The sequence below is a fragment of the Pistacia vera genome, unplaced genomic scaffold, assembly GCF_008641045.1.
Source record: "Pistacia vera cultivar Batoury unplaced genomic scaffold, PisVer_v2 Contig425, whole genome shotgun sequence".
In the NCBI taxonomy this organism is placed as follows: Eukaryota; Viridiplantae; Streptophyta; class Magnoliopsida; order Sapindales; family Anacardiaceae; genus Pistacia; species Pistacia vera.
This window is the reverse complement of record NW_022196252.1, coordinates 742,428-856,914: the sequence shown is the minus strand read 5'-3', so window position 1 is coordinate 856,914 and position 114,487 is coordinate 742,428. Positions and strand designations below refer to the sequence as shown.

The 114,487-nt window shown below is 33.9% G+C and overlaps 4 protein-coding genes, 1 long non-coding RNA gene and 1 other non-coding gene across 7 annotated transcripts; 4 read left to right on the top strand and 2 right to left on the bottom strand.

The window, feature by feature from the left end:
* The first annotated feature begins 25,618 nt into the window (after window positions 1-25,618).
* LOC116143038 (WD repeat-containing protein 48) lies at window positions 25,619-34,075 on the top strand. Of its 2 annotated transcripts, XM_031428451.1 has the most exons (20): window positions 25,619-25,790; window positions 26,209-26,288; window positions 26,604-26,710; window positions 27,444-27,602; window positions 27,745-27,810; window positions 27,909-27,998; window positions 28,177-28,482; window positions 28,574-28,671; window positions 28,965-29,000; window positions 29,089-29,209; window positions 29,318-29,554; window positions 29,958-30,053; window positions 30,154-30,219; window positions 30,335-30,373; window positions 30,488-30,622; window positions 31,015-31,376; window positions 31,992-32,085; window positions 32,861-33,046; window positions 33,453-33,573; window positions 33,768-34,075. In XM_031428451.1, exons 2-19 carry the CDS (start codon window positions 26,279-26,281, stop codon window positions 33,549-33,551), a joined length of 2,307 nt encoding a protein of 768 aa, XP_031284311.1. In that variant the 5' UTR covers window positions 25,619-25,790; window positions 26,209-26,278; the 3' UTR covers window positions 33,552-33,573; window positions 33,768-34,075. The 2 variants fall into 2 exon arrangements, with proteins under 2 accessions (XP_031284311.1, XP_031284312.1); XM_031428452.1 differs by lacking the exon at window positions 26,209-26,288.
* Window positions 34,076-40,838: 6,763 nt separating this feature from the next.
* LOC116143037 (acyltransferase-like protein At1g54570, chloroplastic) lies at window positions 40,839-50,146 on the top strand. Its single transcript, XM_031428450.1, has 14 exons — window positions 40,839-41,626; window positions 41,859-41,910; window positions 42,573-42,628; window positions 43,226-43,384; window positions 43,476-43,580; window positions 43,703-43,809; window positions 44,657-44,778; window positions 45,404-45,512; window positions 46,469-46,602; window positions 47,638-48,007; window positions 48,385-48,498; window positions 49,278-49,363; window positions 49,624-49,967; window positions 50,008-50,146. Exons 1-13 carry the CDS (start codon window positions 41,188-41,190, stop codon window positions 49,916-49,918), a joined length of 2,148 nt encoding a protein of 715 aa, XP_031284310.1. The 5' UTR covers window positions 40,839-41,187; the 3' UTR covers window positions 49,919-49,967; window positions 50,008-50,146.
* A 341-nt stretch (window positions 50,147-50,487) lies between these two features.
* On the bottom strand, window positions 50,488-51,936 carry LOC116143030. The gene is made up of 3 exons (XR_004130078.1): window positions 51,446-51,936; window positions 51,012-51,062; window positions 50,488-50,659 (listed from the first exon to the last, which is right to left on the bottom strand). It is a non-coding gene; the product is annotated as an uncharacterized LOC116143030 (long non-coding RNA).
* Window positions 51,937-54,054: 2,118 nt separating this feature from the next.
* On the top strand, window positions 54,055-90,666 carry LOC116143079. Its single transcript, XM_031428496.1, has 3 exons — window positions 54,055-54,522; window positions 90,382-90,460; window positions 90,502-90,666. The coding sequence occupies exons 1-3, from the start codon at window positions 54,095-54,097 to the stop codon at window positions 90,664-90,666; spliced, it is 672 nt and encodes a 223-aa protein (XP_031284356.1). The 5' UTR covers window positions 54,055-54,094.
* Window positions 69,304-69,412, bottom strand: LOC116143090. Its single transcript, XR_004130084.1, has one exon. It is a non-coding gene; the product is annotated as a small nucleolar RNA R71 (small nucleolar RNA).
* Window positions 90,667-108,442: 17,776 nt separating the features above from the next.
* On the top strand, window positions 108,443-111,804 carry LOC116143035 (putative vesicle-associated membrane protein 726). The gene is made up of 5 exons (XM_031428448.1): window positions 108,443-108,759; window positions 110,477-110,618; window positions 110,704-110,824; window positions 111,017-111,079; window positions 111,350-111,804. The coding sequence occupies exons 1-5, from the start codon at window positions 108,570-108,572 to the stop codon at window positions 111,491-111,493; spliced, it is 660 nt and encodes a 219-aa protein (XP_031284308.1). The 5' UTR covers window positions 108,443-108,569; the 3' UTR covers window positions 111,494-111,804.
* The last annotated feature ends 2,683 nt before the right edge of the window (window positions 111,805-114,487 follow it).

Here is a 114,487-nt window from a genome sequence, read left to right as displayed (position 1 = left end):
AATATCACATAAAACAATAACACAATTAATAAGTTCATACAGTAGCGTTATAAATTCTAATTGTAATGACAAGTGCCCGCTGACGCATACAAAATTGTTGGCAAACACTTAGGAAATATACTGTCATCTACAAATTGCTAAAGTTGTTATAAATCCAGTTAGCCTTTTCCTCGATCGGGCGAGAGTTTCACGAATATCTCCCGCTACCTTGGATTTTGATATAAGTACTTGATAACCGGCAGGTAAAATTCTGTGGGTACTTGCATGGCCGTCATGATGTCAATACAATTGCTCATGGAAAACAGATCAAATGGACCATTGGTATTCTCTTCGTCCCTCTCATTTACACAACGATTGGTAGCCCTCAATCCCATAGTCCGCTTCTCCACAAGCTCGTCCGTCAATCTACCAATGACATCTGCAAGTGATTGTCTCGGGCCGCTTCTATTCCTCCTATTTCTCGCTCTTCCATGGCCAGATGTGTTTGACCGTTTTGCCCCTGTCGTCCGATCTGAATCAGGTTCAAAGTCGCTATCATCCATACGAACCACGCCCTGATTGGAATAAATGGAGGTCTTCACCGGTTGAGATGTAGATGTGTACGCATTTCTCCCAATGGCAATTTGCTTCTCAAATATGATTTCATAAGCTCTTTGTGAGGAAGTCCCTTGTGGTAGAATTGTTGCGTCAGTGGGTTTTGCTGGTAAGTTAAAAAAAATATAGATTAATATATGGGAGTCCAAAAAAAAAAAAAAAAGCATACAATTACGAAGTCGTTGATTAATATTAGTTAAAAAAGATGAAAATTTACCTTGACATATTCTTGCCAAACCTCTACAGGACACGTTAGACTTTACGACTCATGATCCCACCCGAACCCCGTGTGTTGTAGCAATTTCCGCCATGTTTGATATACTCTTCACAGGCGAAGGAACTTAGAGGTTAGTTGTGTGACGTTGAGTCTCCTGCCAGCCACTGATGATATGTCGTTCAACATTTCCTGGTAATCTGCTATTTTTATTGAAGTTCGGTGCGAAGTTTTCGCCCGCTCAGATAACAAGACCAGAAATTTGTGGGTCATCTCAACGGACCAGGCTACAAAATCACTCATCTAAGGACAGTACGGTGAGACCGACAACCAACATTGGGACACCATACGAATCACCAATCATATTACAAAATATAATACTCACATGTGGTGGTAATCAAGTAAACACAGATAAACTTATACCTCATTCGATCTGACACCGCTTGAAGACGTCAATACAGGGGAAGATATAGACAATGTCGACCAATAGGGTGTATGATGAACTCCAAGTCTGGAAAAATGTCGACACTTTCGCCTCTGCTGTAAGTGCTAATCAATCCTGTGACGTCAAGACAAATTATACTGACATCTGTGCATATGAGCGTAATTTGTTGTTACGATTAAAGAATGATGTCAAATCTACAGAACAAATATATTAGTTAGTGAAATCCGAAAAAAAATATTTCTAATAATCTAATAATTTTTTACTCCCAAAATTTGTCCATTACATACAACATGTTACATACAAAACATATGAAGCTGCACAATTTTTTGATGCATGTGTTAAAAGGAATAATAAAAGGAAAAAAAAGTACTAACAATGGCAAAATTAAAATAGAAATAAGGACAATTGCGTTGGGTGTCTTAAAAAGGAACACGTCACGGAGGCTAACTAGATTCGCAAAAGCCAACGGGTCTCTTTTCCTTCGCTACGACAGATTTATAAATAAAAAAAAAAAAAAAAAAAAAAAAAAAAAAAAAAACAACGGATTAAACTCATTCGCAAACTCTAGCACTAAACAAATTCATGCTCACATCATACAGACAACACATTTATGATGAGAATGCAAAATGTCATATTTACCCCCCCTTAATGTCTAGTCTTTTATACTTATTTGTTGCCTAAATGTACTCATTATTATTCTATTTTGATTTAGGATGCAAATGAAGGCGTTGAATGCAAAACGGAACTAATTAGGTGAATTCGGACAATTTTGACATCGCTTCGTAATTTGGGCATAACTCTTTCATCCGAGCTCCGATTGAGATGATTCAAAATTCTGTAGAACCCTAAGAAATATATCTACAACTTTCATCTTTTGAGTTTGGAGAGATACTTGCTGAATCAAGGTTGTAATGGGGCTTGAATTTGGCACACCTGCACTACTGACGTTCTTGAACATTCTGCCCTATCATGCAAGTCAATGAGGCAGTTTATTATTGGAAGATTTGAAGACCTGTTGCACACAAGTTACAGCTGGACACACCACTTTCCTATTTTATTTTAGGACTTTATTTTATTTTCAATTAATTAGAATCAGATTAGGATAAATGTTATTTTAGGATATTAGAATATTTTGAGGAGATTTAGTAGAATTCAAATACTTTTGAATTGGATATTCTTAAGAAAGGGAGAGAGATCAGACCAGAGGATTACACACGCTCTCCTTCTCCTGTTCTTGAACTTTTCCTTTGTATTTTCGTGATGGCCATGAGTGGCTGATTTTTATAACTTGGTCGAAGGAAATGGAGACCTCGGAATCAATAAAATTGTGAGATCTATCTATTTTTAGTGTTCAATATATGCTTTGAGTATTGGATGTTCTTCTATGCTTATTTTCATGACTGTTTCATTTAATTACTAGGAGGCCTACTAGTTTACTATTTGTTGCAGTCTACTGCTAAGTTTGATATCAAATCCGTAATTGTTTGATCCCTCTAACTTGTGAAGTAATTAAGGTTTAAGAGTTTGCTGCGTCAGGAATTATTAAATCTTAAGAAGAACATTCAACTAAATTAAATACAACCGTTTGTGTTTGTGTTGTTTAGCTTCACCGATTTCTCTAGCCCTTAAGGCTGCCACTAGATTAAACCTTTAGCACTTGTCTAGGGTTGTCTAGTAGTAAGATTAATTAGATCGCTTGTTTCCTAATTAATTACAACTAAGGAGAGATAGGAAATAGTTCCAATTGTGAATACTTAAGGTATGAATTGATTTATTTTTGCATCAATGATCAGTTGTAAGATTCCGATGGTGGATGTTGACTTAGACCAAGTTTCGTTATTTTGATTGATTTCGATTATTTAACTTGAATTGTTTTTCCTGAAAGTGTTTCCGTTTTACTCAAATCCCCCCCATCCTGATTCACATAACATAAAACTCGGCTAGACACTCTTCGTGGGAACGATCCCTACTCACACTACTACATGTATTTTTAGTGTTTTAATTCTTGGTGACTACGACAACACACCAATTTATAAACCTACAAAAAAAAAAATCAAAACAGTCTTTTCCCTTCTCTGAATAAATCCAAGGTACAAAAGATTCATAAACCTGCAAAAAAAAACAAAAAAAAACAAAACAAAAATAAATTAAACTCATTCGCAAACTCTAGCACCAAGCCAATTCACGCACACATAATACAAACAACATATTTACAAACCTGCAAAAAAAAAAAAAAAATCCGAAATAGTCCTTTCCAGTTCACGGTGTTCCCTTCACTGTGATCTGATATTTCCAGTGATGGTTTGACGGGTTTGTGGCTTAGCGGTGAACGATCGGAGGGTTTGTGGCTTCACGATGACAAATATGTGTCTATGGCTGGTTGCGGTGGGGCTGTGACAATCGGAGGGTTTGTGCTTGACGGTGACAGATCTGAGTCGTCTGTCGGTGGTTGCGGTGGGGTTGTGACGATCGGATGGCTTGTGGCTTGATGGTGATAGATCTGGGTCGTCCGTCTGTGGTTGCAATGGGGTTATGACATCGGACGATTTGTGGCTTAATGGTGACAGATCTGAGTCGTCCGTCGGTGGTTGCAGAGGGGTTGTGACGATTAGACGGTTTGTGGCTTAAAGGAGACAGATCTGTGACATCGGTGGGCATTCGTGGTGGGTTTGCAATGATAGTGGAAGATGGTGATGGGTGGTGGCCGTGCGGTTCTGTTGTGATGATATTGGTAGATTAATATGGTGGTGCTGTGGGGTGATTTTCTGATTCAGCTGGCTGGTCCTTTGGCTAATGTCTTTGTTTTGTATTTGCATGTGGAAGATTATGTTGGAGAAGAAAGATGGTTACTGAAATGGTGAAGCACTGAAGCTGGTAATGCAAAGCGGCAAAGTGGCGGTGGTGAAGCACTGAAGCGGGTAATGCAAACTGAGAAAGTGCAATGGTGAAGCACTGAAGCTGGTAATACAAACGGAAATGGTGAAGCATTGAAGCGGTGAAGAAAAGTGAGACTGTGAAATGAAAGCACAACTGCAAACTGTCTTCAACAATCAAAAAACTGTCAGGATAGCTGTCAGGATTTTATTTTCAGGATTTCATTGTGTAAATATTGAGCCAAACGCTATTTGTAAAATCCGGTTGAGAATATGGGTAAAAATATTATACCAAACGCACCCTTAGATTTTTACCGAAAAAATTCGTAAAAATCTAAATTACCTCTAGTCTATTAATTTTCATATTCTTGTAATTAACATAATAATTATAAATTTTTAACATATATTGCCACTGGCCAGATAATAGCCATTTATATTTAATATAATTCTATTGTGTTATAATGTCATTTAAAAAAACAAAAACAAAAACAAGATTAAGTATATTTTATTATTTTAAACTTGTAAAAAAAAAATTGTAAACGATTATCAACTGATAAGGATTTAGGTGTCACTTTGACATTTTAGTGGATCTATCTTTTCGTAAGATAAACATTAGGGATCAAAATAAACTAAACCCATAGTTTCATTGAATAAATGTTGCATTTATTAAATAAAATATAATAATAGTAAGATTCCCATAAAATGGTTGCTCCAGATCTAAAGTTGGTCTGTAAAGTTAAGTTTTTTGAGACTGAGGGAGCGTGAGGAGCGGAGGGGCAAAAGTGGATTTAAAAGCTATGTTCTGTGCTTTTCATGGAATAAGATAAGATTTTTTTTATTGTCTGCCTATTTTTGATTTTCTTTTTTAGGAATAACTTTGACTGGAAGTAAATTCGAACTTGGATCATCTTCTCTCTACCGAGCTTTATATTTTCACTCCTTCAATTCAATCTGCTTTTACTTACACAATATTGGCAAACATTTTAAAAGAAGTTAGGAAAAATTCTCGGGGTTCATTTTGATTTATGATTCGAAAATAGTTTTAAAAAATAAATGTACAAATAAATACGATTTAAATTTTTTAGTGATATTTTATATTTAGAATATGTTTGATATAACGTTCAAAAGATTCATTTCAAAACTATAAAAAAAAAAAAAAAAAATGTGGTTTTTCACAAAAACACATTTCTAACATTTTTTTAATCTCTCTTTTTTTTTTTTAAATATAAAAATTGTACTTTACATTAGAGTTAAAGACCTTGACCACTTAGGTTTGGTTTAATATATATATATATATATATTTTTTTTTTTTTTGGTAACCAGGAGTATCATGTTCAGCTTGGATATATCTCGACTAATCTTCCGAGACCTTGTGGCCACCTCTATTGATAATTAAAGAAAATCGAACTCAAAAATTCTTTAATAATACATTCAAGAGTTCATATCGTCCCATCCGACTACTTAATGGTGGTTTTTAATACAAAATCCTTCCTAAGAGTTTTAAAATAACATAACCTACCCACTATTAATAAACCGTTAAAACTTATATTATCATAAGTTATAAATATTTATCAATTCTTTTTTCTTGTTTATTTTAATACGTAATACTTAACTGTAAAAAAAATTTATTAATTCATAAACGTACAAATAATTTTGTGATCTTATAGGGGTCATTATCATTAACTATTTAAATTAAAAAAAATAAAATTGATAGTGGCATAGTGCTACATTATATTTTAATGAGACCAAATGTATTATTAAATTTTCGTTAGATCCTAAACTATTTTTATATATTTAAAACTGTCACAATAAAATGAAATAAAAATTAATTTTAATTATTGAATTTATGTTTACAATATAAAAAGATTCCAAGGACAGACGCATTTAACATGCTATTAATACTATAAAACAAATAAAATAAAATAAAAAACTAAATTGAAAGGCATGGATATGGAATCTTAGAAAATCATCCGATAATTATGGGAAAAATCAAATAAAAATAAAATAATTCTCTATTTATATATTCTCAGATCCCTCCATGCGGAAGAAAACAAAAATAATACAAAATAAAAATAATAACAAATAGTCTTAAAAATATGGGAGGCACGTTGTTTGATGAGAAGCTGATGTGGCGAAAATACATTGGATGAGAGAGTAGTTTATAGTAGTCTTGCTGCAATAGTGACTTATTAGTGGCCGAGATGTTTTTTTTAACGGTTTTACAAGGAATCTGATGACTTGCAGTAAACGGTAAAAACTGTAAGATGGCGGGTAGAGAGCTTTTTGGGCCGTTGGATTTTAAAATATAAATCAAGTTGATATTCATGGCTTATGGGTTTGCTGGAAAGTGGATAACAACTGTGTGGATTGTGGAACCTTCTTATGCTTAAAGAAATTTACATCCTTTTTTGTTTGGGGTTTTTAATTGTACTTTCTTCGCTCTTCTTTTTAAATTTCTTTTTGTTACAGCACATGAATGTGTGGTAAGTGCAAAGTTTCGGTTATTCTCTACATCCATCCAAGAATATCGGTTGGTCATTATCGACTATTAATTTAATTATATTAAACATCGGAAGGTTTTTTAAGAAAAATCTTGATAATCATTGAAAATCCTTCTTTAAAAAAAAAAAAAAATTGCATTCATAACCAGAATTATGCTTGAAGGGTATAAAATCGACTATTAATTTAATCATAGTATATACCGAAAAGTTCTTTCAAAAAAATCTTGATAATCATTGGAAATCTTTCTTTAAAAAAAGAAAAAAAAAAAAAAAGTTTGCATTCATAACCAGAATTATGCCTTATGCCTTGGAGGCAAAAACACATATCTTCACACAATTTATGCCTACACGACATGATTAGGCAAGTTATGACATTTGTTTCATTTCAATGATATTGATTAGGGGTAAAAACCAAGCCGAGCCGAGCGGCTCGAGTTCAACTCGAATTTGATTTGACATTAGTCGAGTGGAGTTTGAATTTGAGTAACTCGAATAATTTCACGAGTCGAGTTTGATCATTATACAAAAAACTCAAACAAGTCGACTAAAACTCAATCAACCAAATTGAGTTCAAATACTTAGATACTTAACTCGACTCTACTTGACTTGATTTTACCCCTAATATTGATGCTCATAGCTATTGGTATTAAGGTGTCTCGCTTTGGTAGTATATTATATTAGAGCATAATGAGTCTATATAAGCCTTATTTATGTGAAGTTTATGCTACAATTGACAGGAATAAGTTTTGAACTATTGTGAATCATGTCCCCCAGTCTAGTCATGTAGTCTTTAGAGGGTAGAAATTTCTATCTCATTATACTAATGAGGTGCAAATTTTGGCCCATTGATGAAAACCCTTCCACTTGAAAAAGAACATGCCGCAGACTTTGAGTAGGTTATGAGGAGACTAAAACAAGGGGAAAATGTGTTAAAACGACAAAATAAGATCGTTAAGCTTAGGGCAAAATCGTCATTTTGAAGGCTTTAAAGAAGTATTATGCAAACAATTGAGACATGCATCATTATTGAAAACAATGAATTTTGAACTCCTCATTGAAACAAAACCAAGGACTTATCACTCGTCCAAATCTTGTCACATGGTCATTATGAAATGAATGTACTATGCCTAAAAAATCAGGGCTGATGTAAGCCTATATTAGCTAGCTCCAATCAGAGTTCATAAAAGTTTTGCGCCGTTCAAGAGTTGTCACGTCACCCCAAGATAGAGAGAATACGGCTGTCACCAACTTGAGAGATTCAGGTTTTGTTTATAAGTGAATGGGAGTCGATCACTTGTCCAAGTCTCAGGTAACTTGAGGATATATCTTAAGTTATCAGCCAATGGAAGGCAATGAAGAACGCATGGCACCTACCCAATTGCAGATTTGAAATTATTACCTTAAATTCCTCTACTATAAATAGAGGACTCTTTCTCTCATTTTCAGGATTTTAATACAAAGAATTCACTCTTTGATTGTAGTCTATATCTTCAGAGCAAAGATAACAGGCGAGAACGAGACTGACTTAATATTCTATCTGAATAATCAGTCGTTGTACCTCTGCTCACTGTTCGCTATTTGTGATCTCTTGTAATCTCTCATATATAAAAGAACAGTGGATATAAGACTTGCGTTAAGCATCCGAATCACTATAAAAATCATCTTTTATTTATTATTCAATTTTTGTATTAGATTATTATATTTATTCACGTGTAATTTCTAAGAGTTACTTAGCACTTTGTCCATGCAAGTTGTTAGTGTCAAAATCAAACATCAACAGAATGTAACATCCCGCCCTATTGTCAAGATACTGTGAATTTGTAGTAGCTTGATTGGTACTTTTGTTTCTTTTCCAATGATGAAGTAATGGGTTTGAATCAAAAGGAGTGTGCTTTGAGCCTTACTATTTGATAGGTGAGTAAGAGATAAATCTACAATATTTTGATAATGAAAAGAGAAAAACATCGATTTTAAAGGTTTATATAGTTGAATAAACTCTCGAGATCAAGTGAGTCATAGCTTAAGCTTTGATTTGCTCATACATGAAGCCAACAACATATTACTTGCCCAAATTCAAGCATGTGGCTCAATTTCCCGATGCTGGGAAATCCAGTTCATATCAAACTAGTCATCCAATCGATGAAACACCTTTAATTGGATCCTTTATTACAAAATGCTCGTCAATCAATAATGCAATAAATCAAGGCATTATATGAGACTAGGGTTATGTTGCTACAATACGCCTTGAGAATGGCCTCCAAAAGAGAAAATCAAATTACAAATATGAAGCTCTAAACAATAAAATCAACTCCTTAGATTATGAGATTTGATGCACTCATAGAAACGAAAGCCAAAGACATATTACTCTCTCAAATCTAACCCAAATTTCTAGTACTAAATTCATTTCTTAATAGAATAGCTTTATTCACAAAAAAAAAAAAAAAAAAAAAAAGAACATCAAAATATCATTTTCAATCAATTTCAAATAGGATAATATCACCAACATTTATATCATATCTTGTATATGAGTAATACTATATAACTCTTCATATATATGATGTGTTGTCGTATCACTTTATATATATCGATACTCATCTTGTATAAATGCAACTAAATTACAAATATAATGCTCTGTTTGGTTCACAATTTTGTGTTTTTGGGAAAAGTTTTTTGAAAAAAGTTAAAAAAAAGTTGAATTAGGCGGTATTACGATGTAGGATTTACAAATTATAAAATACCCCCTATATTTGTTTTTTTACAAAACACCCCTTATAATAAAACATTAAAAGTTAACAAAACACCCCCAATCCACCCTCAAATACGACAGCCGGCCACCACCGTCGGAGGGTGGCCAGAGTCGCCGTAAACAAAACATTAAAAATTTTAAGGGTATTTAATTGAATTAACAAATTTAGGGGGTTTAAAAAATATTGAATAAATTGAATAATATGTGAGTTTTTGAGTATTTTACTGTTTAACTTTTTTGGGAATACTAAAAGTAGTATTCCCAAATCCAACCAAACGAAGCCAATATTAGGAGATCGAAAAGTATTTTGATTTTTTTTTTTCAATAGAACTGTGAATTCAAATATATGGAGGTAGAAAAGACCTCCACCAATTCATAAAAAAACAAACTAAAAATACTATTAATGAGAATGAGGCTACGTCCATATTTGAAATTGTCTGCACAATGGACACTATAATATATATCATTTTCAACTATTTTTGTTTCTTATCAACCCATTGACTTTCTTTTTAATTGTAATACGCTCATGTCACTATGAAGAGAAATGGACAATATAGTTAACTATAATTGGGGTTATTTATTTCCATTATCTTTGCTTAATACATGAAATTTCCTCATCTTTCATCACTCCTTTTTCATCCCCTATTATAAATCCACCCATATCTTCAAACCAACCCTTCAAATTTAATCACGCATTAACCATCATTGGGTGGTTAACTAAAACTTTTGGGTGTATTACTCAAAAGAGCTTAAGTTGGATTCATCTTAGCCCCTAATAGGAATGATCATTTAAGCTCTTACTCGATCGATAGTTCTAAGGTCCTCGGGGATTGCTGCTAATAGGTATGGCTATTAGAACTTTTACTTGGTTGATAGTTCTAGGGTCCCGAAATATTAGTTAAGATGCACACAAGCTGGCCTGAACACCCCAAGTCAAAAGAGCTTAAGTTGGATTCATCTTAGCCCCTAATAGGAATGATCACTTAAGCTCTTACTCGACCGATAGTTCTAAGGTCCTCGGGGATTGTTGTTAATAGGTATGACTATTAGAACTCTTACTTGGTTGATAGTTCTAGGGTCCCGAAATATTAGTTAAAATGCACACAAGCTGGCCTTAACACCCCAAGTCATTAAAAAAAAAAAAAAGTTAATTACACATTAAAGCTTTATATTTTTCTAATTAATGGTTAAGGTTTTAATAATTAATATTAATTATTGGGGGTGTCTTTGATGTTTTTCTAAAAGCTTGGGTGTGATCAAATTAAAAAATCTCTGCAAATGATAAGCCAAATAAACCCACGTATAAAATAATTTATAAATATATATATATTTTTTATCTAATCCAATATATCTTGATGATTTATAATATTAATTCACAATGACTCTATTGTAAATTTGTTAAATCCATTTTTTATTATGGATGAATTATCTTATGCAATTATTGTATATGTAGACAAGGCATAATCTTTTTTATTTTTTTGGCAATGGAAATTCAATTATTTGACCTTTATATATGTATTTTAGACCACGTTTTATCATTTAATCTATCTTAGACTTTATGGTATTCCTTTTTATTGTCATTCATACAATTTGGTATTATGATTCACACTCAACCTTAGGGCAATTAACATTTGAAAAATCATTCCTTTAACATGCTACAAAATAGATCTTACCGACTTATGAACTAGATTAACCCTATTAGCAAGTAATACACTCAAGAGTCTTTATCGCTCCACTCTAGCATTCAGGCAATCAGGGGTGGTTAGTCTTTTTTTTTTTCCCCTTTCTTCATCGACATTTCTCATTGATTGATTTGATTTTCATTAAATCATCCTTGTAAACTAATACGGTCTAAAATTAACATTAGGGTAAAGATGGATTAATTATTCAATAAAGATTGGTTCACAATCTAATCTTATAAATTTTCTTTCATAATCTCCGACGTGACAACTTGCAATTGGATAGATAGGACTTATAGCGAGCAAGCGGAACACATTGTAAACTGACTAATCACGAATTGTCACGTTAGGGTTATAAAAAAAAATTTATAAGATTGAGTTATAAATGTAACATTGTCCTTTATTATTTTGTAACGGATTTTGGTTAGTATAATTAAACAAAATTAATTAATAAATAGTGTCTTTTTAACTTGCTTTTGACCGTACACCATGTGGTACCATGCCATAATGTCTCTACTTCCAAGAATTGACAACTAATGGTGGGGATTGTTTATTAAATATTTAATTTTTTATCACTTAAAAAAAAACCTATTTAGTTCAACAAAAATTAAAAAAAAAAAATTTGCTCAATTTCATGAATAATAGAAAGAAAGAAATAATTCACATCGAAAAATTCGTTTATAAATCATATGAGTTCTTGACATACGTATAGTGGGTTCGTTTGGTTCCATATTTCTACTCATATTTTCAATTCTATTCCCCAAATATCGTTTGACACATTATTTGACAAATATTAGTCTATTTTTTAATTACTTTTAAGCCCCTTGAGTTTATTAATTTCAAATACCCTCTGAAAAAGTTTAAAAATTAACAAAAACACCATATCCACCTATACTTACCAAATTCTGGCAACCACCGCCGGTGGTAGCCGGAATCTATCACTACGACCTATACCACCATCGGAAATGATCGGTAATTCACCGATCTGGCCATCAGCGATGGCCAAAGAAATGGCCGCCGTTGACAACCAGATTTAGCCTTTTGCGGCCGTTGACAGCTAGATATGGCCGTAGATCTGGCATTTTCTAGCTAGATCCGTGGTGGTGGTGGCCGGAATCTGGCACTACGGGTGGTGGGGGTGTTTTTGTCATTTTACAAAAAATTCATATATTAGGATGTTTAGTTAAACTAGCAAACCTAAGGTGCTTTTTGTAAATTTTTAAATTTTGCCTTGTAATACTCCCTATTCGACTACCCAATATTATTCTCAAAATCCTACCCAAAATAATAAAGTTATAGAAATATATTAAATAAAATTCAATTTGTAAAACTTTAATAGTGAGTGTAATTAGTTAAAAAAAAAAGGGTCTTCAATTTAAACCCAAAAATGGGTTAATTAATATAATTTATCTTATCATTAGATCAACATCCATAATATAGCAACCCAAAAAGAAAAAAGAGAAAATTAAAAGAAAATAAATTCTAATAGTTACTTAAGAAAAAAGAAACTATATATATAACCATTATCGCCAGCCAACACTTGATAAAAAATTTAAATAAATTTTTGTATTGAAAAATGGTAAAATTTTATTTCTGAGTGATTATTATTATTTATGGGACCTTAAAAAAATATGATCGTCCGCACTAGGGGGTGAAAATCGAGTCGAGCCGCTCGAGCTCAGCTCAACAATAGTCAAGTTGAGTTCGAGTTAGAGTAGCTCAAATATTTAAGTCGAATTCGATTACAGTACAGCTCGACTTGAAAAGTTTGGTTAAGCTTGATTAAACTCGATTAAGTTCGAAAAGTTCGTTTAAACTCGATTAAAATTCGATTGTACAAGCTTGAATTCGAATTTCAAATACCGAGTTCGAGTTCAACTCGATTCCTTAGGCTCAGTTAGACTCAAATTCAAACTCGAATTCTGTACCATGACAATCGAGTCGAGTTTAATTAGCTAGATACTCGACTCAACTCGATTGTTTTACCCTCGGTTCACACCTGATAAATCTAAATAAAAAATAGAAAAAGAAAATGCTTTTAATTTAAATGCTATGACGTATAGATGCAAGGTTCATTAATGAGAACAAGGTTGTTGACAAGCACAACTAATAGTCTTTCTTGGTAAATGAATAATTTTCTTTTATGTGATATGATAAATTTTAGCCCCAATCAATACTTTAAAATTTAATTTAAGATTTAGTAATATTAATATAAATTCATAATAACATTTTATTCTTATTATACGAGTAAGCCAATGCTAATTACTTATATATATGGTTAATTAAATTTGCTTAATTAGGTATTATCTTTAATTTAATTTGTAAAATATTTTAAAATCATTATCCGAGTTGTTACACACACTGAATGTGGGTAAGTGCAAATTTCGGTATTCTCTACATCCATCCAGAATATCGTTGTGGCTTATCACTATTAATTTATTATATTAACATCGGAAGGCTTTTTTAGAAAAATCTTGATAATCACTTAAATCCTTCTTTAAAAAAAAAAAAATTGCATTCATAACCAAATTATGCTTGAAGGCTATAAAATCGACTATTAATTTAATCATATATATCCGAAAAGTTCTTTCAAAAAAATCTTGATAATCATTGGAAATCTTTCTTAAAAAAAAAAAAAAAAAAAAAAGTTTGCATTCATAACCGAATTATGCCTTATGCCTTGAGGCAAAACACATATCTTCACACAATTTATGCCTAACAACATGATTAGGCAAGTTATGACATTTGTTTCATTTCAATGATATTGATTAGGGGTAAAACCAGCCAAGCCAAGCGGCTCGAATTCGCATTGGCATTAGTCGAGTGGAGTTGAATTTGAGTAACTCGATATTCAAGTCGAGTTTGACATATACAAAAAACTCGACTAAAACTCAATCAACCAATTGAGTTCATACTAGATACTTAACTCGACTCGCTTGATTTGATTTTACCCCTATTATTGATGCTCATAGCTATTGGTATTAAGGTTTCTCGCTTTGGTAGTATATTATTTAGAGCATATCTATATAAGCCTTATATGTGAGTTTTATCACAATTGACAGGAATATTTTGAACTATTGGAATCTGTCCCCCATTCTAGTCATGTAGTCTTTAGGGTAATTTCTATCTCATTATACTAATGAGGGCAATTTTGGCCCATTGTGAAAACCCTTCCACTTGAAAAAGAACATGCCCAGACTTTGAGTAGGTTATGAGAGACTAAAACAAGGGGAAAATGTGTTAAAACGACAAAAAGATCTTTAAGTTAGGGCAAAATCGTCATTTTGAAGGCTTTAAAGATATTATGCAAACAATTGAGACATGCATCATTATTGAAAACAATGAATTTTGACTCCTCATTGAAACAAAACCAAGGACTTATCACTGTCCAAATCTGTCACATGTCAAATGAATGTGTATGCCTAAAAAATCAGGGCTGATGTAAGCCTATATTAGCTAGCTCCAATCAGAGTTCAAAAGTTTTGCGCCGTCAAGAGTTGTCACGTCACCCAAGATAGAGAATACGGCTTCACAACTTGAGAATTCAGTTTTGTTTATAAGTGATGGGAGTCGATCACTTGTCAGCTCAGGTAACTTGAGGTATATCTTAAGTTACAGCAATGAAGCAAGGATAAGAACGCATGGCACCTACCCAATTGCAATTTGAAATTATTACCTTAAATTCCTCTACTATAAATAAGAACTCTTTCTCTCATTTTCAGGATTTTAATACAAAAATTCACTCTTTGATTGTAGTCTATATCTTCAGAGCAAGATAACAGGCGAGAACGAGACTGACTTAATATCTATCTGAATAATCAGTCGTTTACCTCTGCCCTGTTCGCATTTGCGATCTCTTGTAATCTCTATATAAAAGACAGTGGATATAGACTTGCTTTAAGCATCCAATCACTATAAAATCATCTTTTATTTATTATTCAATTTTTGTATTAGATTATTATATTTATTCACGTGTAATTTCTAAGAGTACTTAGCACTTTGTCATGCAAGTTGTTAGTGTCAAAATCAAACATCAACAGAATGTAACATCCCGCCCTATTGTCAAATACTGTGAATTTGTAGTAGCTTGATTGTACTTTTGTTTCTTTTCCAATGATGAAGTAATGGGTTTGAATCAAAGGAGTGTGCTTTGACCTTACTATTTGATAGGTGATTAGAATAAATCTACATATTTTGATAATGAAAAGAGAAAAACATCGATTTTAAAGGTTTATATAGTTGAATAAACTCTCGAGATCAAGTGCAGTATAGCTTACTTGATTTGCTCATACATGAAGCCACAACATATTACTTGCCCAAATTCAAGCATGTGGCTCATTTCCCGATGCTGAAATCCAGTTCATATCAAACTAGTCATCCAATCGATGAACACCTTTAATTGGATCCTTTATTACAAAATGCTCGTCAATCAATAATGCAATAAATCAGGCATTATATGAGACTAGGTTATGTTGCTACAATACGCCTTGAGAATGGCCTCCAAAAAGAAAACAAATTACAAATATGAACTCTAAACAATAAAATCAACTCCTTAGATTATGAGATTTGATGCACTCATAGAAACGAAAGCCAAAGACATATTACTCTCTCAATCTAACCCAAATTTCTAGTACTAAATTCATTTCTTAATAGATAGCTTTATTCACAAAAAAAAAAAAAAAAAAAAAGAACATCAAAAATATCATTTTCAATCAATTTCAAATAGGATAATATCACAACATTTATATCATATCTTGTATATGAGTAATACTATATAACTCTTCATATATATGATGTGTTGTCGTATCACTTTATATATATGATACTCATCTTGTATAAATGCAACTAAATTACAAATATAATGCTCTGTTTGGTTCACAATTTTGTGTTTTTGGGAAAAGTTTTTTGAAAAAAGTTAAAAAAAAGTTGAATTAGGCGGTATTACGATGTAGGATTTACAAATTATAAAATACCCCCTATATTTGTTTTTTTACAAAACACCCCTTATAATAAAACATTAAAAGTTAACAAAAACACCCCCAATCCACCCTCAAATACGACAGCCGGCCACCACCCGTCGGAGGGTGGCCAGAGTCGCCGTAACAAAACATTAAAAATTTTAAGGGTATTTAATTGAATTAACAAATTTAGGGGGTTTAAAAAATATTGAATAAATTTGAATAATATGTGAGTTTTTTGAGTATTTTACTGTTTAACTTTTTGGGAATACTAAAAGTAGTATTCCCAAATCCAACCAAACGAAGCCAATATAGGAGATCGAAAAGTATTTTGATTTTTTTTTTTAATAAACTGTGAATTCAAATATATGGAGGTAGAAAAGACCTCCACCATTCATAAAAAAACAAACTAAAATGCTATTATGAGAATGAGGCTACGTCCATATTTGAAATTGTCTACACAATGGACACTAAATTTATCATTTTCAATTATTTTGTTTCTTATACACCCCTTGACTTCTTTTTAATTGTGATTGCTCAGTCACTGTGAAGAGAATGGACAATGTGTTAACTATAATTGGAGTTATTTATTTCCATATCTTTGCTTAATACGTGAAGTTTCCTCATCTTTCATCACTCAATTTTCATCCCCTATTATAATCCACCCATATCTTCAAACCAACCTTCAAATTTAATCACACATTAAGCACTATTGGGTGGCCGAATGGTCAACTAAGACTTTTAGGTGTATTACTCAAAGGTTTAAGTTTGATTCATCTTACCCCTAATAGGGATACCACTTAAGCTCTTACTTGACCGATAGTTTCAAGGTCCTCGAAGATTGCTACTAATAGGAGTGGCTACTAGAACTCTTACTTGGCTGATAGTTCTAAAGTCCCGGGCATTAGTTAAGATGTGCGTAATTGACCTGAACACCCCCGTCATAAAAAAAAAAAAAAAAAACTTAATCACACATTAAGCTTTATAATTTTCTAATTAATGATTAAGATTTTAATAATTAATATTAATTATTGGGGTTTCTTTGATGTTTTTCTAAAACTTGTGGTGTGATCAAATTAAAAAATCTCTGCAATGATAAGCGAATGAACCCACGTATAAAATAATTAATAATATATATATATAATATATATATATATATATATATTTATTTTTATCTAATCCAATATATCTTGATGATTTATAATATTAATTCAAAATGACTCTATTGAAATTTGTTAAATCCATTTTTTATTATGGATGAATTTATCTTATGCAATTATGTATATGTAGACAGGCATAATCTTTTTTATTTTTTTGGCAATGGAAATTCAATTATTTGACCTTTATATATGTATTTTAGACCACGTTTTTTTTTTTTTAAATATAAAAATTGTACTTTACATTAGAGTTAAAGACCTTGACCACTTAGGTTTGGTTTAATATATATATATATATATATTTTTTTTTTTTTTGGTAACCAGGAGTATCATGTTCAGCTTGGATATATCTCGACTAATCTTCCGAGACCTTGTGGCCACCTCTATTGATAATTAAAGAAAATCGAACTCAAAAATTCTTTAATAATACATTCAAGAGTTCATATCGTCCCATCCGACTACTTAATGGTGGTTTTTAATACAAAATCCTTCCTAAGAGTTTTAAAATAACATAACCTACCCACTATTAATAAACCGTTAAAACTTATATTATCATAAGTTATAAATATTTATCAATTCTTTTTTCTTGTTTATTTTAATACGTAATACTTAACTGTAAAAAAAATTTATTAATTCATAAACGTACAAATAATTTTGTGATCTTATAGGGGTCATTATCATTTACTATTTAAATTAAAAAAAAAAAAATTGATAGTGGCATGGTGCTATATTATATTTTAATGAGACCAAATGTATTATTAAATTTTCGTTAGATCCTAAACTATTTTTATATATTTAAAACTGTCACAATAAAATGAAATAAAAATTAATTTTAATTATTGAATTTATGTTTACAATATAAAAAGATTCCAAGGACAGACGCATTTAACATGTTATTAATACTATAAAACAAATAAAAAAATAAAAAAAACTAAATTGAAAGGCATAGATATGGAATCTTTGGAAATCATCCGATAATTATGGGAAAAATCAAATAAAAATAAAAATAAAATAATTTTCTATTTATATATTCTCAGATCCCTCTATGCGGAAGAAAACAAAAATAATACAAAATAAAAATAATAACAAATAGTCTTAAAAATATGGGAGGCACGTTGTTTGATGAGATGCTGATGTGGCGAAAATACATTGGATGAGAGGGTGGTTTATAGAAGTCTTGCTGCAATAGTGACTTATTAGTGGCCGAGATGTTTTTTTTAACGGTTTTACAAGGAATCTGATGACTTGCCGTCAACGGTAAAAACCGTAAGATGGCGGGTAGAGAGCATTTTGGGCCGTTAGATTTTAAAATACAAATCAGGTTGATATTCATAGCTTATGGGTTAAGCTGGAAAGTGGATAACAACTGTGTGGATTGTGGAACCTTCTTATGCTTAAAGCAATTTACATCCTTTTTTTTGGGTTTTTTAATTGTACTTTCCTCGCTCTTCTTTTTAAATTTCTTTGAGTAAACGATATATTCCCACCCAAGGTTTGACGAATCCTGAGTTGGTACCCCAAATTTTATTTATTTTAATTCTCACCCTTAAAGTAACGGAAAATGGTTAGATATAACGGCTCAGTGGTAAATTGGTCATTTCACAGAGGAGACGCACATTAGCAGATCGCCACCCCTAACAAAGCTCCGGCGCACATTAGCCAACATCACCATCGACATTTTTCGCCCTTTTTCGACAATTTTTTCACCCAAAATCACCCTTGTCACCACCATTCGAACCTTCATCCTCCCCTCTACAAAACCTTGCCCTTCACAACCCCTCATCACTTGCCAATCACCAGCCATGACAGCCGCCACATGCGATTAGTTTTCGTCGATCTCCATCAGCGATGGCCACTAAACGGTTGTTGGGAACATAGAGGTTTTGTAGATTTGGAGACACTAGTTGCAATGGTGATATCCAATTGGATTTTCGTGGCAAGAATCGACCAGAATCCAGCGAAGAACGATGAAAACCTAAGCCTAGCGGAGTTGGCAATTGGAGGGCCCAATGGGTAGAGAACCAGAGGGGTTTTGGACGACGGACGATGGGGAAGGTGATGGAGATGACCAGGGGGTTCGCCGCCATCAGAAACAGCCTAGATACGGTGAAAACCGAGACTATGTGCAGTCACTGAGGGTGTAATTGAAGTAATTTTAAAATAAGATGGTTGAATTATAATTTTAGTAATTTAGGGGTTAAAACATAATTTATTAATTTAGGGTTAAGGGCATTATGGTAATTGCACTCTCACTACCCTAAAAATTATTAATAGTGTTATTTTAAGGGTAGGAATCTAGAATAAATGAAACTTGGGGTACCAAGTGGGATTTCATCAAACCTTGGGTGGGAATAGTGGTTTACTCAATTTCTTTTTGTTACAACACATGAATGTGCGGTAAGTGCAAAGTTTCGGTAATTGTCTACATCCATCCAGGAATATCGGTTGGTCGTTATCTACTATTAATTTAATTATATTAAACATCGAAAGGCTTTTTTAGAAAAATCTTGATAATCACTTAAAATCCTTCTTTAAAAAAAAAAAAAAAAAAAATTGCATTCATAACCAGAATTATGCCTTAGAGGCATAAAATCGACTATTAATTTAATCATATTNGTTATCTACTATTAATTTAATTATATTAAACATCGAAAGGCTTTTTTAGAAAAATCTTGATAATCACTTAAAATCCTTCTTTAAAAAAAAAAAAAAATTGCATTCATAACCAGAATTATGCTTGAAGGGTATAAAATCGACTATTAATTTAATCATAGTATATACCGAAAAGTTCTTTCAAAAAAATCTTGATAATCATTGGAAATCTTTCTTTAAAAAAAGAAAAAAAAAAAAAAAAGTTTGCATTCATAACCAGAATTATGCCTTATGCCTTGGAGGCAAAAACACATATCTTCACACAATTTATGCCTACACGACATGATTAGGCAAGTTATGACATTTGTTTCATTTCAATGATATTGATTAGGGGTAAAAACCAAGCCGAGCCGAGCGGCTCGAGTTCAACTCGAATTTGATTTGACATTAGTCGAGTGGAGTTTGAATTTGAGTAACTCGAATAATTTCACGAGTCGAGTTTGATCATTATACAAAAAACTCAAACAAGTCGACTAAAACTCAATCAACCAAATTGAGTTCAAATACTTAGATACTTAACTCGACTCTACTTGACTTGATTTTACCCCTAATATTGATGCTCATAGCTATTGGTATTAATGTGTCTCGCTTTGGTAGTATATTATATTAGAGCATAATGAGTCTATATAAGCCTTATTTATGTGAAGTTTATGCTACAATTGACAGGAATAAGTTTTGAACTATTGTGAATCATGTCCCCCAGTCTAGTCATGTAGTCTTTAGAGGGTAGAAATTTCTATCTCATTATACTAATGAGGTGCAAATTTTGGCCCATTGATGAAAACCCTTCCACTTGAAAAAGAACATGCCACAGACTTTGAGTAGGTTATGGGGAGACTAAAACAAGGGGAAAATGTGTTAAAACGACAAAAAAAGATCTTTAAGTTTAGGGAAAAATCGTCATTTTGAAGGCTTTAACGAAAGTATTATGCAAACAATTGAGACATGCATCATTATTGAAAACAATGAATTTTGATCTCCTCATTGAAACAAAACCAAGGACTTATCACTTGTCCAAATCCGGTCACATAGAAATGAATGTGTTATGCCTAAAAACTCAGGGCTGATGTAAGCCTACATTAGCTAGCTCCAATCAGAGTTCAGGAAAGTTTTACGCCGTCCAAGGGTTGCCACGTCACCCTAAGATAAAGAGAATACGACTATCACTAACTTGACAGATTCAGGTTTTGTCCATAAGTGAATGAGAGTCGATCACTTGTCTAAGCCTCAGGTAACTTGAGGATATATCATAAGTTATCAGCAAATGAAAGGCAATGAAAGACGCACGACACCTACCCACTTGCAGATTTGAAATCATTACCTTGAATTCCTCTACTATAAATAGAGGACTCCTTCTCTCATTTTCGAGATTCTGATACAAAAAATTCACTCTTTGATTGTAATCTATATCTTCAGAGCAAAGATAACCTGCGAGAATGAGACTGACTTGATATTCTATCTGAATAATCAGTCGTTGTACCTCTGCTCGTTGTTTTGCTATTCGCGATCTCTTGTAATCAAATAACAGTGGATGTAAGACTTGCGTTAAACATCCGAACCACTTTAAAATTGTCTTTTATTTATTATTCAATTTTTGCATTAGATTATCATATTTATTCACGTGTAATTTCTAAAAGCTACTTAGCACTTTGCACGTACAAGTTGTTAGTGTCGAAATCAAACATCAACCGAATGTAACATCCCACCCTATTGTCAAGATACTATGAATTTGTAGTAGCTTGATTGGTACTTTTGTTTCTTTTCCAATGATGAAGTAATGAGTTTGAATCAAACGGGCATGCTTTGAGCCTTACTATTTGATACATGAGTAAGGGATAAATCTACAATATTTTGATAATGAAAAGAGAAAAACATCAATTTTAAAGGTTTATCTAGTTGAATAAACTCTCTGAGACTCATAGAAACGAAAGCCAAAGACATATTACTCTCTCAAATCTAACCTGAATTTCTAGCACTAAATTCATTTCTTAATGGAATCGCTTTATTTAAAAAAAACAAAAAAAGAACATCAAAAGTATCATTTTCAATCTATTTCAAATAGGATAATATCACCAACAATTTATATCATATCTTGTATATTAGTAATACTAAATAACTCTTCGTATATATGATGTGTTGTCATATCACTTTATATATATAGCATACTTATCTTGTATAAATGCAACTAAATTACAAAATATAATATTACCAGATCGAAAAAGTATTTTGATTTTTTTTTTTTAAATATATATTGTGAATTCAAATATATGGAGGTAGAAAAGACCTCCACCAATTCATAAAAAAACAAACTAAAAATACTATTAATGAGAATGAGGCTACGTCCATATTTGAAATTGTCTGCACAATGGACACTATAATATATATCATTTTCAACTATTTTTGTTTCTTATCAACCCATTGACTTTCTTTTTAATTGTGATATGCTCATGTCACTGTGAAGAGAAATGGACAATATGGTTAACTATAATTGGAGTTATTTATTTCCATTATCTTTGCTTAATACGTGAAGTTTCCTCATCTTTCATCACTCAATTTTCATCCCCTATTATAAATCCACCCATATCTTCAAACCAACCCTTCAAATTTAATCACGCATTAACCATCATTGGGTGGTTAACTAAAACTTTTGGGTGTATTACTCAAAAGAGCTTAAGTTGGATTCATCTTAGCCCCTAATAGGAATGATCATTTAAGCTCTTACTCGATCGATAGTTCTAAGGTCCTCGGGGATTGCTGCTAATAGGTATGGCTATTAGAACTTTTACTTGGTTGATAGTTCTAGGGTCCCGAAATATTAGTTAAGATGCACACAAGCTGGCCTGAACACCCCAAGTCAAAAGAGCTTAAGTTGGATTCATCTTAGCCCCTAATAGGAATGATCACTTAAGCTCTTACTCGACCGATAGTTCTAAGGTCCTCGGGGATTGTTGTTAATAGGTATGACTATTAGAACTCTTACTTGGTTGATAGTTCTAGGGTCCCGAAATATTAGTTAAAATGCACACAAGCTGGCCTTAACACCCCAAGTCATTAAAAAAAAAAAAAAGTTAATTACACATTAAAGCTTTATATTTTTCTAATTAATGGTTAAGGTTTTAATAATTAATATTAATTATTGGGGGTGTCATTTGATGTTTTTCTAAAAGCTTGGGTTGATCAAATTAAAAAATCTCTGCAAATGATAGCCAAATAAACCCACGTATAAAATAATTTATAAATATATATATTTTTTATCTATCCAATATACTTGATGATTTATAATATTAATTCACATGACTCTATTGTAAATTTGTTAAATCCATTTTTATTAAGGACGAATTATCTTATGCAATTATTGTATATGTAGCAAGGCATAATCTTTTTTATTTTTTTGGCAATGGAAATTCAATCATTTGACCTCTATATATATATATATAATATATATATATATATAATATTTTTAGACCACGTTTTATCATTTAATCTATCTTAGACTTTATGGTATTCGTTTTATTGTCATTCATACAATTTTGTATTATGATTCACACTTAACCTTAGGGCTTAACATTTGAAAAATCTTTCCTTTAACATGCTACAAAATAAATCTTACCGACTTTGAACTAGATTAACCCTATTAGCAGTAATATACCCAAAAGTCCCCTCGCCTCACTCGAGCATTCAATGGTGGTTAGTTTTTTCTTTTTTTCCCCTTTCTTCATCGACATTTCTCACTGATTGATTTGATTTTTATTAAATAATCCTTGTAAATTAATACGGTCTAAAATTAATATTAGGGTAAAGACGATTGATTATTTAAATAAGATTAGTTCACAATCTAATCTTATAAATTTTTCTCACGTCTTGATGTGATAGCTCGCAATTGAGTAAGTGAGACCCATAGCGAGCAAACAGGACACATTTACGAGCTGATAATTACGAACTGTCACGTTAGGGTTATGAAATAAAATTTTTAAAATTAAGTTTAAATATAGCATTGCTCTTTATTATTTTGTAACGGATTTTGGTTAGTATAATTACACAAATTAATTAAGAATAGTGTCTTTTTAACTTGCTTTTGACCATGCACCATTGTGTACCATGCCATAATGTCTCTACTTCCAAGAATTGACAACTAATGGCGGGGATTGTTTATTAAATATTTACCTTTTTATCACTTAAAAAAAACAAAAAAAAAAAACTATTTAGTTCAACAAAAATTTTAAAAAAATTGTGTACAATTTCATGAACAATAGAAAGAAAGAAATAATTCACATCGAAAAATTCGCTTATAAATCATATGAGTTCTTGACATACATATATTAATATCTAAAGTTATAGAAATATATTATATAAAATTCAATTTGTAAAACTTTAATAGTGAGAGTAATTAGTAAAAAAAAAAAAAAAAGGGTCTTCAATTTAAACCCAAAAACGGTTTAATTAATATAATTTATCTTATCATTAGATCAACACCCATAATATAGCAACCCAAAAAGAAAAAAGAGAAAATTAAAAGAAAATAAATTCTAATAGTTACTTAAGAAAAAAGAAACTATATATATAACCATTATCGCCAACCAACACCTGATAAAAAATTTAAATAAATTTTTATTGAAAAATGGTAAAATTTTATTTCTTAGTGATTATTATTATTTATGGGAACTTGAGAAAATATGAACGTCCACACTAGGGGTAAAAATCGAGCCGAGCCGCTCACAAGCAGCTTGAGCTCAGCTCAACAATAGTCGAGTTGAGCTCGAGTTCGATTACAATATAACTCGACTCGAAAAGTTCGGTTAAGCTCGAAAAGTTCGCTTAAACTTGATTAAAATTCGATTGTACGAGCTTGAATTCGAATTTCAAGTATCGAGTTTGAGTTCAACTTGATTTCTTAGGCTCGGTCAGACTCAAATTCGAACTCGAATTTCGATACGACAACAATCGAATCAAATTCAACAAGCTAGATACTCGATTCGACTCGACTCGATTGTTTTACCTTCCGTTTGCACCTTATAAATCTAAATAAAAAATAGAAAAAGAAAATGCTTTTAATTTAAATGCTATGACGTATAGATGCAAGGTTCATTAATGAGAACAAGGTTGTTGACAAGCACAACTAATAGTCTTTCTTGGTAAATAAATAATTTTCTTTTATGTGATATAATAAATTTTAGCCCCAATCAATGCTTTGAAATTTAATTTAAGATTTAATAATATTAATATAAATTCATAATAACATTTTATTCTTATTATATGAGTAAGCCAATGCTAATTACTTATCTATATGGTTAATTCATTTTGCTTAATTAGGTATTATCTTTAATTTAATTTGTAAAATATTTTAAAATCATTATCCGAGCACCGTTTTGGGTAATATTTGTTTCCAAAATAATATCTATTTTAATTTTAACTAAAACATTATAAAAATAAGTAAAAGGAAAAGCTTTTTGACATTTTCTAATAATAAGCTCATTGTAAGATCCGTGCGTGCGACTTCACTCTATATTTGTGCCTTTAAGATATTTACAATCCTTATATATATAAGCACAAAATAAATTAAATTTTTGGACAAAATTTTATTATGTTATTTGCCAATTACAATTAATTAGATAAAGCCTTCAACTACAGACAAAATAAATAAAAAACCTATCCAGAAAAAGTCAAAAAACCTCAACGACATCGTTTCGTCTGTAATGACAGTTAGATAAGGCTTTCTTTAGTTTTTTATTTATTTTCAATTTTCATAAATTTTAATATTTAATATATATAATTTTTCATAATAAGAGGCTTTTGACTTTCACTTTCCTGTTCAGTTCTTCAATCTGTTTTTGTTTTTATTATTTTTATTTTTTATTTTTAAAGTCCCCAATCTCTTCTCTTTTCTCTCTAAACAAACAGACGCGTATCAGTACGTATCCATTTCTAGGGTTTATCTTCAATTTTGTCCTCCAATTGATATATCAGAACACTGGTAAGTTAATTATTATTTAATTTATTTGTACTGTTGTTTGTTGTTGTTATAGTTTTGTGAATGTTTGGCGATCATTGAATTTACTGCTCTCACCCTTGCTTTGAGTTTTGAGTTGATTTCATTACGTCGCATTAGGTTCATTAATTTCTTTCATTTTCTCACTTAATTTTAGGGTTTCGATTGCATTTTCATGATGCTAGTAATTTCAAGACTATCGTGATTGTCGTTTGGTTTGTTGTTATTGTCAAAATCGATAAAGTGCGATTGTAGATTGCTACCTATTGACGTCTCTCACTATATCTTCTGTTTCTTCTTCTTCTTTTTATTTTTTTTTATTTTTTATGGATGGATAATCTATTGGGTGCATTTTGGACAACATGGCTTCATCTATTTTCTTTTGTTTTGTTTTGTTGCTTAGGGTTTTCATTTGGATTTAGTATGAAATCAGTTTGAAAGGACCAAAAGATAAAGAATCTGGTTCCTTAATTATGCACGGAGGTATTTGTTGCTGATTCCAGACTTTTTATCTACTGAAACAAAATGAAAGATTAAATTGCCAGCTGTGTTATTAAGGCATTTTGATTGAGTTTGAAGAATTCACGGACTGATTGATGTTTTATCATCTTTTTGGTGGAAGTAAATATAGGATTTGACATATGATGTTATAACGTATATTTTTATTACTACCATGGTTATGATGGGTCTGTTGTTCAAGTGATAAAGCAAAAATATTGATTCTTTGTTTTTTCAGCTGAAAGGAATTAGTTTGTGACTACTGGTTGTTGACTTATTGTTTATTGATATTTGTTTAAGGAGTTGCAATGCACCGGGTGGGTAGTGCGGGTAACAACTCCAATTCTACTCGGCCCCGTAAAGAGAAGAGGTTGACATATGTGTTAAATGATGCTGATGACACGAAGGTGAAGTGATTTATTATTTATCTTTCATTTTTACTTTCACCACTATTTTTTATTTTATTTTCCAAATTGTTTTAGTTACCATTTTTAATGAGATACATTCTCATTTTGTGGGACTTGCCCCTTTTTTTTTCTATTTAGTTAAGATAGTGATGCTATATTCATTTCTGCGAAGGAGTAATTTGGGACACATAAACTTGGGTGGTGGTGTGTTATTCTATGGGTGCTCTTTATGCATGAGCTTAATGCATCTTTTCTGAATCAGACCACGAACATTTAATTGCATCTGATTTGTTGCTGATATTCTAATGTTGTTTTTGCACATCATTATGTTGAGTACTTAATAAATCCGTGTTTCTTAATTAATGATGTATTCACTATAAAACTCTAATATCACTCTGTCAGTGGCTGGTGAGAGGGTAACTTTGTTGCGCCATTTTTTTGATACAGCTGTAACTTTTTTTTTTTTGGCTTTTTATTCTCATACTGGAAAGACAACTGGAATTCAAATGCATTATTGTGGCAAATAAAAATCTTATAAAGTCATACAAGTGTGAGACCCATCCATTTTCTGAAATCAGTCATATTCATTTATTATGCTTATTGTTTAGTATATGTATCACCTTCTTTTCAACCTTAAGCTCTTTATTTACTAGAAAGCAGTTGCAATTGACTTCATCGATGTAGTGGAGTTATAGATTCTCATGCTGCTATATCTGGAATTTTCATCTTGCAGCATTGTGCTGGCATAAACTGTTTGGCTGTATCCAAGTCATCGGCATCTGATGGCTGCAATTACCTATTCACTGGGAGCCGAGATGGCACACTAAAGAGATGGACACTAGCTGAAGATGCTGCTAGCTGCTCTGCTACTTTGGAGTCGCATGTTGACTGGGTACTTATTTATTTATTTGTTATTTGGTAGTTTTAATTCTTTATATGTATGATAGGTCAGGGTTTTGGTTGAATGTTATTAATTTGAATGCATAAGCTGCTAGTTATCTTTTAATATGCGAAGAATGTCTATTGCTGTGCAGGTTAATGATGCTGTAATTACCGGTGATAATACACTTGTTTCCTGCTCTTCAGATACCACTCTCAAGGTTTGTTAATCTTCATAAAATTTGATGGTCTTGTAATCTGCTTCTTTTGGATGCTTTTTGTTGATTGGTTTGTTGTTTTTTGGGTTGAGATATTTCAGACTTGGAATTGCTTGTCTGGTGGAACTTGTACCAGGACTCTGCGTCAACACTCCGACTATGTTACTTGTCTTGCAGCAGCAGAAAAAAATGTAATTTTTATGTCAATTTTTTCGTGGGTCTTATTATCTTCTTTGAAGAAAGGTTCCTCAGTGAAATCTTGTTGTTTAAGCTTTATTTCAATTTTGTTGCAAAAATTGCTCATTGTGATATCATATCTATATTTTCAAAGTCATTTTTCTGATCCTCTTTTAGTATCATGCATTTTAGAGCAATCTTGTTGCTTCTGGTGGTCTTGGTGGGGAGGTTTTCGTATGGGATATTGAAGCCGCAGTTACTCCACTTTCAAAACCAAGCGATGTGATGGAGGAAGATTGTTCAAATGGTGTCAATGGTTCTGGGAATTCTTTACCAATAACAGGTTTACGAACTATTAGCTCTAGCAACAGCATCTCTGCGCACACAATTCAGTCACATGGATATGTACCTACTGCTGTCAAAGGCCATAAGGAGTCTGTCTATGCATTGGCTATGAATGATAGTGGAACCCTTCTTGTCTCTGGTGGAACTGAGAAGGTATGGTTAACTATAATTGTCATTTTAGCATTCTGACGTTGTCTTGTTTGTATGTGAGACGAATTTTATTTAGTTATCGTGCTTCTTCTAGGTTGTTCGTGTTTGGGACCCAAGAACTGGTTTGAAGACTATGAAGCTAAGAGGGCATACAGATAACATTAGAGCTCTGCTTTTAGATTCTACTGGCAGGTTGGTTGAATAGAGTCTGCTGCTACATGATATCTGCTATAATTGGATACTAGTGGTCTAAATTTTATTGTAATACGATCATATTTGTCACAAATAGTTCATCTACTATTTTCAAAGAGCTGATAATGTACTTCAGATGCATGTTGTAACATGAGAGACGGGTTTCTGATGGGCAATGCCTCTTAATGTTAGATTTTCTTGTAATGCTATTGAAATAAGATTTTGGGTTATTGTTTGATGGGCTTTATATGATAATTGACCTTTATTTATTTATTTACTTTTCATTCTTGCAGGTTTTGCTTATCAGGATCCTCTGACTCTATGATCAGGTTGATTGTCATTTTATTGCTTTAATGTTATCCCAATCATGCAATTGCTTAAGACCTTGCTTTAATTGTTGCGGATTTATCTCCATAGGTTATGGGATCTTGGTCAACAGCGATGTGTGCATTCATACGCTGTACATACAGATTCTGTTTGGGCACTTGCAAGCACCCCCACATTTAATCATGTTTATAGTGGTGGGAGAGACCTCTCTGTAAGTGCCTTTATTTGTGAAACTTGGAGACATTATAAAAGCAAATCTTCCCTCATTTTCTCAATTTCTATTATATAGCTTGGTACTCAATTGTGCATATTTCCTCAGTTATACTTGACAGACTTGGCGACAAGAGAGTCTCTCCTGCTTTGCACTGGGGAACACCCCATTCTGCAACTGGCATTGCATGATGACAATATATGGGCTGCAACGACTGATTCTTCAGTTCATAGGTGGCCAGCTGAAGGACGTAATCCTCAAAAGGTCTTTCAAAGAGGTGGTTCATTCTTAGCTGGAAATTTGTCCTTTTCAAGGGCAAGGGTTTCCTTGGAAGGATCTACCCCTGTAAGTAATTCTATACTTCTCTGTTCATTGTGCAATGGTGGCTGTTGCATGCTGTTATTTCTTCTGTTCCCACTAGAAATCCCAGTTTTGAAGTTGTATGTCCCTTGGATTTTCCATCACTAAGGCTTCATTTTTGGGTTGATTGCTGAGGATTTTTGGACTCGGGGATAGTTTTGGTGTTTCAAAGGTTGTTGTGTTATTGGTTCATAAATATCTATTTCCTCATCTCCAATTCGCCATAAGTGCTCGCTGAATTGCTTGTCCTCACAATATTTTGTTTTTGCTTGGATGCGAATTTCTTATGATTATTATGTAATGCTCAAATAAATTATCTCTCTCTAAGAGTTATATAAATATGTATACACTTTGATAATTGGGTACTGATGGTTTGGCCTTTTCATAGGTTCCTGTTTATAAAGAACCGACCTTTACAATTCCTGGAACCCCAGGAATAGTGCAGCATGAAATTTTAAATAATCGAAGGCATGTCTTGACTAAGGTGAATATTATATTTTCAATTATATACACTAGTTAATGTTAAAATTCTAGCTTTTGCATTTGGGTTTTTCTTGAACTGATATGTTGTGCCTCTTTGATAGGATACTGCTGGTTTGGTAAAGCTATGGGAGATCACCCGAGGTGTTGTGGTTGAGGACTATGGAAAGGTAACCAGAAGCTTTTCTTCTTATTTTTCCATTATTTTTTTTCGTTTCACTAGAACTATCTGGTTGTTGGTGTATGGTATTGTTGCTATAATGATATGTGATTACAATCTTTTAGGTATCGTTTGAGGAGAAAAAGGAACAATTATTTGAGATGGTATGTTTACTGTTTTGTTTTTATGATGCATTGTAGTTTCATGGGAAATTATCCCATAATTTTTTTAAGTTTATGTTGTTTTGAATCTTATTGTTGATTTCCCTTTCACTCCAGGTAAGCATTCCTGCATGGTTCACTGTGGATACTAGACTTGGAAGTTTGTCTGTTCATTTGGACACGCCACAATGCTTCTCTGCGGAGATGTATTCAGCAGACCTTCAAATTGCTGGAAAACCTGAGGATGATAAGGTAAACATTTATCTTGTTGACCATGGCTGCACACAGACAACAATAAACATACTTGTTTCTTATCTAATTCATTCTGATAATGAGGGGGTAAACTGTAGCTCCTAAAGATTTGTCAACGAATGAAGGTCAACACCGCATATCTGAAGTCATGTGTAATTAATATGTAGAGGTGTGTACAGCTACTGAATAAACTTAAAAAAAGTTCTAGTGTCGACTTCCAATAGTTCTTGAACTTGCTAGAATCTCCCCCTTATTATTGGAATGAATTAGATTTGATAATTTTAATCTTATAGATTTATCTATTTCTGGAAAGAATATTTAAAAGTTCTAAAAATATGTAATCTATTTAGAGTTTGAAGGAGTCTTGTTTCATTGACTTGTGCGATCCACAGGTTAATCTGGCTCGGGAAACGCTCAAAGGTTTATTGGCTCATTGGCTGGCCAAAAGAAGGCAGAAAGTGGGTTCACAAGCTTCTGCTAATGGGGATGTTTTGTCTGGGAAGGATATTACTACTAGAGGCCTTACCCATTCAAGAATTGAGGTGGATGGTAATGTTGAAAATGACTCCATGGTTTATCCTCCATTTGAATTTTCAACTGTTTCCCCGCCATCAATAATTACTGAGGGTTCTCAAGGAGGTCCATGGAGAAAGAAAATTACCGACTTAGATGGAACTGAAGATGAAAAGGACTTTCCTTATTGGTGTCTTGATTGTGTATTGAATAATCGCTTACCTCCTAGAGAAAATACCAAGTAATTTTTTTTTTTTTTCAACTTATTTTTTGTTATTCACTAATTCATAATCGTCTGGAAAATTGTGACAAAGTTTGCTCATGTGAAACTGTTTGTATAATAAGTGTGATAGTTGGGATTTCATTTGATGAAATTATATGCAGCATGGGAAGAACTCTGTAATTTATGAGACAAGTTTCATTTCCTAGCATTGTGGGCTCTGTCTTCAAGGAATATTTAGTTGGTTCTCTTGTTCTTATTAAGCGTCATATGGGAGAGGGGGGTCAAACAAAGGCCTGTTTTTTTTTTTGGGGGGGGGGCGGTGTTTGTGTTGTAAAGGCTAGAGTCATACATAGTTGTATAGCTTGCTTTCTTCAAGGGCTACTTTGTATTTGCTATTATGGATTTCTTGTCTGCTTTTGTGATTCTTACAACGACATATAAATATATGACTACATGAATCCTTGTTGTGCCATGAAAGATTCGACTCCGGCAGCTCTTCTTCTTCTGCTGCTGCTATAAGGAATCGGACTTTTAGGATACCTTAGTAAACTTGCTATCATTTATGATTTATCAGCAGTTTATAGTTAAGCAGGGTCTTCCGCCTCTAGTAAAAGTTTATGTTTGATTATACAGGTGTAGCTTTTATCTGCATCCATGTGAAGGTTCAGCTGTCCAGATCCTGACACAGGGGAAATTAAGTGCACCTCGAATATTGAGAATACACAAGGTAAATTAGTTTCAACATGGTCATTCACAATTTAGAAACTTTTGTGTGGCTTTCTTGTAGGATAAGTAAGTGTATTTGCTCTGAATTTTATTTGTTTCTGTTTAATGCTACTGTTTCATAAGTATGTGATATCCTTGCATTGTTATCTGAGAAAAAAATGCCATTTACTGTTGTTTCATTAAATATTTAAAAGAATTGCATTAATTTTGTTCTTAAACTTAATACTGCGGCTGTTGTGAATGTGCTGGTGTATTTTGGCTATAACTATGTTATTTCTTTTTCCCCTAATATTATCTGCCTACAAATGATATTTTATGGAGGAACTTAAATAAGAATGATGCAGAATGATATTCTCCAGGAAGCAGAGAGGCTGCTTGGCTACGTTTAATAATCCCAAGCATGTATAAAAAGGTTCTACTGCATTTTTTAGTTGTTAATATGCTAGTACTAGGTTTGGAGCTTAGAGCCTATACAATATCTGGATTGGAGACTTTATATTTGTCAACTTAAGTGACCTTTTTTTGTTTTTTGTTTTTTTTAAATTCCTTAGTACTTTTTATAGTGTCTAGTCTGAAATGAAATGGTCATGAACCTTTGAAGATGCCATAATATTCTGATAGTATTATGGCCTGAATAGGAGCTCCATACATGTGCTGAGACATTCTCTAGGTTGACAATGCCTTGCTGTGTTATATTATTTGTCTATTACCTTGTACCACCATGTTATTTTTGCTTGGACCATGATCATCTTGGCTTTACTGCTATGTTTATGTAGGTTGTTAATTATGTCGTGGAGAAGATGGTTTTTGACAAACCATCAGATGGTGTAAATTCTGATGGAACATTTCCTGGTCTTGCTGGAGGCCCATTACAGCATTCGGCAGTGGGAGATTCATTCCGATCTGGTTTGAAGTCATGGCAAAAACTTAAACCTTCGATAGAGATCTTGTGCAATAATCAGGCTAGTGAATTATTTTTTTGATGTTGAGTAATTTTAACCTATCAATGTGTTCTTTAGTCCTGGAGTTTTGGTGCTGAGGTTTTAGTAAAGATAGCAATACAGTAAGTAAAATGAGAAAGAAACTTACAAAGTAGAAACATTTGAGAGTCCTCCTGGTCCTGTATCTCTGTAGGCTTAGAAAGTATCATTATTTTAGTTGAAACTGCTGAGATTCTTAATCTCATACTTATGCTATCTAGTGCCATTTCATTTATATGACTAGTTGTTTCTTTTTCGGAGAAGATTAAACAATTTTAGACATTTTTTTTCTTGATGGTTTTAATTTATAAACGACTGTGTATTATGCCTTTATGATTGTTGGCACTAAAGTTCGTTGGGTTTTATAATATGTTTCCGTGTTTTCCAGGTATTATCCCCAGAGATGAGTTTAGCTACTGTGCGGGCATATGTATGGAAGAAACCTGAGGACTTGGTTCTTAATTACAGAGTTGTCCAGGGAAAGTGACTACATTCGATTTGAGAAGAAGGTGAGTGTATTTCACTTCCTGTTGGGTCTTGAATCCAGCTAATCAATTCAGAAGATAATTTTGCCAGTGTTTTCTACAAAGGCTTATATTCAGTTGCTTTCGATGATTGCTAAATATGACTGTGCTGAGTCCATGCTAATTCCATAGTACATTGCAGTATTTAATGTTTGCACAATTGGTATTGGTCATCGCAGGCTGGACTTTGCTTATGATGGAGGGCTTATGCTCGTGTAAAATACTGGGTTATATAAATGATTCTTCTGGGTTGCCTTTGATGATCTGAAGTAATCTAGTGGGTGGGTCCTTGTAAATTTGGTAAACCAATTGATTGATAAATCTCGGGGCATCATCGGAACCTGCCAAGAAGATCCCATTAATCATTTTCCTAGTTAGGCGGGTGATATCATGAAAAAATTTTGATCTTTGTCTGGTTGACATGCAAGCTTTTGCTGGACGTTACAAAGTTGTTATACAGTGAATTTGCATGTGGGAATAGATTGGGAGGAAAAAAAAAAAAAAAGAATTATCGGGAAGTAGTTTGAATACTTTCCTGAGGATCACCAAATTAGAGGAGATGATGTTGAAAGCTTGTAGATTTGTATTGTGGGATACTATACCTGCTCGTAGGAACCCTGTTAATGATGAAGGTGGTTTTTTTTTTTTTTTTTTTTTTTTAAATTTGTTTTTCGGCAATAAGACGCAAATCATTTGTGTTGAATTAGTCCATTTACATATTTATAAATATATATTTTTTCCCTGGTGTCCAGAGTTGACTCTACTCTTACAAGGACAGTTGGCATATTGATTGCAATAAGATCCAATGAAATAGTTGGAAAATTTGATGCTCTTGGTTGATGATGAAACTTGAAAGGAAGTAGTGACAGTAGTTGATACGGAAGTGTATAATTTGTGTTGTCTTTGTCTCATAATTTGTCTCTATGGCTTGGCGCTATCGGGCCGTGGTTTTTGACAAATTGAACATACACGTGTGACCTATTGTCGGCCACTGGCAGTGAAACATAGAAAAGGATAATAACAATAACAATCTCGTCCCTCAGTTGAATATTTTTGGTCCTGGGGTTTGCTAGTGGCACGGACTAAAATGTCACAGACACTGATAGGGACAGAAACATTACTAAACAATCCTGCAAGATTAAAGGGTGCTTAGGCTGAACTTCAGGGACGGAATTGTTATTTTTCAAACTTAAAATTGTCAAGTTTCGTACGTCTTTGAGAGATAGTTATTGAATATTTGTAACTCTGACCCCTAAGACGTAAATGTTTTAGCACTTTCGAGGTGGCTAAGTTTCATACGTCTTAGAGAGATAGTTAAGTCTTAAATCTCCAATGTCGTAAGATTCTCTGGAAAGTATCGAATATTATTCGAAATTACCAAAAGATCTCTAACAAATATCATAAAACCTTCTTAAAGTATCAAAAGGCCTTTTTAAAAAAATATAAAAAAGCACTTATATTTAGGGACCGGAGGAATAGAAAAAGTTTCAATAAAGTGAGTAATAGTCAGTTCAAACGATTAAGATTGGTAACAAACACTCCACGACCAGGAGGGTGCCAATTCTTGGAAACAAGAGAAACTTCACTGGAATGTGAGCCACCCAGTTTTTCCCAACTTTCTGCAAGTTTACATGCAGCTTCAGCCACCCAATAAAGTTCAAGCCTTCAAATGTCTATAAATTGACTATGATACATGGCAACCCATGTGTTTTGATATTTTCAATTAGGTCGTTGTTTTTCCTTCGTTAAGCTTCGATGAATAATTGAATATGACTTTGTTTTTCGTACTTGCAAAAATCTTAGTACAATATGGTGCGTTTGGTTTAGAGAATATTATATTAATGAGAAGATAAATTATTTTATAGGTTATTGAGAATGTTTAGAGAAATGTATTTGGTTAAATTGGTAAGTATGCTATATAGATTATTGAATTGCCCTTCTATTTTAATGTTATTAATATTATTTTAGATTAATTTTTTACCCTTACATTTCTTAATTTAGCTAAACACCCCACAATAAAAGTTTAAAAATTAACTAAAGCACCCCAGCCACCCAAGAGACAGACGACCGTCCACCACCACCATCGGACGAAAGTTGACAGTCATTGTAATGGCATACAATCAACTGAATCTGGTTGGTCGTGTGCCGATATGATCATTTTCGGCCAGATCTACGGCTAGATTCTACCTGTCAACGGTCAGATCTTTGGCCATTGTTAATAGCTAAATCTCGACCAGATCTTTTATTCAGTTGTGTGCCGTTTCGGTGGCGGCGGCTAGTAGTGGTTGCTAGTGAGCGGTGGTGGTCTTGGGGGGCCTACAATTTGTTTTAGATACAAGGGCATTACTGTCCAAAAACTTAATTAATTAGGGGTAAAATTGTAATGGAAAATTTATGTAAATTAATTTTAAAATAAGGGCATCTGTGCCCAAAAATTTTATTAATAATGGGTAAAATTGTAACAAAATTAACATTACAAGTAATCTTAAAATACCTAAAAAAATTGAGATAATTAGATTACCACCTATATAACCAATAGTAATTACTTTTGGTTTTAGAAGATTAACAAAATTTTATATTATTTGACAACCAAACGTGGTAATCTAAGTAATATAAGATGACATTACCTCAATAATAAGATATAACCCCTAACCAAACGCTCCCTTAAGGTTAATTGGTTTAGTAATATAAATTAGTTTATTTCATTTTCTCCCATGAGATCGCTGCTTAGAATTTAAATCATCGGTTTCATTAAGAAAGTATTAAATATCACATGTTTTTAATAATTTTGTAAGGGGTTGTTAGATATTTGTAGAAAGATTTTGCTCATTACAAAGAGAGTTTTTAATACTTTTTTGATCTCATAGGAAAAAATAAAATGAAGCATAATATAAATAGTATTAATTGATTCCTGTGTGTTTAGAGGTGATATGTAGTGCAACTTGGAAGTATATACATCTTTGAAGGAGATTAAAAATTTCACTGATGGAGGTTTCTCAAAGTCACAAGTCCATTTTATTTTTTCACTAAAAGACTAAAATACCCTTAATTATATTATTTTTGAGTTTCTTATTTGAATTTATGTATAATATATTTCTATTAAATTTTCTATGTGTTTATGTGATTGAAAATGAGATTCGACATATGATAATGGATTATTTATTTATTTATTAATTCCTTAATAAAATTTATTATCTTCTTCCAAATCTCATCATCAAACACACAAATCAAACCCAACACGTAAATTTTTTTTTTTAAAAAAAGAACACAATAAAAAACTTAAAAGTAATAATTTAGGATATTTTAAATAAAATAATTGAGTGGATTCGTCACTTTCAGAATCCTTGTAGCTGGCCGCATTTATTAATTGATTCTTATTTCTAGACGTCAAAATTGGAAGTATATAACACATCTAGAAAAGACCAGGAAAGCCATTACTTTCTAGGGCTTTTTTCAAATTATTATTTAGTCAAAATTTGGACTTGACAAAAGCTATGCAAAGAATTGAGAACTTAGACCATCTCTAACCCATTGCATTAAATTAGTGTGATTTTTTGTGTGAAATACTATTACATCTCCAATCCACTGTACTAAATATTACATTAAAAAAAATATTCTTTTTTTCTTTTATTATAAGAATCAATAATTATTCTATTTCACTTATTATTTTTGTATATATTAATTAAACATTAAGAATGATATTTTTATTAAATAATAATTACTTTAAAACTTATACTAATTTAATAAAATTAAACATTTATTTAATAAAAAAATTACCGTTAATATAGAAAAACATTATATCTAATATAAAATGATACAAAAAAAGAAAAGAAAAAAGACAACAACAACACAAAAATAAAATTCTATATTGATAGAATTTCCGAATTAGTATATTCTTTCCACAAATGATCAATTAATGCATTTCGAAGAGAATGGTAAGCCTCTGTATCCTTGATTTGTCTACGTCGAGCAAAAGAATTTTAAAATCAGACATTTTCATCTACAACAATTTCAATTTCAGGAGTTGACGCTTCCATCTTAGAGGATCCGAAACTAATCTATCGAAATACTAAATTGTTATTTTAGTTTATGTTGTACTTTCTTTTAATTTTAGTGTTTTTAAATTAGTGTTAATTTTTATTTTGAGTTATTGTAGTTTAATATTTGCATTGAATAAAATTTTGTTTTTAATTTCTCATCACTTTTTTAATTATATAATTATTATTATAAATATTAATATAAATAATAATCAAATTAATTTAAATATAAATAACAAAATTTAAATTAAATTTTTTTTACTGTACTATAATATCACACCAAATTGACGTGTATAAATAGTATTACACCAAATTTGGTACGGTCCGGTAACAGAGCACCCAACGAATGGCGCTGGGTTGGAGTTGAAATTTGCGTTTTACACCAAAGTAACGCAGGGTTGGAGATACCCTCACGACAGCCATGCACGAGTTTCTGTTTGGCTTTCTTGTATCATTATATGCATTTCCAGCCGTCCACTACAAATATTTCGTTTCACACTGAAAAAAAAAAAAAAAAAAAAAGACCATAAATCTATTAATAATATCTCAAACATAGTTTCTATTACATAAAGTAATTTTAAAATATGTTTTTAGAAAATATTTCGGTCTCTGTTAATCTTAATTCTCAAAATGTCAAGATTTTGTGTAAAAGACGATTTAGCCATAAAATCATATTAATCAACCTAATTATTCTTAATGAAAATAACAACAACAAAAAAAGATAGAATGTGTTAGATTACCAAGTCTAGCGTTTCATATTAGAAATATACATCATATGTTGTTTCAATAAGGGTATAATTGGTAAATCACTGAGTTTTACAATTAAATTTATCTTTCAAATAAAACTTGTATGGTTTAGAAAATTGTGATTATTGAGTTGAAACATTAATAATTATACCACCACCCAAAAGTATAATACATACTAATGTTGGAATTTAATAACAAAATTGGCAGCAAAACAGTAGCAGCAAACCAGTGAAAGAATAGTTATGAAACAGCAGAAGAACAACAGTGAAATAGTAGGAAAATAGCAAGAGAACCGCAGGAAAAACAACAGAGAGATAGCAGCAAAACAGAAAAAGAACAGCAGTGAAACAGCAGAAAAACAGTAAGAGGACAGCAGGAAAACAACAGTAAGAATTGAAGGGAGACAGCAGCAAAATAATAACAATACAACAGTGAAACAGCAACGAACACGGCAGCAAGACAGCAGCGTCAAGGCGTGCGAAAGCACTGTCCTTAAGATCAGAATTCCACCCCTACTGGAAGAATCTTCGTGGTGCAAAAAGGTTCAACAGCGGATTGACCTCCAGGACACAATGACAAATCTCATTTTAGAGTGCACACTCTAATAGAGATTTAGAACAATATAGGAAAAATAACAGCGGTGAAGGAGAGCTGGAAATTAAAAAAACACAGAGGAAACAAAGATTTTTCAAGTGAAAAATTGTGTGTTTCAAATGAGAAAACCACCCTTTTTTATACTTGAAAATCTGCCCGTTTTCCCATAACTCATTCTTGCTGTAACCAAAGTCAATCAATTGCTTTTAAAACCATAACTGCCCAAGACTGATTTGAATTGCAATAACTTGGAATAATTCAATTGCTTTTAATATATAACAGTCTAAAAAACAATTAAAATATTCAATTGCTTTTAATATATAACAACCCAAAAGCAATTAAAATTTCAATTGCTTTTAACAAATAATAGTCCAAAAACAATTACAATTTGGTATTTTGAAATACCATAATAACAGCTTTTATCACAACTAACACTTAAAAAATGAATTAAATCACCATTGAGTGGTCTGATGGTAAAAGATAAAAAAGAGGTTTCATGAGCCGCTTGAGTTCTAATAGGGGTGGTTACCAGAGTTTTTACACGGTCGACAGTTTTAAAGCTTTGCCAGGGGATTAGTTAAGGTGTGTGTAAACGACAGTTTTAAGGTCAGTCAGAGGGTTAGTTGAGGTGACGTGTAAGCTCGCTCAGATACCCCGATGAAAAAAAAAAGGATTAATTTGTAGTATTAGAAGAATAATATTACTCTGATGAACGTTTTCATTTAATATAGGAGAATGTTAAAAACATGAGTCGTTTTAACTTTTAAGTTGTTGAGAAAGGTGTTGGACTTTGCTTTGGACTCAAATCTTTCCTGTCTGCCATTTATTGCATTAACTATTAAGATCTTTACAAATAAAGATGATTAAATATTAAAATTATAGCAAAGTATAGCATATAATCTATGCAATCATTGTATAACTTATGTTAGCCACCGTCAATCAAAGTTCAGGCAGACTTTGTACCATCCAAGAGCAATCACATCATCAAAAGACAAAAAAAGTATAGCTGTAATTAACTTGGCAGACTTAGGCTTTGTCTACGAGTGGATGAGAGTCGCCCACTTATCAAAGCCCTGCGCGATTTGAGGACATTTGCCATGTAATTAGCCAATGAGAAGTGCGGTAGGAATTGTACTACACCTGTCTACTTGCAGACTTGTAATCATTACCCTAAAATCTTTTATTATAAATAGAGGGCTCTCTCTCTCATTTTCAAGATTCTGATAAGAAACTCACATTCTAATTATAAATTTTTACTCTCAAAACACAGACAACCTGCAAGAAAGAGATTAGCTTGATATTTTTTATGAATAATCAATTACTTGTACCTCTATTCGCTATTTGCTTTATGCAATCTCCTCTGATCTCGTATATAAAAAAGAATAGTAGACATAGGATTTACTTTAAACATACAAACCACTTTAAAAACTATTTTTCATTTACTTTATTATATTTTTTATTCACGTATAATTTTTAAACCAGTTTTTTAACACTTTACATCGTATCGAATCTTCGTGTCAAAATCAATTATCAACGTATCAATTGCGCAACTTTGAACGACTCCCCTATTGCCTTTTTGGCCTATCTATTCACCAGCCGTAGCTTCCCCATAAAAAAACTGCACTTCACCCACTTCACCACAACCCACTTCACCACAACCCACTCCACCATTAAAAACCAAATTTTTTACCGCTACAAACTGCGCGCCTAACAAGCACAAGTTTAGGTAAGTGTGGCCTCTGCTTCACCAGATACAATGGAAATGTCTAGGCCACTTATCAGACTGCTCTACTAAATTCCAAAATGTCACTTAACTCATTTTGCACTTTTCTTTCGTTTCCTTTTCTATTTCTTTTTCGTTTTATTTCTGCTTGGTAAATTTTGTTACCCATTATTCTTCATTTGCTCCATTTAGTGAATATTAATAATAGTATTTATTTTTTTGGTAGGAACTCTATATAAGTTTGTGATGTGGAGATACTGTATTCCATTCTGCTTTCTGGGGTTTTCTTAGTTTTAGTTGTTGTATTGTGGTTTCTGGGTTTGCTTTGATTTTCATGTTTAGTGGATATTTGTTGTTTTTACTTTTTTGAAAGCATGAAGTGTGTGATTGTTTCTGTTAGAGTGAGTTGGGGAACAGTGTTGCAGCTCTTATCTAGTTTCTAGAGCTTGAAAGTTGCTGTTTTTCCGTTGGTGAATTTTAAAAAGGGTCAAACTTTTGATGTCATTGCTGGTACAAAACATGGCATCAGTTGTTACTTTCAGGGTATCACCTAGTTCTGCAATAAATTTAGAGTATAAGCCTCGTTTTAGAGTGAGAACTCAGAGTTTAGGTGATGGTGATTCATCAGTTTTGTCATCTGATTCACTTGTGGTGAATGGTGGTTCTGTAACTAGGGAGAAAGTGAAAGATGGAACCTTGGTGCATTCAGGAAATGGGAGGATAAAGCCTCGAATTGAGGAGAAAAAGTTGGTTAAAGATGCCGTTTCAGAAGATTTAGAGGTGTTGTGGGAGGATGGATATGGGACTAAGAGTGTCAAGGATTATCTTGATGAAGCTACGGAGATGGTTAAGCCTGATGGAGGGCCACCTCGGTGGTTTTGCCCTGTTGACTGCGGGCCTCCTTTGGAGGGTTCTCCAACTCTTCTGTTTCTTCCTGGTAATTGTTGCTCCATTAATGGTGATTAGCTCCCTGTATTCAAAGGTTTGATGTGTCTTTTATATGAAGAGACATAAGATGGCTAGGATCTAGAAAACAGATTTCTTGGTTTTAACAAGTGATTTTGATCCTCAAAGTTTACTTTAATATCTTGCAGTAGGAATTCTAAAGGTCTGGTAAACAATATACGATCCTAAGAAATGTTTATATTTATATATTCTAATGCTTGCAGGGCTTGATGGACTTGGGTTAGGCCTTATTTTGCACCAGAAACCTCTTGGGAAGTAAGTTTTGTTATGCTATCTTATGAGCAGTTTGACTGCTTGAATATTTCTGTTGGTCTTTTGATTAGCAACTTCTAGATTTATTAATATAAAATAGAAACACAAAATTTTAGATATTGTTCTAAAATCTGGACATAGGGTCAGGTTTCAGGATTGTGTATCTGGAAAAGTAGGGTCAGTTTTGCAGTGATGGTCCTACTCTTATTTATACGTTTTATGTATGTTATGAAACATGGTTTCATTCTACTTTGGATCAAGCTAAATCCCTCCTGTTATTGTTGGAATCGTTTTCTTGCTAAAAATTTCAGAGGGTTTGGCTTTTTGAGTGCTGGTCAAAATGATAAAACTAAACTTATGTTCATTGTTTTAAGTTCCCGTGGATAGAAAGATGTTGACAAATGTTTTTCTGTCCATTTAATTTTGCATAGCCAACTTCAGGAAAGTAAATTAAGATATATTTTCCCATTGCATAAATAAAGAAGTTACATTGAGGAAACTAGATCTCTGTTGCTCAAAATGATTCCCCCTTGACCATATTTCTGTTGTACTATAGTCATATCAAAGTTCTTAAAAGTCATATTTAGCATTGCTATTTTTCATGCATTTTAAAGGTCCTTATTTCTCATTCAGAATTTTTTTTTTTTTTTTTTCTGGGAATGCAGAGCCTTTGAAGTTCGGTGCCTCCACATTCCTGTTTATGATCGAACACCGTTTGAAGGTCTTTACTTTCCAAAACCTGTGAAATCATCCCTTATTAACAAATGTACTTTGTTTAGTTCTTTGCAACTTAATGCGTGCATCAAACCATCAATATGATCAGTAGAACTTGCAAATTTTAGAGTGTGTTGGTGATTTGAGCAATAAGTTGCTTTGGAGCGAGAGAGCATGCCAACGAACTTGGCAAAATGAAATATTATTGGCCTTTTGTGATTTTTAATTTTTTTTCCTTTTTGGAATGATATATCCTATTTTTCATTTTTTATTTTTTTATATGAATGGCTGGTAGGTGAGAATGGGATTTGATATGAAATTGTTGGCTAGTTAGATCTGTAGTTTTTTGAATTCATGGCTATTGAACAGGGTCATTACATTCTATATACTTTAGATTTCTGAAATTATCCTATGTAATTATCTTTCCTGGAAATTGTATTCAGTAATTGAATATCTTCTGATTTTAATTAAAATGTGACATCCATCCAGTGTAGTCTTTTTATACTTATGGCATACTTTGATTTATCAATAACTTTTGCGTATTCTTTTTGCACTTATAGCCTACTTTGATTGATCAATAACTTATGGTATTTCTTGTATGAAGGACTGCTTCAATTTGTTGAAAAAACTGTGAGGCTTGAGCATGCCTCATCTCCCAATAAACCAATTTATTTGGTGGGGGATTCCTTTGGAGGATGCCTAGCACTAGCAGTTGCTGCTCGTAATCCGAGCATTGACTTGGTCCTCGTACTTGCTAACCCAGGTCAGTTTTGCGATATTGAGTTTTATAATTTTAAGTACATATGTTCTTGATACTACAATACATGCTGACATGCTTAGCCTTTCCATTTTAGCTACTTCATTTGGCAGATCACAGCTTCAGCCCTTGTTCCCTGTCTTAGAGGCTTTGCCTGATGAATTACATTTTACAGTCCCATATCTTCTTAGCTCTGTTATGGGTAATGATCTTTTGTTATACATGTGATTATCAGTTGCCACATGTTGCAGTTTGCGATTGTTCTTGTTACACCCCATGAGAAATTGAAAATCTTCTCTGATCTTTCTTAATTTTCTACATCAGGAGAACCAACTAAGATGGCAATGGTTAATATTGACAACAGGCTCCCTCCTAGACTAAGATCTCAACAATTTTCTGCCAACCTTACTGCTTTGCTGCCACGTCTTTCTGTAAGAAATGCTTGCTCTTGCACTTGTGTTATGTAGTACTTTGTTTTTATAGATAAAAAATTCTTTTGTACTTGAATTAGTTTTTGTATTCTTGTTTCGGTTGTTTTTGGTTGTACTGTCCTTTCTACAGTCTCCACTGACTGAAGTTCTACAATATATAGCTGATTTATGGTCATGAAAACCTTTTATTGTGGTTCTACTCCATTTAACTTGTAATTTACACTGTCGAATGAAAGAAAATTCAGGCCAGATGGCGACTCTCTGAATTCATAAAATATCACTTCTGTTCCTCCTATCTATAATGAGTAGTTATTGTAAATGTTATGTTCAAAATAGGCCAGCTAACACTGCACTGGGGTTAGAAGTGCCACCCCACTAATCCTTTTTCACCACAATTTTTCTGATTGCATGAAAAAGAAAAAATTCAAGTTCAAACTGATCCTGCAATTTTCACATCTTGGTTATGCAATTCAAACATTTGCATTATTGTGTTTCAGATGTGCCCTTTTGGAAGCTCTTTGCAGCTATTTTATAAAGTCATGAGAAGGAATGAAATGTGAAATGAAGTGCTTGCTAGTAAACAACACCCACCCTCTTCCAGAAAAAGAAAACCTAATACATACAAAAATAAAGTACATAGTGTAATGTGGTATATTAACCCATTAGAATTGAAGAAGACACTACTGCAAGCAAATGAAATGAAGTGATTGATTTTTCATGTTTTTGACCTTTGAGTTCTTTGTTTAATCTTATTTCCAGACTGAGAAGTTGCAGATGTATCCTCTGAGGGCTATATATTCATCTACGTTCTTATTTATATCCCTTTTTTTTTCTTAATATTTTTCAGGGTATGGCAGATATTATACCAAAGGATACTCTTCTTTGGAAGCTGAAGTTGCTTAAATCAGCTTCTGCGTATGCTAATTCACGTCTCCATGCTGTCAAAGCTGAAGTCTTAGTGCTTGCCAGGTCCTTATTTTCTCAAGAGTTAATGTGGTTTTTCTTATAGTTTGCTGGGCATAGATTATCTGTTGCTTTTCCTTTTCTTTTTAACCTTCAATATTTTATTAATTGTGTTTTGTATCTGTAAATATAATGCTGTCATTAGATATTCTGGATTTTCTGTTCTTGATGAACATGAACTATACAGTAACTTTGAGCCTTAGTTGACTTAGGAATGGCAGCCAATAGGAATTCTGGAGTCATATTATGATGGGAATTTGAGGGCAAAAGTTCTCCATATTGGCCAACCAACACACAAGTGTTATAGTCATGAGCAAAAGCAGGAAGTATTAATTAGTATTTTGTGTGCTTTCATTAACTTCTTCATCTTGTTCGGGACTAGAATGCTTCATTGATACATGAAGTCATTACTTTTTCTAAAAATGATACACGTTATGTTGCTATTGCTATTGAGTCTATCAGGTTTTCTGATACTAAATGCTTAAAACCATCTTATATAAGCTTCATTAGGAGTAAATAAAGCATTTGGAAAAACAAAAATAATTTTGCTTGTATGTGTGTCTCTATATATCTCTTTAAACAAAATAAGCTTCTTGATGAATTTTAAAGTTGAATGTTTGCTTTATTTTAGTGGCAAGGATAAGATGCTTCCTAGTGGAGATGAAGCAAACCGTCTCAGGATTTCATTGCAGAATTGCATAGTTCGCCACTTCAAGGACAATGGGCACTCACTTCTATTGGTAGGTTAGAAAGTGTAAGTTTGTACTGTTAGATTGTGCTGCTCCATCTTAAGCTTTATCTGAGATTGTTTGACTTAGTGGATCTCTTGATCAATTTTAGTATGATTTTTATATACTTGTCATTATATTGGTCAATTATATACTGTAACTCAATAGATGCATTATCATTGTAACTGATTATTGTTCTAGTCAGCTATCTGTGATGCATATTGGTTATATTTGTCTGTTAAACAATGGTCCACTACACCTGTTTTAATATTGTTGTTGGTTGCCTTATCTGATGGCTGGATTTTAATCATATACAAAATACTTTTATTCTGGTTTTCTTTTTTTTTTTTTGGGTTTGTTATGTATGTTTTGGTGTTCTAAGTCCTCAGAAATCTTCCTTTTAAATTACTAAAACTGTTTAGAACTAGCTCTAATATTAATTGATGCAAAATTTCAAATGACAGTTTTTTCATAAATATAACTTCATTTAGATTTTTAGGTGTTGGATTATCTTTCGGATACAAGAATACCAAAAGAAATTTTAACATCATAGCTTTATTATTTTGTCAGTTGCAATCTTATTTTAATTGCCACAATGACCAAGTTCAATGCAGAAGTCAAAACCCAAACACAAATTGGTCTATTTTGTGATGGAGTTTAGGAAAGGGCAAATCCATCTGACATTCTATGCGTGTAACTGTTGTGCCATATGCCCCAGCACAATGAAAAACTTTGTGGTCTCTTAGTTTATGCTTTTAATGTTCTTTTATCTTTCTCATTGATTTGACGCTGTGGCTACAGAATATGATCTCATTTGTTGCACCAATTATGTATCCTTAGTCACATTTGTGTTTGTAAATATTTTATTCTGTGCAAAGAAAATGTAATGTCTACTAATGTTTCTCTTAGGGAGTACAAGCTTAGGGAGTACAAGTATAGCTGAATTCTTTGTTATTGTGATATTACAGGAAGATAGCCTAAGTTTACTTACCATTATCAAAGGAACCTGCAAATACCGTCGTTCAAGGAAGTTTGATTCCATCTTGGATTTTCTGCCTCCTAGTAGGACAGAATTCAATTATGCATTTGATCAAGTGGTTGGGTAATTCTTCACAGCACTTTGCAACATATTCTTATATATTTATAATTTTTTTTGGTGTTTTTGTGATGTGATTTAATCTGCCTATTCCAATCCATGAACCATAATTGGGTTTGAGCACCTTATCAACTGATCCTGCTAGGGACTGACCTGCAGCTTACTCACGCTCAAGCATGAATATGTTAAATCTGAATGATAGTTAAAAATTTGGGTTTGCAAAGAACATCTTTTAAATTTGTTTTTCTCAAAATCCCTCTGAGAGCACATTAAAGCTTTCTTCTAAAGATGTGGTAGACTCATATTTCCTTCATCTCAAAATCCATGAACCATAATTGGGTTTGGGCACCTTATCAACTGATTCTTTTAGAGACTGATCTACACCTTACTCATGCTCAATCATGAATATATTAAATCTGAATGACAGTTAAAAATTTGGGTTCGCAAAGAACCTCTTTCAAATTTGTTTTTCTCAAAATCTCTCTGAGAGCGCATTAAGCCTTTTTTCTAAAGATGTGGTAGCCTCATATTTCCTTCATTTTTCAGCTTAAAGGAAACCTGATCATTGGATGTGCTAACATTGACAAAGACTTGGTTTCTGCAAAAATGTAAATGTTCATTTTTGATTATTTTCTACCTCATCTTTGAGAACATTGTAGTGTATGAGAAAGTTGGCCTCTTAGAGATTTGGCATATGTGATTAATTTATTTATGAAAACCAGTTTCTATATCCAATATTATTACAAGTTTCTATGTAAATTTATGAAAACCAGCAAAATTTTGTTGACATCGAATAAGTTTGTATGACTTTTACTTGTTCTCACAATTAAATGTTGAAATTGAGGATACCTCTCTCTTGTGCGCATGTCCACTTTACGAATTAAAAGTTGATGATTGAGGAGCTAGGTCTGAATCAAGTTAGGCAGTACCTTACATTTCCTATTCATGTCTGGACTTCAGTTGAAGCTCAAACCAGCCCATTTGAGTTGCAATTTGTTGCTCATTTTACTGTAGCTGATATTACAATCACATGAATTGCAGATTAATTAATGCTGCTACTAGTTCAGTGATGTTTTCAACATTGGAAGATGGAAAGATAGTGAAAGGCCTTTCCGGGATTCCAAATGAAGGTCCTGTCTTATTAGTTGGTTACCACATGCTGATGGGATTTGAACTTTATCCACTTGTTGAACAATTCTTGAGAGAGAAGAATATTATGGTTTACGGCATGGCTCATCCGGAGTTATTTTTAGGAAGGCTCGAGGATTCATCTAATGAATTTTCTATGACTGATTGGTTAAAAGTTATGGGAGCTGTACCTGTTACTGGTAAAAATCTTTTTAAATTGTTATCAAAAAAATCACACGTTCTTCTTTATCCTGGTGGTGCACGTGAGGCTCTCCATTACAAGGTGTGTCTGGTTCCTTGCATTCATTTGTAATAAAATCTTATTTCATTTTCCACGGGGCAATATAAAATAGGAGGTGCCACATCACTGGGGACAAAAACTAGAGATAATATTATTCTTTAAAATTTTTTGATTGCAGCTGCAAAATTTGTAATGATGTCTACTAAAAATATGAAAACACTGTAGGAAATATTAACTGTTTTTCTGGAATCTCATTTAACCTCATGTTCAAGGATCCTTGTAATAATATGGTTGTGTATGAGCTTAGGTATAGATAATTTAAATTCTCTTCACTTAAAGGTAAATGTCCTTCTTTATTAATAATATATGGGTTTTTAATATATATTGTTTCCTCACAGTTCTAGTGCTGCATTTGCCAGGGTGAACAATATAAACTATTTTGGCCTGATCAACAAGAATTTGTGAGAATGGCAGCACGATTTGGGGCCACAATTGTACCCTTTGGGGCTATAGGAGAAGATGACATAGCAGAAGTAAGCCCACACTCTTATCACTAACTAATTTTTAAATTTAAAGAAAAGAGTCTTTCTTTGATGCTGAAATATGGTTTTGATTGGTATTTAGGCTGGTGGTAGCTTTTATCCTCCATCTTTTCTGCTGCTTATCCTTATGTTTATATTTTTGAATTCCTTATTCAATACAAGGACAGCATTTCTGGATGATAATGTAACCAGTGTGTTAGAATTAAGATTCTAGAAATGGATACAAATGGGGCATTTTTTTATTAGAATTCAGGTACTGTATGGTGTAAGGTCAGTAATTGCATGATGTAATTTAGACTTCTGCAAAGTTGAAAGAGTAATTTAGTGCCTCCACTTCAAAAGTGACCCCTAAGAGTAAAATCTGAAGAAGGTCGTTGAGTACAAAGATGAATCTGTAGAAACCCTTCCTGTAAAGTGAAGAAAATAGATATGTAACTGAATAGTTTTAAGAAAACCAATTGAGAGGCATAAGTCTTTAAATTTCAAAATAAGTTAGTTGTTTGAGCAAATTTTATTTTAAAAAGTTTTCTTTTAGGAATAGTATCATAATGAACTAAAAGCTGTTTTAGATTAGAATGAGTCTATGAAGTTGGTTTCTTTGTAGATCTGAATGATTTTAGAATCTTTAAGATTTTTCAAACCTTAATCCTCTGCCTCTCTCCCCTGCTTTTTCTTATGAACCATAGAAGTAATTCATATGTATATAATTATATTAATATTTTGATTTTGTGTTCCAAATTAACATTTTACTTGCATATAATCTGTGGCAGTTGGTTCTCGATTACAATGACTTAATGAAAATCCCTGTGCTTAATGACTATATCAGGGACTCAATTAGCAAGTCTGTGAAAATAAGGTATCAGCTACTTTTAGCTATATTTATTTCATTACACTCTATTGTACCATAAAATTTGTATTACTCAAGAACAGCTAACACTTTTAAAAAAAAATTAAAAAGCCTACTGTCTTTTTTTTTTGGTGATTAGTAAGAATTCTGGTTAATTAAGACATGGCAGAAATTTTAAAACAAGACTTCAAAGATCTGTAACAGCAGAAAAAGTACATTACAAGCATATGATTACTTCTACTGATGAAGAATGTGCTATCTGGTTGTAGGGATGAAACTAGTGGAGAGGTTGCCAACCAAGCGCTTTTTCTTCCAGGTCTATTGCCGAAGATTCCTGGCCGCTTCTATTATCTGTTTGGTAAACCTATTCACACAAAGGGAAAAGAAGTGTTTTTGAGGGACAAAGAAAACGCAAACGAATTGTACTTGCACGTAAAATCTGAAGTTGAACGTAATATTGCCTACTTGTTGAAGAAGCGAGAAGAGGATCCTTATAGAAGCATTATTGATAGAGCTGCATATAATTTGATATATGGTCGTGATGTTCCAACATTTAAGCTTTGAAGAATTGATTGGACAGGTATATTGTTCAGGGTCCTAATGTTACAAAAATTATTCTTTTTCGGAATATTAGACATTTATAATATCATGTATATGCAAGAAAGCCTTTTTGCTGCTGTAAGTTATATTCATTCTATTTTTGCATTCAAGGTCTAATATGTACCATCCTGTAAAGATAATCTTTTTTCTTCTATCAATTATACATTTCATGGGGGCAATATCATTGTTTCAAAACCTGGACCGGAGGGCAACCCGCTTTGCTCTCCGGTTCACGGGTTAACCGGTCCAACCGGTTGGGTTGGTGACATCATCAAATCGGCATGATGATATCAGCACATAAAAAACTTTTTTTTTTTTTTTTTTAAGGATTTTCAGTTTTTTTAATAACACAATAACAATTTAATTACTACCCAACATGATTCAAAGATCACATTCAATAACAATCTTAACATAATTTAAGTATTTAACAACAATCTAAACTCCAAATCTAAAACATAATATTGTGTTCATCCATTACATATTAAATTTAAATGACAAAATACATAATAATTAATAATAAAACATTTGGTGTAAGTGTTTTTTTCTTTGATCTGTCTTCATCTAGATTGAGCTTCACACACTAGCATTAAAATTATTCATCATCATCATCACCATTCCTAAGAAGATCACCAGCACTGAGATGGGTGTACCCAAAGTGCTCGACAATATTTGCACATTGGGTTCCTTTGCCACTGCCTGGTCCACCTGGTTAATCAATGAGAAAGGAAATACCAGCTCAGGGAAGTCTCTGAAGATATAGAGAATAAGAAATAAAGAAGAAAATCCAAACTCACAAGCTAGAAAATTTTTATGTGAAAAAGAATATATCAGAAGCAAATAGTACACGCCCCGAACATTATAAACAACAAAAAATATTAACGTTCTCTATACAATGTTTGCTCTGCATCAAATAGTTTACAAATATTTCAGACAGAAATAATATACAAAGTGGGTTGAGGCCTTGTATCTGTAGTGGAAAGTGATTGCAATTTGTCAAAGAACTTGTGGAATGAAATCATTTCAAATACTCTAGTAACAGTTAGTACAAGATGCTTACCCAAACAAAAACAACAGTGGGCTTCTTCTCGGCTAAACTTCCATATGCTTCCTGCAATCGGATGTTTGTCAGATGACAACATCAAGGCAGGGCATAAATGAATGATAAAGGGTTATAATTTGTAACAGTAGGCATCCACCCAACTTGCCAGACTTTTCAAACAGAAAAGATTCAGATGTCAACTTGTCTACTCACTTTATAACTTGATCCAGTAACAATCCCGTAGCTTGGGCTACTAAACGATAGATTAAAGAATTCCATATCATTGTTTGGACCTTTTTAATTTCTTTTTGAAAAAATTCCCTCAGAAACATATTTAATTAAAAATGGGATTTTTTACTTAATAAAAATTTTCTCTGAAAAAAATTGGATCATCACAGTAGAGATCAGAAACGATGGCATGGAATTAAGGTTAAGGAAATGGAAATCGGTACCCTCTTTGGATCCTCAACAACGGTACCCATGAGAGCCAGCTAACTTGTATCTGAAATATATGATCTGCATAAGTAATCCAATAAAATATCAGGGCATTTGCATTAAAGAAGGAAATCAATTATCGAGAGCATAACAAATAATATAAAGTTATCATGGAATTCTACATCCGCACAATGCATAAAGAAGCATCAACATCTGTAAAGGTGAAATAAAATAATGGTAGTAGATTTAAAAGAGGAGAAGTTGATTAGATCTCTCAATAAGATGAATGGAGCGAGGAATGGAGCTGGAGCGAGGAATGGAGCTGTCGTCAACGAATGGAGCTGTTGCCATCGATTTCCAGCAAGGAACTGAACTGTCGTCGTCGATTTTCGGCGAGGGAGGAAGATGTCGTCGTCGATTTCAGACTTTAGGGAGTGGAGTTGATTGTGATTTGAGTGAGATTTCAGAGAGAAATTTTCGTAGAGAGCTGAGAAGAAGCTGAGAAATTTTCGCAGAGAAACTGAGAGAGAAGAAGCTGAGAAACAGAGAAAGGGCTGCGATTGCGTATTAGGGATTTAGGGGTTTTTAAAATTTCGATCGATTTATCTGCCGGTCCAACCTGAATTTATCCAGTTTTAAACGACTTAAAGCGGCTTATTGCATTATGGCAGTTTTGGTGTTGACTCGAATCGGACACGTGACCGGTTTTTGATCCAATCGGTTGGACCGGTAGGTCCAGTCCGGTTTTTAAAACAGTGGGCAATATATACAAATTTGATATCGGGGGTGGAACCTTGAAGGAAGGTTCGTCTGCTTAACCCTTAATCACTTGAAGAGTCCTTCTTCACCTTAATTGTGGGGTGCAATTCTCTTCACAAACATTATATGTATGTGTATATGTAATGCAATAAATAGTTGGATGTATGAGTTCTCTATTTGTCAGATTTGTGTTATAGATTGGTAGTACTATGACTTAAAGGAAAACATACAGTCAGGCCAATGAGAAGGCCAGCCTAGCTTTCAGTTTAATGCACCACAAATTAATGCCGGGTCTCTCCTAGACATGAAATGGACATTATACATGGAAAACAGAGAAAAGAAATTATCACGTGTCAATATAGTAGTAGTTGCCATGGTATTCTGGGAACATGAGTATCAGTTTATCAATTGGTAGTCTCTTGATCTCTTCACACTATGTAAGCATTTCCATTTTTGCCTCCAAAAAGGGATAGAAACTGATTGGCTAGCAAGGCAGGCAGTAGCCTATACGATTCTGGACAAGTTTTTGATGACTGGAAACTGTTAAAGGTACTATTATGGATTCCTTTTTTGTTGCATAAGTGTCATACCTCTTATTCACATGAAACTGCAATTGTCTCTTAGATCAGGTTGGGGAAGAGAATACTCAGGGAAGATACAGATACACTTGGTATTTTTATATTGCATTACTTTAGCTTTCTGAGGTGCTTCAGCTTTTCTTTTTGTACTGACCAATCTGAAACCTGACTTGACAAAGCAACTTGCATACTTTTTCTCTATTCTATTCACCTGTAGAAATAAAAAATTGTGGGAACGAAGAAGACAATTTCAGTGGAGGCAATTCATTAGTTTGGTAATGGAGGTCACAGTTCATGAAGAATTTGGTTCTTCAGACTTTTATTTAATGCTAAGAGTATCAATGTTGGGGAAAAGGGATGGAATATGATCCCATATGAATCTCTTAGGGAGGTAGAAATTTTTAGCCAAGTGATGGCATTAACAATGACATGGGTGGAGAAGAATAGCCAGCTTGTTTCTTGATTCCACTTGTTTTGTGGACACAACTAGATACTGCCGAAGTTCTGGCATCAACTTTTTTTTTTTTTTGGGTAATCGGGATTCATTGAACATCTTACAAGTCCAAAAGATTAGGTAAGTCATGATATTATTGTGATAGGCGACCCTAAAGTTTGAACCTAAAAACTTAAAGAAGAGAGCAAACCTATTTGACCGCCAGACTAGTTTTTTTTCCCATTGGAGTGCTATTATGTGATTAAGTTACAACAAAATTCCAATTGGTCAAAAAATGTATTGAAAGATCCTGTAGCAAATGAATCATTATCATAACTGTGCGGTCAAGATCTATTTTATTTCTTATTTATCTTTATTATTTGTCAACCGCAAACTGGAAGTATGCTCAACTTTATTATATCCTGATTGATAGTTTACTGTAACTTCTTCCTTTTGTCATGTATGAGTTGTATTTAATTTATGAATCACATTAGCTTTAAATTTACTATACTTTTCAAGGTGACCATGGTTCACACATGAAATCTCTTACATCATGGAACAATATCTGTTGTAAAGATTTGGATTAATTCTTACAAGAACATAATCAGTTTGTGTGTTCATAACAGATAGTGGCTGTCACAATCCATGGAAGAACCAGAATATGATTCATTAAGCTAATATTTCCAGAACATAAAGGCTATCTCAAAGAGCGTGGCCAAAAGTTAAGATATGACTTGGACACGCAATTTATGCCTTTGAATCTTATATAGTATCATGGAAGCGAAAGTGGACTTAGTATTTCTATATAAAGGAGAAGTGTAACAACCGTGAGATGTGAGAAAAAGAAGTCTAGAGTTCTTTACACAGAGAACAAGTTTCCTACTCTAGGCTAAGCAATGTCTGGCTATGGTTACAATTACAGAGGGAACTCCGGGTACAACGGTTTAGGGCCTCAGACTGATACATGGAGCAAGCCAAACAGCTATGCCTCAGATCATGTCTGTAAGCCAGTCATTGTTGATGCTGAGGGGAGGAAACATCCAGTCGTTTACAATCCCGACTATAACACAAGTTACTGTATTACAAAAACTGAAACAGTTGTGCAGCAGGTTCATTCACCTTTCAGCAGTGACCACAAACATAGCTCTCCAACGAAATTTGAGTATGAACCAGTGAAAGAGTACGGTTATGGTGAGAATCAATGGCATAAGCCTACAACTGACTACGGATATGGTGAGAATAAGTGGCATAAGCCTTCAACTGGTTATGGATATGGTGATGATAAATGGCATAAGCCTTCAAGTCCGGTTCATGATCGCCCGCAAAAGGTGGAGGAATTCCTCACCGAGGTGCAAACTGAAGCTAGTCGACCAAGGTTTGGCCCCTTGAGTGGTTCACATTGGCGCCAGACTCCTACCACTGGTAATCATGGTAATACTGGTTATGGTGATTATCAGAATGAGAACTATGATGACTATCACAGGAAAAATGGTATTGGGACAGAACCAACTATGATCACCAGTGGTGGATGGGCAAGGCCAAGCCGTACAGGATGGGCTTCTCCACCAGATACTTCACTCTCCAAACCGGCAAATGACATCGGTGCAGCCATGGAGTATTTGACAGTAGTTGCCAAACCTACCACATTCACCACTTCTCCGGATTCCACCACCTCTCAGTATTCCAGGGTCTCTGTGCCTATCTCATCATCGCCCACCCGCCCACTGTTTTAAAACCCGACCCAGGGGACCTGCCCCACGCTCATCTCTACTCATCAGGGCCAAAGAGAGATGACTTCACTGAAACCATTGACAGCCGGGAGGCTTCAAGGCGGTATGGCAACCTCAATTCACCATCTTATCCCGTAGAATCATACACAAACACCATTGATAGCAGGGAGGCTGCAAGGAGGTACAAAGGCACAGCTCTGTGAAAGTAATATTAATACACTAGTATATTATTGTGTCATGGGTTTGTAAGTCTATCAGAGTCTGTTTTCTTCCTTTTTTTTCTTTTTTACCAAATTCGAAATCTATCTGTCGTAGCAGCTAAGTTGTGGTAAAGGCTTGTTTCTGATCTCAGTTGTAAAATAAGCTTTCTTATGAAGCAGTTGCAATAAATTAATGGAATATTTTTCCTTTCGTGAATTCTGTCCATATGATTGCTTTCTTCTATGTTTTGAGCTTTAAGTTTGTTTTCTGTCTTCAGGTTATGGTAATTACTTTCTCTGGAAACCCATCAAAGATTATATTGAATAAAATTTTCTAGTTTCAATAAACCAAAATTTGACATAACTTCCTAGTGAGAGTATTTCAGAATCGTAAAGCTGTTCTTCTCTAACCTAAATCAAATTCATTTTGGCCTTATTAGATTAGAGTTCTGTCAGAAACTTTCAATCAGATCGTTTTCCAGTTTCTTCATGTACTGCCTCATAAAATTCAGACACTTTAATTATTCCTATGTCTGGTTTACACACCTACATTAAACACTCCTGCTTTCAGTTACCATTCTAAAAAGTAGAAGCACATATGACGTAAGTGTTATTAATAACGTATTTAAAACACCAACATCAATGAAACTAAAATTCAAAAGAAATACTATTCAACTTATAACCTACATTATCTCCCTATATACATAGGTTTAGTGATCTCTTTCAATTGGATACTCCCTCTCACTCCAGCACCTAACACTTAGCTACCTTAAGAACTCATGCTTCCAACATCAACCTCATTCAAATAGGGCTCATTGAATCACCACTTTTCCTGGAAATCTGGTTTCATCATCAACCTCATCCGAAAAGAAAAGACGCATTTGAATGACCACTTTTTCCTAGAAATCTTATATTAGAAAAAATACATTCTAAACTTCCTGAACTTACTAAAGTCCAAGCTCTTTGACATCTCAGCGCCATGACAGATGCTCTTCCTAAGAATTCTTAATTTTTTCTTTTCTTTTATGATAATATGAAATTCAGAAGAGGAGAAAATGTGAAGTACATGGATTGATGTGAAAGGTATTTAAGTCTTATGCGAACCAAATGATATTGAAGAATGAAGCCTTCTACTAAAACTTGACACAATTCTTTTTCTGACTTAACTGGGTTTAAAATATTGGTACAAAGAACATCATCTTCCACAAGCAAAAGATTGGTCAACCATCTTACTGAAACTAGACCGTCAACATCCACTCAATTGCCTCCTTCAGAAACTAAGCTCAAGGAAAGTCTTTTCTTGATATGGCTGCTTTCCTTGTTGAGATCTTGAGAATTTTGACACGGAAAATTTTTATCTTGATGTTTTCTCGTATGCTCCCATAAAAATACAAGTTCTTGCACTGTCCTTACCTTCATAAACGAGAAAATTGGGCTTCAAAAAGGCCCTTCCATATTACAATTTCTTATCAGGCAACCTGGGTCATTGATTCTCATTTACATGTTTATACAAATACTGCAATTCCAAGGGGAACTTTATCTTACTATCCATAACATATTGTTCTCAAGGAGTTAAACTTATCCTGAATCATGTAAGAACTTCGAAAAATTTTCATGACAAGTTCTGCATGATTATATTCCCAGTAGGGGACGAGGATCAAGCATATACTAAAAGAAAATGGAGTTCTTCCGATGCAAATAATGTCACAAAATTGATGAATTACGTCACATTAAAACTATAACGATTCTGGGAGCTGAGTTGATAAAATTCCAGCGACGCTTCTTGGCGTCGGAGTATCTGGCCTTTACTGACAATATTGTGTTGCGTCCGAGAAGACATCATTGGAAAACAGCAATTTTCTTTCGGTGATACTAGGGGCATTTCAGCAACTTGATTATCTATTTTTTCTTATGTTCAAGCTGGAGGAATTCCTTCGGTTGTAGACTATTGTACTTACAGGTGAACTTGAATTTCCATGCGTTCCTGAGAAACTATATATCCCTAAGCAATTACTAGTTAACTAAATATCTTCGAGAGTCTGCATTAAATGCTAATTCATTGTGATTGTTCCTTTGCTGGTGAAAAAGATACTTCAGAAAATAAAATTGAAAGATTAATTCCTTTACCAAGTGAATTGAACCTAAGCGGAATGGGTTGCTAAGTTGATTTTAGTTTTCATTCTTTATCATTGCAAAACAACCAACCATGGAATAAAATAAAGAACACCAGGGGTTTTTACATGGTTCGGCAACATGCTTATATTCATGAGACCAAGTCCAGATGTAGCCAATCTACTATGGTAAACATTCATAGTTTAATTACAAAGCCAAAGTTAAACATCAGTTGCAAGAACACTCCCTATTTTACAACGCTTCAAACTTCACCTTTTGGTTGAACTTTGAACTACCACAGCAAGGTCCACATTCACAAGATTACTTGGTTAGCCTTGAGCTCCTCTCAAGGTATAGCAATGAAGATGCACTTCAGCTCCAAAAGCTTAAAATCCCATCAAGCAACAACAATGGAAACCTACGTTCCAGCCATGAACAAATAAAACAAAGTTTGTCAAAGGTATTTATAAGCCTACCTAAGACATATGAAACCTAATTTAAACAAAAGAAACCTTAAGGAATTTTTAGAGTAATATAAGAGGAATAATCAGGTTTAAGAAAAATTGCATTGGAGGAGTCAAAAATATAGAAAACTTGGGCTTTAATGCAAGGACATGTGGCAAGGAATAACTTTATTGAATTCACCTTTATAAAAGTTTATTCTAATATCAAGACGCCACCTATCAAAGAGAATAAAACTTTCTAGTACATTGAATATAAAATTGACAAGTGTTATGGACCACACAAATATCTCTTAAGAGAATAAAACAGCTCATGCATTCTAGAAGCATAACACGTGTTATCCAAATAAATCTACCAGATACATTGTGATTACTTTGACTCAGAGGTGCTCACCCGATATAGCAGATAAACAACATAATAAAAGGTGATCACTTTTAACACAAGGTCGTTACACTAGAAATTTAAATAAGAATGATTGTGCAATATTTAAAGTGATGTGTTCATACCATAACTAGTGTTACATCATTAGAATCATAAGTTGACAAAATAACTTACAAAAATAATAAATAAAAACTAAGCTGGTTAGGTGCTGAAATGTAAAATATAGTGTACACGGGCTAATGTGAAAGCCAGATGTTAAGTGAAGCAATTTAGTCGAATTTTGCTGCAACTTGGCGCAGTTCCTGGAATGACCAACTGTGATTGAAACAATAGTCCAGAAAGAAATTAAACAAAAAGCTACTTTCTTAATCCTGATTTCCTCAACTCGTATTTTCCAATGAAAAACAAAATAATAACTTAATTTCGCAATGGCAAAAGAGAGTTAAATAATCACATCTTACTAATATTGCACAAAAAAATCCACTAAATATAATCTGCATATTTTTAGGAACTTTTTAAAATAAACAATCTCTCCATTAAAATTTTGACATACATTTCTTCTTTAAGAGTGTAGTGCAAAAAGTGAACATGGAACCATATGTTATGCAACAGAAACATAGACTCTAAGAGTCTGCTTGGGAATTTTTTTTTTCATTGGTTTTAAAGGGTTTTTAATTAGACTAGTTTTGAGGTATTTTAAAACCATTACTTGCCAGATTTTTTATGCACTGGTTTTGATTAGCTCAAAAACCCCTCAGAACTAGTGTAGTGTATTTTTGAGGGGTTTATAAAACATACCCCAAATCGGGGTGTTTTGGTTGGCTTTAAAATTTTATTCCACAAATAACCTATCCACTACAAAACTATCCCAATTATATCCAAATTTTTATTTAACCATATTATGTGCGTCTCCAACCATATTAAATATAAAATAATCTTAAATAATCATTAAAAAAATAAAAAATAAAAAAAAAATAAAAATCTCATTTCTAGATGCTTTATTGGGGAAGTGGAGCTACAATTTTTCAATCATTCTAGATGCTGCAAAGAATGGTGAAGAAGGTAAGAAGACTTTATCATATTTGAAATTATAAAATATTAATACGTAGAAAACAAATAAAAGACCCTTACCTTGTAATTGAAAAAACAACACTCTCAAGTACTGGTTGAAGTTGGGTATTTTTATGCGCATACATGTAAATTTATCATTTTAAAAAACTGTCAGAACCGCTAGAAAATAAACTCCCAAGCACAAGTTGGGTGTTTTAAAATCCGCTACTAAAAACCCCTCAAAACCGTTACGCGGTAGTTTACCCTCAAAACTGCTATGGTGGTTTACCCTCATAACCACTACCATGAAGCTCCCAAGTGGACATAGCTATTGAAATATAATAATAACAACCACTAAAACAGAAATAAATAACCAAAATAAAGAATACTAGAAACTAAGGAGGTTCGGTGTTGTCACCTACATCCTCAAGTGCTGCAAAAGAAACTCCATTATTCGTTGAAGAATATTACAAACTTTTGGGCAATACTATTAATACCCAAAATATATAGGCATATAAACAATAACCCAAAAAAAAAGGAAACTCTCAAACTTGTGGGGATCCAAAAATGGATTTGGATACTCAAACCAAAGCCTAATATCCCTATATATAGTTACAAAAGCATTAGCCTTTTGTTAACTATCCAATGTGGGACTTAAAGAAATTCCCACCCTTTTATACAGGAAACCAAGACTTGACTCCTTAGTTTCCTAACCACTATGAGATACAAGCAAAAACCAATATTTCAAGTGTTTGAGCCACATTTTCAACAAACTCCACCTTGATGTAGACCTGGCAAAAAGGGACTCGTACTCAAGATTAACAACAAGCCTCCTCTCTCTTTTCAACTCTACATTACTCTCTCTACCAAGCAAACAAACAAATAAACAGATATTTTTATTCTCTTTTCTCAAGATTCAATTCAAACTTTGGAATGGCGATTTCAGTTTCAGCTTCAATAATCCCTTCCTTGAACACTAAAGCTTCTTCTAGAAACCTCTCCAAACTCTCATCGCTATCTTCTTTGCAGTTTCCTGCACAGTTCTGTCATATTCAAATTGTTAATAATAGCCGAATTTCATCTCCCTTCCGGCCTCTTCCTCTGGTACTTATTTAATTTGTGTTTTGTTCAACAGTTATTATAATAACAATTATTATTATAAGTAGGTTTTGTGATTTGTCTAAAGAAGAAGGGGTTTGTCTAAAGAAGAAGGAAGAGAAAGTGGGTTAGTATGAAGAAAAAGAAAGAGAAAGGTTGTTGGGATTCTAAAGAAACAAGATCTGTGAGAGAAAAAAGATTTGTGAGCGAACGAAGAGAGAGAGAAAGTGGGTTTGTATGAAGAAGAAGGAAGAGAGAAAATGGGTTTGTATGAAGAAGAAGGAAGAGAAAGGTTGTTGGGATTCTAAAGAGACAAGATCTGTGAGAGAAACAAGATTTGTGAGCGAACAAAGAGAGAGAAAGTGGGTTTGTATAAAGAAGAAGGAAGAGAGAGAGAGAGAAAATGGGTTTGCATGAAGAAGAAGGAAGAGAAAGGTTGTTAGGATTCTAAAGAAACAAGATCTGTGAGAGAAACAAGATCTATGAGCGAAGGAAGAGAAAGGTTGTTGGGGTTGTTGAACTTTCTCTCTCTTACTAGTTTTTACTTTATGGGTTGTTTTTGCAGGCGGCAGAATTTTTAGGCTTTAACAAAGAGAGGCGGTAGGATAAGCTTACCATCCTATGGGAGATGAGAGGCGGTGGATTCATCACAAATCACAATCAACTCTTTACAAATAAAAAAAAATAAAAAATAAAAAGAAATTTTTTTTTTGGGAAAAACGAGTGACTCGCGGGTCGACCCATACTTGCACGGGCGGGTACGGGTGGTGCCTTTCCCTACCTGTTCAAAAAATTTACCTGTTGACCTATACCCGTTTGACCCGTTACCTGTGGTTACCCAACCCGTACCTTCCCAGCCCGCCTATTTGCCAGGTCTTCCTTGATGAGATTATCTTTCAAATAGTTTCCTGTATTCTTCTAACAAATTTTGCAACATCTTCAAATGCGCCAAATGGTGCAGTCAAATTCACAAGATGTTGATCAAGTTTCAACAATGAGTGAAATTGACATTTGCCACTACCTTAGTCAATATATCCGCAGGGTTATCTTCCGTTCCAATCTTTTTGAAGAATCATCTTCCCATTTTCAATATAATTCTGTACAAAGTGAAATTGAACGTTGATGTGTTTCAAATGTGCATAATAAACTTGGTTCTTGGCCAAATGAATAGCACTCTAGCTATCACAATACACACTAATGTGTTTCAAAACAATCCCTAAGTTATCAAGCAACCCTTGAAGCCAAATTCCCTCTTTTGCAACCTCTGTAATTGCCATGTACTCTGCTTTTCAACAGAGCAACTGTAGACTGTAGAGTAGACTTCCAACTCACTGTTCTTTTAGCAACTATAAACAGATAACTAGTAATTTGAACGATGCTTATCCAAATCACCAGTGTAATCAGAATCAACATAACCAACAACAAATAGACTAAGATCAATATCTCGCTCAGAAATCAAACCTATATCTACAGTACCTCAAATATATTGTAGAAACCATTTCACAACTTGCCAATGTCCTTTACCAGGATCATGCGTATGCCTGCTCACCATACTAACTACCTGTGAAATACCAGGCCTTGTGTACCCATAGCCCATCATACATTGATTAAATTGCTTGTACCACTGTCTTGGTGACTACTTCAATCCATATAACGATTTCTTCAATCTGTAAACCCAATTTTCCTTTCCAGAAACCCTATAATCATATGGTTGAGTCTTGTAGATTTCCTTTTCCAAATCACTGTGTAGAAATGAGATTTTCATGTTAAATTGAACCAGTTCAAAATCAAATTGTGTCACAAAGGCTAGCAAAATCTGAATGGAAGAATTCTTCACTACTGGAGAAATCAGTTCCTTCCATTTGAGCGTATCTCTTTGCTACCAATCTAGCCTTGAGTCTAACATCTTCTCTGTTAGGAAATCCCTCATTCTTTGCACACACCCATTTACACCCAATCACCTTCTTATGTAGGGATCGCATCTCATCATTCATGGTTGGTTTCCATGATTCACAATTTGAACTCTTAACTACTTCTTTATAAGTCGTAAGAATGTCATCACCTATGATTGGAAGTGCATAAGCCGTCAGCAAAATGAGCAAGCTTGCGAATTTCTCATCTTGGCCTATTGTATGCAATTGATTCTTGTTGCCATGGAGATTCTTGCGATAAAATCTCCTCTTCATCTTTAGTATCCACATCAATCACCTCATGATCACTTTTTGTCTCGTGGACACTATCTAGTTCAATTGTTGTTTAAAATTCCACCTGCTACTGAGTATGCTCCATATGCTGTGGAGTACTGTTAACCTTTATCTGATTTCCTGGTTTCTTCTCTAACATAGAAGACTCACCAAATGTCACATCCATGCTAAACAACATTTTCTTCGAACTTGGACACCAAAATGATATCCTTTCACACATGAGGTAATCCCCATTAATACTGCTTTCTTTGCTCTAGGATCTAACTTAGACTATTTCACATAATAATAAGTAGTGGAACCAAAAACATGTAAAGAGTCATAATAAAAAATAGGTTTTCTAGACCTTACCTCAGTCGGTGTCTTGCCTTCAATTGCACTTGACAATAGACGATTAATGAGATAACACGCATATGCAACTGCCTCAGCCCAAATCTTTTTGCCCAACCTAGAATTGGACAACATACATCGAACTTTTGATTCATGCATTCTGCTATCCCATTCTACTACGATGTATCTCTGATTGTGAAGCGTTTGACAATTCCCTCATCCTGACATATTTTAAAAAATGAGTCACTTCTGTATTTACCACCATTATTTGATCAGATATGCTTAATTTTTTTTCCAGTCTGAGCCTCAATCATCTTCTTCCATATTAAGAAGATTTCTAGAACTTCACTCTTATTCTTCATAAAGTACACCCAAACTCTTCTAGAAAAAAACATCAACAAAAGAAACAAAATAGTGCATACCTCCCAAAGATGTTGTTTTGGTAGGTCCCCACACATTAGAGTGAACATAATCCATAATACCCTAAGTATTATGGATTGTGGTGCCAAACTTCACACTTGTCTGCTTTCCCAGAACACAATACTCACAAAATTCTAATTTATAGGATTTTATGTCTTTCAACAAACCTTGTTTCACCAACCCTTACAATGTTTTCTCTCCCGCGTGTCCCAAATGCATATGCCACAATATGGTTGCTTTTCGAATCTACATCTTCTTGAGAGACTGTAGCTACTAATCTAATAATTGTACTTCCTTGAAAGTAGTACAACTTATTGTTTCTTCTAATAACCTTTCCTCACCACAAGCGCGTCTGATACAACTTTAAGAACCCCATCTTGCATATTGACATTAGTCCTTTAGACTCAAGAAATCCTAATGAGATGAGATTCTTCTTCAAACTGGGAACATATCAGACATTTTTCAGAACACTAATCGATCCATCAAGAATTTTCAAATGGATTGTACCGATCCCCATTATTTTACAAGCACTATCATTGCCCATAAAGAACTTGTCCCCTAATTAGTTCCTTAAAGCTAGAAAACCCATATGATAGGTGCAACCCAAATCCATATTCCACTCTTAGATTGAGATACCAATGACAAACCAATCCAAAAAAAAATCCGACTCATTTTTCCTCAATTTCAGCCACACAAACATTTGAAAAAAAGTATTACAAATGAATTCATAAGACATTTTATCTTTCCCATGAATAAAAGTGGTGGTTAAATGCTCATATTCAACAGGAACATAACATCATATTGAAAGCATTGATATCGTCATTCATGGACATACCTGGCTGACAATCAAATCAAAAAAGCTTTTACTTCAATAAAAGTATATTTTTAGCACTCTTCACCAAATGCTTTTCCTCCAAACTCTGTTAGAGTTTCTATACAAATGTCTCCTAAGTGAGACACAAAACGAATTATCCCACATGTCTGATAATTGATCATTTCCCATTCAACATCCCTCATATCAATTGGTTTCTCTTTCTCAATGATAGCCTTTAACTCCTATTGGTACAAGACATCAACAGAACATCTTCAACTTCACACTGTCACATACTAAAGGAATTTAACCCAACAAATTTCTCTCTTTCAAACTTTCCAACATTAATTTTTGCATTAGTAAACATTATCATTTTTACAGGTGCTGATGACGATGTTGCGGATGATGATGTCATTTACGTCTTACTCAATTGGCTTTGTAGACAAACTTCTCCAATAACCAAGCTCCATAAATTATATATTCAATAGCTAAGCAAAAATTAAGAATATCATTGGATAGCAGTAAGTGCTCAAAATGATTCAATATGCACTGAAAAAATTCCCAGGAAACACTGGAGGAGTCATAAACGATCCCATTTAAAATCCAATCTTTTTAGACTCTTATCGTCTTTTTAACAGAATTTTCCTAGACATGCACGTAACCATGGAAATAGCTACTTACTATCCTAAACCTAGGCTCTGATACCACTTGTTATGCAACATAAACATAAACTCTAAATCTAGCTATTGAAATATAATAACAACAACTAAAGCAGAAATAAATGTAAAAATAAAGAATACCAGAAATTAATGAGGTTCGGTATTGTCACCTATGTCCTCGAGCAATGCAAAAGAAACCCCAGTATTTGTTGAAGAATATTACAAATGTTTGGGCAATACTACAAATACCCAAACTATATGGGCATAAACAATTACCAAAACAAAGGAAAATCTCAAATAAAAACTCCCAGACTTGTGGGGATCCAAAAATGGATTTGGATACTCAAACCAAAGCCTAATATCCCTATATACAACTCGAAAAAGCTTTAGCCTTTTATTAACTATCCACTGTGGGACATAAGGAAAATCCCACCCTGTTATATAGGAAACCAAGACTTGACTCCTTAGTTTCCTAACCAATGTGAGATGTAAGCAAAAACCAATATTTCAAGTGTTTGAGCCACATTTTCAACACCATATATACATACAAGCTCTAGCAATTTCCTTACATATTAACAGAAAAAGGAAGGAGCAAATGGCTCTAAAAACCTCGTTCCACATAACAATTTCATATCATGCAACCTTAGCAATTTTTATTTTTATGTTTGCTACCATTATCCCTTCTAGAATTTATGGTTTTTGTATGAAACTCATCCTAATCAACTCAATCAATTATGTCAATTTCCCAATAAATCTCACCTTGAAGAAAGACACCAAATACTTATTGAACTTTCCAAGGCTCATATTACATCCATGACTTCTGCAAGCACAATCAAGTCAATGGAAGCGCCAATGAAGTATGAGCTTAACATGATACAACCATCCATTGTACTTTCTAATAACTACTATATGTGTCAGTACATTATGGGTTCACGAGCACACTCCCCTTACCTAATGGTGGAAATAGGTAGCCATATGACACAAGTCCAAGTTGGTAGATGCACAAATTGCTTTCTTGTAAGAAGAGGAAACAATTTTAGATATCATTAGTCCTCAACATTTCATCCCTCCCCCTATGAACACCCACTTTGTGTTCCCAGAATATGCGGGTAGGGGATCCATTACTATGAGGTGTCATATCTTGGTTTTAGTAGTAAAGTTGGGGCTTTATTAAACACATTCACATTCCTAGAAGTCAACATAATCATCCAAAGATTCCCTAATGCTGTATTCTGAATTGGTTTTGATAATCCGAATGTAACATTTGGACTAAATGATGGACCAAACAATGTGTTGTTTAACATTATTAACTTTAATATATCCTCTGAGAAGATATTTGAACACATGTAATTGATGGTTAGCTGTAATTTCTTTATTCAATCATGTATGACTTGTATTTAAATTTACAATACTTTTCTAGGTGACTATTCATTAATCAAACGAGAGATTTCTTACATTCAGTAAAACAATATATAATTATATTTGTTGTAAAGATATGGATCCATCTTACAAGTTAATAATCAATTTATGTGTAATGATAGTCATGGAAGAATCAGAATATGACTGATTCAGGTTCAACTATTTTTTTCCATAACACAAAGGGAATCTCAAAGTGCATTTCCAAAAGGTAAGATATGATTGAGAGTTTGAGACACACAATCAATGCTTTTGAATCTCATATTGTATCATGTAAACAAAAGTGGAGTTAATATTTCTATATAAAGGAGAAGTTTAACAACTGTGAAATGTGAGAAAAAGAAGTCCTAGCTTTCTTTACATAAAGAACAAGTTTCCTGCTCTAGACTAAGCAATGTCTGGCTTGGTTACAATTACAAAGGGTACTCCAGGTGCAACGGCTTATGGCCTTAGACTGATCATGGAGCAAGCCAAGTAGCTATGCCTCAGATCATGTCTGTAAGCTGGTCATTGTTGATGATGAGGGGAAAGAAATATCAAATTGTGCAGCAGTTTCATTAACCTTTCATTAATAACCCCAAACATAGTTCTTCAAAGTTTGAGTATGAAGCAATGAAAGAGTACGATTATGGTGAGAATAAATACCATAAGCCTTCAAGTAATTATGGATATGGTGAGGATAAATGGTATAAGCCTTCAAGTCCACTTTATGATTGCCCCCAAAAAGGGAGGAATACCTTACCGAGGTTCAAACTGAAGCTAGTTGACCAAAGTTTAGACCTCTAAGTGCTTCACATTGGCGTCAGACTTTGACCACTGATAATAATGGGAATATAAGTTATGGAGATTATCAAAATGAGAACTATGATGACTATCACTGGAAAAATTTTATTGGGATGAAAACAACTATGATCACCAGTGGTGGATGGGCAAGGCCAAGTTATATAGGATGGTGATAAGAGCTTGAAAATACGCATGTACTTACTGGTTTATGGGGATTATTTGTGGGAAATTAGGTTTAAATTGAGTAATTTAATTTAATTTAATTATTCCATAAATATCTTTTATGAGGTCACCGGTGTGTTTTGAGTGTTTTCAGGTTATCAATGCTTAAATATGATATTCAATTAAAGAATTATGTTGGCAATAGAATGTGTGATGACAAGAAACAAACGGCTCATGTTTTGGAGCTAAAATGAAGAAGTTATGACGTTTTAAAGTTGAAGAGAAAATCCTACAATATGCTCAAGTTTGAACATTCCTCGGTAGTTCAACAATAACTTGAGCTGTAGACCTCAGATTGAGATGATTCTTAGATCGTTGGAAAGCTGATTCAAAGGGATATATTTCATATGTCCACACTTGGCCAGATTCTAACGTTATCATGCTCAAAAATTGCTGTCTTTTTAGTACTGTAGCATAGTCATGAGGCACAACAGATTCTAGACAACTTAAGAGTTTTAGGGCAGAACCGACCATGCTAAGGTATAATGTCGTAGCATAATTATGATTTTGGAAAAATCTATATCTATTTTATGACGGGTATTTTGGGAATTAGGAGTTCTAAATTAAATAGGAAAGGGGGAACACAACCCTAACACTTTAGGAGTATAAATATTAAGTATTTAGCTAATTTTTAGGAGAATAGGAGAGAATTAGAGAAGGTGAATGCAAAAAAAGATCAAAGTGACAAAATTTCTGGAGCTTTTGATTCGCAATATAGAGAAGTTCTTCTTGTTTCTTTCTCAAACTCATGTTGATTATTTTAATGAAGATGATTGTTTCTTTCATGTTGATTATGAACTAAATTTATTTTCTAGAGCTAAGATGTAGCCCAATCTCTATGATTATGTGTTGATATATTATTGTTAATTCTTATTAGGCATTCTTTCTAAGTTTTATTATTGTTCTTAATACTTTTGATTATTGAGGGCCTGAGAATTGAATGAATTAATGGACTAGGTTGAGGTCAAGAGATGATGCTTAGTTAGTCTAGGATAATAAAACCCTAGGTTGAGCGAATGTTAGAGATAGGTTATCGCGACTTGTGAGGTTTTGGTAAACTCTATAGAACATAATGATCTTTTAGTATTTAAATCTAATTTAGAGATATCTCAGGTTGGTAATTAGGATTTAATTTGGTAATTGTTTGGGAGAAAGTTATTGGAATTCTAGGGAGTTTAACCTGTAGAAAAGGCTTAATAAGGTTAGCATAAATTATCAATACATATAAGTAGAGTTGCTGTGAAGTCTATGCCCTAGGTTTAGTCATCTTACATTAAAAATTAAGGGTTTGTGTTTGAATTTATTTTCTTTCAGGTTTTTAATTTGTTTTTATTGGTTATTTAGTTTAGTATTTTTCATCAGTTTTTTTAATCAAATAGTAACAACATAGTCAATTTTGGTAATTGGTAATAGCAATTCTCTAGGGTTCAATATCTGGTATTACTCATTATTACTTGCACGAATTCGTATGCTTGAAAAATATCCTACCAAGTTTTTTGGCGCCATTGCCGAGGAATTATTATTTTTTTTTTTATCAATATCATTACAAACTGTTAGTTGCTAATTTGGTTTGTATTTTTTTATTTTATTTTTGTTTTAGCGTTTTAATTATTAGTTCTAAATTTTTTTATGTTCGTCTTTAGATCCTGGAGAGCTTACGCTCTAGAGGTGCTAATCTTGATCCTTTCGATTCTAAGATTGAGAGAAGGATTAGAAAGTTGAGAAAAGTAAGGAGACAAGCTAGCACACAATAATCTAATTCAATGGCTCAGTTAATGAGAAGAAATAACCTAAGAAACAATGAGGAAGTCCATGGGAATGATGCAGGAAGGGATAATGTGGTTAGTGGAGTTGTGGTTATTCAAAGAGCATTGAAGGACTACTCTAGCCCTACTATTGAAGGTTGTTCACCTAGTATTAGGAAACCACCAGTTCAAGCAAATAATTTTGAAATAAAGCCAGCCATTATTCAAATGATACAACATTCGATACAATTTGGAGGGTTGCCTACTGATGATTCTAATTTGCATATCGCAAATTTCTGGAGCTATGTGACTCTTTCAGACACAATGGGATATCTGATGATGCAATTAGGCTAAGGCTTTTCTCATACTCCCTTCAGGATAAAGCTAAGGCTTGGTTGATTGCACTACCACCTAGAAGTATCACCACTTGGAATGAGTTAGTCCAAGCGTTCCTTACAAAATATTTTCCACCTGTCAAGTTTGCCAAGATAAGAAGTGACATAAATTTTTTTTTTTCCAACAAGACATGGAGTTACTGTATGAAGCATGGGAAAGGTATAAGGATCTCTTACAGAAGTGTCCTCACCATGGGTTGCCAATATGGTTATAAGTGTAGACGTTTTGCAATGGCTTGCTGCCAAATGTACAAGTTATGATTGATGCTGCAAGTGGGGGGAGCTTTTAACAACAAAACATCAGAGGAAGCCTAGAATTTGATTGAGGTGATACGAGCAATAAATACATAAGGCCTTCAGAGAGAAATTTAACAAGGAAAGCAGTGGGAGTGCATGAAGTTGATGGCTACACTGCATTGGCTGCTCAACTTTTAGCCATTCAAAAGCAATTGGGAGTTGCCTTAAAGGTAGATGCTATTGAATCTTCTTCGCTAACTTGTGAATTTTGTGCAGGAAATCACTTGTCAAAGGATTGTCAAGTAGGGAGTCCATGTTAGAGTAGGTGCTTTAAAGCCAATCAATTATTGTAAAATTGACTCTTTGTAATAATGTTCATTAATCAATAAAAGACAATTTATTCTTTATCATGTAAATCATATATGTATGTATTGATATATGTTCTTGGGATGGTAGAACCGTGATAAGGGTATCAAGTGTTTCAAATCTTGATAGTGAGAACGCTATGATCACATATGGTAGCCATTCTAGAAATGTCTGTAGCTCTAGTATTATTCTGACCAAGGGCACAGATAATACGGTATGGTTATCATAGTGTTGAACGACCCTATCGAAAGGCAATGACTGATCTCACTTGTCAAGGTTGTTTGCCGACAACCTGGTGCAACACATGGGTGCTTGCTGTTGGCAAGTTCATTGGACTTACCCACTAGAGGATTCCATATAGATGGTAACCCTAGTGTCTATGGAATAAATCCTCTAACGAATGGTGGTGCATGTGATCCTTAGATTTGAGATCACTAGAATGCCTTGTGCACCGATTGGTGTAGTTTGACACTAGCCCAATGCAGTTCTATTCAGAGCTTTCAATATGGTAGTGATTGGCTGTATCGAGGAGTGTATCAAGACTATGGTGGATAGACAAAGGATTCATCACTCTCGAGTACGGGAGAAGTTATCTCACTGTGCAATTCAGTAAATGACAATGACACTAAATCTGTGGCCACAGTAGGATTGAGTGCAATTCAGTAAATGACAATGACACTAAATCTGTGGCCACAGTAGGATTGAGTTGTTGCTCAATCCAATTTATTATTCCGGTTATTGATCCAGTAACTGAATACAAAGATATTGAGAGTAACTGAGGTTGACACTATTTCTGTACCGCAGTCTTGATGAGATAACAGATGATAAAAGGATTTGATTGCGCGATAACCATATCATTGATAGGTAGCTATTTCGCTGAATTTGAATCTATCAGGTGGCCATGATGCCTTGCTAGGGGTCAATCTTGGTTTACGCGTAGTGAGATGATTAATTAGTGTTAATCACGATACTACTCACTGTTAATATGATGAGAAGCCTATGGGTCACACACCTAAAAGATAGTTTAAGAATCGTTTTGTTCAAGGGGTATTTTCGTCTTTTAGGATGAAAAAGTATTTTGGTAATCTCACAGTGCAATTAAATTTGTCAAGGTTGTTGCCTTATTTAATTTAATATCCAAAGTAAATTAGTGAGATTATATTTAAATATATGTACACATATATTTAAATGAATTATTATTATTAATTAAATGTTAATGTACTTTATAAATATATTAATTGATTTTAATTATAATAATAATTAATTAAAAATAAAATACCATGAGAAGGGTGTTTGGACACAAGGGTGGACTAGAGTTGGAACCCATGTTTATTCCTTATAGGAATAGGGTTTCAACAACTTGCACTATATAAGTGCAAGTTGTGTTAAAAGATTAATCAATCATTCATTTTCCATTAAAAGGAAAGAAAAAGGCAGCCGCCTTTTCTCCCTTCTCTCACACGTTCTCCCCTTGGTTTTGAATCAAAATTTTTCTTTGATTCAACTTGATTCTTGAAGCCAATTAGTGGATCTAGCAAATCCCTCTTTGGTTTTTCGGATTGTCTTTGTGTGGATCACTGTTCGTTCAGTTCTACATTGAATCGGCAGCAAAGTAGATTCAGGGATATTTGAAGGAGTCTCCAAACATGCGTAAGATCTCTAATCCTTGTCTGGATTGGTATTATTTTATGCAGAATTTTGTTTTAACATGTAAACTATATGATCTATACCCTGAATCTTGGCATAAAAGGAATCGATTCATCCTTTTGAATTTTTGTTTTCCACTACGTTGGGTAGATCGATTCCTAACAATCCATTTGCTCAATCGGAACAAACAAATTACGTCAACAATTATCAAAGAGGGCAAGCAAATCTGTACTCGAGTACCTATACTCTAGCATGGCGAAACCATCCAAACTTTTCCTCGAGTAACAATAATGACCATAAGCTACCTTCTGGTTCTCAAACTCAAGAGAAGATCTCTAATATGGAGAGTATGCTCACTAAATTCATGGAGAAGTCAAGCAAAAGATTTAACGAGAATAAAACTCAGCTTCAAAAGTATGAAGTTTTGTTGCAAAATCAATCTGATTCCATAAGAAATCTTGAAACTCAAATGGGGCAAATCTATAACATCTTAGCAGGAAGAGTTCAAGGAATGTTGTCGAGTGATACCGAGAAGAATCCAAGGGAGCAACTCAATGCCATGATGTTGAGAAGTGGTAAGGAGCTGAAAGAATTAAGAAAAGCTGAAGAAATTAAGGAAAATGCTAAAGACATGAAACTAGACAGAGCCACCAATGCCCCAGCATAGTGTTTAGGCACAAAATCCAGAATGAGGAATGCCCTAGCACAGTGCCTAGGCATAGAAGCAGAAATTGAGAAAAAAAGCCCAAGATGTGAAGAAAGATGAAGCATCTCTTCGTATCCCCATAGACTACATAAGCAGAGATTGGGCAAGCAATTTGGTAAGTTCATGGTTATGTTTAGAAGCTTGCACGTAAATATTCCTTTTGTAGATATGCTGGAGCAAATGCCAAAGTATGCCAAGTTCTTCAAGGACATTCTTACACACAAAAGGAGGTTTGAAGAACATGAGATGATTATGCTTATTGAAGAGTGTGCTACTTTTGAAGAAACTACCACCAAAACTTGGAGATCCAGGGAGTTTTACGATTCCATGCACTATTGGTAGTTTACATTTTGACAAGGATTTTATGAGATCTATGAGCTAGTGTGAATTGGATGCCTTTTTCTATTTATAGGAAACTTGCCTTAGGAGAAGTGAAACCGAGCATGGTTCACCTTCAATTAGTGGATATATCCATAAAATATCCTAGGAGACTGGTAGAAGATGTCTTAATAAAGGTAGAGAAACTAATTTTCCAGGTAGATTTTATTGTATTAGATATGGAAAAAGATCAGGAGGTGTCTCTAATTTTAGGAAGACCTTTCCTAGATACGAGTGAAAAGTTGATAAATGTTCATCAAGGAAAAGTAATCTTGAGGGTAGAGGATGAACAAGTTGAATTTAATGTTTTTGATACTATGAAATGTCCACCCAAGTTAGATAGTTGCTTTGAGATTAACATCCTTGATGATAAAGTAGTCGAGACCTTAGAAGAAAAATACTCTCGCCCACCCCTAGAAACCTGTGTAGTCAATTTTAGGACTATGGAGGAGGAAATTGAGAATAAGAGGGAAAGAGAGGAATCGAAGCTATATGTAAATGGTGGCATTAAAGATATGAGGGCTTCGACTCTAATAAAGCACTTCTTGGGAGGCAACCCAAGCTCTTTACTTTAATTTTGAATTTGTTTTGGTTTGTACTTGAGTCATTTTTTATTTTTTACATTTTCATTTAGCTTGACTAACATTGACATTGTGTTTGTTTCTCTAAATTCATATATTTAACAAGTGAGGTGTGTTGTCGATAAGGTACACCGAAAGTCTCTTTGTTTTTGCAAGAAGTTGATTTAAACAATGGAATGAAATAAGGGAGGTGATTAAATTGTCACGCGAATTCGCACTTCACTATTGAAAAAAGGGGGTAAATTTTCCTTTTCTCCTTTTCCTTTTGGTTACATTTGTACATTGGGGATAATGTAGATATTAGATTGCAAGTAAGGGAAGTCTCTTCCAAAACTTTTAAATTTATGGATTTATGAGGATTTTTTGTTTTTGTTTTTGAGTTTTTTTTTGAATTTTGTTTAGTTCGTGGATTACTTTGTAAGTGAATGATAGCACTATGATTTAAAAAAAAACATGTAACTTTGAGAAGACATTAACTTTTGTGTAGTGTAATGATGTTAGTAGGTGTCAATTGCATTTAGTTTACAACTCTCTTGGGGATGGGTTTGATTGGTTGAATAATCTGAATACTTAGAGAAGTTTTATGTGTGATTCTTTATGGGCATTTAATTTTGAGATCTCAATAAACTCTAGGACTCATTTGATAACCACTTGAGGCGAAATCCTAGAATTCGCATTGCTTAGGATATTATTTAGACAATTTTCTTTGGAACGATAGAGCCTTTCAAGCCAACCTATAGTTAACCCTTTGGGCTTGTATATACACTTGAAAAGCCTTGTTTCTTTGTTTTAAATATACTATATCTTACCTTGATGATAACCTGAAACACTTTTCGACCCATTTTATTGTGAGAGACTTAATTTGGCATGACCTTGGAAGAAAAACTCATGAAAAGAAGTGCGGTAGAGGAAAATGGATGAATCTTTTGGACCACAACTTGAATATGTACAATGAGATAGGTTGGGGGTTGTGAAAAAAAAAAATAATAAAAGCAAGGTGGGGTAGACTGTTGTTTTTATAAGTTATTATCTTCCTATGAAAAAAAAAAGCAAAGAAAAAAAAAAAGGGAAGAAGTAGCTAGTAAGAAGAACATGGAATGAGGTTTACATTATATGAGGGTTTGTGCTACTGTTGGAAGGAAAAGTTCAATCAAGGTGAAAGAGTAATTGGTGAATGAATAGAGAAGCGAGAAGGAGATTGTTCACGATCATATATTGAAAAAGATTAAGTCTCTTACACTTGCAAAATTCCTTTCCGTTCTTTCATAACCCATTACCTTAGCCTAACATTACAACTATAATAAAGACCTAATGATTCAAGGTAGTGTTTGGACTCTACATTAGTGGAGAGTGGCTTGAAAAGTGAGCCTATGAAGTTTGATTGTACGATTTTATTGTTTATTTTTAATGAGAAATAAAGACTCAAGAGATCAAATTTCTTTGCCTATGAATGTTGTGCACAATTCGATAAATAGTTTGTGGTTTTTGGGTCTATAACAAAAGTGTAATTGATATTTTCTTATGATCTTTATATTTACGTGACGTTTATTATTCGAATTGTGGATGTAGACACAATTTTAGAGACAAATATATCTATTGATCCTAAAATTTTTGGTTAAGGCTTTAGTTTTGAGTTTGGATGTTTGTGGGTATCATCACTGGAAACCCTCACGAGACTACAACTCATCCAACTAGGGCTGCCTAGGGGTTTAAAGGCTTGTTCATACGCCAAATGCAAATGTGTCAATCTACGAAAGTGATTTAGGGTAGATTAGATTTAGGTTTATTTTGTTTTAAGTTTCAAGCTAGAGGATATATTTTTATTGCTTAACTTGCTAGGGATTAGCAAGAAGCTAGTTGGGGGTTGTGATAAGAGCTTGAAAATATGCATGTACTTAGTGGTTTATGGGGATTATTTGTGGGAAATTAGGTTTAAGTTGAGTAATTTAACTTAATTATTCCATAAATATCTTTTATGAGGTCACGGGTATGTTTTGAGTGTTTTCAGGTTATCAATGTTAGTATAGGTGCCCTAGAGCCAATCCAACTATAATAATTGACTCTTTGTAAAAGCATGTTGATATTAATAAAAGGAAATTTATCTATGTCATTCAATTTATATTTATATACATATTGATATATGCCTATAGAATGGTAGAATCGTGACGAGGGTATCAAGTGTTTTAAATCTTGATTGTAAGACCCTATGATCACATAAGATGGCCATTCTAGAATTGTTCGTAACCCCAGTATTATCCTGAAGTAATGACACAGATAATACAGTAAGACTATCATAGTGTTGAATGACCTTACAAAAAGATAGTAATAGTTCTTACATGTTGAAATTGTTTGGTGACAACTTGGTGTAGCACATGGGTGCTTGTATTTGACAAGTTCACTAGATAGACCCACTAAAGGATTCCATATAGGTGGTAATCCCAATGTCTATGGAGTATATCCTCTAACAGATGGTGCTGTGATCCTTAGACTTGAGATCACCACAGCGCTGTGTGTAAATATCGGTGTTATTTGATACTAACCTAACGTAGTCCTATTTAGTGTTATTAGTATAGTGGTAGTTGGCTATATAAAGAAGTACACTACGGCTATGGTGGATCAACATAGGATTCATCACTTGGGTATAGGAGAATTTATCTCGTTGAGTAATTCGGTAAATGACAACAACCGAAAAATTATGGCCACAGTGGAAATTGAGTTGCTGCTCAAGTCCAATTTTATTTAGTCATTAGTTTGATTGCCAAATACAAACATATCAAGGTAGTGTATTTGAAGTTGACATTATTTCTATACTTCAAACCTTGATGAGATAATAGTTGATGAAATAATTAGATTGCATGGCAACAATACTGTTGATAGGAAGCTGTATCGCTGAATCTGAATCTATTGCATGACAATAATGCCTTGTTAGAGGTCAATCTTGGTCTGTGTTTAGTGGAATGATTAATTAAGCGTTAATCGTGATACTATTTATTGCCGATATGATGAGAAGCCTATGGGTCACACACATAAAAGACATATTAAGAATCAATAAGTGAGAAGGGTATTTTTGTCTTTTAAGATGAAAGAGTATTTCAATAATCTCGCAGTGTAATTAAATTTACTGTGGTTGATGCCTGTATTTACTTTCATATCGAAGTTAAATTAGTGAGATTACATATTTATATATATATAAATGTGATATTATTATTTAAGATTAATATATTTAATATATATTAATTTTAGGATAATAATAATATTAAATAAAATATCTATTTAACCTTGTTTGGTTGTAGGGTTATATTATTCTAATGAAGGAGGAAGGCTATTCCTAATTGGGATTAGAGTTTTAATTAGTTGCACTATATAAGTCAACTTAAGATTAAAACCTAATAACACAACATAACATAACTTTAAGTTTGAACTAAAACCCTAGCCACCCTCCCCCTAAAAAACGTGAACCCCCTTTTGAGAGTGAATTTTTCTTCTGGAAAATTCTGCACACTTTTGTTCTTATACTCATTGATTATTCTAGCATATTAATCAATCGAGAAATCACCCTATCTTTGTGTAGATACCGTTCGTGCATTCTTGACTTGGAGTGAAAGCGAATCCACAAATCGACTGAAGAAGCCTCCAATCGAAGGTATTAAATATTCCTTTATATTTAATCATTTTATATATATTGGTTTTATATGGATTATACACATCAATCCATGATCCAGGGAATTAGGGTTTTGGATAAATTTTTGTTTATAATTCTGTATTCTTGTCAAATAAATCCCAACAATCAATGCTTAAAGATGATATTCAGATGAATAATTATGTTGGCGATGGAATGTGTGACGACAAGAAACAAACGGTGCATGATTTGGAGCTGAAACGAAGAAGTTATATATGACGTTTTAAAGTTGAAGAGAAAATCCTGGAATATGCTCCAGTTTGAACATTCCTTGGTATTTCGATAATAACTCAAGCTGTAGACTTCATATTGAGACGATTCTTCGACTGTTCGAAAGCTTATTCAAAGGGCTATATTCCATATGTTTACCACTTGGCTAGCTTCTAATGTTATCATGCTAAAAAATAACCATATTTTCAGTGTTGCAACATAATGCTGAGGCACAGCAGATTCTGGAGGGCAGAACCAACCATGCTGACGCATAATGCCGCAACACAGTCACGATTTGGAAAAAATTGTATCCATTTCATGACGGGTATTTTGGGAATTAGGAGTTCTAAACTAAATAGGAAAGGGGGAAACACAACCCTAACAACCTCGGAGTATAAATATAAGTATTTAGTTGACTTTTAGGAGAATAGGAGAGAATTAATTAGAGAAGGCGAATGCAAGAAAAGATCAAAGTGGTAGAATTTTTGGAGTTTTCGATTCACAGTATAGAGAAGTTCCTCTTATTTATGTCTTAAACTCATGTTAATTATTTTAATAAAGATGATTGTTTTTTTCATGTTGATTATGAACTAAATTTATTTTCTAGGGCTAAGATGTAGCCAATCTCTGTGATTATGTGTTGATATATTATTGTTAATTCTTATTAGGCATTCTTTCTAAGTTTTATTACTGTGCTTGATGCTTTTGATTCTTGAGGGCCCGAGAATTGAATGAATTAATGGACTAGGTTAAGATAGAGAGATGATATTTAGTTGGTCTAGGGTAATAAAATAATAGATTGAGCGAATGCTAGAGATAGTTTACCGCGACTTGTGAGGTTTTAGTAAACTCTATAAAGCGTAATGATTTTTTAATACTTAAATCTGATTTAGAGATATCTCAGGTTAGTAATTAGGAGTTAATCTGGTAATTGTTCGAGAGAAAGTTATTGGAATTCAAGGGAGTTTGACATGTAGAAAGGGCATTATAAAGTTAGCATAAATTATCAATACGTACAAGTAGAGTTGGTGTGAAGTCTATGCCTTAGGTTTATTTATCTTACATTAAAAATCAAGTGTTTGTGTTTTTTGAAGTTTTTAATTTGTTTTTATCGGTTATTTAGTTTAGTATTTTTCATCAGATTTTTGTTAATCAAATAGTAACAACATAGTCAATTTTGGTAATTGGTAATTAATAGCAATTCTCTAGGGTTCGATATCTGTTATTTACTCGTTATTACTTGCACTAATTCATACGCTTGCGAATATCCTACTAGATGGGCTTCTCCCCCAGATACTTGTATGGGCTAAAAATCATACTAGACCTTGTTAAGTCCAACAATGAAATACATACTAAATATGGCTTAGCACCTTAGCCCAATTCCGGTTGGGCCTATGCTTAGATCCATCTTGTGGATTGACCATCCTATGAGATGACCCAATTTGTAAGCAGAAACATTCTATGGGCCGGGCCATTCTACGAGCTGGACCACAGCACGAGTTAGCCTTCTCCACGAGCTAGGCTACTTTACGAGTTGGGCCTCTCTACAAGCAGGGCCACCCTACAAATTGGGCCACCTTGTGTTTTGGGCCACTCCATGAGGTGGGCTTTTCCACAAGTTAAGCTACATTGGGTTCCAACCCGTTAGCCCACTTTCGTCCCAAAAAAGGAATCAGAATCCTATCACCTTCCTAATTCATTCAAGGACGTATGGCAACTTCAGTTCACCATCTTATCCTGCAGAGACATACACAAACACCATTGACAGCAGGGAGGCTGCAAGGAGGTATAAAGGCACAGCACTGTGAAAGTAATATTAATACATGAATTATATTATTATGTCATGGTTTGTGAGTCTATCAGGGTCCGTTTTCTTTCGTTTTTTTTAGCAAATTCGTAAACTTGCTGTCGTAACAGCTAAGTTGTGTTAAGGGCTTATTCTGATTTCACTTGTAAAATAAGCTTTTCTTATGAAGCAGTTGCAATGAATTAATGGAATATTTTTTCCTACTCTTTTATGAATCCTCTCTATGATTGCTTTCTTCTATGTTTCGAGAATTAAGTGTGCTTTCTGTCTTCAGGTTATGGAAGTTACTTTCTGTGGAAATTCATCAAACATTTTATTGAATAAAATTTCGGGATTCAGTAAACCAAAGTTTGACATAACTTCATGAAGAATTAGAGTATTTCAGAATCATAAAGCTGTTCTTCTCTTACCCAAATCAAATTTATTTTGGCCTAATATTGATTAGAATTTTTTCTGAAACTTCTAATTAGATGTGTTTCCAATTGATTAAGTTCCAGTTTCTTCGTCTACTGCCTCATAAAACTTTAAGACACTTTAATTATTCCTCTGTCCGGTTAGTACCTGTTCTACAATTTGTTCATGTTGTAGTTACCTTAATCCAATTTTTGTGTAAAAGCTGATTCATTGTAATTCAAATACTTCAAAAATTAAAATATAAAATAAACATCAAGCTGATTAATAAGAAACAAAAGTTATCAATAAATCAAGAAATACAATAAAAAGTGGAAGAATAAAAGGAATCCCTACGAATACTGCAAAATGATTCCACCCCATTCTAGGAGGAAGGCTGATCTGAATCAGAGAAGCTTGAAATTGCTCCATTTACTCCATCTGTAAACACACATTGCACAATTCATAAATGCCAAAGTCAAACACTAAGGTTGTCGTTCCTTTATAAATTTTACGTTTTCTTTTCATTTTTTCTGCTTTGGAATCGGCGACATTTACCTCCTGTTTAACATTTTCTAAATTTTTTTAACCGAAAAAGAGAAGAAATGGAAAAAAAATGATAATGAGCCCTTCTTTTTATATAAAAATTAGACCCGGGCAAGGCCCACTCCAATTCGGGCCCGGGACTATAGAACCGGTCCCTAAGACCCTAGGATCTGTCCTAGGACCGGCCCTATGGGCCTGAAAAATTACCAATACCCCCTAATTTTTATATATTTGGGGCTAAATCGAAAATTATGTCAAGGGGTTTATGTAATTTTTTAGGGGGTGATTTATAAATTTTTCAATTAATTAGTAAATAAATATATATAAATGGTTAATTGGTTATAAATTTAGGGTGTGTTTAATTTAAACTTTAAAGAGATAATTTATTTTTAACATAAATATAATATTCACACAATCACACTTCACAAATAAATAATTAAATAAATTTCTTTTTATCAAATTAATTTACATCGTCAATATTTACATTGTCCAAATCTATGTTTCTTAAAAGGTTGAGTAGTTCGAGATCTTCAGAGTGTCAAAGTCTTCTTTTTGCATAAGTCCAATCCCGTAAACATGTTGACTCGGATGCAATTATCGAAACTGGCACATATAAAATATCATGTGCCATTTGGGCTACAATGGGGAATCGACTTGCATTTTGGCTCCACCATTGAAGCAAATCCATCTCATGTTTCTCCTTCTTCATCATGTAGGACATGTCCATTTGTAGGTATCAATGTAGCTCATTTGGTCCACGTTTGTATGAGCTGGAGCTGCTACTTCCGCCATGTTCCATATATGTCCACATGCTCGATCCTTGTTGATAAATGTCTTCATCAAGGTCCTGGTCGTCTCTGTTCGATCTGAATGTTCCATTGTACTTAGTCTCATACAAAGAAAAAAAGCTTTCTAATTTTCAGTTGAAGTCTATCAAATAAGAACTATAGTCATATTCTAAATGCTGGCCTATCTCAGTAACCATACATTTAAATACGTGAAATTTAAATCTAGGATCTACAGTAAGACCTAATCCATATAAGAATGGAATATCTAACCAATATTTCTAGTATTTTGTTTCCATTTTTAAAATAATGTCGCTTAAATCTTCATCATATATATGTTTAACAATAGTTTTAGAAATTTGAAGTAAAATATCTAGTGCTACATTAGTAGTAGGATAATAAATACCACTTAATGTATTAGTGGAATCGTAAAAAAATTTAAGAAATGAATGAAAAACATTGCAAATCGTCCAATCCAAATCATTAACGACTTCGTCTGAATAGTTCTTCCGGTTGACGAAATCTATAATTTGTCTTGCGGTTGACATAGCTCTTTGCAACATCAAGCACGTGGAGTTCCAATGGATAGGCGTGTCTGTACATAACTTCTTTGGTCGAACTGGCGGCTCCTCTTGGTGACAATATTTTATGTACTTAGTCCATCTTGTATTGCTACCAGTTATGAATTTGATATAGTCGCGCACACCCTTTCAATCCTCGAACGTATAGCTTCTAAACCTACTTTAACAATCAAATTGATGATGTGGCAAGCACATCTTTGGTGAAAAAATTTGCCGTCACCATGCAGATCCAATCTCTTTTTGAATAAAGAAATTGCCATGGTTTTGGTAGCTGCATTATTAAGTGTTAGCGCCACAACTCTTTCTATTAATAATTAATCTTGCAAAACTTCAATAATTGTAAAATAAATTTCTCAGCACTATGTTTAGCATAAAATGGTTTAAACCCTATCAATTTTTGTTGTAAATGCCAATTATGATCTAGGTAATGTATTGTGACACTCAAAAAATTTGTTTTTGATCTAGTAGCCCATATATCTAAAGTAAGTGCAATAGATATATTCCTAAAATTTTCAATTTCTATTTTAAGTTGATCTCTTATTTTATTATAAAGTTTTAGTATGTCCCTTCTACTTGTTCCTCTACTAATAGGGCTATTTGTTGGACAAAAACCATCTTTAATCAATTCAACAAAAAAATGATTTTAAGATAAAGAAAGAGGAGAGTCCGTAGCAACTATGTATCTTGCTATTGGCTCTTGTGCTTTGAGTGCATTCTATTGCTAGGCTGAGAGAGTTGATGATTGAGGATTAAAATTAAGTTGAGTTTGATTTTTCCTACTTGGTGCGGTTGAAGTTGAATCGGAAGGTCCAGGCTACATATATTGGGGGTGCTTCTCCTCTAGGTGCTGTCATATCACCGAAGTCCCGTGCTCAACGCAGATAATGGTTGCACATAAATTACATACTCTGCACGTTTCTTCCCCCTCCCCATTTGGCTTTGCCCATTTTTGATTTGGTGAAGTATTGTCATACCTCGGACATGACCCTCTTTAACGGTCTTACCGTACCCGTGGTGTCGTAACTCCTTGTGTTTGGCTGCACGCAGTCCCAGCCGTTTCTGGTTGTGGAATTGCTACCTCTGGAAAGGTGAAAATGGATTGAATCCTTCCATTTCTTCAGTAGATAGAACATAAAACTCATTTTGGGATGATCCTCTGAATGCGTAATTTCAGGAACCCATTAAGAATTTATGATAAAATAATAAATAACTAAAATGGAAGAAATTGAATAATATAAATAATCCTATGAATAATAAATGAATAAATATAAATATAAATTGAAGAGAGTTTGAGAATTGGAGTAGAGAGAATGAGAGATTGAGAGTTGTGAAGAGAATGAAGGAAAATGGGGTTATTTATACTTTTGGTTTGTGGTTTTGAGGGGGGGGGGGGGGGGGGGGGGGGGGGGTTGGGGGGGGGGGGGTGGTGGGTGGCGTGGGGCGGGGTTGTTGTTTTGGAGGGTGGAGTGGAAGTGAAAGAAACCACCCCCACCCCTCTCCCCCTGATTGTTGGCTTAACAGTCAACTGACCGTTGAGCCAATACTCGAATTTTATATATATATTTTTTGTAAAATATCAATTTAACCCTTATATATATAGTAAATTCTATATAAAATAGAGGTTTTTTGGTATCTGCCAGGGGTGTATAAGATATTAATGGGAAGGGTTTGGACACGGGCATGAGACCAACCCCAAGCCTGGGCCCTGGAGGAGGGACCAACCCCCAGGTCCTTCCAAAGACCGATCCTGGGTTCGGTTTTTTGGGTAGTCCCATTGGACCCAGACCCAAATTCCCACCTCTAAAAATAATTAATGTTTTGAATAAAAAAATATATCAACCTTTGATATATTTGAGACAGTTTTCGAGATGAACAAAATAAGTTGAACTTTTAAGGGGTTTTATCTATCGTGAAGGTGATTAATTTTTATTTTTTATTCTTTTCCTTGTGTTTTCAAACAATCATTTTCAACATTTTCAAAAAAATAAATAAAAAATGAATACACAAAAATGATAAAAGAGCACACCTAAGTAAAGCAACTGCGTTGAAACTTGAAGTTTGGTACAACTTGGCATAGTTCCTAAAAAAGTAAACAACATGTTCCCACCTGAGGTATAGAGGAATCTCAAGTTGATAACCTTAGTTGCATTTATCTCAAGTTCCCACCCTTAAACTAACATTAGTAGGGAGTAGAGGTGGAAAAGTAACCTGCCCGGCCCGGCCCGACCCGCGGCGAGTTACACAATTTGGCGGGTTGGTCCTAATCCGCCCACCAACAAAGGTAGGCAGGGTTAGGCCCGCCATTTTGGAGAAAATGGCTGGCCCAGCCCGGTCCGCCAACCCTAACTCGCCGGGTTAGGCGGTGGGCCGGGCCGGGTTAGCCCTATTTTTTTTATTTTGTTTTATTTATTTAACTTTTCAAATTAATAATTAACAATTATAAATGAATAAATTATAAATGTAATTGTTTTTAGTTAACTTTTCAAATATCAATAATTCAATTAAATTATTTTTTTTTTGGTTAACATTTCAAATATTAATACAATAAAATTGTACTATAAGAAAAATTAGACTTATTCATTTATAAAAAAATAAAATAAGAAATTAAAACAATTATTGCCTCGTTAAAAACCTCACCAAGAAAAACCCAATGGGAGAAAAACTTGGTAAAGAAAAAAGAGTGCAATAATTGACAATTAATTTACAAATTACATTTTACAAAATAACTAATTTGGGGGTGGTTCACTAGGACCTCCCTCATCCGTATCATCTATATTACAAAATTGAAATGATTCTATTAAAGTATTGTCGACAATCTTGTATTGATCTTGATGGCGCGACCGTTCTCAGTCTCTAAGACATATGAGGACTTCAATCATTTTTGGAGAAAGTTTAGTCCTCCTTTCATTTAAAATTCTTTCACTTGCACTAAATGTTTATTCAGATGAGACGGTTGAGACAGGAACAGCGAAAACATCTAAGGCAAGTCTTGATAATACCGGAAAAATACATTTTCTGGCTCTCCAATAGTCTAAGAGATCAAAGTTGGCTTTCTGTTGTGGATCTACTGGTAACATTTCAGGGGTTGCCAAATATTGTTGAAGCTCATACTCTGCGATTGCATGGAGGACAGTACATTAGTTATTGTTGTTGGTGGTGGTGCTTCTAAAGAGGAGGCTATGCTTCGGATTCGGGTCCTCTTCGGCCTATTCAGTGCACCTCAAGAGTAGAAGTCTTCATTTGTTTTTTCTGATGTAGCTTCCCTGGATATTTCGCTTCTTTACGGGTTCCCATACCTGTTTTCATATTGGAAATATACTTTGAAAAATCTATTTTTTACCTCTCCTATTTGATTGGCATATACTTCGGTTTGTAAATTTTCACATAAATTATCAAAACCATTTTCTAAACCTGCTAATTTAATTTTAGGATCAAATATAGCACTTAAATAATAAAGAAAAAGAATGGGTTCCCAATATTTAAAAAAAAAAAATTTTCCATTGCCTTTATTGGTGCCTTTAAAATTTCATTGTCTTTGTTTTTTATAAATAACTCGGAAATTTTTATAATTGTATGTATTACCAATGGACTAGTAGGATAATACATACCAGAAAGTTGTAAAGTGGATTGGTAAAAAATTTTAAGAAAAGAATGAAATACTTTAGCTATTTGCCAATCATTTTTACCAAATAATGAGAACCTCTATTATTTGCTACAAATAAATAATTATATTAGAATAAGGTAAACATGAATCAATCATTAAATAAGTAATATTCCATCTAACAGGCAGTCTAATGCAAAAGTTCTTGGAGACATATTTGATTTTATACAAGCGTCTTGAAATTCAACATTTTTTATTACTACTAGTAATCCAGTTAAAGAAGCCCTAATTCTATCAATATATTTCTTTAATTGTTTTCATACCACTTTTCACAATAAATTAATAATGTGATATGCACAGCGTTGTGAAAAAACTTCAAACTGTTATACAAACGCTAATTACTTTTAAAAAAATCTATATCTGTAGTATTAGCACTTGCATTATCTAAAGTTATACTTATCACTTTTTCAAGAACATCATAATCTTCTAAAACCAACAATTTTATTATAAATTTGTGACCACTATGATCAATCCTAATCTATATCCTAAAAAGATTTATTTAATTTAAATTCATTATCAAAATAATGACTAGTCACACAATTAATCTTGTTTAGCTCTACCACTCCAAATATCGGCAGTTAAAGCCACACTAACATGACAACTATGTATTTTATTTTTGATTCTAATTTCATTTTTCTAAACAATTTTATTAAATCATTTTATGCAGTTTTAGAATAACTTTTAAATCATGGAAAAAAAAGATTTGAACAAATCTTTCAAAATATTATCTTCAGCCATATTAATAGGTTGATCAGTTGCAGTAATATATAAGCTAACTGTTTCCTATATAAATAAAATTATAACGCCAAGTAGTACCCATATTAGTTATTTGAGTTTGATTGCTTCTCTATTTCCATGTTGATTAATATGTTTATTAGCATGCCTTTTTAAAGTACTAGTACCATTACGAATTAGCTTTATAAATATTTCCACAGTATTTGCATCTCGCTTTCTTGACTTGAATGCCATTTTCTATCTCGTAAAAACTTGTGAAATGCGCCCAAACGTCTGATGTGTGTTTTGTCTTCGGTTTCGACGGCAGTTGATGAACCCGCTTCAGCTTGAGATGAAGTTGGACGAGGACGACGATTACGAGGACGACTTCTAGAAACACCGGGAGCTGTTGGAATCGGGGGCATATTGAGGTGTATCAGATTCTGAGAATGGGAAAGCGGGACTATTGAATCTTCTCTTGCATTTATGTTAGTAAAATCAGCGAGACTAGGACTAGGATAGTAATTTCCTTCATCATTGCAATTGATGGGAGAGAAAAATTATCCATTGTAGTTGAAAAAAATATTGATGTAGAAGAAATAAAAATTAAAGAAGAGAATTGGAATATGGAAAATTAGAAATATGAATTAAAATTGCAAAAACTAAAAAAATTAAATACGAGAAATTGATAACAAAAAGATTAAGAGAATAAATGAATAATTGAGAGATTAGAATATAGAGAATATGAGACAATGGAGAGAATTTGAGTTGTGAGAAAAATGTGGAGTGTAGGGCCAATTTATAGAAAAAATGGGAAAAGAAAATGATGAAAAAGACCTCTCCAAGACTATAAAACGGTTATATTTCAAGGGTAAAGGGGTAATTTAAAATAACAAATAAAATTTTCTATTTTTATTATTTTTTTCGGCCAACTTGGGGTCAACTCGGCGGGTTGGTCGTTGGGGTGTAACAGCCAACTCACGGGTTGACGACGCGGGTGGCGGTCATTTCTTTAGAAAGGACAAAACAGCAACCCGCGGTCGGCAGGTTGCCATTTTGCAACCGGCTCGCCAAGGGTTGTGTTGGGTTGGCTTTAACTCTTTGGGGCCGGGTTAGGGTTGACCCCGCTAGCCCGACCCATTTGTTCCACCTCTATTAGGGAGTGGTAGGTTCTAAAACAGATGCATTGACTGCAATACACAAATGCCCTTAAACCAGCCATTTAGGCCAGTGGTGGACAACGATTAGTGAGCAACCAAACTGGCCGCATTTGGCGGATTTTGTGCGAATTCCTTTCTTCGGCAGTTTTGGGTGTTTGTCATCGAAAATCTGCGCTGCACCACCATTCGATCCCTCGTCATCTCCTCTTCAAAACCCATACACCTGTCGTTGATCACTAACTATTTGTCGGAAAAGCCCACTGCTTTTTTGTGCAATTTTTGGCATTTTGTTAGCAAAAAATCTTCACTGCCACCATAATTCGATCCTCATCACTCCTCTCAAAACCCATACCACCCATCGCCTGATCACTCACCGTTTGTCGGAAAATCCCACCATTTTTTCGTGCAAACGGACTTTGCAACAGCTTTTTCAACCGATTTGTCAATTGGAAATCTTCACTGCCACCACCATTTGATCCCTTATCATCTCCTCTTCAAAACCATACCACCTCGTGTCTAATCACTCACCGTTTGTCAAAAAAGCCCAACGCTTTTTCCAGCAAACAACCACTTTGTAGCCGCTTTTTTGATGGTTTGTCGGCTAGAAATTTTCACCGCCACACACCATTCAATCCATCATCATCTCTCTTCAAAACCGTACCACCTCGTGCCTGATCACTCACCGTTTGCAGGGAAAGCCCACCTCTTTTTAACACAAACTACCACTTTGCAGCCGCTTTCAACCATTTTGTCAACCAGAAATCTTCACCACCACCACCACTTAAACCCCCTTTATCTGCTCTACAAAACCCTTGCTCCTTTTGCCTCACTTGCTCACCGATTGTCACCCTTAAAGCTTTTCTGTCTTTTCCTCGAGCACTGTTGTGCCCCAAGAGAAGGAGAGCTGGGAATGGTTGGGGGATGATGGAAACCTAGAAAAACACCACAATCAGTCTAACAGAGGCAACAAAACACTCCAATAGCAACAAGCACACAAAACTACAAAAATAAGCCTCCAAATGATCCAAAACAAGCAAAATCGCTAAACCCAATGGCGAGAAGGAAACATTCACGACTAACGTTCGGAGGGAAACCAGGTGACGGGGTTTGAGGTGATTTGTAGAGTAAAGGCCGGCAGTTAAGAGGGTGGTTGGAAGATTTGATTTTGGCCCGTTGGATTTGGTCGGAATGACTTAGAAAGACAGGAGGTGGCTGGCCAAAAAATGGTTGGTGACGGCAAAAACGGTGGAACCTAGGCTAATTCCAGGTGGGAAAGGGTTGGATTTGCGAAACGGAGTTGATTTAGAATGGATACAAATGGGGCATTTCTTAATTAGAATTCAGGGACTGTATGGTGTTGAAGTCAGTAATTGCATGATGTAATTAGACTTCTGCAAATTTGAAAAAAATTTAGTACCTCTACTTCAAAAGTGATCCCTAAGAGCAAATTCTGGAAAAAAGTCGTTGAGTACAAAGATGAATCTGTAGAAACCCTTCCGTAAAGTGAAGAAAATAGACATGTAACTGAATAGTTTAAAGATAATCTTTTTTCTTCTATAATTAACATTTTCATGAGGGCAATATATACAAATTTGTTCGGGGGTGGAATCTGAAGGAACGTACGACTGCTTAACCCTGAATCACTTGAAGAGTCCTTCTCACTAATTGGGGGGTGCAATTCTCTCACAAACATTATATGTATGTGTATATGTAATGCAATAAATTTAGATGTATGAGTCTGTATTTGTCAGATTTGTGTTGTAGATGGTAGTACCATGACTTGAAGCAAAACATACAGTCAGGCCAATGAGAAGGCCAGCCTAGCTTTCAGTTTAATCACCACAAATATGCCGGGTCTCTCCTAGACAGAAATGGACATATACATGGAAAATAGAGAAAATAAAATATCAGTGTCATATAGTAGTAGTTGCCATGGTATTCTGGGAACATGAGTATCAGTTTATCAATTGGTAGTCTCTTCACACTTTGTGAGCATTTCCATTTTTGCATCCAAAAAAGGATAGAAACGGATTAGCTAGCAAGGCCGGCAGTAGCTCTATAATTGGACAAGTTTTTGATGACAGGAAAGTGGAGACTGTTAAAGGTATATTATGGATTCTTTTTCTGTGCATAAGTGTCATACCTTATTTACACGAAACTGCAATGTCTCTCAGATCAGTTTAGGGAAGAGATACTCAGGGAAGATATAGTTGTTTTTATATTCATTGCTTAGTTTCTGTGGTGCTTCAACTTTTCTTTTGTACGAGCCAATCTGAAACCTGACTTGACAAAGCCACTTGCATACTTTTTCTCTATTATATCACCTGTAGAAATAAAAAATTGTGGGAACGAAGAAGACAATTTTAGTGGAGGCAATTCATTAGTTAGGTAAGGGAGGTCAAGTCCAGACGAATTTGGTTCTTCAGACTTTATTTAATGGTAAGAGTATCAATGTTGGGAAAAGGATGGAATATGATCCCATGAATCTCTTAGGGAGGTAGAAATTTTAGCCGTAGAAATTTTTAGCAAGTGATGGCATTAACAATGACATGGGAGGAGAAGAATAGCCAGCTGTTTCTTGATCCCACTTGTTTTGTGGACACAGCCAGATACTGCTGAAGTTCTGGCACCAGCTTTTCTTTCCCCTTCCAGTGCTATTAGTGATAAGTTACAACCAAATTCCAGTTGGTCAAAAAATGTATTGTAAGATCTTGTAGAAATGATCATTATCATAACTGTTGGTCAAGATCTATTTTTTTCTATTTATCTTTATTATTTGTCAACCGCAAAATGAAAATATGCTCAACTTTATTATATCCTGATTGATGGTTTACTGTAAATTCTTCTTTTGTCATGTATGAGGGTATTTAATTTATGTATCACATTAGTTTTAATTTACTTACTTTTCAAGGTGACATGGTTCACACATGAAATCTCTTACATCATGGAACAATATTGTTGTAAAGATTTGGATTAATTCTTACAAGAACATAATCAGTGTGTTGTTCATAACAGATAGTGGCTGTCACATACATGGAAGAACCAGAATATGATTCATTAAGTAATATTTCCAGAACATAAAGGCTATCTCAAAGAGCGTGGCCAAAAGTTAAGATATGACTTGACACAGCAATTTATGCCTTTGAATCTTATATAGTATTGGAAGCGAAAGTGGACTTAGTATTTCTATATAAAGGAGAAGTGTAACAACCGTGAGATGTGAGAAAAAGAAGTCTAGAGTTCTTTACACAGAGAACAAGTTTCCTACTCTAGGCTAAGCAATGTCGGCTATGGTTACAATTACAGAGGGAACTCGGGTACAACGGTTTAGGGCCTCAGACTGATACATGGAGAAGCCAAACAGCTATGCCTCAGATCAGTCTGTAAGCCAGTCATTGTTGATGCTGAGGGGAGGAAACATCCATCGTTACAATCCCGACTATAACACAGGTTCCTGTATTACAAAAACTGAAACAGTTGTGCAGCAGGTTCATTCACCTTTCAGCAGTGACTACAAACATAGCTCTCCGACGAAATTTGAGTATGAAACCAGTGAAAGAGTACGGTTATGGTGAGAATCAATGGCATAAGCCGACAACTGACTACGGATATGGTGAGAATAAGTGGCATAAGCCTTCAACTGGTTATGGATATGGTGATGAAATGGGGGAAGCCTTCAACTCCAGTTCATGATCGCCCGCAAAAGGTGGAGGAATTCCTCACCAAGTTGCAAACTGAAGCTAGCGGACCAAGGTTTAGCCCCTTGAGTGCTTCACATTGGCGCCAGATCATCCAACAGGTAATTATGGGAATACTGGTTATGGTGATTATCGGAATGAGAACTATGATGACTATCACAGGAAAAATGGTATTGGGACAGAACCAACTATGATCACCAGTGGTGGATGGTCAAGGCCAAGCCGTACAGGATGGGCTTCTCCACCAGATACTTTACTCTCCAAACCGAAAAATGACATCGGTGCAGCTGAGCCATGGAGTATTTGACAGAAGTTGCCAAACCTACAATCACTACTTCTCCATATTCCACCACCTCTCTATATTCCGCCACCTTCCACATTCCAGGGTCTCTGTGCCTATTCATCAGTGTCAAAAAGAGATGAACGTACTGAAATCATGACAGCCGGGAGGCATCAAGGCGGTATGGCAACCTCAATTCACCATCTTTACCGTAGAACGTACACAAAAACCATTGATAGAAGGAGGCTGCAAGGAGGTACAAAGGCACATCTCTGTGAAAGTAAATTAACATGACTTTATCATTGTGTATGGTTTGTAGTCTATGGGTCTGTTTTCTTCCTTTTTTTTTCTCCAAATTCGAAACCTATCTGTCGTAGCAGCTAAGTTGTGGTAAAGGCTTGTTTCTAATATCAGTTGTAAAATAAGCTTTCTTATGAAGCACTGCAATAAATTAATGGAACATTTTCCCTTTGGTGAATTCTGTCCATATGATTGCTTTCTTCTATGTTTTTAGCTTTAAGTTTGTTCTGTCATCAGGTTATGGTATTACTTTCTCAGGAAAACCATCAGATTATATTGAATACTTTTCTAGTTTCAATAAACCAAAATTTGACAATAATTCCTAGTGAATAGAGTATTCAGAATCATAAAGCTGTTCTTCTCTAACCCAAATCAAATTCATTCTTGCTTATGTAGATTAGAGTTTTTCCTGAAACTTTCATCAGATCGTTTTCCGTTGATTATGTTCCAGTTTTTCGTACTGCTCATTCAAATCCAGACACTTTAATTATTTACGTTGGTTAGCACACCTATATTAAACACTCCTGCTTTCAGTTACCATTCTAAAAGTTATCAGAAGCACATATGACATAGTATTATTAATACATATTTAAAACACCAGCATTAATAAAACCAAAATTCAAAAGAAATACTATTCAACTTATAGCTACATATCTCCCTATATACGTAGGTTAGTGATCTTTTCAATTGCATACTCCTTCATCCTGCACCAACACTTAGCTACCTTGAGAAACTCAGCTTCCAACATCAACCTCATTCAAGTAGGGCTCATTGAATCACCACTTTTCCTGGAAATCTGGTCTCATCAACCCATCCAAAAGAAAAGACTGATTTGAATGACCTTTTTCGTAGAAATCTTATTCCAGAAAAAATACATTCTAACTTCCTGAACTTACTAAAGTCCAAGCGCTTTCATGTCTCAGCGGCATGACAAATGCTCTTCTAAGAATCCGTAATTTTTCTTTTCTTTTATGAAATATGAAATCCAAAAGAGGAGAAAATGTGAAGTACATGGATTGATGTGAAAGAATTGCCTCAACAAAATGGTGTTGCGAGAGGAAGAATCACACTATTTTGAATATGGTGCGAAGCCCTATTTACAAGAAGCAAGATTTTGAAGAATTATGGCCTAAGCAGTCAGTTGGAGCACTCATATTTTAAATAGAAGTTCCACTCTTGCTGTTCAAAATACGACCCCAAAGGAAGCATGTAGTGGACGAAGACCAACGGTAGACCATTTAAGAATTTTGGATGTGTTGCCTATGCCCATATTCTGGACCAAAATGAGAAAAAGCTTGATGACAAAGGAGAGAAATGCATTTTCTTGGTGTTAGTGATCAATAAAAAGCTTATAAGCTTTACAATCCTAGTACCAAGAAAATTGTAATAAGTCGTGTGATGTGTTTTGATGAAGATCGACATGATCATGGAGGAGAATAGTGTAGACAACATTCCAGCAGACTTAGATGGTGATAAGAAAATGCAGCAGCCTATGGAGAATGTGCAAAAACTAGCAACCACTCAAAATGTTCCGTTGATCCTCAAAGCCCTTCAATAGGTGTAGAAATGATGGTCAATTGGGAGAATAACAAATACACTAACCAGCACACGTGTCACGTAATAGAAAAAGACCAACAGGATGACAGATTATGAGGTGACTGAATTGACCAATTTGAGGACCTACTTACATATTTTGCTCTGTTTTCAGATTGTGATCCTACCACTTACGAAGTAGTTGTCAAAGAACAAAATGGCAGAAGGTTAGAATGATGAAATTTCAACAATTGAAGAATAACACTTGGGAGTTGACTAATCTTCCAAAGGGCAAAGACAATGGTGTCAAGTGGGTTTACAAAATAAAATTGAAGGAGAGTGACGAAATTGGACAAAAAAGGCGGATTAGTGGTCTAAACACTATAAACAAGAATGACATTGACTACAAAGCAGTATTTACTCTGGTTGCAAGACACGATACAATTAGATTGGTGATCACTTTGGCAGCACATAACTCATGGCTAACTTTCAGTTGGAAGTGAAATCAGCATTCTTTGCGGGGTGATTTGGAAGAACAAGTATTATTGACAACACATCCTGGTTATGTTAAGATTGGAGATGAGAAAAAGGTGTATAAATGAAAAAAAGGTAATATATTGACTAAAACAAGCTTTGAGAGCTTTGTATAGTCATATAGGTTCTTATTTTTCTAAGGAGGGATTTAGAAGAAATGTCATATGAGCATACACTTTTTACAAAAATAGTCAAAATCAACTACCATACACTTTGACTAATGCATTATGTTTGGGTATAGAAGTTAAACAATTTGGTAGTTGAATTTTTATATCTCAAAAGAGTATTGGGAGAAATTTTAGATAGTTTCAAATGAAGAATGCGATTATGTTAGCAGACCAACTGAAGTGAGTTTGAAGCTTATCCAAGATTCTGAAGGAAGGAGGGTTGACAACACCCTTTACAAGTAAATTATAGGAAGTTGATGTATTTGATGCCACAAGGCCTGATTGATGTATGCCGTAAGTCTCATTAGTAGGTACATGGAGAGCCGGAGATGCATCTTCTAGTTGCAAAGAGAATTTTGTATTATGCAAGGTACTGCTGATTGGGCTGCTCTACAGTAAGGGGAGAAAATTCAGATTTGATGGGCTTTACTTAGGTGATTATGCTGGAGATCAAGATGATAGAAAAAACACTCGGGGTATGCTTTATGCCAGGTTCAAGAGCTGTCTCATGGTCTTCAAGGAAAAAACCAATAGTAACTTTATGAATAATCGAAGCTGAGTTCGGAGCTGCAAATTCCTATGTTGTCAAGCTATTAGCTGAGGAAAGTTCTGAAAGAGCTACATTTCAAGCAAGAGAGGGTACCACTGATTATGTGACAATAGATAACAAAAAGCTCTCCAAAAATCTTGTTCTACATGGTCGAAGCAAGCATATTGATGTGAAGATCTTGAGGGATCTTGCAATAATGGAGTCATTAATCTAATATTTTGCAGAAGTGAGGATCAGATTGCGATATTCTAACTAAGCCTCAAATTCCCACGTTCCAATAGTTAAGAAAGCTTCTGGTGTCTGCACCTCAGATGATTCTTACTAAATGATGTTTCAGACAAGACATTCAGTTTAAAGGAGGGGTTGGAATTAGTCTTGTTGTTTCCTAGTCAATAGGGATTAATAGATTAGTTTATTGTTTACCTAGTCTTTAGTAACATAGTTTATAGGAATTCGTTCCTAATTTCTTGCTATTAGCCGTTACTTTTAGCCCTATATAAACAGCACATTAGTCTAGTATTTTATAATCAAGCAAAGCGATGAAAATTCAGTTCCTTCCTTTTTGTCTTTTCATTTCTCTATATTTAAATATTCTATCATTTGTAACATAACAATCATTTTCAACTTTCAAAAAAAAAAATGAATACACAAAAATGATAAAAGGCACACCCAAGTAAAGCAACCGGTGTTGAAACTTGAAAGTTTGGTACAACTTGCATAGTTCCTAAAACGACCCAACTCGTTGGAAACATAGTCCTGAAAAATATAATTATACAAAAAGCTACTTTCTTAATCTGATTTGCTCAAATCTATTTTCAAATGTCAAAACAAAATAATTACTTAATCTTGCACTAGCAAAAGAGAGTTAAATAACCATATATATATATATATACAAGATTTGACAATTTCCCACGTATCAAGACATAGGAAAGAGGGTAAATGACCTCTCCCTCTGTAGCCGGATGACAAGCCCTTTAATTATTGGGGTTAACTATACTCATGAGTCTTATGTTTGAGTGACGGGAGCTGACAATTATCAGGTTTACCCCAACAAAAAAAAAAAAAAAAAAAAAAAAAAAAAGAGTCCAAATGGCTGTAAAACCTCTTTCCATGACCAATTTCATTCAGGCAACTTTAGCAATTATTATTTTCATGTTTACTACCATTATCCCTTTTAGAACCTACGGTTTTGATGAAGCTCAACCCAACGACTCAACGATTCTGTGAACTTCCGGAAAAAACCTCACCCTTAAAGAAATACATCAGAGACTTATTGAATTTTGCAAGCCTCACTTTCTTCATGTAACATATGGTTCGCAAGCGCAGTCAACTCAACAAAAGTGTAGTACATATCCTATCATTAAGAAACGGGAAATTATTCCACTGAAAAAAAAAAAAAATAGAGAAACAAAGGAGTTCTTTTAATGGTAAAAAAAGAAAAGGGAAAGTATCAATAAAATGAATTTGTTTACATAAGGCATTAGGTTTATACTTCCTTTTGGAACTTTTATATAAAATTATTTTCTCTATAGATTATGATAGTGCTTTACAAAATAAGAAGAAAAAATAACATAAAGAGAAGCAACCGAGATTATTGTGAGAGAATTGGAGAAAAACATTGGATAAAAAAGATGGTTTGATCTAGATGGATTTTTGAAGGTATGCAGATATTAGGTTTCTAATGTTTATATATATAGGATTTTTAATTTGAATTTAAATTTATGATAAGAATTTGTGGGACTTGTTGATTAATAAGAGAAGGGATTCGAATTGTGTTAAGATTGAGGTTGCTGCTGTTGAAGTTTGATCCTTTGGTAGAAGAGTAAGACAGGATGAAGAAGGCATGACCAAAGAATTTCAGTTTTAGATTAAACTGAATTGTAGGTATTTTTGAATTATGAAGTTTAATTTCTCTTAACCGTTGTAAATCAATTAAGTATAGTATTTAGTTGATCCTTTTAAAACATAAAAAAGGGAATGTATTATGTACCAATTGATGAAAATGAATGGATAATTTTTTTCTTCCTTCCACAGTTACAACATGGTACGTGTTTTTTTCTTAAAGGACTTGTGGGAGATGAGTTTGGAAAAGAAGATACTCCAACAGAAGATTGGAAGGGAGCCATTACAACATAAGGTTTGATGGAAAAGAAGACATTCAGCAGAAGATTGGAGTGTGAGATTATGGAGCCAAATTCAGTCCAAATTATAGTTGGATTAGGACACTGGTTTTGTATTTAAGTAGAATTGTTTTCTTTTAGGAATACAATTAGGAATAGGATTATAAACTGTATTATGAATTAAAATAAAATTTTATTAGGATATGCGTTTGAGTCTATTAGGAATAGTGTCACATATATTACCTATCAAAAAGGGTTAAGTGCTAGAGTTAGATATCACAAATGAATAGAAGACAAAACCACAATTAGAGAGTGGAAGCCATCAAATAAGGTTTGGTGAGTATGCCAATTTGTAATATTTCTTCTTCTTCATAGTGAAATTCCGCAGCGACAAAGTGGACTAACTCTTACAGGAGAGTGAACCACTATAAACTGTGTTTGTGTGAGTGGTTATTTGGTGTATTGTTCACATTATTTTGCTTTCAGGGATTTAGGATTGTAATATTCAAATAAATCCCCCCCCATATGAAGGAGAGCCATCTAACAGAAGATTGGATGGAAAAGAAAACACTTAACAAGACGATGGAGGAAGAAGAACACTCCAACAGTAGATTGGAGGGAGAAGAACACTCCAATAGAAGATTGAGGGATCAAGAATCGACATGTTTGGCAGAAGATTGCGAAGGTGGCTTGAAAAGCCATGAAGGTATGAAAGGCCATGAAGTAAAGAACCTGCTTTGATGTTCCTACCAAAAAGATTCAAGGAGAAAAGTGTTTAAGTTTGAATCATTTGGTAGAAGAGGAAGACACGATGAAGAAGGAAGAGCGATGAAGAAGGCATGGCCAAAGAATTTCAATTTTGTAGTTATTTTTAAATTATGAATTTGAATCTTTAAAAGCTGTTAATCAATTAAATGTAGTTATTTAGTTTTATCCCTTTAAAACTATTAAAGGGGAATACATTATGTATCAGATGAGAAAAATGACTGGATAATATTTTTGTTCCTCTTCCACAGTTACAAAACTGATGATCATGTTATGAATCCAAACGACTAGGACTTTACAGAGGAAATTGTATGACAAATTGAATGAATTTTGAATAATACTTAATGCCTTGTATTGCTCTGTAATACGGTACAGGTGGGTTCTATTGATTCCAGAAGTCCATCTTGTGAACCTGCATATGAATTCTGAAAACAGAAATATTCGATATGTTCAACACCATTATGGTATGCCCGCCAAGATGGCCAGATGACTCTTGTTATGCTGTAGCTCCTCATGGAGAAATTTCGTTACCATCCCTACATATCATTTTGAAGGAGCTAGTTATTTTCTGGGACAAAGTCAAAATTGTGAAAGGCTTCGATAGATGTGCTGGGTTGTAACGTGTAATGCCTATGGCGGAACAGGGCCAAACTTACTAGGGGCATCTCAGCAAGTAAATTATCGATTCTTGTTTGATGTTGGAGCTAGACGAGTTTCTTTTGCACCAGACAACTGTAATCGCAATTAACAAATATAAAATATCATGTCATGACTATCTTGATCTTCTTTGAAATTTTGCTTTAAATGTATTTCATTGTGATTGTTCCTTTGCAAGCTCATTTAGAAGAAACCATATAACAAAATCAAAATCAAGGTTCCTAGAGCCCCAAGAAAGCAATATATAGCAAAATATTTCAAAGGAAAAAGCCACCGCAACAGCAGCGTAATCTCACCTGCAACATTAACACCAAACCAAGCTGGCTTTGTCTTGAAATGAAGTTTTTAAAACCTATACAAATTATGGCTCTTTTCCTTTCCCAATAAAATGAAATATACAATTCTTCTTGAAGCACAGAAGTATGTAAATTTTGATGAAATTAAGGGTTGATGATCAGGTTCACAGCAAAGAGATGGGAATTTTAGATGGTCTTTTTTTTTTTTTTTTCCAAAACTTGTGTATGGGGTTTCAGTATCAAAGGCCATGTTTAATCTCTTATTGGATATTGTAGGAGAACAGGGGAAAAGAAAAGAGAAGGTAAAAAAATATTGAGAAAGAAAGAGACATTTTAAGAGAGTCTAGTTCGGGATTAGTAAATTCCAGTAGAAGAAAATTTTTGCCTTTAACCGTTTTAGGAAGTTACAGACACAAAACCCTAAAAAAGAAACCAAATTGAAATATTTTCCGAATTCCAAGCGGCATTGGTTCAGACAATCTCTAAAGACAATTCCTATACACAGTTAAATATAATAAATTGTTTTTATTCTTAAGTATATAAACACATGTACTGTTCATGACTATGCATTATGAATTCATAGCCATAATCCAATACATTTGGTAAGTCTGAGAGATACATTTCTAGAAAAAATTTGAACAGAAGCGTAGATTACAAAGGTATTCAATCATAGTAAAGTTGATACACTTGTACTTTTCCTGGAATGACTTGGTGACATATTAATAACATGATCTTGCCCATGAAATCAGATTTCAAGCTACATCTTACCATCATGATCTGCAACATCAAGAAAATCCACTGGAGGTAGATATTGGGATATTGCAAAATACATACTAGCTCTAGCAGCTTCTTTCATATCCTTGAAACAAGAAAACCCAAATGTCTCGCAGACCTCTTCAGTACCAATTTCCTGTCCGACAACATTTTCCATTCTCATTAATGTGGGAAACTAGGCTTCATGTGAAGCTCACAATTGACTCCATTTATTTGCATACTTTCCGAAAAAACCTCAGTCTTGAAGAAAGATATCATAAACTTGTTTATTAGTGTATGTCTTAGAAACCATTGTGTTGTCGGTTATATAGCATTTTGTCTTGTATCAATATATCAATAAATAAAAGAAAAGAGTTCTTTGATTCATATATATAACTACTTCCCTTATTTTGTCATGCATTTAAATAAAGTATATATATGAATTGTCTTGATAATCCATTTAATAAGTAAATGAAATTATCGAAAGATTCCTACGGAAGCCGTATGTTCGGGCAAACATATTACATAATAGGCATACTGAATGCTTCTCCCAAAAAAAAAAAAAAAGGGATATCATGAGTTGATATAAGTAAGGATGATAATGATAGTCATGTCACTAGGCATTAGTATGGATTAACGGTGGTGAACTATTTTTCGAATGTGGCCGACGAACAATGAATCACATGGAATGCATGTAGTCAATGATTTATCGTTTAGTCATAATAGTGTACGATGTAGTCTTTTGACCTGAGACATCGTGTGGTCGACGGACCAGGTAAGGATGCGCATGGTATTATGGTGTATAAGTACGAGGCAGCCATGGCCTGTGTGTTAAAGCCTACTGGTCATGCATTGTTCATATGCGGAAACGAATGATGGTCAGAAAGGATTGTTGACCCGAAAATATAGGATCGGGAGTACTTGTTGACCATCTAGATTCGAGTCAGGATGAACTTTGATAAATGTCAGAAACCAAAATCTCTGATCAGAGCATAACATTACTCATACGAAGGTAATTTTGTGATGACGAGTTTCAAATATATTGATCAATGATTCAAAATGGTTACGAGTTTAGGATTTGATGATCCGTGAATATGTACTCGATCAGGATAGACAACGGAAGGATGTTTCTACATGGAAAATATGACCTAATACAGGATGTGGAGCTACTCCTTCATCGTGGTTTAGGGGCTAGGCACATTACTAAATGTTTACCATAGTCGTTAAGCTTTGGATAAGGTTTCAGATTGATTTGAAACCAACTCACGGCTAATCGAAGGTGGTTCTACATGATCACACCAATAGTCTTGTGTAGTTAGAGAAGGATGAGAGAAAGAAATGATTATCCGAAGAGGGCTAGCACTTCCGAGGGTAATAACAGAATTTTATTTACATTAATTGTTAAATAGAAATGTTTCATGATATTTTAAAGGCTAAAATTGTCAAATATAATAAATTGGTGTTAATATAATATCTTAAAGTGTTAAGATAAGTAATATGGCTAGAAATAACTTTAATAGTTAAAGGGTTAAAAGTAAATGACCAGGTTGTAAGTTTACATGGGCCCTTGAATAATATTGATTATTCAAGGCCAAATTACTAAGGCTGGCACAATTTAATTGAGAATTATTATAAGGCCATCCAAGCAAAAGAGGTAATTAAAAATTGGCCTAGACTAATATGTGAATAAATTGCATTTTGGACAAGTTTTTCATTTTTTCTTGAACCAAAAACACAATCTCTCTCTCTCTAAGGTCAACCATTCTCTCTTCACTCAAGGTGGTGTTAAAGTGTAAAGGGCTAAAATTTTTGTGTCTTGGCTTCATCAAATAAGGGCACTAGGAGTAGGTATAATCCTAAAAATAAGCTTTTATTTATGTTTATGTTCCTTGTCCATAACTTGTCATTGCATGTTTTTGACCTGGTTCCATCACATTTCCACCACCTATAATAGATTCTTCAAATGGTATCAGAGCCAAAAAGCTCCTTGCATGTTCCATTTTATAAGCAAAGATCAAGTTTTAGACATTCATGTGATGGGCCATCCTTGTTTGTTCTGAAAAAATTGTTTCATCTTGATCTAATGTGATTGGATGTGAAATGTATCCATGGTTGATGGTTGTGCATGAAATGTGATAAGGACCACATGCTTGTGCTTATTTTGATATAGAATGATGAAATGTTCATGTTTTCTTTGATAACATCAGCCATACACAATCCTTGCCGTGAATTTTCGTTTCATTCATATCTTGTTTGAAAAATGTTTTGGAAGGTGTTCATGATGTATGCTCACATGGGTTTATTTAAGAAATAATTGCATGTTTATTTCCATGACTTATTAAATTTGCTTTTGCTTGACATGCTAAATGATATATCCCTAATTTGTTTAAGATGTATTATGTATGAATAATGTGCAAAGTTGCAAGTACTTAGTGGTAGAAAAAATATGATGGCATAAAGTTATGGATTATTAATTCATATGATGAATATTTGAATTATATGATGATCATATAATACATCATTGCATGACATAAATTATTATATTTTTGAAATGTAATAATCTTTTTTTTTTTGAATTGATTCTATATTGATAATGAAAGATGACATACCATTTTTGAAATGATTATAGTCATAAAAATTATATTTTATGAAAAATTTGTTGTCATAAATGGTTACTCATGAAGTAATCAAATCTATTTTTCTATGCCATGCACGACATTTTTGAAATGTCTGAAACGATGCTAATTGATTAAATAAGAAAAATCAGTATATATATAATTACTACTAGAAAAAACCAATTTTCTTAATTAATGAGGGCAGATTTCTTGACCGTTCTAAAAAACTGTTAAAAATTGTAATCTTGACAGTTTTTTACTTGTCAAGAATTTGAAATAATCATGGACCATTTTGGATGATTCTGACAGTTATTAACTATTAAGGATTTAGTTAAAAATAAATTTTATGAACTTTTTCTTGACTGTTGTAGTCTTACTTTGACAGTTTTTAACTGTCAAGAAATTAGTACATAAAAAAACAAAAAAAATTTGCCTTAAACTTTTCCCGCCCATTTTCGTTAACCATTCCACCATTTTTCCCTAAAACTTTACTTATTGCATTTCACATTGTGCGGAACCCTAATAATCGACCTACTTTTGGCACTGGAGAAAAAAGTTCTCGTTTCTACCACTCTCGTCGGTAGACGACGACTGCTCATTGACTTGGTACTTACTCTGTGGTATTTTCGATAGAGATTTTAATTCAGTGAGTTCTAGGTGAGGCGTACCCCAACACAAATGTAGGGGTGTTTAGAAAAATGTATAAACCGAATGAACTAGTTTCGATAATCAGAAAATGGTTCGGTTTTAGTCCATAGAAATACAGAAAGCCAAATTTCGATTTTATTAAAAAAATTAAAAAGTAACAATTTAAATTAAAAGTCCCTAAATCCTTAAATTAAAGAATCACAAAACCCCAAAACCCGTTTAATTAAAAATAAAAAAAATTAAACAATTTTGCCCAGAATGTTGAACCCATAAAATTAAAAAAGGTAACACTCTAACTTCAAGGCATTTTATTAAAAGCCCAATGAAGTTCACAATAATTAAAAGTCTATGAAGTTTTTAAAGTGTTAACTAAATAGCCTTATTATTGATTATGTTAAGTAAACTGTTAGTGGTTAATTAGGATTAATGAAGTATTGGTAATCTTTTAAAAAGTAACTATGTCCCCAAAAACCCAAAATTAGTTGTAAACAAACCCAAACAACTTCTTTCTTCTTCCTCCTCCCATTAACGCATCCCTCCCATAGTTGTTGTTTCTTCTTAGCTTCATCTACGTCTTTTCTTCCTCATTCCTCTATATCTTCTTGTTCATTCGCCATTAACACTTTCTTCTTCCTCCACCATTAACATCTTCTCTGCCAAAGATCCACCTCCTCCTCCTCTTGACATTTCGTCTAAGTATGTGTATCTCCTTTTTACATTTTATATTTAGATTTACAAAGATTTAATAATGGATGGGGTTTGGGTTATGATTTTGATTTAGTTGTTTAGGTTTTTGGGTTGTGTTTGATGTAATGCAAGTTGAAAGGAGTGAAATTTGTTGAAAATTTGTTCTGGGTATGTGTTTTGGGTATGATGGATTGATTATAGGTGGAGATGACTGAAAATGTGTTCTAGGTATGATGGACCGCTTAAGCGATCTGGTAGCTTTGGTAATGTAGCAGGCGATTAGGTATGCAGCAGATAGATCGCTTAAGTGATCTGGTAAAAATCTGGTGTATAGGAGCAGATTGCTTAAGCGATCAGTAAATGGCATAAGATTGTTTAAGCGATATAGCAGACCATATAAGCGACTGTGCAGATTCTTTTTAAAATATTTGAACCCTTAGTGCAACATTTAAGAATTTTTTTTTCTTGCATTACAGGTAGTTGGCTATTATTACACATGGGACAAGTTGTTTTGGGTGTTGAATATTTTGGTGAGTGGGTGGAGGAAGAACGTAGCTGGAAGTGGATTGGGAAGAGCAAAGAAGTTATACCAATTGCTGTGAGCATAGAGGTTAGTTTTGATGAGTTGATTGATGAAATAATTAGAAGAGGTAATTTGAGTTGCTCGCGTAGTGATATAGTTGTGAAGTATGTTTTAAGCAGAGTTCCTGAACATTGTAAGGTACCTCCTACTATATTAAAGTCGGATGAAAGTATGAAGTTATATATGATTGATGTGGCCGATAACGGTTCGAGGCCGATTTTAAGGGTTTCTCTTGTAGAAAAACCGTTTGAAGTTGGTTCAAAGGAAGGGGATAACAAGGAGGTAGGCGAAGATTTGCCTGGTTTTAATTTGAACTACGAGGCCATTGATTTGTTAGTTGAAAANTAGCGACGCATGACCGGCAAGATCCAACCGGTCATGTGCCCATAAGGCGACTCCGGCCACCTCCGGTGGTGGTCGCCGGCTGAGGGTGTTTGAGGGTGGGTTAGGGGTATTTTTGTTAACTTTTAATGTTTTATTATAGGGTGTATTTTGTAAAAAAACAAACATAAAGGGTATTTTATTAATTTATAAATTCTACATCGTAATACCCGCCCAATTCAATTTTTTTTTAACTTTTTTCAAAAAACTTTTCCCAAAATCCCCAAATTTTGAACCAAACGTTCACTTTTTAGAATCATTTTTCTATTATCCTATTAAGATTAGAAAACAAAATATATATTTATTTACTTATTGGGATCATTATTCTGAAAATTAATCCGAATCAAATAAGATTTTTTCTATTGAAAATGAAAAGAGGGGGGACTTGTTTTTTATTACAATAATACTACACTTACAAAGAAATCTTGCAAAGCATCCCTTACATTTAGATTATCCTATTATATTCAACTCAAAACATTTAGATCATTTTTACCCCCTATATTTGTTAATTTAGCTAAACACCCCCCACAATAAAAGTTTAAAAATTAACTAAAGCATCCCAGCCAGCAACCACCAACGCCGAAACAACAACTACCAGATCTATGGCCAGATTATGGCCGTTCCGTTCCAACAACTACCAGCTGTCGTTTGACGGTGGTAGCCAACAATCGACCGTGGCTTGGGTGGGTGGGGGTGTTTTTATTAATTTTTAAAGTTTTATTAGCCAACAATCGACCGTGGCTTAGGTGGGTGGGGGTGTTTTTATTAATTTTTAAAGTTTTATTGTGATAGTGTTTAGCTAAATTAACAAATGTAAGAGGTTAAAAAATAATCTAAATGTTTTCCAAAAATGTATCAAACAACTTTTCTATATTTTATCCAACTCTGATATAATTTTCATATATTATACCGAACAATTCTCAAAATCCTATCTTAGTCGATTTAATCCAACTCAACTTAACTTAAAATAGTTTTTCAGAATATCAATTTTCAAATAATCTACCAAACAGGCCCTTAATATTTGGACGATTTTTGTTGGTTTGGTGAAAGTATGTTTTTGTTTAACTATTGTATAAACTATTTAGAGCAAACATCATGTTCCCATCTGAGGTTTAGCGAAATCTCAAGTTCATACCCCTAGTTGCATTTATTTTAGATTCATACCCTTAAACTAACACTGTTAATTAATTTTGACTTATGACTTGTGCTATTACCATCCTACCCTCCATATTTTATTTCACCCCACCCAGCCACCATCACCATCCAGCCACCACCACCACCCAGCCGCCAACGCTTTCAACCTTGTTCCAGGTGATTTTTCACCCAAAATCACCTCCAACCTCTTCCTTGTAACCCCTACACCAAAACACACCAAACACCTTCATAGTTGCACCCTCCAATCACCAGAAAACGCCTTGGCATTCTCCTAACCTTGCGGCCAGATTTCGACTGATTCCCTTATTGAAAATTCACCCCAAAACCACCAATCGAATCCCCTTCAGCACCTCTACAAAACCCACCCTCGCATCGCCCATGGTTGCTCATCGTTTGCTGCCCAAGTTCTATTCCCACCGTCGTGTGACAACTTTTTTTGCACTCTTGTTCCATCATTTTCTGCCTTTTTGACCCCCATCCTCCTCTCTGTTTCTTTGTTGTGGTTGTTGTGCATTCTTTGGCCACCGATTATTATTCACCAGCCCAAAAATCTTCATTCAAAGTCATGCCTACTAGTTGTTTGAGAAAATTCCTCAATCAACTGCCCAGCCAAGCACATGTCATTTTCTAACGATCAGAGGATGCAACGGTGAAGGGGTGTCGTGGGTTTTGGTGTAGGGGTTACAAGGAAGATGAGGCGATTTTGGGTGAAAAATCAACCAAAACAAGCCTAAAAACGCTGGTGCTTGGGTGATGGTAGCTAGGTGCAGTGAAATAAAATGTGAAGGGTAAGATAGTAATAGCAAAAATCAGAATTCAAAATTAACTAATAAAGATAGTTTAAGGGTGGGAATTTGGAATAAGTACAACTAGGGGTATGAACTCGAGATTTCGTTAAACCTTGGGTGGGAACATGTCGTTTGCTCAACAATTTATTAAACCTTAGAAAAATATGATTGTTATTTGATGAAACCTAAATGGTCGAAAAAACCTTTTTTATTTATTTAAAAATACTATTTATTTATCGTTGAAAAGAAATTTAATTTTTATTTTTTATACTATTAAGTGTATTTTAGTAACTACATGAAAAAAATAGTAAAATAAAACAAAATTGGGTTTTGATCCTTTTCATTGACTTTTAAAACTAGTGATTTTTTTTTAATTTTTTTTGAAAAAAAGTCCACCGCCACGATTAAAAATAAGGAAAGAAAAGAAAGGATGTGGATGAATAAGTTATATGATAGTGTCATATTATTATTATTATTATAGAACCATAATAATTAAAAAAAAAAAAAAAAAAGCATGTTTTCAATAAATACATTAAAGAAAATAAGTATAAGAAGAATGGGAATCGGTCCATAATGCTAAACTTTTAAATTATACATATTAAAATAAATAAGATAAGACTGGATAAACATGTACGCGACAATATATGATTGGTCAATTTTACTTTCTCTTATAAAACAAATCCACTATTTCCCAAAGCTTCTGCAGTAGACATTCAACCACCAAAACATTTTATTCAAACTCGTTTTATGTCTTCTAAATTAATTAAACACGTTAAAACATGTTTTAATACTAAAGTATAAGTAACATGTGAAAAGCACACAGGATTTTAATCAATCTCCACCTCATATTTCAATAAATTAATCAGAAACCAGCTTTATTAACATATTTTCTAAATTACTCGACTCTAATACATTAGCGAATCAATTGAGTAATTATTGAATAAAAAAAACATTTCACCTTTGTTCAACTATAGTTCTAATATATCTAGTGACAAACTATGATCACAATTACCAATTGCACACATAATATAGTCATGGTTTTTCCAAAAAAAAAAAAAATATATATATATATATAATTACCCTTTTATCCTTAAAAAATGTTAGATCTAAACCCAATTAATTATTTATTGTCCTTTAATCGAAATATTTGTGACTTTATTGTACCTTAACGAAGAATTTGAAACTTCTGTGTAAAATAATAACTTTTTGAAATGTTTGTATCCAATAAATAATATCCCAAAACTTAAACTATCAAGAAAACAGAAGTACCACAAGACATCATATCAATTATATTATAAGCTAATACTGTACATTAATGTTATATAAATACAGTGAAATACATTCTGACTTTAAAATCTATTGTGAAAAGACGTTTCTCCCCTCAATTTCATAAACAAATGTCACCCTATTTCCATGTCGAAATATTATAAAGTTACACATCGGAGGATAATTTATATCATTTTATATCACATATAGCATTAAACAAACCTTAATATATCTCATGCCCAACCAAACTGCCAAAACTCTAAAGACAATTCAAACCAATACCAAAAATATCAAAATGAGAAAAAAAATTAAAATTACAAAGCTTTTGTTGTCTTACAATCATCGTGGGGCTTGTCAAGAATCAGTTTGCAATAAGCCATGAGGCGGTCATAATCCTTCCACCGTAGTCTTTCCTTTTCTGATCAGTCTTTTTTTTAATGACCGAAGTATTTGAGTCAATTTGTGCATACTCTACAAATCCAATAGATCAAGTAAGTCACAAATATGGTGGATATTTACTTGGTGGAACTCGAACTCAAGACATTGGTAACTTAGGGTCTTACAATCCAGACACAAGTCCAAGTGGTTTTCTAACCCACCTTTTATTATCACAAATATGCTATTTTAATTTTTTGTCCTTGATGTTGGGTTTTGTGAGGAAGAAGAGGGTGAAAATGAATTTGATTAATTTGGGATGAGTTGATTTTTATTTGGATTTGAAAGAGTTGGAGTAAAATTAGATGTGAGCCAAAAAAATTCACATATAAATGTAGTATGGTACATGTGATATTCTAAATTAATCTTTTGGATAAATACAATTTAATCTTAAAAAGTTTGTGGATTAAGGGGTAGATAGACACATAAGCTACCGTATAACACCATTGATTAATAACTTTTTTTCCCTTGAGTTTTTAGTTGGCTAAGTTCACCCCACGTTTATTTTTTTACTAACAAAAACATCCAAAAAAAACTAATGTCGGTTATAAAATTTGTTATTTCACAAGAATCTAATATGTAAGATTAAAAGACCAATTTTGTACATACAATAATAAATCAAAGAAAATAACAATCAACCAATATTTTTTTTATAAGTTAATAAAATATCCGAAAACCTATTCTTATACATGAATCCCAACCACTAATTTTTTTTTTTTTTAACTTGTTTACAATGAAATATGGGAATGAGATAGAGTTTAAGGTCATACCATTCTTATGGAAGATGGTAGGGGAATTTTAGAGTTTGGACTAGATATTATCGTAAACTAACATATTTCAACATTTATTAAAAATTTGGGTGTAATTTGCTAATAGAAATTAGCTGTGGGGTGGATTGATATTGTACAAATAGGGGAAAAGTTTGTGTGTCCCAATTAAGTTGTATTGATTAGTGTTAATTTGATACGTAGATTAACTAATCACCTTATAAAACAAAATACTAATCCACAACCATATTTGCTATTTATATAGGAATTGGCTGCCAAGAAACTTCCCATTTTAATTTTCAACCTTTCCGTACTGATCCTCACAAAGTTTCGAGAAGAACCGCGTGACTCTCTTTTTTTTATTTTACTTTATTTTTATAATTTCTTAAATTAAAACCAAAACCAAAACCAACAAACAAACAGACACACACGATAAAAAGAAAAAGAGCGTCAATAAAACTCTCCCCAGCGTAAATCTAGCTTNAATTTGATACTTAGATTAACTAATCACCTTATAAAACAAAATACTAATCCACAACCATATTTGCTATTTATATAGGAATTGGCTGCCAAGAAACTTCCCATTTTAATTTTCAACCTTTCCGTACTGATCCTCACAAAGTTTCGAGAAGAACCGCGTGACTCTCTTTTTTTTATTTTACTTTATTTTTATAATTTCTTAAATTAAAACCAAAACCAAAACCAACAAACAAACAGACACACACGATAAAAAGAAAAAGAGCGTCAATAAAACTCTCCCCAGCGTAAATCTAGCTTTTATTTATTATTATTATTATTATTATTTAGTTTGTTCTTCGCATCTCACCGTCTTTCTCTCTTTTTCCCAAACTTTCTTCCTTTTTCTCTTTCTACACATTCCTTAGAAAATCTTTTTTTGTTTCGGTTCGGAGTTAGGGCTAGGGTTTGGACATGGGCCAACAGTCTTTGATCTACAGCTTTGTGGCTCGTGGAACGGTGATTCTTTCCGAGTACACCGAGTTCACCGGAAATTTCACCAGCATCGCCTCGCAATGCCTCCAGAAACTTCCTGCTACCAATAACAAGTTTACCTATAACTGCGATGGCCATACTTTTAATTACCTCGTTGAGAATGGCTTCAGTAAGTTTCATTTCTATTTTATTTTGTTGAAATATTCGTGTTTGTGGTTTTATTTGGACGAAATGGTGATGTCTGATCTGGATCAGGGTCTAATTTTTTTTTTTTTTTTTTTTAAATCTTTTAATCTTTTTGAGGTCTTTAATTCGTTTTACTTTTTATTGTTTTCGTGGATCTATGAGTTTGACCGTTTGATTCGTGTTTCGATTATTGAGTTGGTTGTTGTGAGATGTGTTTTAAGATTTAATTTCGGTGGATCTTGTATGGATCGTGAAACAGGGTAACGGAGGAATGGAGATTTTTGAGTTTTATATTATTTTTGTGTAAGATTAAGTTACGAGTTGATGTCAATGTGTTGAATGTTGTTCGGCATATTGGGAATGGCCTTGGATTATCTGGAAAGGTTGTATTTATTGTGCAACACAAAGAAGTAATAGATTGCAAAATGATAATTGCTCGAGGGTGACTCCGTTCCATTTCTGGGGTGTAAACGAATTAGAATCGTGAAGTATAATTTATTTAGTAAATTATGAAATATTTCTGCTGAAGTGTTTGATTAGTTTGTTGCTTTGGATGTTAATATTTGATTAACAGTTGGTGTGATGGTTTAAATCATCTAATATGCTCAGTTAATATGTTTTTCACTAATGTCAGAGGTAAGGTTCCTTTTCGTTTAGTGATAAAGAAAATGTCCTTTTTCTTTCTTCCCATGTCATTGGAGTCTGTGTGGAATGGTGATGATGGGTTTGACAGATGAAAACTGATGGGGCAAGTCTTATAATTTTCAAGTCACGTGTGATTACATGAAGTTAGCCATCTTTGTCATGTGATTTTTTAATAAAATGTAGATGGCAGGTGATTTAGTTATATATCTATTTCATTTATTTAGGGAAATAACTTTATTAGTTATTTGGGTTTAGTTGTTTGTGAGGGTACTAAGATACTTTATGCAGTTGTTGCTTCTTCACTCCTTTACTGTATTCCATGCTAACTAAATTTTTCGAAACTTTTACTAGTTATTTGGGTTTACAATCCCAAAGTGGGTTTTCAACAATCAGTTATTATGAAAAAGAGAAAATCTATCTATTAACTTGTCATTGATTTTGGATATTTCTCTAAAGATTCTTGGATCAGGAATCTGGTTGTTTATCTCAACATGGAAGATACATTGTGTAGATATTTGCCGTTGCTTACAAGTCTCTGCTACACAATTCTACTGCTTATGAAATGCATAGATATTTTATATTTTCTTCAACACATAGTGTTGGTGTTCTTATAATATTCTGTTCTGTGTATAATGTTTTAGTGTATATCATAGATCATAAAGAAGGTATCAATTTAGATGTGGCTTTGTATTGCTCATTCTGTAACTGTTTTTGGCTGCATTATTTCCATTCATGTAAATGGTTCTGCATTAAGTTGAGAAGCAGACACAAAATGATAGTCCTTGTCACCAAGATTTCGGAACTACAAACAAATTTTGCAATCATTTCCATCATTCAAGTACTTAACATTTCCATGGAACCCCCATATTGTTGTTGTTGGCTTCTTGGTGATTAATTCATTTGCACCTTGTTAACTGACAAGAAATTGACTGAAACAGTTAACAGAGGATTGTCAAGAGTCAAAGTTATTTTAGTAATTTATGGCTATTCATTTGTTGATATATGTTACACAAATGAATTATTGCTTTGCTGAACTCTGCCACTTGATGCTGCAGCATACTGTGTTGTGGCTGTTGAATCTGCTGGCAGACAACTTCCAATTGCCTTTTTGGAGCGAGTTAAGGAAGATTTCAACAAGAGATATGGTGGAGGGAAAGCTGCCACAGCTGTTGCAAATAGCCTTAACAGAGAGTTTGGGTATTTATATTCTTATAATTGATTAAGACGCATTTTGTATTTTTTCCTTTGATAGCTATTCTTTACACTTTTGTCTTTTCTGTAGGCCTAAATTGAAAGAGCACATGCAGTATTGTGTGGATCATCCTGAAGAGATCAGCAAACTTGCAAAAGTAAAAGCTCAGGTTTCTGAAGTCAAGGGTGTTATGATGGAAAACATTGAGAAGGTGAGGAGTAGCTTCTGGCTTATCTTGCAACTGTTTTAACTTTCTTTGAAATTTTTTCATGATTTTTCACCAATTAGTTATGCGATTGCTAAATGGGGTAACACTGAGGCATTTGGCTATAAAGGGTGCCCCATCCTTTTATATATAGAGTATGATGGCTGTTATAGCTGAGGAGATTCATTTTTTCTGCAGGTTCTTGACCGTGGTGAGAAGATTGAGCTGCTAGTGGATAAAACTGAGAACCTTCGATCACAGGTTAGTTCAGCTTGTAGTTGTCTGTTTGTTTTGCATCTGGTTGGAATGGACACACTGTTTGCATTCATTGAAGCAACTTGTTTGTGTCATCACTGGAAATTGACAGAACATCTCCATAGATGATTTTGGGTAGCAGTATTCAGTTAGTGATGTATAATTAGATCGGATTCTGCAATGATATCCTATGTTTTCCATTTTTCTTTCTTTTACTTCACTGTTACCTTCTCTGAAATCTTGGTCTCATGGTTTGGCATATTTGTCATGGTGCAGGCGCAAGATTTCAGGCAACAAGGAACTAAGATGAGAAGGAAGATGTGGCTCCAGAATATGAAGATTAAATTGATTGTTTTGGGAATCATCATCGCATTGATTCTTATCATTATCCTTTCGGTTTGCCATGGTTTCAATTGTTGATCTCTCTAGGATTTCCCTGGATACTGCCCTTGCCGCTACGCTGACTTGGTCGTCTTGGTAAACTGGTTCTCCATCTTTTTGTTCTGACCATCCTCGTTGCATATTTCTCACTTGGGATCTTTGATCTTTTAGGTTGTCTTTTCCCTTCTAGTCGTAAGGGAAGGGGAGGAGTTTGTATTTTGGATTGATTGTATAGGCTATATGGTTGAACTCTTTTGAAGTAGATAAATTTCGTATGTTGCTTTATATTGATGTAATGAAGGAGTACTTAATTGGATGTTTGCAGAACAAATTATTCCTTAACAATGTTATTGATTGTCTTTATTTTTTTTTATTTAGTAATATCATGAGTAATATGTTGGTTGCTTGGGATTGTTGATATTATTGAATCTAGAAAATTACGGGTCTGTTTGTTTTGTTATTTTGGATAGGATTTTGGGAATAATATTGGGTAGTTGAATAGGGTGAGTATTACGAGGTAAAATTTAAAAATTCACAAAAAAATCTCTTAGGTTTGCTAATTTAACTAAACATCCTAATATATAAAAAATTTATAAAATAACAAAAACACCCCTGCCCACCTATAGTGCCAGATTTTGGTCAACATCGTCGAAATCTGGTCGGAAAATGGCGTTACGACATAGACTGGTCGGATTTGGCCGGTCGTGCGTCGATATGGTCTTTTTCAGTCAGATTCACCACTGATCTGGTCAGAAAAAGTCAGATTTACGACTAGATCTGACCTTCGACGGCTGTAAAAGGCCAGATTTGATCGTTGTTTTCTTTGCAACGGCCATATCTAGCTTTTTTCGGTCAGATCCAGTGTAGATCTGACCGGAAAAGGCCAAATCAGTGAATTACCAGTCATTTCCAGTCGTTTCTACACCGTTGTGACAGATTTCGGCAACCACTGACGGTGGTTGTTATAATCTGGCAACTATGGATGGGTGAGGGTGTTTTTGTTAATTTTTAAACTTTTTTTCTAGAGGGTGTTTAATTAAATTAATAAACTTAAGGGGTTTAAAATTGTAATTAAAAAAATAGAATATTATTTCTCAAATAATAAAACAAACAATATTTTGGGAATAAGATTGGGAATATGGGTAGGAATAACAAAACAAACGGAGCCCAAGATTACTGAGAAGAATTGGCTAAATATGTAGTGGGTTCCTGGTCTTTGATTCTACCATCTTTTTCTGCAAATTAATTCCCAAATAGCTAAAAGAGAATAGGTCGATTTCTGTACTTTGATATCAATTCTCAATCATCTAATCATGATAAACTGGCCATTTGCCCAGATGGTGAATTTATGAAAATGATCAATGTTTCAAAACCCAATCCGGGATGAAACCAGGCAAAGTTGTCGGGTCTTGGGTTGACCGGTTTAACTGGTTAGACCATTGGTCAAATCGGTTAACAAAAAATTTTAAAATTTAGCAAATACACCCTTATTACATCCTTATAGGTTTGAAATTTAGCAAACACACCTCAAATACAAATCGATCAGCGATCAGTTGGCGGCAACGACACCCCAAATGCAACCTCAATTGTCCATTGAGCCAATTCCCTTGAAAATCTACCAAAGATCTGACCGATATCGGTTTGATTTCGGCCAAATCTCACCGACGTTGGCATCGACATTCTAGGCCAGATCTCATTGACATTGGCGTTGACAATCCTCCTCACACCCTGAAAATACTTCCCTCTTCCTCCCAACCAAAACCCACCTCACCCCACCCTTGTTAGCCTCGCCAATCGTCAGCAAAAGCCAGTTGTTGCTATCGCTTGTGTTTTTTGATTTTCGATCGATTTACTTATCGAAAATCAAATCCATCGCCACCATTACACTCATCGACAATTTCTCTTCAAGAGCCCCAACATCTCGGCCTTCAATTGTTCGTTGATTATCATCCCAAATTCTAGGGTTTTGAGTGAATAGGGATAATGTAAACTCGACCCTGTGAAGCTTCCGAGTCTCGGTTAAGCTGGTTAAATAGGCCACGCCGGGTCGAGTTTTAAAACAATGATAATGATCATGGTTTTAAAAACCAGACTAGACCAGTCGGTCCAACCGGTTAGACTGGGACCCGATCACATGTCTGGTTCGAGTCAATATAAAACCCGGTATTACTCAATGAACTGCTATGAACCGCCAATGAACCACACGAACAGTGTGAACCACCGGTCCAACGTTTGAAAAGGGGAAAAAATCCCTAATTTCTCACTTTCTTTTATTTCTCAATTTCTCCTTTCTCTACGCAAAATCCTCTGAATTTTTTTTTTTAAAACCATGCTAAAAATCTGAAATCCCACACAAACGCCACTCAATCTCAATGAACTCCACTCTCCGAAGTCTGAAATCGCAATCATTCCTTGCTGAAATCGATCGCAACTCAACTCTCTGAAATCGACGACGATGCCTTCCTCCCTCGTCGGAAATCAACGACGATGACGACGACGATGACTAGACGATGACAGCTCCATTCCTCCTCTCGTCAACGATCCAGGTAAAAAACACACCATTCACGGGTTCAATAATGATTTCGTTTTTCATATGCAGGTTTCAACTTGTTTTATTAATGCATTTATCATAATATATTAAAGTAAAGTAGACTTGTGCGTTGAATCTTTTCGATCTTTGTTGGTTCATCCTCACAAACAAGAAGAGCAAACTCTCTGGGTCTTTGAACATCTAGCTCTGTGAGATATACTGATCAAGGTGCACTTGATCATTTTTCGTTGATAAATTCAACATTGCAGTTTCGTTCTAGTTTATTTTTCTTGCCTGTTTTACTGTTTTCAACATTGCAGTTTCATTCTAAAAATTCCAGCATTATTATCAACTTTTAAAAATATTGTTTGATACTGTTTTTCATATTTCTAGCAATGATTTGATGAATTGTTAAGTTTTTCAGAACATACTGTCTAGTTTGTCATCAATGTTTTTATTTTTACTTATCCTTTTAACCATCGTTTGTCAGTTGGCTCTACTTT

Coding starts and splice junctions, on each gene's coding strand:
- LOC116143038 (XM_031428451.1), top strand. Junction 30,374..30,487: donor AGGAACAATTATTTGAGATG/GTATGTTTACTG, acceptor CTTTCACTCCAG/GTAAGCATTCCTGCATGGTT. Junction 30,623..31,014: donor GAAAACCTGAGGATGATAAG/GTAAACATTTAT, acceptor TGCGATCCACAG/GTTAATCTGGCTCGGGAAAC.
- LOC116143037 (XM_031428450.1), top strand. CDS start 41,188: ATGTCATTGCTGGTACAAAACATGGCATCAGTTGTTACTTTCAGGGTA. Junction 41,911..42,572: donor CACCAGAAACCTCTTGGGAA/GTAAGTTTTGTT, acceptor CTGGGAATGCAG/AGCCTTTGAAGTTCGGTGCC. Junction 43,385..43,475: donor CCTCGTACTTGCTAACCCAG/GTCAGTTTTGCG, acceptor TTTCCATTTTAG/CTACTTCATTTGGCAGATCA.
- LOC116143079 (XM_031428496.1), top strand. CDS start 54,095: ATGTCTGGCTATGGTTACAATTACAGAGGGAACTCCGGGTACAACGGT. Junction 54,523..90,381: donor CCGGTTCATGATCGCCCGCA/AAAGGTGGAGGA, acceptor GGAGGAATTCCT/CACCAAGTTGCAAACTGAAG. Junction 90,461..90,501: donor GGCGCCAGATCATCCAACAG/GTAATTATGGGA, acceptor TATCGGAATGAG/AACTATGATGACTATCACAG.
- LOC116143035 (XM_031428448.1), top strand. CDS start 108,570: ATGGGCCAACAGTCTTTGATCTACAGCTTTGTGGCTCGTGGAACGGTG. Junction 110,825..111,016: donor TGATGGAAAACATTGAGAAG/GTGAGGAGTAGC, acceptor TTTTTTCTGCAG/GTTCTTGACCGTGGTGAGAA. Junction 111,080..111,349: donor CTGAGAACCTTCGATCACAG/GTTAGTTCAGCT, acceptor GTCATGGTGCAG/GCGCAAGATTTCAGGCAACA.